This window comes from Scyliorhinus canicula, chromosome 18 (assembly GCF_902713615.1).
Source record: "Scyliorhinus canicula chromosome 18, sScyCan1.1, whole genome shotgun sequence".
In the NCBI taxonomy this organism is placed as follows: domain Eukaryota; kingdom Metazoa; phylum Chordata; class Chondrichthyes; order Carcharhiniformes; family Scyliorhinidae; genus Scyliorhinus; species Scyliorhinus canicula.
This window is the reverse complement of record NC_052163.1, coordinates 115,210,241-115,320,902: the sequence shown is the minus strand read 5'-3', so window position 1 is coordinate 115,320,902 and position 110,662 is coordinate 115,210,241. Positions and strand designations below refer to the sequence as shown.

The 110,662-nt window shown below is 47.4% G+C and overlaps 1 protein-coding gene across 3 annotated transcripts; it reads right to left on the bottom strand.

Annotated features, from left to right (window-relative positions):
• Positions 1–33,551: 33,551 nt before the first annotated feature.
• On the bottom strand, positions 33,552–98,329 carry slc25a42 (solute carrier family 25 member 42). 3 transcript variants are annotated; one of them, XR_005457953.1, is made up of 9 exons: positions 97,852–98,329; positions 63,125–63,216; positions 60,224–60,335; positions 59,342–59,367; positions 46,177–46,343; positions 43,718–43,834; positions 40,892–41,043; positions 35,136–35,770; positions 33,552–33,932 (listed from the first exon to the last, which is right to left on the bottom strand). XR_005457953.1 is itself a non-coding variant. In XM_038776910.1 (8 exons), exons 2-8 carry the CDS (start codon positions 63,167–63,169, stop codon positions 35,445–35,447), a joined length of 945 nt encoding a protein of 314 aa, XP_038632838.1. In that variant the 5' UTR covers positions 63,170–63,216; positions 97,706–97,788; the 3' UTR covers positions 33,552–35,444. The 3 variants fall into 3 exon arrangements, 2 of the variants coding, with proteins under 2 accessions (XP_038632838.1, XP_038632837.1); XM_038776910.1 differs by lacking the exon at positions 97,852–98,329 and adding an exon at positions 97,706–97,788 and having other exon boundaries at positions 33,552–35,770; XM_038776909.1 differs by lacking the exon at positions 97,852–98,329 and adding an exon at positions 73,823–73,842 and having other exon boundaries at positions 33,552–35,770.
• Between the last annotated feature and the right edge of the window lie 12,333 nt (positions 98,330–110,662).

The following is a 110,662-nucleotide window of genomic DNA, read 5'->3' as shown; positions in this document are numbered from 1 at the left end:
TCCCGCCCTTTTCACCCCTCCCCTCCCGCCCTTTTCACCCTCCCCTCCCGCCCTTTTCACCCTCCCCTCCCCGCCCTTTTCACCCTCCCTCCCGCCCTTTAACCCCCCTCCCGCCCTTTTCACCCTCCCCTCCCGCCCTTTTCACACCTCCCCTCCCGCCCTTTTCACCCCCCCCCTCCCGCCCTTATTCACCCTCCCCTCCCGCCCTTTTCACCCTCCCCTCCCCCCGTTTCACCCTCCCCTCCCGCCCGTTTTCACCCTCCCCTCCCCCCGCCCCCTTTTCACCTCACCCTCCCGCCCGCCCTTTTCACCCCTCCCCTCCCGCCCTTTTCACCCCTCCCCTCCCGCCCCTTTTCACCCTCCCCTCCCGCCCTTTTCACCCTCCCCTCCCGCCCTTTTCACCCTCCCCTCCCGCCCTTTTCACCCTCCCCTCCCGCCCTTTTCACCCTCCCCTCCCGCCCTTTTCACCCTCCCCTCCCGCCCTTTTCACCCCTCCCCTCCCGCCCTTTTCACCCCTCCCCTCCCGCCCTTTTCACCCCTCCCTCTCTTTTCCCCCTCCCTCCCTCCCTCCCTCCCTTTTTCCCCTCCCTCCCTCTTCCCCCTCCCCCCCTCCCTTTTCCCCCTCCCTCCCATTTTCCCCCTCCCTCCCTCCCTTTTCCCCCTCCCTCCCTCCCTTTTTCCCCCTCCCTCCCTCCCTTTTTCCCCCTCCCTCCCTCCCTTTTCCTTTCCCCCTCCCTCCCTCCCTTTCCCCCCCCCCTCCCTCCCTTTTCCCCTCCCCCTCCCGTTTCCCCCTCCCTCCCCTCCCTTTCCCCCCCCTCCCTCCCTCCCTTTTCCCTCCCCTCCCTCCCTCCCTTTCCCCCTCCCCCCCTCCCTTTTCCCCCTCCCTCCCCCCTTTTCCCCTCCCCTCCCTCCCTTTTTCCCCCTCCCTCCCTTTTCCCCCCCCCCCTCCCTCCCCCCTTTTCCCCCTCCCTCCCTCCCTTTTCCCCTCCCTCCCTCCCTTTTTCCCCCTCCCTCCCTCCCTTTTCCCCCCCTCCCTCCCTCCCTTTTCCCCCCTCCCTCCCTCCCTTTTCCCCCTCCCTCCCTCCCTTTTCCCCCCCTCACCTCCCTCCCTTTTCCCCCTCCCTCCCCTCCCTTTTCCCCCCCTCCCTCCCTTTTTCCCCCTCCCTCCCTCCCTTTTCTCCCCCTCCCTCCCTCCCTCTTTCCCCCTCCCTCCCTCCCTTTTCCCCCCTCCCTCCCTCCCTTTTCCCCCTCCTCCCTTTCCCCCTCCCTCTCCCTTTCCCCCTCCCTTCCACCCCACCCTTTCTGCCCCTCCCTTTCCCCTCTCCCTCCCTTCCCCCCTCCCTCCCTACCTTTCCTCCCTTCCCCTCTCCCTCCCTACCTTTCCCTCCCTCCCTTTCCCCTCCCTCCCTTTCCCCTCCCTCCCTTTCCCCTCCCTCCCTTTCCCCTCCCTCCCTTTCCCCTCCCTCCCTTTCCCCCCCCCCCTTTCCCCTCCCAGCCCTTTCCCCCCTCCCTCCCTGTCCCCCCTCCCTCCCTGTCCCCCCTCCCTTTCCCCTCCCTCCCTTTCTCCTCCCTCCCTCCCTTTCTCCTCCCTCCCTCCCTTTCTCCTCCCTCCCTCCCTTTCTCCTCCCTCCCTCCCTTTCTCCTCCCTCCCTTTCTCCTCCCTCCCTTCTCCTCCCTCCCTTTCCCCTCCCTCCCTTTCCCCTCCCTCCCTTTCCCCCTCCCTCCCTTTCCCCTCCCTCCCTTTCCCCCTCCCTCCCTTCCCCCTCCCCTCCTTCCCCCCTCCCCTCCTTCCCCCCTCCCCTCCTTCCCCATCCCATCCCTCCCTTTCCCCCTCCCTCCCCCCCACCCTTTCCCCGCTCCCTTTCCCCCTCCCTTTCCCCCCTCCCTCCCTTCCCCCCCCTCCCTCCCTTCCCCCCTCCCTCCCTTTTCCCCCTCCTCCTTCCCCCTCCCTCCCTTCCCCCTCCCTCCCTTCCCCCTCCCTCCCTCCCTTCCCCCTCCCTCCCCCCTCCCTCCCTCCCTTCCCCCTCCCTCCCTCCCTTCCCCCTCCCTCCCTCCCTTCCCCCTCCCTCCCTCCCTCCCTTCCCCCTCCCTCCCTCCCTTCCCCTCCCTCCCTCCCTCCCTTTTCCCCTCCCTCCTCCCTTCCCCCCCCCCCCCCCCCTTCCTCCCCCCCCCCCACCGGGTTGCTGCTGCTGCCAGCCTATTTTCCTGCCGTTCTGCCAGGAAGTCAAGGAAAGGCTGCCACCGCCTAAAGAACCCTTGTACTGATCCCCTCAGGGCAAATTTCACCTTCTCCAATTTGATGAACTCCGCCATATCATTGATCCAGGCCTCCACGCTTGGGGGCCTCGCATCCTTCCATTGAAGCAAGAACCTCCGCCGGGCTACTAGGGACGCAAAGGCCAGAACACCGGCCTCTTTCGCCTCCTGTACTCCCCTCTCCACTGCAACCCCAAAAATTGCGAGACCCCAGCCTGGCTTGACCCTGAATCCTACCACCCTCGACACCGTCCTTGCTACTCCGTTCCAGAACTCCCCCAGCGCTGGGCATGCCCAAAACATATGGGCGTGGTACGCTGGGCTCCCCGAGCACCTAGCACACCTGTCTTCGCCCCCGAAAAACCTCATCATCCTCGTCCCAATCATGTGAGCCCTATGCAGCACCTTGAACTGTATGAGGCTAAGCCTTGCACAGGAAGAGGAGGAATTCACTCTTTCCAGGGCATCCGCCCACGTCCCCTCCTCAATCTCCTCACCCAGCTCCTCTTCCTATTTACCCTTCAGCTCCCCCACTGAGGCCTCATCCACCTCCTGCATGACGTGGCACCCGTCCGAAATCCTCCCCCCTCCAACCCACACCCCCGAGAGCACCCTGTCCCGTACCCCACGTGGGGGCAGCAGAGGGAGCCCCTCGACCTGCCACCTGGCAAACGCGCTAACCTGCATGTACCTAAACATGTTCCCCGGGGGGCGCCCAAACTTCCCCTCTAACTCATCCAGGCTCGCAAACCTCCCATCCACAAACAGGTCCCTCAACCTCCTGATACATACCCTGTGCCAGCCAAGAAACCCACCATCGATGCTCCCTGGAACAAACCGGTGGTTCCCCCATATCGGGGACTCCATCGAGCCCCCCACCTCCCCCCTATGCCGTCTCCATTGCTCCCAAATTTTGAGGGTAGCCGCCACCACCGGGCTCGTGGTATACCTCGTTGGAGGGAGCGGCAACGGCACCATTATCAGCGCCTCCAGGCTCGTGTCCACGCAGGACGCCATCTCCATCCTCTTCCATGCTGCCCCTGCCCCTTCCATTACCCACTTACGCACCATCGCTGCGTTGGTAGCCCAATAGTACCCACAGAGGTTGGGCAACACCAGCCCCCCCCATCCCTGCCCCGCTCCAAAAACACCTTTATCACCCTATGAGTCCCATGCGCCCATACAAATCCCGTAATATTCCTATTGACCAAGGGCACCATGCACGGTGGCCTAGTGGTTAGCACAACCGCCTCACGGCGCTGAGGTCCCAGGTTCAATCCCGGCTCTGGGTCACTGTCCGTGTGGAGTTTGCACATTCTCCCCGTGTCTGCGTGGGTTTAGCCCCCACAACCAAAAAAATGTGCAGAGTAGGTGTATTGGCCACGCTAAATTGCCCCTTAATTGGAAAAAATAATTGGGTAATCTAAATTCATTAAAAAAAAATTTTTTTTAATATTCCTATTGACCCTCCTAAAAATGGCCTTTGGGATAAGGATGGGGAGGCACTGGAACAGGAACAAAAACCTCAGGAGCACCGTCATCTTGACGGACTGCACCCTGCCTGACAGCGGCAACATGTCCCATCTTTTAAACTCCTCCTCCATTTGCTCCACCAGTCTAGTGAGGTTAAGTTTGTGAAGGGCCCCCAAGCTCCTAGCCACCTGGACTCCCAGGTACCGAAAGCTCCTCCCTGCCCTTTTCAGTGGGAGCCTACCAATCCCCTCCTCTTGATCCCCCGGGTGCACGATGAACAGCTCACTCTTACCCAGATTGAGCTTGTACCCAGAAAAGCCCCCAAATTCCCTAAGGATCTTCATCACCTCCGGCATTCCCCCCACTGGGTCCGCCACATATAGCAACAAGTCATCTGCGTATAATGACACTCGGTGCTCCTCCCCACCCCGCCCCAGACCCCATCCAATTCCTACACCCTTTATCCCACCAGAATCGCCACCCCCCCCCTCCCCCCCCCCCCCCCCCCCGATCTTTTGCATCCAGCCCCGAATGAAACACCTGGCCTACCCAGCCCTTCCTCAGTCTAACCTGGTCCGCCACCTTCAGGTGAGTCTCCTGGAGCATAGCCACGTCCGCCTTCAGCCCCTTCATATGCGTAAACACCCGGGCCCGTTTGACCAGCCCATTCAGCCCCCTCACATTCCAAGTTATCAGCCGGATCAGAGGGCTCCCTGCCCCCCTCCCCTGCCGACTAGCCATAACCCGTCCCCTGCCCGCCACTGGCCAGTGCCCCCCGCTCGGCCCGTTCTCCATGGCGGCAAACCGCCACCCCGGCCCCCACTGCAGACACCAGCTCCTTCCTGGCCATTTGAGCTGCAACCCGGTACCCCCACCCTCCCAGCCGCATTACTCCCTCCGTAGCACTCCCGTAAGCTAGCTAACTTCTGCTGACCCCGGCAGCTCCCGCCACACCTCCGACCCCTCCCAACATGGGGCTACTCCTTCCCCAGAGCCATCAGCAGACCCTCCTCCTCCCCCTCCCACTCTTGCGCAGGGAAAAAAGCCCGTGCTTCTCAGCTCCGACCCCGCCCCCATCCACCCTCAGCGCGGGACACAGAAGAAAAGCCCTTGCTTTCCCTCTGCCCGACCCCGCCCCCATCCACCCTCAGCGCGGGAAACAGAAGAAAAGCCCTTGCTTTCCCTCTGCCCGACCCCGCCCCCGCAAAAAAAAGACAGCACCCCACCCACCCGAGAAACAACACAACAAGCTTAAAACAGCATGAAACAGCATAAAACAGAGACCCTTCCCACCAAAAGTTTTTTTTAAAATTTAGATTACCCAATTATTTTTTCTAATTAAGGGGCAATTTAGCGTGGCCAATCTGCCTACTCTGCACATTTTTTGGGTTGTGAGGGCGAAACCCACGCAGACACGCGGAGAATGTGCAAACTCCACACGGATAGTGACCCAGAGCCGGGATCGAACCTGGGCCCTCAGCGCTGTGAGGCGGTTGTGCTAACCACTAGGTCACCGTGCTGCCCGTCCCACCAAAAGTTAACACAGTTATTTACAAACCCTCGACCCTCAGTCAGAGTCCAACTTCTCGGCCCGCACAAAGGCCCACGCCTCCTCCGGGGACTCAAAATAAAAGTGCCGGTCCTTGTAGGTGACCCACAGACATGCCGGCTGTAACATGCCAAACTTCACACTCTTTCTGTGGAGCACCGCCTTCGTCCGGTTGTACCCGGCCCTGCGCTTGGCCACCTCCGCACTCCAGTCCTGGTAGATCCGCACTACCGTGTTCTCCCACTTGCTGCTCCGCTCCTGCCACTTCTTGTGGAGCGCCTCGTGCATCTCCACCTTTACCGCGAGGACCGCGGCCTCATCCTCTCTTTCAGAGGCTTGTTGTCGGAGCTCCCAGATCTCCACTCCCTGGGCGGTCTGCGTCGCCAGCAGTTTGTCCGTATTCGCCTTCAGCGAGTCCAGCAGCTCCACCTTGAGCTCCTGAAAACAGCGCTGGAGAGTCTCCTGCTGCACCTGCGCCCACTGCCTCCATTCCTCGAGGCCTCCACCGGCCGCCATCTTGATTCTCTTCCCCCGCTTTTTCTTAGGCACTGCCACCGCTATTCTGCTGGTCCCGTTCCTGGTCAAGACCATAGACCACTGGGGATCCGCTGCAGACACCTTCCCACGTCGGGAACCGTCGAGAAAGCCTCTTAGCTCCGCGTAGCCGCAACCGGAAGCCTAAATTTATTTTTAAAAAAGCAATGTATTAATAGTTAAATATTTTGTTTTTAGCAATGCGGCTTGACAGGTAAGTATTGGCCGGGACACAGGGGAGTACTACCCTATTCAAACAGTGGCCTTGAATCTTTTGTACCGTTTAAAAATTAATTTATGGGATGTGGGCGTCGCTGGCTAGGCCAGGATTTATTGCACATCCCTATTTGCCCTTCGGAAGGTGGTGGTGAGTTGCCTTCTTGAACTGCTGCAATCTCTGGGATTCAGGTACATCCACTGGGAGAGCCTTGGTCTAATGTCTCTGTTAAAAGATAACGGGCGAGATTCTCCGAGCCCGCACCAGGTTGAAAAATCGGTGGGGATGCGGGAAAGTCCCACCATGCCGCTCCGACGCCGGGACTCAATTCTCCGCGGTCGACCGGCAGAACCCCCACCGAGTCGCACCGGTGTGGTTCCAACCTGGTACCACCCGGCGGGAGCTTAGATCCACGGCCATGGTGGGGGGATCTGACTCCGGGGTGGGGCCCTCCACGGAGTCCAGGCCCGCAATCTGGAGGGGGCCTACCTGCTTCCGTGCGGGCCCGCTGTAGGTCTCTGCCATGTTGCGCGGTGCCAGCTCGGAGACGGCAACCAAGTACATGCGCCGGCGTGGAAACAGCCATCACACATTGTGATGAACGGTATTTACCTTTAATACCTTGCCCTTTAAGAGGCTTGGGACTCCGCCTCTGGCTACGCCCCCAGGAAACAGTATATAGGATAAGGCTCCATGTGGCAAGCATACATCTCTCGAATGCTGTCCTGTTCTCTGTATATTAAAGCCTTTGATTACCGACCTCACTCTCGCATCGTAATTGAGAGTGCCTCAATGCGCCAGCGTGTAAACGGCCATAACACATGCGCTAGCACGGAGATGGCTGTCACGCGCATGGGTGAACCCGCGCCGGCCGTGCAGGGCCTTCTTTTGACACTGGAGCAGCGTGCAGCACTCCCTTGCCGTGCTGGCACCCTGAAGACCGCTGAATTGCTGTGCCAGGAGGCCCGTTGATGCCAGCGTACACCACTCTGGTGTTTACACTGGCGTCACCTCTAATAGTGCAGCACTCCTTCAGTATTTGCCTGGGTGAGTGCAGCGCCAACAATACTCAAGATACTTGACACCATCCAGGACAAAACAGCCCTGCTTGTTTGGGTCCCTACCCACCACCTTCAACATTCACCCTCCACCACCATGCACAGTGGCTGCGGTGTGTAGCATCACTGCAGCAGCTCGCCAAGGCTCCTACAACCTCTACTACCTAAAAGGACAAGGGCAGCAGATACATGGGAACACCACCAACTGCAGGTTCCCCTCCAAGCCGTACACCATCTTGACTTGGAACTATATCGCTATTCCTTCACTGGTCGCCAAGTAAAAATCCTGGACTTCCTTCCCAACAGCAGTGTGGGTATACCTACACCACACAGACTGCAGTGGTTCAAGAAAATCACCACCATCTTCTCCAGGGTAATTAGGAATGGGCAATAAATGCTGGCCGAGATAGTGATTCAAATATCCCCTGAATTATTATTTTTTTACTCAAGTGTGTGGGAAAGGGGACATGATGATACTTCCATATTCTGTTAATCCTGATGTATTCATCCTGTGTAGACCTTGATTCCCAATTTTTAGGCCAAATTTTGTGGCTTTTCTGGCTGTTTCAGATGCACCTGAAACACAAAATTGTGCTGTTTAAACATCCTGACCATGGCTGACTCTTAAATGCCCTCGGGGATGGGCAATAAATGTTGGCCCATCCAGCGATGCCCACATCCCATGATTGAATTTTTAAAAATTATATAGTAGGTCAGCTGCATCCCAATTCAAACTGGGGAATTTTGTGGACATTCTTACTATGGGACCTAGGATGAGTAGCTGTAGCCACTTTTTGTGTGCTTTTCTGAAGCAATGCCTACGAAGACGAGTTGTGGTAATCCACCACGGAGTAATGGGGCACGATTCTCCGTTTGGGAGACTTAAGTCCCCACACCGGCGTGAAAACGGTGGTGTTTTACGCCAAGGAAACTGGCGCAAAACGGCCACCAATTTGCCGTTTTGCTGGGGGCTAGCAGGGAGGCAGCGTAGAGCTCCCAGCTCTAGCTGGCAATATGGCCCTGAGCATTTCTGGGTCCGTGGCTGTCCATGCGCACGGCAGCGACCTGCAGCGGCCACGTGCTTCAGGGCGGACTCGCACGTGGACCCGGACCGCCTCAAAACTAGTAACCCCCTTCAGCCGCTCGTGCGTCCCGGACCGCCCGCCCACAGTGCTCCCAGCCCTGAATGAAGCCCCCCTCCTGCCCGCGGATCAGCCCTCCCCTGACTGTGGCGGCACCGGAGTCTGCAGCTGCCACGCTAAGTTCACGACGGGTGAGACCGAGAGTCACGGTCGGGGAATGAGCATTGCAGGGTGGGCCTCAGGCGTGGATACGTGGCCCAGCGTAGTCCTAGAGTATGCTGCTTTTCAGGGGGCGGAGCATCACGAAAGTGGCACCTCTCCCGTTTTGGCGTCGTCGGTGATTTTCTGCCCCCTCGCCAAACACGATTTCAGTGTCGGGGAGCGGAGAATCCAGCCCATGGTGTCTGCCTTCTGTTCAGTTTATTGTTCAGCAACTCCTGAAGTCATCCATTATAATTGCAACCTTCTCTGGCTCGATACTTTAACAATGTTTAATTTTTGGCAGCACAGTGGCACAGTGGTTAGCACTGTGGCCTCACGGCGCCGAGGTCCCAGGTTCGATCCCGGCTTTGGGTCACTGTCCGTGTGGAGTTTGCACATTCTCCCCGTGTTAGCGTGGGTTTCGCCCCCACATCCCAAAGATGTGCAGGGTAGGTGGATTGGCCATGCTAAATTGCCCCTTAATTGGAAAAAATGAATTGGGTACTCTAAATTTAAAAAAAAAAACAATGTTTTATTTTGTTTGGCTCTCTCTTGCTCACCAGTAATCCGGCCCATGTTCTGGTGACTCGCCATTCCAGACTGAGCTGTCCCACCCAACAGGCTTTGCACTGCAATCTCACCACGAGAGAGCCATATATTCACTCGCTACTTACTTGAGCTTAGAGCTGTGTCTTCAAAGATATTCTTTGCAGTTAACATGCTGCTTTTTCAACACTTTCATAGAATCCCTACAGTGGCAGAAGGAGGCCATTCAGCACATTGAGTCTGCACCGGCCCTCTGAAAGAGCACCCTACCTAGGCCCATCACTCCCACCCCCTCTTGCCTACCCCCCCCCCCTCTTGCTTGCCTACCTACCCCCCCCCCCCCCCCCCCCCCCCCCCCCCCACCCTATCCCCATGATCCCAACTAATCGTTGGACACAAAGGACCAGTTTATCATGGCCAATCCACTCAACCTCCGCATCTTTGGATTGTGGGAGGAAACGAGCTCCCGGGAGGAAACCCACGCAGATTGTCACCTACGTTTGGAATCAAACCTGGGTCCCTGACACAGTGCTAACCACTGTCGCCCCAAAGCTTTGACTTCGGGGGAGTTTGACCAACATATTGAGGATCTTCTCATGCCATGTAGCGTGGTGGCGATTACTCTCATTGCGTGCTCACTTCTTGATTTTACTTTAACCATTACATTTTCATTTTCATGTAATTTAAGTAAACCATAAATATAACATCAATTAGGTTCACAGACACATTGCATTGGAATGTTTAAATTATTAGTTGTGATCATACCACTAACTTAAGTCTTGTCTCATCATATCCTTGACCACTTGGCATCTCCCAAACTCTGAAATCTCTGCGTTCATCTGATTCAGGTCTCTCAGATCTCATATTTTCAGCAATCCACCATTGATAGATAGATAGATAGAGAAATACAGCACAGAACAGGCCCTTCGGCCCACGATGTTGCGCCGAACGTTGTCCTAGGTTAATCATAGAATTTTGGACAATTTTTCATGGCCAATCCACCCAACCTGCACATCTTTGAACTGTGGGAGGAAACCGGAGTACCCGGAGGAAACCCACGCAGTCACGGGGAGGATGTGCAGACTCCACACAGACAGCGATCCAAGTCGAAATCGAACTTGGGACCCTGGAGCTGTGAAGCAATTGTGCTATCCACAATGCTACCGTGCTGCCCTTAAGAAGTTAACCTACACTCCATTATTCTACCCTAATCCATGTACCTATCCAATAGCCGCTTGAAGGTCCCTAACATTTCCGACTCAACTACTTCCACAGGCAGTGCATCGTTGTGTCTAGATGGTTGTGTCTAGGCCATAAGCTCTGGTTTTCTCTCCTTAAATGTCTCCTGCAAGATGCTCCCTAAAGACTCCCTCTTTGACCAAGAGCCTTGTCCCCATGCCGGCATAAAAACATACAACATAGAATTTACAGTGCAGAAGGCGGCCATTCGGCCCATCGAGTCTGCACCGGCTCTTAGAAAGAGCACCCTACTTAAGACCACACCTCCACCCTATCCCCGTAACCCAGTAACCCCACCTAACCTTTTGGATACTAAGGGGCAATTTAGCATGGCCAATCCACCTAACCTGCACATCTTTGGAGGCTGGAGTTTTACTCTGGAAATTCCTTCAAATCTTCAATGCCCTACAGGGGGCTAGCAGGGACCCAGAGTAATTCACGCAGCTTCAGTGGTGGATACGGGCCCCCGCACGTCTGGTTTTGAGTCCGCACATGCGCACGGCGGCGGTCTCCAGCGGCCACGTTGAGCGCCATGGCGGACTTGGACTGCAGAGGCAGACCCCCAACTGATCGGCCGCGCGCCCGAGGATCTGACTGTGCAGATATTAACCCCGGCCGCCTATCGGGGCACCCCCCCCCTGGTGTCCGATCCCCCCTGCCCCCCACCAGGACAGCCGCAGACTGAGTCTGCAGTTGCCACGCGAGCATCCCGACCGGGCAATAGCAGGTTAGTTCCACGCCATCGCAAACTCGGCTGGTCGGGAGCGGAGGATTGCTGGGCTGGCCTCTGTCAATGGGCCCCCAGCCGCGCGGAGTACTCCGCGATCGCGCCAATTCCCGGGTCCCGGCGAATCGCCGAACCGGCACCGGACCTGATTTTGGCGTGAAATTGGATTCTCCGCCCCCGGGTCAAACGCTATTTTGGCGTGGGGGCTGCAGAGAATCCAGCCCAAGGATTGGTCTTAAAAACTCACCAATACCCATCAAGGAAGGTGATCAGCCTTCTGTATTTTGTTCATGTGTGACTCCAGTACCACATTTACCTCAAAGCCTTAGCACATCTCAAGACCAAAGAAAAGAAAATTGGTTATGCATCAATGGCCTTTGGATAAAATATATTCGTTCTTTAGCTGACCTCCTTAAATTAAGACAAAACCGTCAATGACCTCAAACACCCCCCATTCTTGTACAAAGCACACCTCTCTGGATTGGCACAGGGCAGGGGCAAGTGGGAGAGGGCACTGACTACAATGCCAACTGCAGTGGTCATTAAAGCTGAGTTACATGTAAAAATTGACCAGTTTGGTTAAAGGAGAGGATTCTCAATGACCCTTTCGATTGCGGCAATCAGGAGATCATGTTAAGAAAATTGGAGACGTGGCAGAGCGTTAGTGGTGAGGAACACAAGTGGCGTTTACTGGCATTAATACAGCAGTAAAACAATTGTTGGGGGGGGGGGGGGGTGGTCGCAGCTATGAAGTGGTTAAGCTCATATGAATTGGAGAATAAAAAGCCACACAAAAAATCTCCCCCATTAATGATTTGATTGCCAACTCACCCATTGCCTCTGAGCAGCTGGATGCTGGGGCTGACAGGATGATGAACAGGTTGTGACGTAAGAAAGTGGTGTAGAATATTGAGTGGTGATGGCCAGTCTAGAGACTCAAGACCGTGAGAGTGTCTGGGGTGCAGTAATGATTTATAAAGGGGTGTTGTTCAATGCAAGGTGTTGATTTAGAGCAACACAATAGTCTAGCCTCACACACACACACACACATGGAGGACTATTCGTGCAAATTAATTAGATTACTGGCAACGTTTTCAGACAATTTTAACTCTTTCAGTAAAGGGCAAACTCTCCTGAGGCACAGGCGAATGGCTGTCGGCCGGGTTTTAATGTCCATTATTTATTTTTGAACTGAGAAACGTAGAAGCTCTTAATTTCGGGGCAGCACCAAGGGCGAAAAGGATAGGTGCAATGGTAAATGCAAAGCTAAGCCTAGTTTTCAAATGCTTACGGTTTGCACAGATTTTGTGAGCGGATTGTGTCTCTCTAATTCAGATGGTGGCAGATGGCAAATGTGCAAAGTAGATTTGCAGAAAGCTTTGTATCAGCAATAGAATATAAACCTTGCCCACCCATTAATTCCTCAAATTCTTACTTGATTCCTTTTTATAACTATGTACATTATCATATATTTTATATATATATATATATATATATATATATATAAATAAGCTGGTTCGTGGTGCAAAGTTCAATTCCTGTACCAGCTGAGGTTATTCATGAAGGCCCCACCTTCTCCACCTTGCCCCTCGCCTGAAGTGTGGTGATCCTCAGGTTAAATCACCACCAATCTGTTCTCCCCCTCAAAGGGGAAAGCAGCCTATGGTCATCTGGGACTAGGGTGACTTTACTTACTTAATATATCATTTGTACATCATTACTACTCATTGAATGGGATTGAACATATGGAGGAAGGGACGACGGCACTGAGGCCAATGGAAACCCTAGTGGTCTGCAAATTCTACTTTCTCTGAATGTCCATAACCTTCAAAAGAGATGTTTAACTATGTTTCCATCCATCCCTCTCAGGTGGATGTCAGGTATCCTTCGGGTACTATTGAAAGAAGGGTGTGAGGGTTTCCTCGTGTCCAGGCCAATATTTACCCCTCAATCAACATCAATAAAATACAGAAGATTCGGTCATTATCACTTTGATGTCTGTGAAATAGTGCCATGCGCAAATTGCCTTCAGCCTTTCCTTATATTACAACAGTTACTTACACTTCAAAAATAATAAATTGGCTGGGCGGTGCAGTGGTTAGCACTGCTGTCTTACGGCGCTGAGGTCCTGGGTTCAATTCTGGCCCCGGGTCACTATGGAGTTTGCACATTCTCCCCGTGTCTGCGTGGGTTTCGCCCCCACAACCCAAAGATGTGCAGGTTAGGTGGATTGGTCACGCTAACTTGCCCCTTAATTGGAAAAAAATAATTGGTTACTCTAAATTTTAAAAAGGAAATTCATTGGCTGTAAACTGCTTTAAGGTGTCCTCAGGTCTTGAAAGACACTGTGTGGGATTTTCCAGTTCTACTCTTTCTAAGACCGGAAATTCCCGCCCAAGGCCAATGGTCCATCAAATTGCCCATCCCGCCCAAGACGATTCCCCACCGGAAAATTCACCCCAGTAAATAAATGCAAGTTCTTTCTTTTTCCATGGGATTCGGAGTGTCTCTCCAGCATAGTGGATATTTGAACCTACAGTAAAGTTACGCTCCCTGATCAGACAGGCCACTGACGGCATTAAAGCCAGTCTCAAAACTCAGGCAAATATTTTCAAATTATGGGCAGCACAGTGGTGCAGTGGGTTAGCCCTGCAGCCTCACGGTGCCGAGGTCCCAGGTTCGATCCCGTCTCTGGGTCACTGTCCGTGTGGAGTTTGCACATTATCTCCGTGTCTGTATGGGTTTCGCCCCCACAACCTAAAAATGTGCAGGCTAGGTTAATTGGCCACACTAAATTGCCCCTTAATTGAAAAAAAATGAATTGGGTACCCTAAATTTATTAAAATAATTTTTTTTAAAAATACAAATTATTACTCATCTTATGATTGCTAATTTGAATGGGGGAAAGAGAAGGTTAATGTAGATATTAGAGAGGCAGGAGCAAATTCATTTTCCACAGTGTTGACGGTGCCGTGTTTTTTCAATTTTTTAATGTCATAATGGAACAAACAATGCCATTCAGCCCCTTGAGTCTGTTCTGCCATTCAGTTAGGTCATGGCACCATCGAACTGCCTTGGTTTGGTAATTCTCCATGCCCTTGCACAACAAGAATCTCAGTTTTTAAATTTTCAATTCACTCCTAACCTCAATAGCTTTTTGGGGAGACAGTTCCAGATTTTCTCTACCCTTTATGCGAAGACATGTTTCTGACACCACCCCTTTACAGTCCATCTCTATTTTTTTTTTAAATTTAGAGTACCCAATTCATTTTTTCCAATTAAGGGGTAATTTAGCATGGCCAATCCACCTAGCCTGCACATCTTTGGGTTGTGGAGGCGAAACCCAAGGAAACATGGGAGAATGTGCAAACTCCAAACTGACCCACAGCCGGGATCAAACCTGGGTCCTCGGCGCCGTGAGGCAGCAGTGCTAACCACTGTGCCGCCGTGCTGGCCCTCCGTCTCTAATTTTAAGGTTCGGCCCCTTGTTCTGGACTCTCCCACCAGAGGAAGTAGTTTCACTATTTCTACCCTACGAATTTCTTTAGTGATCTTAAGTGTTATGTTCTGTGTCGTGGCCGTGGTAAAGATGCACACAGAACCTCTAGGCCGAGATTCTCACGCAATCGGCGGGCCGTCCGGAAGGTGTGGAATCCTCCGCACTTCTGGGGGCTAGGCCGGCGCTGGAGGGGTTGGCGCCGTGCCAACCGGCGCCGAAGGGCCGCCGTCAGCCGGCGCCAGTTGGCGCCTACGCAGGAAAAAAAAGTGCCCCCACAGCACAGGCCCCCCCGCAGATCGGTGGGCCCCGATGCGAGCCAGACCACCGTCGGATTCCCCCGTGCACCCCCCCCCCCTCCTCCTCCCTCCCCCCCCACCCGAGGACTCCGCAAGCCGCCTTCCAAGCCAGGTCCTGCCGGAATGAACCTTGTCTAATCCACGCCGGCAGTACTGGCCGAAAATGGGTGGCCTCTCGGCCCATTGGTACCCGGAGAATTGCCGGGGGGGGGGGGGCACTGCCAACGGCCCCCAACTGGCGTGGCGCGATACCCGTCCGAAAACCAGCGCCGGAGAATTCGGCAGCCGCCGTCGGAGCAGCAGGGCGGGATTCATGCCGCCCCCCGGCGATTCTCCGACCCGGCAGGGGGTCGGAGAATCCCGCTTCTAGTTCTTTATTCGGAAGATAGTTTATTGACAAAATGAACACGTGGAAAGATAACTAACAAATTATAATACAAATGGTAACGAATAAGTGAATTCTCCTGGAGCTACTTCTTTTTCTAATATAAATTTAGAGTACCCAATTACTTTTTTCCAATTAAGGGGCAATTTAGTCTGGCCAATCCATCTACCCTGCACACCTTCGGTTGTGGGGGCGAAACCCACGCAAACACGGGGTGAATGTGCAAATTCCACACGGACAATGATCAAGAACTGGGACCGAACCTGGGACCTCGGCACTCTGTGGCAGCAATGCTAACCACTATGCCACTGTGCTGCCCTGGAGCTACCTCTAATGCAACTGTCCTTTAGAACGACTTACTACCAAGTGCCCGATCTCTGGAGTCACATGGTGGATCTCTGTCCCCACCTGCTGGTCGGAGGTCGTACATCCAGCTATTTACATTGGTATGCATATCACCACATTACGCACCTCGATTAGATCGCCCTTTAGTCATCAATAGCCAAGGGGATACAAGTCTCATTCAACAACTGTCTTCATAATTTAACCCATTTTAGCACTCTTTCATTCTGGTTGCTTGCAACCAATAACACTTTAATTTAGCCCAAGTTCATTAACTGCATCCACAGGGGATGTCTGTGACTGTAATACGTGCAATGAAGATCACTGTCAGGAAGAAATCTTTTTTTTATTTATCTGTGGGATTTGGGTGTTGCTCGTTAGGCCAGCATTTAATGCTCATTCCTAATTGTCCCTTCAGAAGGTGGTGATGAGCTGCCTTCTTGTACCACTTTACTTGTTTTTCGCAATTTGACACAGTTGAGCAGCTCGCTAGGTAATTTCAGAGGGCATTCAACAGTCAACATTATTGTGGATCTGGAGGCACATGAAGGCCAGACCAGGTCATTCCTGGGGCTTAGGCCTTTCAACACGCAAATTAATTTCTGGGCTCTCAGCCAAGCCTCATTATGTATTCTTGGCTAATAGCCCATGCACCAATAGAGAAGTAAAATATCTGAGCATCAGGGACAGCATTGATTGACAGCTCTGGCTCCCTAATCTTTTCTGTCAATTCTACAATGTATATTTACACAAGGTAAAGAAGGTTCAAGTGCTTGCAGTTTTAGCTATTGAAACTTTAATGGGTCTGGATGACTGGCACTTTTATTGGCCACTAATAAAAAGTATTTTTTAAGTAGAAAATTATCAATAACCTGGAGGTTACCATTGACCAGAAACTGAACTGGACTAGCCAAATAAATACTGTCGCTACAAGAGCAGGTCAGGGGTTATGAATACTGCAGTGAGTAGCTCACTCCCTGACTCCCCAGAGCCTGTCCACAATCTACAAAGCACAAGCCAGGAGTGTGATGGAGCCTTGTCTGGATGCGTGCAGCTCCAACAACACTCAAGAAGCTTGACAACACCCAGGATAAAGCAGCCCACTTGATTTTTAAAAAAATAATCTTTATTGTCACAAGTAGGCTTACATTAACACTGCAATGAAGTTACTGTGAAAAGCCCCTAGTCGCCACATTCCGGCACTTGTTCGGGTACAAGAGGGAGAATTCAGAATGTCCAAATTACCTAACAGCACGTCTTTTGGGACTTGTGGGAGGACGTGCAGACTCGGCACAGACAGTGACCCAAGCTGGGAATCGAACTTGGGACCCTGGAGCTGTGAAGTAACAGTGTTACCCACTGTGCTAGCGTGCTGCCCTAGCAGCCCATTTGATTGACACCACTTGCACAAGCATTCACTCCCTCCACACCAATGCAAAGTGGCAGCAGTATGTACAATTTACAAGATGCAATGCAGGAACTCGCCAAGGCTCCTTAGGGAGCACCTTCCAAACCCACAACCACTGCCATAGAGAAGGACATGGGGAGCAGATGCTTGGGAACACCACCACCTTGAAGTTCTCCTCCAAGTCATTCACCATCCTGACTTGAAAATATATCAAATATATCGCTGTTCCTTCACTGTCACTGTGTCAAAATCCTGAAATTCCCTCCCTAATAGCACAATGGATGTACCTACACCACATAATAATAATCTTTATTGTCACAAGTAGGCTGACATTAACACTGCAATTAAGTTACTGTGAAAAGCCCCTAGTCGCCACACTCCGGCGCCTGTTCGGATACACCGAGGGAGAATTCAGAATGTCCAATTCACTTAACAGCACGTCTTTCGGGACTTGTGGAAGGAAACCGGAGCACCCGGAGGAAACCCACGCAGACACGGGGAGAACGTGCAGACCCCGCACAGACAGTGAGCCAAGCCAGGAATCAAACCTGGGACCCAGGCACTGTGAAGCAATATTGCTAAACACTGTGCTACCGTGCCGCCCACATGGATTGCAGTGGTTCAAGAAAGCAGTTCACCAACATCTTCTCAATTATGAATGGGCAATAAATGCTAGCCTAGCCAGTGAGGCCCATGTCCATTGAATTAATTTTACAAATTACTTTTTAAAAAAGCTTTTTTACACATCCTATTATCACTATAGGGTCCATTAGTTCTATACAGGGCATAATGGGTGAATAAGCATAGAAGTCCCATATTTTGGCACAAGGGGCCATGGGGCAGGTAAAGGGCATATAGTGGCAGAAGGGGCATGAAGGACCTTGGAAGGATGATTGGAGGGGCATCAACTGGCACAGGGGGATTAAAGAGGACCATTTCAACATACCTTTCAAAATGTTCTCCCATGCAGGCTATGGTTCATGATACCTCTGACGTGCGGTGAAAAAATGGCTCCTTGAAAGGTTTGCCAACCACTATGACAATTGCGGAGGACTAGGACATTCCGTTCCCTGCAATTGAGCTGGCCAGGTTGGGAATGAAGTGTGTGTCGGCTCGCAGCCTGAAGCAACCCACACCCTTAAAAGAACCTGTTAAAAATTGGGAACACAGGGATGGCTTGTGGCTCAGTGGTTGGCACTGGGACTTCGGTGCTGAGAACCCGGGTTCGAATCCCGGCCCTGGGTCACTGTCCATGTGGAGTTTGCACATTCTCCCCTTGACTGCGTGGGTATCACCCCCACAACCCAAAGATGTGCAGGGTAGGTGGATTGGCCATGCTAAATTGCCCCTTAAATGGAAAAAATAATTGATGAAGAAAAACAAAAATCGGGAAGCCTGGGAATGGGGTCAGAAATCCTGGAATCAGTTCACGATTGCATTTGTAAAGGTCTGCATCGTCTCCCCAGTCTATTACACCAGTTTCTCACTCCGAAGGTGGTGCCAGATCTGCTGAATATTTGCTGCATTCTCTATTTTAATGGTAGGTTTGCCTAGAGACCTCCTATATCATCTCCTGAAGCAGCAGGGGATGGGCAGGGCGGGTCTCACCTCCCTCCCAATTTCTGTACCCTCTTCTAACTGTTTAGCTCACAGGGCTAATCGCTGGCTTTGAAAGCAGACCAAGGCAAGCCAGCAGCACGGTTCGATTCCCGTAACAGCCTCCCCGAACAGGCGCCGGAATGTGGCGACTAGGGGCTTTTCTCAGTAACTTCATTTGAAGCCTACTCGTGACAATAAGCGATTTTCATAACTCAACAATCCTCCAAATCTCAATTCTTGCTTATCCCTGATTTCCATCATTCCACCATTGCCTTTCCTTACCTGGCCCCAAAGTCATGAACTCCCTCCGTAAACATGTCCACTGCTCTCTCCTCACAACCACCGAGGACAAGGGTAGACTGTGCATGGGAACATTCCAAGCTCCCCTCCAAGGGTGACATGGTAGCACAGTGGTTAGCACTGCTGCTTCGAAGCTCCAGGGTCCCAGGTCCGATTCCTGGCTTGGGTCACCGTCTGTCCAGAGTCTGCCCATTCTCCATGTGTATGCGTGGGTTTCCTCCGGGTGCTCCGGTTTCCTCCTACAGTCCAAAGATGTGCAGGTTAGGTGGATTGGCCACGCTAAATTGCCCTTAGTGTCCAAAAAGGTTAGGTGGGGTTACTGGGATAGGGTGGAGGTTTGGACTTGGGTAGGGTGGTCTAGGGGTGGCGGGTGGCACGTGGCACAATGGTTAGCATTGCTGCCTACGGCTCCCTCCCTCAACATTACTGCGGGAGCGCATTAACCCCACAGACTGCAGCAGTTCAAGCTTCTTAAGGGCAACTAGAGATGGGTAATACATGTCTTGTTGGGGGATAACGGAGGTGTGCCTAACAGGACAACAATTCTTCACATGGACTTGCTTTCACCCTGCCACGACACTCTCACAAATAGCCTTCAGCATTTAGTAAGACAGAAAACATTTTTGCCCCCATATGCAGACAATTACCTCCACAATTTTCTACCAGCAGCCCTTGCATATTTGTATAGCGCCATAATGTAGCAAATTGTCCTGAGGTGTTCACAGGAGCGTTATCCGAACTCATTCGCTGGCATACATCAGCTCCACTTCTGCGATTCTTCAGTTCGGACATTCTCATTGTTGCTTTCAAATCCCTCCGTGGCCTTGCCTCTCCCCCCATCTCTGTAACCTCCTCCAACTCAACAGCCCTCTGATTCTGGGCCCTTGCTCATCCCTGACTTCCATCACTCCACCATTGACGGCCATGCCTTTATCTACCTAGGCCCGAAGTTCGTGAATTAACTCCCTAAATACGTCCACATCTCTCTTCCCTCAAAATGCTGCTTAAAACCGACCTCTTGAACCAAGCTTTGACCTTCTGACCTAATAAATAGCCCTCGAGTGGCCTGGTGTCAAATTTTATTTGATAAAGCTCCTGTGAAGAACCGAGGGACATTTTTATGACCTTAAAGGCGCTATATAAATCCAAATTGTTGATGGTATTGTTAAAATTCGAACTTAAAAAAAAGATTAACACAGGCAGATTTAGGTTTAAAAACTGTCCATTTTGACATATATTCCGCAAAATTAAAGAGCATCCCTGTGTTTAAAACATTGAAATGAAATGAAAATCGCTTATTGTCACAAGTAGGCTTCAAATGAAGTTACTGTGAAAAGCCCCTAGTCGCCACATTCCGGCGCCTGTTCGAGGAGGCTGGTACGGGAATTGAACCGTGCTGGCCTGCCTTGGTCTGCTTTTAAAAGCCAGCGATTTAGCCCAGTGTGCTAAACCAGAGATCAATGTTGTTCTTGCCAGCCATAAAATTCGCTCATAGTACATTTCAACAGCTCTGTAGATCTGTGCCAGCTTTTTGGATTCACGCTATCAAGATCTGGCTCTCTCATTCAGTGCCAGTGGTAACCAACCCATTTAGGGCTGTCAACTTGGGTCAGATGTATTTCTGGAAATTTCAATAACTGCCTTGAACCCAGCAGCCCAATCAAACTGTGTTTTATTCATCTCCAATATTTTGATAACCCGTCAACAGAAATATTCAACCAATACTTTTCCCTTGGGTTTGTTCACAGCTGTGTCCACGAGATTAATTTTTAACGCCTGCAGATGCCAGGCCAGCCCTGGAGGGTTGGCAACCCTAGACCCGCTCCATTCAGCACTCAAAGAGTTAAAGAATACGCTGCCTCTGTCTGGCCTTCACATTAAAAACATCAGTGTAATGAAATGCTAGGATACCAGGTCTCTCCTGCAATACCAAGGTTAAATGGTGCATCTGTTTTCGGGCCTAGTTAGGCCTTCATCGTAGCGACGGTTGCTAGGGTGTAGGCCGAGGGTAGTGGCAGCAGACGTGTTTAACAGACATCCCAGACAGTATCCCTTGGGGTATAGCACAATGAATTATACACTGTCTGGAAAACTGAAAAAAAAAGAGTTACGTTCCGATTCCAGATATTCTCACCCAAGCCTAATTACAACTCAGTGCATGAACTCAGAACATTTCATTCCAATGTCGAAAAATTCTTGACCGGAGAGTGGCATTTTCCACGGCAATTCGTGTTTCTCACAAATAGTGCATGGGGCATGAACACTCGAGATGTTTTCTCCCACCAGCGCACATAATCCTGCAACTCTGATTAAATGAGGCGATGTTTAAACACCAATTGGAAAGGAGACCCCCCGTAATTAGTTCCCTGCTAACTAGCTAAACCACATTAAGTCATTAACTAAGGTGTTGTTTATAAAGTAGGAACATCAAGTTATTCGTTTGTATTTTGATATTTGACGAGTTTTGTTTTCAGGCACTTATTTGCTTTTGTCTATCTTGAAGTCTCAGAAGTCCAGGTGGGGTATATTTTTAGCCATATTTAATCTGTTTGACTGGTTGTGGTATCGATCTGGTGGTTGCATCTCATTTGCTGGCAATGCCATCCCACGGTTGAAATGCGGGTGCCACACATGTGATGTTGGCATGACCTTTCCCCATCCAATACTGCTGATTGAGATTTACCCGGACGAGGCCAGGTCTGGGAAGTCATACCCGTCAGGCGAGACCGAACGGGACGAGGCTCTATTCTCTAGACAAGAGGAGGCTTGAGGGGTGAACGGATAGAGGACTATCAAATTCCGAAAGCCATTTGATTGGACAGATTGGGGCATTTTCTACTTCTATGTGGAGACCAGAACTATAAGCCACAAATATAAGATAGTTACTAATAAATCCAGGGGCAGCACAATGGTTAGCACTACTGTCTCACAGCACCAGGGAACCAGGTCCAATTCCGGCCTTGGGGTGACTGTGTGGAGTTTGCACTTTCTCCCCGTGTCTGTGTGGGTTTCCTCCCACAGTCCAAAGACGTGCAGGTTAGGTGGATTGCCCATGGCAAATTGCCCCTTAGTGTCCAAAGATTAGATGGAGGTTACGGGGAAAGGGCGGGGGAGTGGGCCTAGGAAGAAGGATCTTTCGGAGGGTTGGTGTGGACTTGATGGGCCGAATGGCCTCCTTCTCCCCTCTCGGGGTTCTATGGTTCAATTAAATCGGTTGTGGAGTGCGCTACTTCCATCAAGATACACTTATTAGTAAGTAAAAGGATGTCTGCACTAGCTCGGCTATGTCTATCGGATGGATAACGGTCACATGTCCAAAGGCCTTCTGTATGGTGAATTGACCACTAGGTCATGACCTTCTGGGTGTCCATGCCACCGCTACATCTGCAAGTGAGATGTGAAGAGGGTGGCGGACATTGATACTGATAACTGGGAGTCAGTCGCTGATGACCTTGACCTCTGGAGGTTGACTATCTGTAGGGGGGCGGTCGGAAGAGGTAAGCTCAGTTGGTCGGGAAGAGGGCCCACAGTCTTCCTCTGCAGCGAATATGGCAGAGACTGCCGTGCCAGAATGGGACCCCTGAGTGACACCAGGTGATGCTTAACACAGAGTTGACCCCCATGGCATGAAGCACTGTCTTACAGGATAGAAGGCTGTCACCCCCAACAAATCCAATAGGAAATTCAGGGGAAAGATCTTTACCAAGAGAGCGGTGAAACTGTGGAACTCGCTACCATAGCGAGTGGATGAGGTGAATAGTGTAGAGTACGTATATTTAAGAAGAATCTAGATAAACACAGGAGAGATGCTGATAGGATGAAACAAAGTGGGGTTTAAGGTGGTTACACTGGCACGGGCTAATTGAAGCTGACCAATCTATTTCTGCGCTGCATGCTCTATTGAGTGAGAATGGTGCCACTCAGTGGCTCTTGTGAGAACTGACCAAAATTCTTTGTAATAAGAGTGGTAGACAGGTCTTTGTGTTTTATTTGCAACTCCTTAACCACTTGTAGCATGAATCAAAAACAATATTTTCATCCAAAATATATTTCCAGTATAATCTATCTAGTGTACAGCATGCTCAAAGACCACAAGACAAGACCACCCGTGTCGTGGGTGGGTGATATTTGGGCCAATGCATACAAGAGTCATTCAGTCCTCAGTTTCCAATCATACAAATATTGTGAATTTGTATTGTTGAAGCAGCACAACATACAGCAGTCTGGTGAGACAACAGCAGTCCCTCGAAGTGGTACAGCACCATCACAGGGTGACATATCTACATGAGAGATGTCCATTGCAATGTAGAGATAGTCATTTATAATGGAAATAAAAGTTGATGTAAAAACTTGACAACAGGAAGTGCATAGAGATGCAAAATGCTTCATATATTAACAGATATGCAATTTTTAAATCCTGCTAATCTATTATTTGTATCATCTAGGTGCCCATGTGTCACGGGGCGGTACAGTGGTTAGCACTGCTGACTCACAGCACCAGGGACATGGGTTCAATTCCGACCTTGGTCGGTGTGGATTTCCACATTATCCCCGTGTCTGCGTGGGTTTCCTCTGGGTGATCCAATTTCCTCCCACAATCTAAAGATGTGCAGGTTAGGTGGATTCGCCATTCCAAATTGCTCCTAAGTGTCCAAAGGTTGGGTGGGGTTACAGGGACAGGGTGGGGGATTGGGGATAGGGTGGGGGATTGGGCCTAGGTGGGATGGTCTTTCGAAGGGTCAGTGCAGACCCGATGGGCCAAATGGCCTCTTTCTGCACTGTAGTGATCCTATGATTCCCTATGTTAATTTGTAACAAATTGAAGAAATCATTGAGCACCCTCTCAGTTTAGGGCAATGGGACCATGATTTTTTTTTTGGAGTCAATTTTGTTTTAGTAACCTAGAATATATCACTTCTTGTAGTCATGTGGCTCCCAGGAAGCAATGAGCACCAAAATAAGAACATAAGAATTAGGAGGAGTACGTCATTCAACCCTCCGAGCCCGCTCCGCCATTCAATGAGATCATGGCTGATGTACTTCAACACCAGTTCCATGCACTATCCCTGTAACCCTTGATGCTTCTAATATATAGGAATCTATCAAGCTCTGCTTGAAATATCATCAATGACTGAGCCTCCACAGCCCTCTGGGGTAGTGAATTCTAAAGACTCCCCACCTTCTGAGTACATAAATCCCTCCCCTCCTCAGTCCTAAGAGGGGGAAACACCCTTCCGGTACCTATCCTGGAAGAACATTGCATGTTTAAATGAGATCACCTCTCATTCTTCTAAACTCCCGAGAATAAAGGCCCAGTCTGATTAACATTTCCTCGTAGAGAAAGTCGACAATGGTGAGTTTTATTTTCAGCCACATTGATGAATCACCAGTGAGCAGCAGTTTTATCACCTGGTTACCAAAGCAATGGCAGGATCACTCAACAACTTACATTTATACCGTACCTTTAAGATAATAAAGCACCCCAAATCACTTTGCAAGAGCAAAAAATGACAGCAAGCCACATAAGGTCAGATGAACCAATGCTTAGGCAAAGTTGTAGGTTGCAAGGAGTGTCATAAAGGAGGGGAGAGGTAGAGAGGCTGGGAGGTTTAGGGAGAGTATTCCAAAGCTTAGGAAGTAGGCAGCTGAAGGCATGGGCGCCCATGGTGGAGCGATTAAAATCCAAAATCCTCAAGAGACTGGAATTAGAAAGGTGGGGAGGTGCTGGGCTTTGTGGGTGTCGAGAGAGGTGCATTGTGGTGAGGCAGAGCTGGGTGCTGTCAGCGGACTTGGGAAAAGAACACTGCACTTTTGGATGATGTTGTTGAGAGGTAGCATGTATATCAGAAATTATTGGGGACCGAGGATGGAGACACCAAAACTAACAGGGCTGCAATGGGAAGAGAAGACGATCCTTTAAAACCGAGATGAAGAGGGATTTCTTCAGTCAGACAGAAGGTGGTGAATCTGTGGAACTCTTTACTGCAGAAGGCTGTGGAGGCCAAATCATTGAGTGTCTTTAAGACAGAGTTAGATAGGTTCTTGATTAATGAGGGGATCAGGAGTTGTGGGAGAAGACAGGAGAATGGGGATGAGAAAATATCAGCCATGATTGAATGGCGGAGCAGACTCGATGGGCCGAGTGGCCTAATTCTGCTCCAACGTGTCTTATGGTCTTATTCAAGGTGGAACAAGGTGAAAGACATCCAACATAGTAGACAACTGTGGAAAGGCATTGGAGGATGGTTTGGTCAACTGTGTACAAGGCTGTGGACAGGTCACGATAGACGGGGAAAGAAAGTTTATTGTTGTCGCTATGGAATAGGATGGAATTTGTGAGTTTAGTGAGATCCATTTCCAGTTCATGACAGTGGCAAGAACCTGATTCAAGGGATCCCATGAAAGATGGGCAAGTATTTGTGAGGTAACAATGCGTTCAAAGGTTTTTGTAGATGAAAGTGGTTGGAATTGGGGACGGTAATTTGCAAGGTCAATGGGGTCAAGGGTTAGTTCTTTGAGGGGAAAGGGATGATGGAGGGGGAGGTGGTGGCATAGTGGTATTACTAATCCAGAGACACAGGATAATGATCTGGGGACCTGGGTTTGAATCCCACCACGGCAGTTGATGGAATTTAAACTAACTAAAATATCTGGAATTAAAAGTCTAATGACAGTCGTCGTAAACGCCCATCTGGTTCACTAAAGTCCTTTAGGGAAGGAAATCTACCATCCTCACCTTGTCTGGCCTACATGTGACCCCAGACCTAGCCCTGCAATGGCCTAGCCCTGTTAACCCTGCAACGTCCTCCTTACTAACATCTGGGGGCTTGTGCAGAAGTTGGGGGAGCAGCTTCACAGACTAGTCAAGCAACAGCCTGACACAGTCATACTCTCAGAAACATACCTTACAGACAATGTCCCAGACACCACTATTACCATTCCTGGGTATGTCCTGTCTCACCAGCACGACAGACCCAGCAGAGGTGGCGGCACAGTGGGATACAGTCAGGAGGGTGTTGCCCTAGGAGTCCTCAACTTTGATTCTGGAACCCATGAAGTCTCATGGCTTCAGGTTAAACATGGGCAAGGAAATCTCCTGCTGATTATAATTATCTAATAATCTTTATTGTCACAAGTAGGCTTACATTAACACCGCAATGAAGTTACTGTGAAAAGCCCCTGGTCGCCACATTTGAGCGTCTATTCCGGTACACAGAGGGAGAATTCAGAATGTGCAAATTACCTAACAGCACGTTTTTCGGGACTTGTGGGAGTAAACCGGAGCGCCCGGAGGAAACCCACGCAGACACGGGGAGAACGTGCAGACTCCGCACAGACAGTGACCCAAGTCGGGAATCGAACCTGGGACCCTGGCACTGTGAAGCAATAGTGCTAACCGCTGTGCTACTGTGCCAGCGATGCTACTGTGCCGCCCACCGTCAGCTAGCCTCCTGTCATAACTCCTGATCCCCTCATTAATCAGTACTCCTCCATGTTGAACACCACTTAGAGGAAGCACGGAGGGTGGCAAGGGCGCTGAATATGCTCTGGGTGGGGGACTCAATGTCCATCACCAAGAGTGGCTCGGTAGTACCACCACAGACAGTGCTGGCCGGGGCCTAAAGGACAAAGCTGCTAGACTGGGTCTGCAGCAGGTGGTGAGGGAACCAACAAGAGGAAAAAACATACTTGACCTCATCTTCACCAATCTGCCTGCTGCAGACGTATCTGCCCATGACAGTATCGGTAGAAGTGACCACTGCACAGTCCTTGTGGAGACAAAGTCCCATGGCGTGTGGGCCATCAGCAGCAGCAGAATTGTATTCACCCACAATCTGCAACCTCATGGCCCGGCATATCCCCCACTCTACCATTACCACCAAGCCAGGGGATCAACCCTGGTTCAATGAAGAGTGCAGAAGAGCATGCCAGAAGCAACATCAGGCATACCAAAAAATGAGGTGTCAACCAAGTGAAGCTACAACACAGGACTGCTTGTGTGTAAAGTATTATAAGCAGCAAGTAATAGACAGAGTTAAGCGATTCCACAACAAACACATCAGATCTAAGCTCTGCAGTCCTGCTCTAAGTGAGAATGGTGGTGGACTATTAAAAAGCTCATGGAGGAGGCTCCACAAATGTCCCCATCCTCAATGATGGAGGAGCCTGGCACATATGTGCAAGACAAAGCTGAGGCATTCGCAACAATCTTCAGCCTGAAGAGCCGATTGGATGATCAATCTCTGTCTCCTCTGGAGGTCCCCTGCATCAGAGATGTCAGTCTTCAGTCAATATGATTCACTCCACGTGATATCAAGATATGGCTGAAGGCACTGGATACTGCCAAGGCTATGGGCACCGACAATATGCTGGCAATAGTAATGAAGACTTGTGCTCCAGAACTTGCTGCATCCCCTAGCCAAGCTGTTCCAGTACAGCTACAACACTGGCATCTACCCAACAATGTTGAAATTTGCCCAGGTCTGTCCTGTACACAAGAAACAGGACAAATGCAGCCAAATATCACCCTATCAGCAAAGCAATGGAAGGAGTCATTAACAGAGCTATCAAGCGGCACATATTCATCAATAACCTGCTCACGAATGCTGTTTGAGTTCCACCAGAGTCACTCCGCTCCTGACCTCATTACAGCCTTGGTTCAAACATGGACAAAAGAGCTGAATGTCAGAGGTGAGGTGAGAAAGACTGTCCTTGGCATCAAGGCAGCATTTGACTGAGTATGGCATCAAGGAGCCCGAGCTAAACTGGTGTCAATGGGAATCAGGGGGAAAAACTCTCCGCTGGTTGGAGTCATACCTGGCACAAAGGAAGATGGTTGTGGTGGTTGAAGGTCAATCATCTCAGCTCCAGGACATCACTGCAGGAGTTCCTCAGGATAGTGTCATAGGCATAACCATCTTCAGCTGCTTCATCATTGACCTTCCTCCCATCATAAGGTCAGAAGTCAGGATGTTCACTGATGACTGCATAATGTTCAGCAACTTTAGCAACTTCTCAGATACTGAAGGAGCCTATGTCCAAATGCAGTGAGACTTGGATAATTTCCAGGTTTGGGCTGGCAAGTGGCAAGTTACATTCACACCACACAAGTGCCAGGCAATAAATCCCTGCTATTATCAGCAAAACTTGCATTGACATGGATGTCCACAGGACAGCTCAAAGCACATTACGGGGGGGGGGGGGGGCTCGAATCAAGTCCACATGTTCTGGGTGGTCTGAGATTGAGGGGGGTCTGTCAGGGGTTCTCGCACGTGATGCCCAAGGTGCCGGTGTGGAGGTGGTTCAGAGTCCGGATATTTGGTGTCGGGAGGCCTGGGAGTCCAGCGGGTGAGAGAGGCTGATGTTTTGGTCTTTGCCTCCACGACCGATTTTGCTCGGGTGGTGGGACTCGGAGCTGCCGAAAGCAGGAGTGTTGGGTGATTCAACCTGACAGAATTCCCGAGGCAGGAGGAGATCCGGTTCGGTTTGAGGGGCTCATCAGAGGGGTTCACCCCGAGGTGGAAGCCGTTTATGGAGGATTGAAGGGTCAGTGGCGGGGGGAATGTGGGGGTCCGTACGGGGGAAGGCGGGAAGAGAGGTGGTGTTGGCGTCATGGGAGCTGGTGGGTTGTGGTTGTTTGTTGAAGTGTTCTGTTATTCTTCTGATTCTTTTTGTGCGTATATACAAACATGCCTTGAATAAAATACCTTCCAAAAGAAAAAATCAGCCCAGCCAGCGATGCCCACGTCCAATGAATACAGAATATATCCAACAGATACCGTACTGTACATCCAGCAAATGTCAGCCTTAATTTTTGTGCTCAAGTCCTGTCGTCAGGAAAAATCAGGGCAGGTAAGCAAAAGCTTTATGAAAGCGGCAGGTTTTAAGGGGCACCGGAAAGGAGGGGAGAGGTACAGAGGTTTAGGGAGGAAATTCCTTAGGCAGCTGAAGACACTAGGTGTGATGAAACCAGGAGAAACACAAGATCCCCAATTGGAGGATGATTAGTGCCATCTTTCCGTGCTGAAATGTTTCAAATTTTGAAGACGAAGTATTTCGGACACAAAACGTAATGTCGAGAGGGCAAATGCATTTGTAGTGTAGTCACACGGCTACCACAAAGTTTCTGACTCACCATCACAAAAGATGGCAGCGTCACCTTCTCAAAAAAAGCATTGCAGTCAAATCTTCAATTGAATCTTCAAACGATCTCCTGTGAAACAGCACCCTCTGCTGCCACATAAATTTACTTCAGAAAGCAACGTCCACAAAATAAATGGGAAGAGGCCTCCAAAGTTTGGAGATTTCAACTGTATTCCTGACCCTCTCTCCTCCCGAGGGCACCACTCGACAGGATGGTTATCTTGACATAGTTATTGAAAGGCTTTGATTCACAGCAGAGCCCAATCCTGTCCAAATTCTACTGTTCCAACATTCTGCTGGTGGGCTCCCATCATACCGCTTGAGGTGCACCATGTTTGTGTGGGTCTCACCCCCACAACCCAAAGATGTGCAGGGTAGGTGGATTGGCCACGCTAAATTGTCCCTTAATTGGAAAAAATGAATTGGGTACTCTTTTTTTTTTTTATTTTTAAATACCTCATGAGGTGTCACGTGATGTGAGCGCGGGAGCAGCTGCGTTGTGAGTTCCAGCTCTGCTCGACTTTCACTCTGTCTTTTCATCCGTGTGCGCATTTCATTTTAAAAATGTTTTCTTGGTTCACATGTCATAAATTATGTCCTGAGAATTGTTGGTCGGTGTTTTTTGCATGACGGAACCGAGTTTGAATGTTTAAATCCTTGCTTGTTCACGGAGGCTGGTAGGAGTCGGGGGTGAGGCCCTGCCTTTGGTGGCGCAGTTGCCTTCGAACGGCCTCCCACCCAGAGGGTGCGGTGTGTGTCGACGGACTGTGGCAGCCAGTGAAGATGCTGTTCTGGCAGCACGGTGGCGCAGTGGGTTAGCAATGCTGCCTCACGGTGCCGAGGTCCCAGATTCAATCCCGGCCCTGGGTCACTGTCCGTGTGGAGTTTGCACATTCTCCCCGTGTTTGCGTGGGTTTCGCCCCCACACCCCAAAGATGTGCAGGCTAGTGGATTGGCCACGCTAAATTGCCCCACAATTGGAAAAAATGAATTGGGTACTCTAGATTTTTAAAAAATGCTGTTCTGGCTGAAAATCGCAGCTCTGCGGTACAGGTGGTCAAGGTCCAATTCCAAGCGCTGCGGGGTGTTTTTATGGAGACCCACGAGAGTGTTCCTGCTATAGAGCACTGTCCCTGATGGAATCCCACCTCTGTGCAGTCAGATTCCTGCTGCATGGCCTGACGTCCATCCTGGTGGAGTCGGGAGAGACAAAAAGGGGAACAGGAGAGTGTGGTAGTATGACTAGAGGCACTACGGTACCTCGGAGTGTGAGCTACCATTGGTGGAGAAGGCTCGCTGCTCATTGGCCCAAGTGTTTGCATTTCATTGGTCGGGACGTAAGAGGCGGGGTATAAGAATCTGTGTTTCCCAGCAGCCAACCTTCTTTCTGTATTAGAGCTGCTGGGGAAACATCTTGTTGATTAAAGCCTTCAATTCGGACTACTCCTTTGTTTCAGTAGTTATTGATCGCGCACGAGAGAGGAGTGCTGCTGAGCCCGTCCCCAAGGCAAGGTGGAGGATAAGTTCCCATTTCAGTTCGAGAATTGGGTTCCATGTTTCGGGGATCTCCATTTGGAGGTTGGGCAGATTAAATTTGATGGAGCTAACTTAATCCTGTCTTCTGGGCCTGGGGATGGTGTGGCCTTCCAAACACTGGTACTGTATAAACACTACTGTTGTGGTTAGCACAATTGCTTCACAGCTCCAGGGTCCCAGGTTCGATTCCCGGCTTGGGTTACTGTCTGTGCGGAGTCTGCACGTTCTCCCCGTGTGCGCGTGGGTTTCCTCCGGGTGCTCCGGTTTCCTCCCACAATCCAAAGATGTGCAGGTTAGGTGGATTGGCCATGCTAAATTGCCCTTAATGTCCAAAATTGCCCTTAGTGTTGGGTGGGGTTACTGGGCTTTGGGGGTATGGTGGGGGTGTGGGCTTGGGTAGGGTGCTCTTTCCAAGAGCCGATGCAGACTCGATAGGCCGAATGGCCTCCTTCTGCACTGTAAATTCTATCTAGTATAAACACTACATCCTGTTCTGGATGTTGGTCGTGTGGGATTGGAGGTAACCGCGTCACCCCCCTCTTGGCTGGAGACTAGGTTGTTGACTGCCTGGATTCTGATGAGACCCCATGGTGGAAGTGATAGTGCCTCGTGTTTCATTTGTCAAATTCCTCGAGATATCCTGAGGAGTTCTCACTGATCTTGATCCTGCGCCATCGTTGATTTTGATTTTGGCCTGTTTCGTGTGCCAGTGAAGAAGTCTTTATCCTGAGGACTGTCTTCCATTCCTGCTCCTCGGTCGTGATCCCGGACTTTCCTCCCTGTTGCTCATGTTGTCTGCTTGATGTTGTCAATTTTTCCTGTTCACAGGGAAGAGAATGGTGTGGAGATGGTCTGTACCATTGATTATCCTGATTGATCATGTTTAGCCAAATGTTCAATACAGGATTTTTGAAGTCTTTACTTTATCCTAAATGTATTTGGGTTTTATATGGTCTAACAGTCCTCGTGGTGGAGGGATGGGGTGCCTTTGTTGCTTCCCTACCCCTGTCGCACCTAGAAGGAAAATGTGCAGAGCTGGAGTGTGTGGGGGGCAGAGGGTGGCAGTTAGTAGGGTGAATTTTTCTTTGGGAATCCTTGGGGTCCTTCTACCCACCCCATCCCCCTCCAGCCACATACGCCATACTCATTTTATCGACCACATTGAAGACGACCTGTCCATCAGTGGGTCCAGTGCACACTTAAAAGACGCCCCCACCCTCACCCCTCCTTTCATGATCAGTCAGTGCATATGGATTTCCACTATGGTCTTCTTTACAAATTCAGTGTCATCCCAGTTGGGCACATACACGTTCACTGGGACTACGGTGCCCCTTCCAGGACACTGTTGACCATGATATACCATCCCGCTTGGCCCGTAACCACCCTTGTCCTCTTGAACATTGTCCTCTTACTTATCAATATGTCTACCCCCCTAGCTCTTGTCCCAGAACACGAATGGTAGGTCTGTCCCATCCATCCATTTCTTACCTGCAGTCGGTCCTCCCTCAGGTGTGTCTCTTGGAGGAAGATTGTCAGTTTTCATACTTATCAGGTGGGTGAAGATTCTGGATCTTTTCACTGGGCCGCTAAGACCCCGGAGGTTCCAGATGATTACCCCGATTGGGGGGGGGGGGGGGGGGGGGGGGGGGGGGTTTGTTTCTCCCTACACCCACTCCCCACCCACCTCCCTCCTGCAAGATCTTACCTTGCGGATGCACCCCTGCAGTCCGTGGTTTCCCTCTGTTAGTGGGCCATCCAACATGGCCACGGTCACCGTACTCACCATGTGGGTGTGCCCCTGCACTCCGAGGTTTCCCTTTGTTTCAGGGCCCTCAAATTAGCTACTTGCGGTGCCATCTTGCTCCATGTTTCTTAGAGTGACCCAAGGCCAATCGAGAGCACTCCCCCCGCCCCCTCAACATTTTGTTCCACCTGCAGTATTGTTTCCCCCCACCACTTGCTCCCCCCTCTACACCCCCCATGGCTTTCCCCCTCCCATACCCCCCTGCTGTTTACTCCTCTGCCCCCCATCCTTGCCAGTGCTCTATCCCCAATGGGAGATACGCCACGACCCCCCCACTCATACCTCCTGGCGCTAGCTTTCATGCTAGTGTGGTGGCCCCCTCTTGGGGTCGGTCTGACACCCTCCTACACCCGCTCTGTTGGTGTCCCCGCTATCTCCTCCTCCCCCTGTCCTGCACTCTTCACCCTCCTTTCTACGAACTGGTTCCCCTCTCATAATGAGGCAATGCAGTCTTGTGCAAAATTGTCCATTGGTTCTTCTCTGACTCCTCTGTGCCTTCTTTATCATTGTCGCCTTTGCTGTCTGTATAGACCGTTCTTATGGATGAACTCTCCCACTTTTACAGGGGCAGTTAAGTACTGCTCCTTGCCCTGGTATGTTACCCAGAGCATGGCTGGGTACAGCAGCCCAAATTTAATATTGTTAGGGCCGATTTTGCCTTATTAAATTCTGCCCTGTTCTTTGCCAGGTCTACCCCAATGTCCTGGTAGACTCTGATTTTGTGTCTCTCCCAGTTGCAAACTTTGGCTGTCTGGCCCAGCAAAGGATCCTTTCCAGGTCCTGCTATCTGTGCAGCTTGACAATGACTGCTCCCCCGCCTTGGGTCTTGGCCGCAGCGACCCAAGAACCATGCCAGGAAGTGTCTTGAAAAGAACACTTCTTACCATTCAGATGGAACAACACTGATGCAACATCCCCATGATGGGGATGTCAAAGGAGTCCCAGGTCCCTTGAATCCAGTTTGTGCGGAGATAACTAAAACTTAGTCATTGTAGTGTTAGCACATGGAGCTACAAACGGACTCTGCGCCCTTGCAATTCAATGAAAATTTGAAACGGAACGAGCGGGACAGACAGGATTCAAAGTCAGTTTCCAGTAATGTCTTCTTTCTCAGGAAGGTTACGAGTAGACTACGGATGAAGATGGCGATAAAAGCCTGATGCCCTCCATGCTCAAACAGCTGACAGGTGGCTCAGAGTCTCGACTGGCAATCCCAAGACGATGGCTGACAATGGCTCCTTATCCAGAGCCGCACCTTCAGGAAACAAGGTGGAATCGGATGGGATTACAAAAATATCTCAGCATTCTCTACAATCATTAGGCTGATCCCCCAGCCACCCTCAAGCAAAACACCAGCTTCTTTTTTTAAACTCGAATAATTTTATTTTTCATCAACGGAATCACTCAAATAACTGACTACAGTCCAACATCTTTGAATCAAAGTCATTTGTGAGAAAAGGCAGCGCCCAGGGCCACATTGGGTCTTGATGCAGTTTGGAATCTGGCCAACAGAGGAAGTTCAACATGACTGGACTGACCTCCTCCCCCATCGTCCCCTCTCTCTCCCCACACTGCACATGGCCACACCAGGTCTCCCCCTGGCAGTTACTGCTGCTGGACACAGCGACTAGTGCTGCAAAACCTGTGGGTTTGGATAGTAGACCAGACCCCGAAAGAGTCCTCACGGACAGGGGGGCCCGCCATGGCTGAGGTCCATTCCTGGAATAGCAGGTCAAACCTATGAGAAATAATATGTTGAATTGCAAATATCATTCAAGATAATCATTAAGTTTTGTGAGAACAAGATTAAATAAGCTTTGCTGAAGAGATACTTTGGGCAGGCCAAGGTAGGGGGGAAAGGGAGACTTTTTGGGTGGGCAGAAGCAGAGGAGAGGCACTGGATGGTCTGGGTAAGGGGCAGGGAGAGCGTTCATTTTCTCTGTCACTTCCTCACCCCCCCCCCCCCCCCATGAGGACCTCTGGATATTTCCCTTCCTCCACGATTTCATTGTGACACCTGTTCCAAAAATGCACCTTTAACAATAGAATCTTAAAGCAGGAAACTGGGTGTGTGTTATGAGAAAAAGGATCAATTATCTCCTATGTTTTTTTATTTAAACACCCCACCCGGATTGGTATCCTTTCCTGATCTGACTGGGACACAAGTCCAATGAATGCCATTTCCTCTTTGCACCACATCTAAGTTCTCATAAATTATGAGCATGCCTTCAATTAGGCTTTAAATGTTTGTGCTCATCAAGGTAAGGAGATACTAACTACTGGAAAATGGAACCAAACCCATTTTAGTGCATCTAGTGTCAGCTTGAGTAGTTCCAGTTGAGATGCATAGATTAGATACTGAATAAGGCTCCCTCTACACTCTCCCAAACACTCGGCAGGGCAGTCACAGCACGGGGTTAGGGAAGAGAAGATGTGCATTACTTAAAAGGAACACCACCACCAAGAGTTACTTTAGGAGCTAAACAGAGCAGCAGGTTTAGATAAGGAGCGTCTGGGTTTGTCAAAATCCAAATCATGCGTCAAAAACTCCTTAACAAAGAGACCATTTTAATAAACTATTAGTGTGATAACGCAAACCTTTCAGACGAGATAACTGAAGACTTGGCAACAGTCGACTAATAGGATTCCCAAGTTCTCTAGCCACTAAAAGTGGGAGCCCTTTGCAAAAGGGATAAAAGAGGACTAGCTGTTAGTTAGGACATGGATGATTTAAACAGCCACAGGGTAAAGTCTCATAAGTAATGTTCTAACCTCCGGTTTAGGGAGAAGGGGGTAGGGGTGCTCTCTGAATATTTTTTTAAAAACTAAAATCAATTATTTTAAAACTTGGCAATGTGCAGTTGGGAGACTTCCCAGCCCAACGTCATTTGTCCCTAAAGATCACTGATTGCATATGTGCGGCTAAACCTTTTTTTGTAACCTTTTCTCGAAGAAGTCAGCTCCGACTGCAATATAGCTCATGGGGTGGCTCTCCTGAAGCGACTGGTGTTAAAGGGCGAGGCAGCGCAGCTGTTATTTCAACAGTGTGAGGGTTGGAACGTAGGAGGTTATGTGTGCCAATGTTTCAATGGCTATTATGGCACAATTAACCTCCACTGCCTCCCGCATCGTTGCTCCAGTTTGTAAATACTCGTCCAGAAATTGTCAATTCCCATCCTGAACACTTATTAGTGCGACACCTCTTTCTCCATTCAGTCTCGGGTTCCAAAATGTCCGTTCCTTGCAGTTACTACCTTTGGAAGGTGCCCTGGTCCTGAAGTTTGCGGAGCAAGATCTGCATGAGGTCAAAGGTGGTGAAGCTGGTTCCCACGGCAATGGGGCCCTTTAACCAGTTCATGCTGAGGCCCTTGTACAGGCCAGCAAGAGAACCCTCTTCTGCCACAATGTGGCGCATTGTCTCAATAATGCCGCTGTACTTGCGGCACTGCACCCCTGCCGTCTGCATCCGCCGCCGCACCACATCCAGGGGGTAGGACGCTGATTGGCCAATTAGGCCGGCACACGCTCCGAAAAGTAGTCGCTCGTGGGGGTACGGATACGGCCTCTCGGTGTACTCTGAAATTATGTAACATAGACACATCATAAGCTATAGGGCCCAATAAAGCACATCCATCCCTTTTTATTAAGATTTTCACAAAATATAAACAACAAAACAATATTAACAGAATAACCATTGTAAAAACCCAAGAACAACACCCACCCCCCTACAAAAACAACCAACTCGAAAACAAAACAAGCAAACAACAGAAAGGAAAGAGGTAACACCCGCCACATCCCAGATACACACTTCTCTCCCCCCCCCCCCCACAACCCAATTCCCCCTCCCCCCCCACAACCCAATTCCCCCCTCCCCCCCCACAACCCAATTCCCCCCCCCCCCCCCCAACAACCCAGGTCTCTTTCGCCTCCTGCACTCCCGGCTCCACTGCAACCCCAAAGATTGAGAGTCCCCAGCCTGGCTTGACCCTGGATCCCACCACCCTCGACACTGTCCTTGCTACCCCCTTCCAAAACTCCCCCAACGCTGGGCACGCCCAAAACATATGGGCGTGGTTCGCTGGGCTCCCCGAGCACCTAGCACACCTGTCTTCGCCCCCGAAAAACCTACTCATCCTTGTCCCAGTCATGTGGGCCCTATGCAGCATCTTGAACTGTATGAGGCTAAGCCTCGCACAGGAAGAGGAGGAATTCACTCTCTCCAGGGCATCCGCCCACGTCCCCTCCTCAATCTCCTCACCCAGCTCCTCTTCCCATTTACCCTCCACCGAGGCCTCGTCTAACTCCTGCATTACCCGGTATATGTCCGAAATCCACCCTCCTCCAACCCACACCCCCGAGAGCACCCTGTCCCGTACTCCACGTGGGGGCAACAAGGGGAACCCCTCCACCGGCCGCCTGGCAAACGCCCTAACCTGCATGTACCTAAACATGTTCCCCGGGGGAGCCCAAAGTTTCCCCCCCAACTCCCCCAAGCTCGCGAACCTCCCCTCCACAAACAGGTCCCTCAACCTCCTAACCCCTACCCTGTGCCAGCCCAGAAATCCACCATCAATGCTCCCTGGAACAAACCGATGGTTCCCCTGTATCGGGACTCCATCGAGCCCCCCCACCTCTCCCCTATGCCGTCTCCATTGCCCCAAATTTTGAGGGTAGCCGCCACCACCGGACTCGTGGTATACCTCATTGGAGGGAGCGGCAACGGCGCCGTTACCAGTGCCTCCAGGCTCGTGCCCACATAGGGATGCCATCTCCATCCTCTTCCATGCTGCCCCTTCCCCATCCATTACCCACTTACGCACCATCGCTGCGTTGGCAGCCCAATAGTACCCACAGAGGTTGGGCAGCGCCAGCCCCCCCCCTATCCCAGCCCCGTTCCAAGAACACCCTTCTCACCCTCGGAGTCCCATGCGCCCACACAAATCCCGTAATACTCCTGTTAACTCTCCTAAAAAAGGCCTTCGGGATAAGGATTGGAAGGCACTAGAACAGGAACAAAAACCTCGGGAGCACCGTCATCTTGACGGACTGCACCCTCCCCGCCAGTGACAGCGGTAACATATCCCACCTTTTGAACTCCTCCTCCATCTGCCCACCAACCTTGTGAGGTTGAGCTTGTGCAGGGCCCCCCAGCTCCCAGCCATCTGGACTCCTCGGTACCTGAAGCTCTACCCTGCCTGCTTCAGTGGGAGCCTACCAATCCCCTCCTCCTGATCCCCCGGGTGCACCACGAACACCTCGCTCTTGCCTAGGTTGAGCTTATACCCAGAGAAGCCCCCAAATTAGCTGAGAATCCTCATCACCTCCGGCATCCCCCCCACCAGGTCCGCCACATACAGCAACAGGTCATCCGCATAAAGCAACACTCGATGCTCCTCCCCACCCCGCACCAGGCCCCTCCAGTTCCCTGGCTCCCTCAACGCCATGGCCAGGGGCTCAATTGCCAACGCAAAGAGCAAGGGGGACAGGGGACAGCCCTGTCTCGTCCCCCAGTACAGCCAAAAGTACTCCGACCTCCTCCTATTCGTGGCTACACTCGCCATCGGGGCCTCATAAAGCAACCTCACCCACGGACAAACCCCTCCCCAAACCCAAACCTTTCCAACACCTCCCACAGATACCCCCACTCAACGCTATCAACGGCCTTCTCCGCAACTAATGCCACCACTATCTCCGCCTCCCCTTCCACAGCCGGCATCATAATAACGTTGAGGAGCCTTCGTATGTTGGTATTCAACTGCCTTCCCTTCACAAACCCCGTCTGGTCCTCGTGAATGACCCCCGGCACACAATCCTCTATTCTTGTGGCTAAGATCTTTGCCAGCAGCTTGGCGTCTACATTCAGCAGCGAGATCGGCCTATATGACCCACACTGCAGAGGGTCCTTGTCCCGCTTAAGGATCAAGGAAATCAGCGCCCGTGACATAGTTGGGGGCAGAGCCGCGCCCCCCCCCCCCCTTGCCTCGTTAAAGGTCCGGACCCACAAGGGGCCCAACAGGTCCACATACATTTAATAAAATTCGGCCGGAAAGCCATCCAGCCCCGACGCACATCCATCCCTAAAGATTAGTCTCACAAGATATTTAGAACATAGAACAGTACAGCACAGAACAGGCCCTTCGGCCCTCGATGTTGTGCCGAGCAATGATCACCCTACTCAAGCCAACGTATCCACCCTATACCAGTAAACCCCCCCCCCATTAACCGTATTTACTTTTAGGACACTAAGGGCAATTTAGCATGGCCAATCCACCTAACCCGCACATCTTTGGACTGTGGGAGGAAACCGGAGCACCCGGAGGAAACCCACGCACACACGGGGAGGATGTGCAGACTCCGCACAGACAGTGACCCAGCCGGGAATTGAACCTGGGACCCTGGAGCTGTGAAGCATTTATGCTAACCACCATGCTACCGTGCTGCCCCAAAAATGAATGAGAAAGGCTATTCAGCTCACCTTAATTAATCCCTGCAGATTTCAGTTACGTGGATAGATTGGAGAAGCGGAGATTGTTTTCCTTACAACAGAGAAGGAGCAAGGGAGATTTGATAGAGGTGTTTAACATTATTTGATAAAGCAGAGAAGGAGAAAATGTTTTCACCGGCAGGAGGGTTGGTAACCAGAAACTGTAGATTTAAGGGAACTAATGAAAGAACCAGAGGCAATACGTGGAGGATTTTTCTGTCTTTTTTTTTACACTGAGTGATGATGATCGGGAACACACTGCCTGAAAGAGTGGTGGAAGCAGATTCAATGGGAACTTTCAAAAGGCAACTGGATAAATATTTGAAGGGGAAAAATTTACAGGTTCAGGGCAGGGCATTGGGTAGCATTAGTTACCAAAGAGCTGTCACAGACAAGATGGGCTGAATGATCTCCATCTGTGTTGCATCATTCTTCAAAGATGCTATTCATTTGTCCCGGTCAATGCGTTGATCACTCTTTTAAAATCTGTCTTCTTGCATTTGACCCTTTCAGTTTTACATGTTTAAGACTAAAAGCTACTGACTAAAGAACCGTAGAGAACAGGTTTCAAAAGGTCAGTAGTCAGTAATGATCAGTATCTGTATCTGGTAATGCATCACTGAAAATAAATACAAGTAGGTGCTGGCCCAAGTCTCTGACTCCTCAATCAAATCTTTACAGGAAATGTGTCACTTTCACACATAGGATTGCAGTGGAGAGGGTCAGTGGACAAAGTGGCAACCCCCTCTGAAAGAAGAGGCATGTTGCTCTCTGACTACACCTACTGGTAATAACTGGCATATACACTGCAGAGCAGCACAACACAAGAGATAGGAGGAGTAAACCATACTATCCATCAATCCCGCTCCATATAACGAAAGATGATCTTGGGCTTTAACCCCACTTTCCCCATCTCTCAAGGGGGTTAACTATTTAACTCTTGGAAAGAGCTGGCCCAGAGCCCCCTCCGCCAGAATGAGGAGGATTAAAAAATAAACACTGGAGAAGTTTGGGCAAGAGAGAGATGGTGGTATAGAATAGTTCGGGATACAAAAAATATATGCTGGAATTTTAGGTTTTTTTAAAATTTAGAGTATCCAATTAATTTTTTCCAATTAAGGGGCAATTTAGCATGGCCAATCCACCTGACCTGCGCATCTTTGGGTTGTGGGGGCAAAACCCATGCAAACACGAGGAGAATGTGCAAACTCCACACGGACAGTGACCCAGAGCCAGGATTGAACCTGGGACCTCGGCGCCGTGAGGCAGCAGGGCTAACAACTGCACCACCGTCATGCCCTGGAATTTTAGTATTTTTTAAAATTTAAAGTACCCGATTCTTTTTCTCCCCCCCCCCCCCCCCTAATTCAGGGGCAATTTAGCGTGGCCAATCCACCTACCCTGCACATCTTTGGGTTGTGCGGGCTGAGACCCATGCAGACATGGGGAGAATGTGCAAACTCCACACAAGTAGTGACCCGGGGCCTGGATGGAACAAACCACTGCACCACCATGAGGCCCCTGGGTCAATGACCTGAAATGTTAACTTTATTTTTCTTTCTACTGACGCTGCCGACTGTGCTGAGTGTTTTCAGCATTATCTATTTTCATTCTAATCAACGATAAAGTTTGGACCGATAACAGGAAAATCTTCATGGTGAAGAACATCTGAAATGGACTTGCGGATGGAATAAAGGAGGCAAAAATCCACAGAATCCCTACAATGCAGAAGGAGGCCATTCGGCCCGCTGAGTCTGCATCAACCCTCTGAAAGATCACCCCACTTTGGCCCACCTCCCAGCCCTATCCCTGTAACCCCATTTAACCTGCACATCTTTGGATGATGTGAGGAAACCGGAGAAAACCCACACAGACAGGGGGGGGGGGGGGGGGGGGGGAATGTGCAGACAGTCACCCAAGGCTGGAATCGAACCAGGTTCCTGTGTTATGAAGCAGCAGCGTTAACTACTGCGCTGCCCTATATATCTCATGGGGTGTGATAGGACAGTGGGATTAGGACCTTTCTGGAAATGTGAACTAAGATAGGCCAAATAGCCACCCTTAGCTAAAACTATATTGTAAATCCCGTAAAATCCCATTCACTGATGGGGCGGGGGTCTCACAAACTTAGTTCCACACGCGCTCCATCAATGTGGGAACTGCATTCTGCGCATTCCCTCCAAGGGTCACCATGCTGCGAGTTGCTGTCTTACCTGCGTGTAATTTCTTGCACGTTTCATAAGTGAAGAAGCTGAGCCCAGCGTACGGAATTACCCCAAGGATGGTGGGCGAGAATCCGCTGTACAAGGTCTTGAGTCCTTCGTCGCGTGATATCCGGATGAAGACATGCAATATATTACCATACCTATCGGCACAAGAAATAAAAAGTACACCATAACCATCAAGAAACACATTCCATGGGGCGGCACGTGGCCCAGTGGTTAGATTTGCTGCCTACGGCGCTGAGGACCCGGGTTCGAATCACGGCCCTGGGTCACTGTCCCTGTGGGATTTGTACATTCTCCTCGTGTCTGCGTGGGTTTCACCCCCACAATCCAAAGATGTGCAGGTTAGGTGAAATGGCCATGTTAAATTGCCCCTTAATTGGAAAAAATAAATAAATAATTGGGTACACTAAATTTATTTTAAAAAAAGAAACACTCCACAAAATACCTCGTGGGGGTAAGTAAGGAGAAAATGGTTCCAGTGGAAACCAGAGGATGCAGATTTGAGGTGATTGGAAAAAGAACCAGTGGTGACATGAGGAAAGCTAAAATGTACTACCTGAAAGGGTGATGGAAGCAAGTTCAATAACATTCAATCGCAACTTCAAAACCTTTAACCTCCACACTATCTAGAAGGACAAGGGCAGCAAGTACATGGAAATACTCAAACAAAAAACAATTTAGAGCGAAGGAAAACAAGTATATGAGTGGGATTAATTGGGTTCCCGTAACAGCCTCCCCGAACAGGCGCCGGAATGTGGCGACTAGGGGCTTTTCACAGTAACTTCATTTGAAGCCTACTCGTGACAATAAGCAATTTTAATTTCATTTCATTTCAAGGTCGGCACAGGAAGGAATGCCATCCTTCTGTGCAGTATAATCCGGTGACCCACAGAATTTACTGAAAAAATATTTCTGTGTATATACACCACACTGTCACAAAGTGTATCCAGCACATAATTAGTTGTCTTTGGTGCAGTGGTCATGTTAATGTTTAAGTAATCCTGAGAATTCAAGTTAACATGTAACAATGACAGTTTAAGAATTGACGCTCATTTAAGAATTGACGCTCATTTTGTAAATTATCTAGGAATTTTTTTTAAAACTGGAGTCTGCAGAACTCAAGAAGCTCAACAGTATCAGGGTACAGCTTGTCTGGCACTTCCTCCACCATCGACTCTTTCCCTTTGCTTGTGCGCTCTGGCTTTTTTTTAAAATCGCTTAAGTGCCACACTTGGATTAAATATGAAACTAAGACCTTGTCTGTTGAGTGGGTGTATTATCTATGCACAGCAGTGGCAGTATGTACCAGCTACAAGCTACACTGTAGCTACTCGCCAAGGCTTCTTTGACAGCACCTTCCAAATCCATGACCTCTACCTCCTAGAAGAACAAGGGCAAAAGCCACATGAGAACACCACCACCGAGAAGCTTCCCCCACCCAGGGGACACAAACCATCCAGAGGGCCGTTACTTCATCGTCATTGGGCCCAAAGCCTGGATCTCCCTATCCAACAGTACTGATGGAACATCTTCACACAGACTTCAGTGGTTCAAGATGACTCACCACAGTGCAACAGGTATGGGGAAATAAATGCTGGTCCAAGACACCCAAGAACTAAAAAAAAAGCCAATAAGAATGACCGTGTGGCTGTTGGATTACACTAGTTTCACTCATGCTCTTTGGGAAAGAAAACCTGCCACCCTTACCCAGTCTGGCCCTATACGCGACTCCAGTTCCACAGCAACAAGGTTGGCCTTGTACAGCCCTATGAAGTAGTCAGGCAACTCAGGACAAGAGATGGGCAATAAATGCTAGTTTTGCCAGTACTGCCCTCAGCCCAAGAATGAATTTTTAAGAAATTGTTCAGAAAATATGAACAAGATGACCCTTTCATGTGATTTATGAATGCTAATTGTGGAAGGACATCAAAACTCGCTGCTCTTCTTTGAGTAATGCCATGGGATGGTTTACGTCTCAGTTTTATATTTCATTTCAAGAGTGGCGCTTCTGAGAGAGAGAAAAAGAGATAGAGCTTGCGAGCAAAGGTGAAGTGTGAACAGACAAATAGAGGGAGAGAAAAAAAATGTTCATCATTCATAACTCGCTGGATACTCCAAAGTGTGTCACGGCCAACAAAGTACTGTTTGAAGTTTAGTCACTGCTGTAAAGTAGAGAAACACCACGGTCAAGTTACACACACCAGGATCCCACAAACAGAATATAATCTATTTTAGTGATGTTGATTGAGGGACAATATTGACCAAGGACATCAGGAGAATGCCTCGTTCTTCGAAATAGATCTTTTACACTACCCGAGAAGGCAGACAGGCCCACAGTTTAACATATCATTTGAATGGTGACACTTTCAACAATGCAACACTCACTCAGTACTTGCACCAACGTACTTTTCTTTTGAGTGCACAGGCGATTTAAGTGTGTGACCCCTTTCATTTTTTTTCAGCAGAGCCACGCATGTGCAGTAGCTTACATTCTGCCGAAATGTCTTCCTTCAAACTGACAATGCTGTTTACTTCAAAGTGTAATACATTCCAGATTGTTGCATATACACAGACCTTGGGGGGGGGGGGGGGGGGGGGGGGGCATTGGAGCCAATCTACGTCAGTGTGCACAGTGTTATGGATGAGAAGGACCAAGTGCAGGTTAGGCTAGAAGGCAGCAGAGTTTTGCATGCACTCAATTTTACAAAGGATGTGTGATGGGCTGGCCAGGCAGGTCGTTTTGGACCAACTCCAGTTAATGGAGGGTTCCTTCATTCGTTCACTGCTCATGGTGCTGTCTTCAATACTCACATTTCTTTTGGAGTTACAGCCATTCGCGCTCGCACCAGGTCTAGCGGGTAGGTCAACGTGGTGGCCGTAATACCGGCCATTGCACCGGCCAGCAACCGTGGGAAGGGTGGCAGAGGCCTAGAAAAGAGAAAGAGACGACCACAAAATGAAAATCCAGCAGAAAGATCTGATTGCAAGTGCTGCTTGCTCTGCCAGAAAACAGGAGATGGGAGGATGCCGAGACCAACAATTGCATTCCTCCCAGACCATGCATTCGTTCATGGATTCCAAAGAGACCCAATTAATATGCTCTGGGAAGTTGCCCAGTGTAAACTCACATCCTATCTGGTCAAATGGTGTCACATTTCAGAGGTAGTAGTAACTCTTTTCTAAAATATTTCCAACTAAGGGGCAATTTAGCATGGCAATCCATCTTTGGGCTGCTGGGGTGAGATTCACGCAGACATCGGGAGAATGTTCAAACTCCACAAGGACAGCGACCGGGATCAAACCCGGGTCCTCGGTGCTGTGAGGCAGCAGCATTAATCACTGCGCCACAGTAACACTCTAGGTAAGAGTAACTCAGGAACAAAGCTGGATGGATAACCAAGTTCTTCACACAAGAGACCCACGTCAACTGAATTACCCCAATAACTATGGGGAGATGTCAATAAGCAACTCTTGATTTTACATTTACCCTTCAGAACTAAGGTTTGAACCACCCTGGGAGCCAACATTCTATACACGGCTCCATCTTACATCATCCATTTGTGCATCACTGTCCTAGTTATGATGTGCCAGCCCTCTTACCTTCACCCTTGTCATCTCCCAACTCCCCCATTAACCAAACAAGTTCCTGACTAGGCGTATGCAATATTTTAGTTCATTCAAAGGGCATAAATTACCTCACGTCACATTCTATCAAACATAATTAAACAAGTTCACCACTGCTTTAAAACAGCACAGAAAGGAGTCACACAGCCATAACTCCTGCTTCCTTCAGCTCCCTCACACTCGGGCTCGGGATCACTGATTCCTCTCTCCAGAGTGCTTTCAGACATACTAGTCCAACCTTCCAATACACGAGCGTTAGGATTAGGGTGCAATGGGAATGACAAGGCGGCCTTTTTGTATTCAAGGCTTTGTTTTCTGAAATAAGATTGTCGTCTGTTTTGGGGAAAATGGGGAACAGTGCCCATTGCTTACATATTTGCTGAAATAATAAACAAGGGAAACCAATTTGAAGAAGTTAGTATGGTAAATATGACACGAGGGGGTTCAGGTACAGCCATTGTTCCAAGCAAATAGGTAACAAAGAGCAACATATCTACTTTCCCAAAGATAGATAATAATCATATTTTAGAGAGAAGAACCTGGAACCCAAGACTGCTACCTGGTTCACCCCATTGCACAGACTAACTTGGCTCAGTTGGTACCAATCTTGCTTTCCCCAGGATGTGCATTCAAACCCCAAACCTGTATTTGAATACATCATTCAAGGCTGACACGCCAATGTATTACTGTGTGGCATTGTTGGAGATGCCATCCTTTGGAGAAGATGGCAACTATTTTATTTATTTATTTATTTTTAAAAATTATTTTTCTTTTTCCAATTAAGGGGCAAGTTAGTGTGGCCAATCCACCTAACCAGCACATCCTTGGATTGTGGGGGTGAAACCCACGCAGACACGGGGAGAATGTGCAAACTCCACACAGACAGTGACCCAGGGCCGGGATTCAAACCCGGGTCCTCAGCGCCGCAGTCCCAGTGCTAAGCACTGTGCCACATGCCGCCCCATGAAGACGCCAACTAAACTAATGTCTACATTTTCCAGTTAAAACAGCACTGGGAAGACAGTACAGTTCGCAAGGGAAAAGTGAGGAACATCACCACCAAGTGGGAAAAGGATGCAACTTCATTGTGACAGGACATTGTAACTTGGCAAAATTGAATTGGAAATGGTGCCATGGAAATTTATAATGGTCAAGGCAGGGACACACCATGACGAAAAACTTTGGAAAGTCAGTCAGGAAGTCAGGTGTGTGGACATTTTACTTTTGCTGAGACTGATCTAGTTTAAAACCAACAGTAGGATCCTGGACTGAAATCAGGAGGGAAAGTTGCCATCTATTATTGCTGGATGTATCTAAGGGTATGGTGGCAAAGGGTATGGTGGCACTGTTGGATCCAATATCATTGACACAATTGATTCATTAGAAAGCTATCTAAGAGGACCCTCTGAGCAAAGATATGGCCTTTGCATAAGATAATCTTCACTATTAACCCCAAACAGGACCACAGATTTATAGCCGTTTGTAGCTAATTGAATTTATAAAGAGTTCAGGGAAAAGGCAAGGAGTGGGAATAAGAGAATGGCCTATTATCAGTTGGTGTGGGCATGATGAGCCAAATGCTGCAAGATCGCATGACAGTCCTTAATAAGGACACCTCAGTAATGGTCCAGCTCCTGTGTACTGACCTTCCATGGGTCTCGCAGTAGGATCCCAGAATTTGTTTGTACTGTTCATGAGAGCAGAACTGAAGTGCAGCGTAAGGGATAACTCGGACCATGGTGGCAGAGTTGCCCCGCCAGAGGCTGAAGAAGCCTTCATTCCGATAGGTTTGGTAAATCAGCTTCACAACTTCCTATGGCAAACAGCAAAAAAGAACAATTACTCTTTGGCGTAAAAGGAAGATGGAACTTGCAACCACAAGGAACCATTCACTCCCTCAGGACATCTCAAGCTGCTTTGAGAGACAGAGAAAGAGCACACAAGGGGAAGAGAAGGCATGCAGAGGTGCACTAGAGGAGGAAAGAGAAAGAATGCAGGTGCAAGAAGAAATCTGCAGGACTTTATTTGAAAAGGAAAACTGTGCAGGGGGGCAGGAGAAGGCAGAGAGTGGCACTAAGTGAATTGCTCCACTACACAACATGACTGACCAAATGGCCTCCTTCAATGCTGTTACCTTTGTGAGAGAGAGAGAGAGAGAGAGAAATAGAGAGAGAAAGAGTGGGAGAGATATAGATAAAAAGAGCGAGCGAAAGTGTGGGCAAGCATGGGAAGTAGAGAAAGAGGGTGGGTTGCAAGAGAGAGGGAAACAGAGTGGGCAAGGAAAAAGGCTCGGAGCAGTGGGAGAAGGAGGAGAATGAGAAAGACTTTAGTTCAGAGAATTCCTTTCACAACCTCAGGATGCCCCATCAATTTTACAACCAATTAAATGTTGTTTTGAAGTTTGCAGCCACTATCATACAGACAAACACAGCAGCAAATTTGCACACGACAATTCCCACAAGCAACAATGAGGGATGTGACTGCACCCCCTTTTTTAAAAAACTGATATTCAAAGAATAAATGTTGACCTGGACACCAGGAAAACCAAGCTATTCTTCAAATAATGCCTTGGGATCTTTTAAATCTAAGTATATGGGCAGCACGTAGCACAGTGATTAGCACTTTTGCTTCACAGCACCATGGTTCCAGGTTCGATTCCCGGCTTTCTGTGCAGAGTCTGCACGTTCTCCCCGTGTCTGCGTGGATTTCCTCCAGGTACTCCGGTTTCCTTCCACAAGTACCGAAAGACGTGCTGTTAGGTGAATTAGACATTCTGAATTCTCCCTCTGTAATAATAATAATAATCTTTATCATCACAAGTAGGCATACATTAACACTGCAATGAAGTTACTGTGAAAATCCCCTGGTCGCCACATTCCGGCGCCTGTTCGGGGACACAGAGGGAGAATTCAGACTGTCCAAATTACCTAACAGCACGTCTTTCAGGGCTTGTGGGAGGAAAGCCACGCACACAATGGAGAACGTGCAGACTCCACACAGACAGTGACCCAAGCTAGGAATCGAACCTGGGACCCTGGCGCTGTGAAGCAACAGTGCTAACCATGGTGCTAACCTCTGGCTCAGATGTGCATGGGATTTCTTTCCCAAAGGAACAGCATATATGAATTTTGCAACTTTTCCCCACATTTGTGCACAACTGTGGCACCGTATTTATATCCTGATGTTGAAATGCAATAAAGAATTCTACCGAGGCAGACCTTTTAAAAACGCATTTTGCAAATGGCAGTACCACAGAAAAAAAAATAATTCAAGAGTACAGTCTCTAGAGCAGCACGGTAGCACGAGTGGATAGCACTGTTGCTTCACAGTGCCAGGGTCCCAGGTTCGATTCCCGGCTTGGGTCACTGTCTGTGCGGAGTCTGCACTTTCTCCCTTGTGTGCGTGGGTTTCCTCCGGGTGCTCCAGTTTCCCCCCACAAGTCCTGAAAGACGTGCTGTTAGGTAATTTGGACATTCTGAATTCTCCCTCCGTGTACCCAAGTGCCGGAATGTGGCGACTAGGGTCTTTTCACAGTAACTTCAATGCAATGTTAATGTAAGCCTACTTGTTTCAATAAAGATTATTGTATTATATAAGTTTCGAACTGTTGGGAGCAAGAGCAAAGGCGCAATGTCAAACTTTGGGGGCCAGTGTGCGAGGGGATTGGGATGAAAGAGAAACAAAGACGAGGGGCAGGTGGCACAGTAGTTAGCACTGCTGCCTCGCAGCGCCAGGGACCCGGGTTCAACTACGTCGGGTGACTGTGTCGAGTTTGCACATTCTCCCAGTGTCTGCGTGGATTTCCTCCGGGTACTCCGGATTCCTCCCATAGCCCAAAGGTGTGGGGTTAGGTGGATTGGCAATGTTAAATCACTCCTAAGTGTCTTAACGGTTTGGTGGGGCTATAGGGTTTGGGCGAGGGATTGGGTCCAGGTGGGGTGCTCTTTCAGAGGGTCAGTGCACACTATGGGCCGAAAAGCCTCCTTCTGTGCTGTAGGGATCCTATGAAGATCATAATAACAGAATAGATCATTTATTGGAACATAGGACTTAGGAACAGGAGTGGGACATTCAGCCCTTCCAGCCTGCTGGACCTTTTGACAAGATCATGGCTGATTTGGTTGTAGTTTTGACTCCACGTTCTTGTCTGCCCCCATAAACCTAGACTCCCTCATCGATCAAAAATCTAGCTAACTCAGCCTTGAATTCAATGATCCAGTTTCCACTGCTTTCTGGGGAAGAGAATTCCACAGGCGAACAACCGCAGAGAAAAATTTCTCATCTCCGTCTTAAAAAGGGAGAGCTCTTGTTCTTAAACCATGTCTCCTAGTTCCTAGCTCCCCACAAGAGGAAACATTCTCCCGTTATAGACCTTATCACGTTCCCTCGGCATCTTATATGTTTCAATAAGATCACCACTCATTCTTCAAAACTCCAATGGGCATAAGCCTAACCTGTTCACTCTTTCTTTAGAAGATAAGCCCTTCAAACCCAGGAATGAGTTGAGTAACCCACTAATGGAACTATCCTTTTTCAAATAAGGAGACCAAAATTATAAACAGCGCCCGTAGGTGGTTAGGCAATTAGCCATAATCCACGAGGGATATAGGCATCTCACACTCTATTGGACAGAGATAATTGGCTCTATAGATTGAAGCACACAACTCCACATCAAGCATGGAGCAGATGAGGAGGTAGGGCCCAAGTCTGCCTTAACCAGAAAAGGCATTGAACCCACGCTCGACATTATTCTGAACCACACGCTAGCCATCTAGCCAAGTAAGCTAAGCACCCCCACCCCCGATCTTTTACGAAACAAAAATCTATTGACAGCGATACGGATGGCTCTAATTTACTCAATGTACACAGCCATTCGGGGGCAGATTTTCCAGATTTACACCAGCCTGTGTAATCTAGTACTTCCTGATTTCACTCTTAAATATAGATATAGAATTTACAGTGCAGAAGGAGGCCATTCGGCCCATCGCGTCTGCACCGGCTCTTGGAAAGAGCACCCTACCCAAGATTAACACCTCCACCCTATCCCCATAACCCAGTAACCCCACCCAACACTAAGGGCAATTTTGGACACTAAGGGCAATTTATCATGGCCAATTCACCTAACCTGCACATCTTTGGACTGTGGGAGGAAACCGGAGCACCCGGAGGAAACCCACGCACACACGGGGAGGATGTGCAGACTCCGCACAGACAGTCACCCAAGCCGGAATCGAACCTGGGACCCTGGAGCTGTTAAGCGAATGTGATATCCACAATGCTACCGTGCTGCCCAATAGTCTATCTCTAATGATATGACGATGTCCTCTCGACTTGGATTTCTCCACTAGAAGAAGTAGATTCCCTTTCTCTACCCCATCAAATACTTTCATCATTTTAAACACCTCGATTAGATCACCATAGACTTGAGCGCATAATCCAGGCTAACACTTCAGGCAGTACTGTACTGTTGGAGGTGCTGTCTTTAGGATAAGACATTAAGAACATAAGAACTAGGAGCAGGAGTAGGCCATATGGCCCTTCGAGCCTGCTCCGCCATTCAATGAGATCATGGCTGATCTTTTGTGGACTCAGCTCCACTTTCCAGCCCGAACACCATAACCCTTAATCCTTTTATTCTTCAAAAAATTATCTTTACCTTAAAAACATTTAATGAAGGAGCCTCAACTGCTTCACTGGGCAAGGAATTCCATAGATTCACATCCCTTTGGGTGAAGAAGTTCCTCCTAAACTCAGTCCTAAATCATAGGGACATAGGGAACTATGTCCCCTAGTTCTGCTTTCACCCGCCAGTGGAAACAACCTGCCCGCATCTATCCTATCTATTCCCTTCATAATTTTAAATGTTTCTATAAGATCCCCCCTCATCCTTCTAAATTCCAACGAGTACAGTCCCAGTCCCCTCAACCTCGCCTCATAATCCAACTCCTTCAGATCTGGGATTAACCTAGTGAATCTCCTCTGCACACCCTCCAGTGCCAGTATGTCCTTTCTCAAGTAAGGAGACCAAAACTGAACACAATACTCCAGGTGTGGCCTCACTAATGGCTTATACAATTGCAACATAACCTCCCTAGTCTTAAACTCCATCCCTCTAGCAATGAAGGACAAAATTCCATTTGCCTTCTTAATCACTTGTTGCACCTGTAAACCAACTTTCTGTGACTCATGCACTAGCACACCCAGGTCTCTCTGCACAGCAGCATGCTTTAATATTTTATTGTTTAAACAATAATCCCGTTTGCTGTTATTCCTACCAAAATGGATAACCTCACATTTGTCAACATTGTATTCCATCTGCCAGACCCGAGCCCATTCACTTAACCTATCCAAATCCCTCTGCAGACTTCCAGTATCCTCTGCACTTTTCGCTTTACCACTCATCTTAGTGTCATCTGCAAACTTGGACACATTGCCCTTGGTCCCCAACTCCAAATCATCTATGTAAATTGTGAACAATTATGGGCCCAACGCGGATCCCTGAGGGACACTACTAGCTACTGATTGCCAACCAGAGATGGAGATGGAGAATCATTGCTAAACATGAAACCATGGGGGAGGCAGTTGTAATGTCGCTGGATTAGTTATCCAGAGACCCACGGTAATATTCTGGGGACATGGGTTAGAATCCTGCCATGGCGGATGGTGAGATTAGAATTTAATTTTAAAAATATAAATCTGTAATTGTCTAATGATGACCATGTGTTAGGAAACAAAGGTAGTTTTTAACAGATTTATATTTGTATTGGTAAACATGAAGTGTGTTTAATTTAATGTTTCTGTGGAAGGAAGTTAGATTCATGCTGGACAAAGATTTTTTTTAATGTGTGGGGCTTGGTTCAGTTCCAATTGTGATTCTATTGTGCTTAGAGAGTGTAGAAGCTTGAAGAGTAAATAAAAGCCTAGAAAAGTAGAAGTCATTGCTTACCAACTGGTGCCCTGAAAGGTAGAGAAGTTTTAGTTTAGCTAAATTTGAGGGCAGTTGGGGAAAGGATACTGGGCAGTGAACAACTCTCAACTCTGCCAGGAAAAACTGGACAGGACAAGGGAGTTCCAAAGATGCAAACTTCCTAAGGAACAAGATGCAATCCAGGGAATTGGGACAGAGAGAATGTTTATGACACCCGAGAGCAAGGTATTGTTCAGAGTAAATAAAGTGTTCTGAGTTAAAGAGATAATGTCAGTAATTAGATTTAAAGTGGGACCGCAGACTTCACAGGTAGATGAAATGTCTGATGCTATCTTAATACGGTCTGGGATAGAGAGTTTTAAAAATTATGAGTAGCATAATGAGTAGCAAATTAGGGCAGCACGGTAGCATGGTGGTTAGCATAAATGCTTCACAGCTCCAGGGTCCCAGGTTCAATTCCCGGCTGGGTCACTGTCTGTGCGGAGTCTGCACATCCTCCCCGTGTGTGCGTGGGTTTCCTCCGGGTGCTCCGGTTTCCTCCCACAGTCCAAAGATGTGCGGGTTAGGTGGATTGGCCAGGCTAAATTGCCCTTAGTGTCCTAAAAAAAATAAGGTTAATGGGGGTTGTTGGGTTACTGGGATAGGTATACGTGGGCTTGAGTAGGGTGATCATTGCTCGGCACAACATCGAGGGCCGAAGGGCCTGTTCTGTGCTGAACTGTTCTCATTCTCATTCAGCTTGCACAGCAGTCAAGATAAAGAAATCCTAAAGGGGTTGGTGAAATTCTGTTAAAAGTGGAGTGGAAGCTTTGTTTAAAAGTGACATTTGTAAAACCTGGACTGGAGTTTGGAGTGCAAACCATTAAGGGAAAGCATTATTATTAAGAGAGCATTGAGTGTTTTTGGGAGTGTGTTTGGAAACTTATAGGAGCAGAATTAGGCCATTCAGCCCATTAAGACTGCTCTGTCATTCACACGTGGCTCATCCCCATTTTCCTGCCTTCTCCCTGTAATCATCTGGGGAGATTCTGAGGAGAAAGCCACAGACACCAACTTGGTTTCAGAGCAGAATGGTATATTTGACCACAGCCAATCTGTGTGCCTAAAAGGGACTGTGTGCGTTAATGGGACCATTAAGATGTACTTTGTAATCCGTGTTAATCTTAAAATTGATGTGTATTAGTTAAACCAAAGGGGAATAAAGGAGTATTGCATAATAATCCAACTTTTCATGTTTAATGATCTTATTCTTGTTGCTAAAACTAATTAGCAGTCCTGTGACTCTGTTCCTCCACGTTTTATAAAAAGTAAATAAAAATGACAGCCAAAAAAAAGGTAAGACATTAAATCAAGTCGCCTTAGGTGGATGCAAACCAATCCACACCCACCATTTTGAAGAAGAGTAGGGAATTCCTTCCCAGACACCCGGCCAATAGTCATCATCTAACCAAGATCACCCAAAACAAAGTATTTCCTGCTCATCGTCACACTGCTATTCTGAGGATCTTGCTATGTACAAAATGCTTTATATTTCCTTCATTACAATAGTTTTTTAAATTTAATTTTATTTTTTTTTAAATTTTAGAGTACCCAATTATTTTTTTCCAATTAAGGGGCAATTTAGTGTGACCAATCCACCTACTCTGCACATTTTTGGGTTGTGGAGGCGAAGAGATTATTCAAGGGAAAACAAGTCAAGATTTTGTCTTGCAATTTCACCCTTCAGCCCTGGGTAACAGAGCACAAATCTGGTTAACAGTTTACATTTCTTCCAGATGATAATGGCAGGCTGGTTTACCAGTTATCTCAAATCCATGTCCTCTGGTCATCAACTCTACTCCCAATGGAAACAACTTCTGCTTATCTACTCTCACCAAAACCCTTTGGAGTTTTGAGTACCTCCATTGAATCTTCCCATAGCCTACTCTGCTAGGAGAACAATTCCAGCTTCACTAGTCTTCCCATACAACAGAATTCCCTGATCCCCAGAAAAACTCCTTTCCATGACCATGTCCCAAGCTGTGGTGCCCAGAATGGGGAACTATACTCCAGCTGAGATGCAACAAGGCATTTATATCATTCAAGTTTTTTTTTAAAAACAAGATTATCTTTCACCAGTGTGGAAATGCGAAGCAGACAAGCAAAGCTGCAAACTCTCAAAACTCCCTCGTCGGCAACAGCATCCTCAACCAGTCCCCTAACTCCAATTCCAATACCCTATCATGTGTTCAAACATGATGGGAGCCTTTCTAGACCGTATGAGTCTGTGCTGTTGATGAATCCCACTCAAAAGCTTGCTGCCTATTCGCTTGCCAACAGCTGCATGTTATATCCAGATTTTCTCCCTCTCCAGATACTGCCTGGCCTGAAAATTTCTAGCATTTTCTGTTTATATTTCAGATCTACTTTATTTTGCTTTTCCCTTTTTATCTCTTGCTATTTTGATGTGCTCTTGTTTCTGTGTAAAACGTTCACCCCTCTCCTCCTTCAGTGGAATCTTCCCCTACCAAGAACAGTCCAACATCAACTATATATTTTGCAGAATAAGCACACAAGCCAAGGCAAAGTGCAGATTCACCATGCTTGTGACCTCCTGTGGTTAAGCTGGAGGCTAGTTAGAGATACTCGGGAGTGTATGGAATTTGCACCTAATACTCAGCAAAAAAAAAAAATAAAAATGCCTGCGTGGGCCACAATTAGAGTAGCACGTTCAGTTTTAGGAGCCACACTTTAGGAAGGACATTGAAGCCATGGGGCGGGCTCAAAAGGAATTCCCTACTATGATACCAGGACCGGAGGCTTTACTTAATTGAATAAGTTGGAGAAACTGGTATTCTTTTCATTCGGAGAACAATGATTTAATGAGAAATCTAATAACAGTGTTCAATATTTAGGTGAAAAGTGAAGAAAGTTTAAATTTGCCAAGAAGACAAGGACAAAAATTAGGGAATGTATTTTATGCAAAGGGCTGTTGGAACATGGAATGTCATTTCAGAAGCAGGCTGGAAGCAAACGCCACAATACTTTTTAAAGGGAGAATGGAAAAGATAGAATAAGACTTCAGGGAAAAGAGCAAGTTATCAGAATCAGGACAGGCACAATGGGCTGAAGGGCCTCCTGTGCTGTATGATTCTGTGATTGCAAAACATGCAGTGGGATGGGAAAGGATTCGCAGATTTGTTGAGTTTGAAAATCCAAAGTGGTGATGCTGAGTGGAAGTGGGGTAAAGGTAGAGAAGGCTTCTGACTGAATTAGGTGAAAGTTTAAAAATAACAAAAATAATCTCAGGCAATCCATGCAAACCAGCCTCCCATCCATTGACTCTATCTATAACTCCCACTGCCTTGGAAAGGCAACCAGCATAATTAAAGACCCCATGCGCCCCGGACGTACTCTCTTCCACCTTCTTCCGTCAGGAAAAAGATACAAAAGTTTGAGGTCATGTACTAACCGACTCAAGAACAGCTTCTTCCCTGTTGTAATCAGACTTTTGAATGGATCTACCTCGTATTCATTTTTTAAAAATAAATTTAGAGTACCCAATTCATTTGTTTCCAATTAAGGGGCAATTTAGCGTGGGCAATCCACCTAGCCTGCACATCTTTGGGTTGTGGGGGAGAAATCTACACAAACACAGCGTGAATGTGCAAACTCCACACGGACAGTGACCCAGAGTCGGGATCGAACCTGGGACCTCGGGGTCGTGAGGCTGCAGGGCTAACCCACTGCGCCACCCGTGCTGTCCTACCTCGTATTAAGTTGATCTTTTCTCTACATCCTAGTTATGACTGTAACATTACATTCTGTAGTCTCTCCTTGTTTCCCTATGTACGATATTTGTCTGTATAGCATGCAAGAAACAATACTGTATACTGATACATGTAATAAATCAAATCAAAACAGGGTAATGTCTATGCCATAGTACGTTGGTGTGGAGCTTTACTAGAATATTCCACGAAAATATTAGCCCAGAAGATGTACTGTACCAGCTGTAACTTAACACCTGAGCTTTGAACTTTTAACTACATTCATCCCTGAAGCATCTCAACAACAAGGACTCCTACATCATACTCCAATTTATTGACTACAGCTCCGCCTTCAAAACCATAATCCCAGCCAAACTCATATCAAAGCTCCAAACCTTAAAACTTGACTCCTCCCTCTGCAACTCGATCCTCGACTTTTTGACCCATAGGCCACAATCAGCAAGAATAAACAACAACACCTCCACGATAGTCCTCAATACCGGGGCCCCGCAAAGCTGCGTACTTAGCCCCCTACTATACTCCGTATACACACACAACTGCGTGGCATAATTTGGCTCCAACTCCATCTACAAGTTTGCTGACGACACGACCATAGTGGGTCAGATCTTGAACAACAACGAGTCAGAATACAGGAGGGAGATAGAAAACCTAGTGGAGTGGTGTAACAACAACAATCTCTCACTCAGTGCCAGCAAAACTAAAGAGCTGGTCATTGACTTCAGGAGGCAAAGTACTGTACACGCCCCTGTCTGCATCAACTGGGCCGAGGTAGGGATGGGTTGACAGCTTCAAATATCTAGGTGTGCACATCACCAAAAATCTATCCTGGTCCACCCACGTCAAAGTCACCACCAAGAAAGCCCAGTACCGCTTATACCTCCTCAGGAAACTCAGGAAATTCTGCATGTCCACATGGACTCTTACCAACCTTTACAGGTGCACCATAGAAAGCATCCTATTTGGCTGCATCAAAGCCTGGTATGGCAACTGCTAGGCTTAAGACCGCAAGAAACTTCAGAGAGTAGTGAACACCACCCAGTCCATCACACAAACCCGCCTCCCATCCATTTACTCTATCTACACCTCCCGCTGGCTTGGGAAAGCGGGCAGCAAAATAAAAGATCCCTCCCACCCAGCTTACTCACTCTTCCAACTTCTTCCATCGGGCAGGAGATGCAAAAGTCTCAGAACACGCACGATAAGATTCAAAAACAGCTTCTTTCTCACTGTCACCAGAGTCCTAAACAACCCTCTTGTGGACTGATCTGATTAACACTATACTCCTGTATGCTTCACCCATTGCCTATGTATTCACATTGTGTACCTTGTGTTTCCCTATTACGCATTTTCTTTTCATGTACTAAAAGATCTGTTTGAGCTGCACGCAGAAAAATACTTTTCACTGTAGCTCAGTACACGCAACAATAAACAAATCCAAATCTAAATCTAAATCATCCAATGTTACGCTTCACTACTTAACCCAGACATTAATTAACAAGTCTACTTCAAATCAATTGAAATCCACTAAAATAACAGGAGGGTGTCTTGTTTCACAACCAGTAATTTCTCATCGTTGGGGCAGTTTTCCAAATAAAGAAAGGCAATGGAATTTTTTCTGTCAAATTAAGACTGAACAGACTGGGGCTTTTCAATAGAAAGAGGGGGGCTGAGGGGTGACATGATAGAGGACTTGAAAATTAAGGGTTTTGATAAACTTGGAAACTAAGTCTTCTGAGGGAGTCCAAAGTTAGGGGCCATAAATATAAGACTGTCACTAATAAATCCAGTAGCGAATTCAGGAGAAACTTCTTTGCGCAGTGTGGTAAGAATGTGGAACTGACTGCAGTTGGGGTGAATAGCACAAGCACGCTTAAGGGGGAGCTCGATGAGTACATTTGCAAGAAAGAAATAGGAGGATACGTTGATAGGCGAGATGAGAAAGTGTGAAAGAGGCTTGGGTGAAGCAGAAATGCAATGGTCTGTTCCTGTGCTTTAAAATTCAATGTAGTTAACTCCAGGAGATGTCCCATTAGCCTCCATCAACCATAACATCTTCTAGCTCAGGTGACAGCTACTTCATACCTGTGCAGACTCTTTGACAGAGTTGTTCAATTTAACCCCACATTTCAGATTTCTCTCATTAACTTGCAAATTAATTCTCTTCAAACACACATTGAATGAAATTGTCTTCTCGGAAATTGCTCACTTCCAAATCCTCTTTTCCCAAACTTTTGTCAGTGTATATATTTATTTCCGATGAGAAACCCACAGAGTCTATAGCACAAGAACAGGCCATTACCACCTTATCTATGCCAGCCATGTTGCTTCACAAGATAAAGTGGATGAAAAAGGAGTTTAAATTCACTCTCAAACTAGCTAAGGGGCTCCCCCAGTGGCAGTAAAAAGATACAGCAACAAGATGCACCATAGAAAGCATCCTATCTGGCTGCATCACAGCTTAGTGTGGCAACTGCTCGGCCCAAGACCGTAAGAAACTACAGAGAGTCATGAATACAGCCCAGTTCATCACGCGGACCCGCCTCCCAGCCATTATCTCTGTATACACCTCCCGATGCCTTGGGAAAGCGGGCAGCATAATTCAAAGACCCCTCCCACCCAGGTTATTCTCTCTTCCAACCTCTTCCATCGGACAGAAGATACAGAAGTTTGAGAATGCTCGCTAACAGATTCAAAAATAGCTTCTTCCCCGCTGTTACCAGGCTCCTGAATGGCCCTCTTAAAGGCTGAACTAATCACTCAAGGGCATCTTTTCTACTGTTGTTAGCACTATACATTGTATGCGTCACCCGATGTCTGTCTATGTAGTTACATTTTGTATTTATCCTTTTTTTCATGTATGGAATGATCTGTTTGGAATGCATGCAGAACAATACTTTTCACTGTACCTCAGTACACGTGACAATAAATCTAAATCTAACATTAATGTTGGGTGCACAAAAAGAAACCTGCATTTGCATACAGTGCCTTACATGGCTTCAGCAACTCCCAGTCCAGAGGTAAAAAATGTTCTTAAAATGTAACCACTGACTTAAATTATCAGATTAGTCCCACTTCCCTGCACTTTTCTTGTATATAGTTAATTTCCAATTTTTTTTTAAGTTAACCTTTCAGGAAGCGCATCCCATGCCGTGCCCTGTGCTTAAAAATATTCATCTCAGCCTTGTGAAATCTTTTTATTGAATTATTTGAAATGCATGTCTTCTCCAATGGAAACAAGTTTGCTTGTCCCATCCCTTCTCATCAGAACCCTTCATAATTTTAAACACCTCTACTCAATCAATCCCAGCTTCTCCAGTCTCATGATATAAACTCAACTCCTTCATCTCTGGAACCACACCGACAAATCTCCTCCACACCTTCTCCAAGGCCATGGTATCCCTCCTAAAACATGGTGCTCAGAAACAAACATAATGCTCCAGTTGAGGTCTAACCAAAGATTTATAATTCTACTAGCGTCTTAAAAACAACATTTGACTTCAGGTATATTCACATGGCACTACTCACTCTAGGTCCAAGAACTCTTGGGCAGAACGGTAGCACAGTGGTTAGCACTGTGGCTTCACAGCGCCAGGGTCCCAGGTTCGATTCCCCGCTGGGTCACTGTCTGTGCGGAGTCTGCACATTCTCCCCGTGTCTGCGTGGGTTTCCTCCCACAGTCGAAAGACGTGCAGTTAGGTGGATTGGCCATGATAAATTGTCCTTAGTGACCTAAAAAGGTTAGATGGGGTTATTGGGTTATGGGGATAGGGTGGAAGTGAGGGCTTAAGTGGGTCGGTGCAGACTCGATGGGCTGAATGGCCTCCTTCTGCACTGTATGTTCTATGATACATAATTGTATTTTGTACACGAGTTCAATAAAGATGGTGCATCCCTTTAAGACCACATGGCCTGAAGGCCACCTCTTCCTCAGGTCAATTTGAGACTGATTGCTCTGAGAACAAGCCCCGAGGTCATAAGAAACCAAGAGGAAAAGACTAGCTCACTTTATCTTCTCTTTTAATGCAGCAAAATGCAAATGATACACAACAAACAGATGGGTGAGTGACGTGGGAGTGCCAGGGAGAGTGCATGGAGAAAAAAAATAAACATCCTCACCTTGGCTGAGAAGCCTCTTGAAGATACTGTGGATAGGGAAAAAGAAAACTGTTAGACTTGACAATGTTACAATAGACATTCCATCAACACATATGAAGAAGCTTGCAAAAGGTCAAGTGCTGACATCAAACACCAACAGGTCAGGTACAACATAAGGAAACCTCCCTCTAACTTTGCTGCAAAAGTACCTCCACCCAATTCCATTAACTCAGCACATCCAGCCTTAGGTTAGGTACCTTTCATTTCATCTCTCTCCATTTCCCACATCAGCAGGCTGTATGTGGTTGGGTTTAGGCTGCAGGTTCTACATCAATTTGCGCTGAATTATAGGTAGGTTTTGTGATCTTACATTATGTAGGAAGTGGATTGGAATCCCTAAATTGGTAGGGAGGAATGAAAGGAAACAAGAACACGAGACAGAAGTGCACCCAAGAATAAATGAGTGGGCAGGGGAGCAGCAAAGCAACTGAGAGGAGGGAGAATGAAGAGAAAGACAAATCGAATATATTTAGATTGGATTTGAACCCAGGTCCTGGGCCAGTGAAGTGGGAACTCTGGTTGATTTTATTTCCCCCCAGCCCTTTGCAGTGACCATTCGCCCACTCAATATAGCGTAAGGATGAGTTTTGTTTGCATGACACACATCAGGCAGCAACTTCATTCACATCTTTGAGGCTCACGTCTCCAATATATTCTCTGAACCAGATGAATATATTCTCTGAACCAGATGCTAATCTGTACATCACTACCAACATCTGTAAGCTTCACTGACCAGAGGACATGCGAGTTGAGTTTGCACGGAGACATTCTCCTTCATATAAATTAAACATCAGAACACATCTAGAATAAACAATGAATTCCACTGTGGCCATCTCCTGCTACCTTGAAATATTATTTTTGTTCTATCCAGTGGTGCCACCGTTGTCTTTGCCACAGCTCCAGCGATCGCCCCTGAGATGAGGGAATTAATGATGTGTCGTCTCCCTCTCACATCCTGGAAAGTCAGAACAAAACACGCATCAATCCTAACTGCTATCAGCTTAATTTCTATTTTGTAAGTTTGTGAATTTGCAGTTCCAGAGGGTTTTGGGCTTTGGGAAGAAAAAAGGTTTTCAATTCAGGCACCAAGTGCAGATCTTGGGTTAGTTACAGAGTAAAGCTCCCGCTACACAGTCCCCATCAAACACTCCCAGGACAGGTACAGCACATGTTAAATGCAGAGTAAAGATCCCTCTACACCAGTGGTGGGCAACCTGCTGCCCATCAGGTTTCTGAATGTGGCCCACAAGACAATTTGATGACCATTCCCCATGGGCAGCATTGCCACATCCCATTGGTTTCTGTCTGCATAGTTTTTTTCCTCCAGGTGTGAGTAAAGATTTGCCTTAAAGGAAATGAAGTGAGATGCATGCTCACTGCACGCAACTGTGACTGTGCAAGACTTCCAGAGGGAGCGATGGAGTGAGTGGTCGCACATTTGGTGGCTCCTGCTTGAGGCGGATTTGTTTGGTCCTTGTGACCCATTCATGGGGGTGTTTGCTGGTACAAAGTACAGGAACAGACAGAGCTAAGGATTTTCCTTCAGGTGGGCTTGTCTCAGCCCTATCAAACAAGGAGTGCAACTGTAAAGGGGCAACAGCCAGACCAGGAGCTTGAGAGAAATGCGATAGAAAGAAAAATGGAGGAGAGCTCTGTTCGCTCAGTGGTCCACAGCCGACCCCAATTACCATCGGGTGGCAATATCAATGGTACATACATAGAACATACAGTGCAGAAGGAGGCCAATCAGCCCATTGGGTCTGCACCGACCCACAAGCCCTCACTTCCACCCTATCCCCAAAACCCAATAACCCCTCCTAACCTTTTTTTGGACACTAAGGGCAATTTAGCATGGCCAATCCACCTAACCTGTACTTCTTTGGACTGTAGGAGGAAACTAGAGCACCTGGAGGAAACCCACGCAGACACAGGGAGAACGTGCAGACTCCACACAGACAGTGATCCAGCAGGGAATCGAACCTGGGACCCTGGCGCTGTGAAGCCATAGTTCTAGCCATGTGTGCTACCGTGCTGCCCACAAGAGGTGTCAGAGGATCCGGCGGTGCAGATGGGAAGAGGGGCTGACGTGGTTGCCTCCCTGACAGCCCAGAAGGGACTCGGAGCCACCGAATGTGGGAGCATGGGAGAGCAACTTGGCAGAGTTCCGCCACCTAGAAAGAAAATAAAGTTCGCCATGGGCGGGAATTCTCCACAAGGAAGAGGCTTCAATTACTTTTTTTTTTAAATGGACATTTACACATCAGTGGGGGGAGGTTACTTTGTGTTCTGTATTTGGGGGGGGGGGGGGGGGGGGGGGGGACAGGGAAATAGTGGCAACTGTGTATGGTCTACTGTTTGCTCGTTTCTGTTCTGTATATATTCGAAAATACTTCCAATAAAGGATTTTTTGAAAAATAGTACGAGCAATGTGCTCCTTCTGTGTCCAATCAAAGCAGTAATATTTTTTAACCATTTGAAGCTAATAGTTCTGTATATATAAATTAAGCATTTTCTATAACTCATCAATAAATATTTTTTGTGTATTAAATGTATTCAAACTTTTTCAATGGTCAGGTTAGTGAACTTGCCCAATTTTATTTTTGTGGCCCACTGAGTAGAAGAAAGGCCACTCGTGCAGCCCACTCATCAGCCGAGGTTGCCTATCACTGCTTGCATCATCAAACACTCCCAGGGTTACGTACAGCACAGATCAGATACAGAGTGAAGCGCCCTCTATACTGGCCAGGACTTATTTCCCATTGTTCGTCACTTTTTAAAAGGTGGTAGCGAGCCAGGTTCTTGAATCACAGCAGTCCATACAGTGAAGGTACTGCTAGGGTGGGAACCAGTGACGATGAAGGAAGGCAATATCAATTGAAAATGAAAATCGCTTATTGTCACGTGTAGGCTTCAAATGAAGTTACTGTGAAAAGTCCCTAGTCGCCACATTCCGGCACCTATTCGGGGAGGCGGTTACGGGAATCGAACCGTGCTGCTGGCTTGCTTGGTCTGCTTTCAAAGCCAGCTGTGTGCTAAACAGCCCCTGTGTGTGACTTGGAGGGGAATGTGGAGATTGTAGGTTTGGACGGTCCTATTGAATCGATCTTGGCAAGTTGCTGCAGTGCATCTTATAGATGGTGCGCATTGCAGCCACAATGTATCAGGGGCAGAGCAGTACCACTCAGCAGTTCGCTCATCCCGGTTAAGGCAGAATAAGACAGAGCCTATAGGCTGGAACTGAAAAAAAGCTGGCGCACAACACAAATAACAAAGCACAGGGCTGCAGATAAAAGAGAACATGTGTGCAAGTGAAAGCACAAGAGCTAGCAAAAGACTTGTATTTATATAGCCATGAATTTAAGACATGCCAGTCGCTATACAGCCTTTTAAGTACTTTTTAATCATTACAGTAAGTCCATGCTGCAACTCACCAAGGCTCCTTTGACAGTACCTTACAAACCAGAGACGGTTACCATCTAGAAGGACAATGGAAGCAGATGCATAGGAACATCATCACCTGCAAGTTCCCCTCCAAGCCACATACCATCCTGACTTTGAACTATATCACTATTCCTTCACTGTCGAGAGTTACAAATCTATGCATAGTTATCATTTACCACACAGATATTAACCATGCCATTCCACATTTCCATTCTGAGCATCAACATACTAAGTGTTGGCTCAACATCATAGCAACCTCTGGTAGTACTCAAATCATCCTACTACATTCTTCATTACTGTTACCTGAGTGGGAGTAGTTTCAAGAGATTTCTTCGCAACATTCTCCATGCCAATTCCCCTCACACATACAGGACAGGGTGAGGATCACAGGGCTCCTGCAAAAGAATAAAGGATCACCGGTAATGACTTATTGCAGGGCTGACCAAACCGCAGCACGTGAGCCACATGAGGCTTTTCTACACAAAGTGCAATTCAAGGAAAAGTATAATGAAGTGAGCAGGAGGTGAAAAAGGCTCAAACTGTGCAGCCGTGCTGGAGACGATGGTCCAGTCAACGGGATAGAAGGAACAAACAATTGGTGGATCAGCCTCATGCTCCAATGTAAATATAGCGAGTTCATTGGCGACTATGTGCTGTTTGTGACCACACCTGGGATCCTTCCCTTTCCTGTGTTCATTATTCTTTCATTCATTAACTAACCATTCAGCGAATGTTGCGGGTGGGGCCCCGCTAATCACGTTCATATGTTTTGGTCCTGTCCAAAGCTAGAGGATTACTGGAAGGAGGTTTTTAGGGTAATTTCTAAAGTGGTGCACGTGAAACTGGACCCGGGCCCCCAGGAGGCCATATTCGGGGTGTTGGACCAGCCAGGGTTGGAAACGGGTGCGGAGGCAGATGTTGTAGCCTTCGCCTTGTTGATCGCCCGAAGGCGGATCCTGATGGGTTGGAGAGCCACCCTGTGCCCTGTGGGGGAATTTGTTGGAATTCTTGACTCTTGAGGTTAAGTTTGAAATGAGGGGAAGGATGGAGGGGTTCTACAATTCATGGGTATTATTCATTATGCACTTTCAAGAACTGGATAATATCGAACATTAGTTTGGGGTGGGGGGGGGGGGGGGGGGGGAAGAGTGGGAGGCGGTGTGTGTTAACGGTGGCTGTGGGTGATTCCTGATTCCTTTTTGTCATTTGTTTATGTGAACATGTGGGCGAATGTTTGGGGTTTGGTGGGAGGATGGGATCGTTGTTATTGATATGGGGATTGACATATTTGGTACTGATTATTGTTGGTGGGTGTAAATTTGGGAGAAAATGTGAAAAAGGAGAATAAAGAAATATTTATTAAAAACATTTTTTAACCATTCAGCGAATACATGCACAACCTTTGCTGCAACCTAAACACCATGTGATTCTTGTTGAAAATGGTGGACATTCTGGGAGGGGACTGGGTCTCTTAACTATGTGTGGGCTTGTGAAGAAGAAAATTGGATTGAGCTGTAGGTTGGTGCAACAATAGGTGGCACGGTGGCGCAGTGGTTAGTACTGCTGCCTCACGGCGCCAAGGATCCAGGTTCGATCACAGCGCCGGGTCACTGTCCATGTGTAGTTGACACACTCAAAGTGTCTGCATGAGTCTCACCCCCACAACCCAAAGATGTGCAGGGTAGGTGGATTGGTCATGCTAAAACATAAAATAAAAAAGTTTCTGTACAGGTAGTCCTTTTCTTGTGGCTCTCAAATGTCTGAAGATGATCGTATGCAGCTCCAAGATTCAGAAAGTTTGACCACCCCGACTTATTGGAAGAGATAAATTATATGAAAATTCATGCAAACTAAATTTTCACATTGAAGACTTTAATGACGGATGCTATTGCCACTGAGCTTTCAGATACAGATTGAAGTCAAACTGGACTGCTGATGTGTTTCCCTACCCATAAGAAATCCTAATCAAAACAAATGTCAGCAACAATAAAATGCAGCGTACAGAGCGCCTTTTCCTTTCGGTTCAAAAGAATCAAAATCATGAGGCTTTTGAAATTTTTTGTGCCAAACTGGATTGGATTGGATTGGATTTGTTTATTGTCACGTGTACCGAGGTACAGTGAAAAGTATTTTTCTGCAAGCAGCTCAACTGATCATTCAGTACATGGGAAGAAAAGGGAATTAAACAGAATTCAAGAAAATACATGAGAATACATAATAGGGCAACACAATATATACAATGTACTACATAAGCATTGGCATCGGATGAAGCAGACACGGGTGTAGTGTTAATGAGGTCAGTCCATAAGAGGGTCATTTAGGAATCTGGTGACAGTGGGGAAGAAGCTGTTTTTGAGTCTGTTCGTCCGTGTTCTCAGACTTCTGAATCTCCTGCCCGATGGAAGAAGTTGGAAAAGTGAGTAAGCCGGGTGGGAGGGATCCTTGATTATGCTGCCTGCTTTCCCCCGGCAGCGGGAGGTGTAGATGGAATCAATGGATGGGAGGCAGGTTCGTGTGATGGACTGGGCGGTGTTCACGACTCTCTGAAGTTCCTTGCGGTCCTGGGCCGAGCAGTTGCCATACCAGGCTGTGATGCAGCCCGATAGGATGCTCTCTATAGTGCATCTGTAAAAGTTGGTAAGGGTTAATGTGGACATGCCGAATTTCCTTAGTTTCCGGAGGAAGTAAAGGCGCTGTTGTGCTTTCTTGGTGATAGCGTCGACATGAGTGGACCAGGATAGATTTTTGGTGATGTGCACCCCTAGGAATTTGAAACTGCTCACCATCTCTACCTCGGCTCCGTTGATTCTGACAGGGGTGTGCACAGTACTTTGCTTCCTGAAGTCGATGACCAGCTCTTTAGTTTTGCTGGCATTGAGGGAGAGATTGTTGTTGCTGCACCACTCCACTAGGTTCTCTATCTCCCTCCTGTATTCGGACTCGTCGTTATTCGAGATCCGGCCCACTATGGTCGTATCGTCAGCAAACTTGTAGATGGAGTTGGAACCCAGTTTTGCCATGCAGTCGTGTGTGTACAGGGAGTAGAGTAGGGGGCTAAGTACACAGCCTTGTGGGGCACCAGTATTGAGGACTATTGTGGAGGAGGTGTTGGTGTTCATTCTTACTGACTGTGGTCTGTTGGTCAGAAAGTCAAGGATCCAGTTGCAGAGTGGAGAGCCAAGTCCTAGGTTTTGGAGCTTTGACATGAGCTTGGCTGGGATTATGGTGTTGAAGGCGGAGCTGTAGTCAATAAATAGGAGTCTGATGTAGGAGTCCTTGTTTTCGAGATGCTCTAGGGATGAGTGTAGGGCCAGGGAAATGGCGTCTGATGTGGACCGGTTGCGACGGTATGCGAATTGAAGTGGGTCAAGGCGTTCCGGGAGTATGGAGGTGATGCGCTTCATGATCAGCCTCTCGAAGCACTTCATCACAATTGATGTCAGGGCCACCGGGCGGTAGTCATTGAGGCACGTTGCCATGTTCTTCTTTGGTACCGGTATGATGGTGGTCTTCTTGAAGCAGGTGGGGACCTCGGAGTGGAGTAGGGAGGACATGAGCAGAGTTAAGATAAATGATCTGCCTGAAACCACACCATCTGACTCTCAGCAATTCTCCAAAAATCATGCATTCCCTTCCCAATCGCTCTAGAATGATAGTTCAGCCAGCATTTCTAGAATTCAAAGATCTAGGTTCACCAGGCGTTTCTTTCACTGACCTCTCTGTAAATATCAAGGCTATTTTAATGTAATGTGCCAGGGAGCCTGCAGCTGATGTTTTCCATTCAGCTTCTCCAATAAATCGCTTCAAGGGTAGGGTAACATTCAGACTTTCAGTCAAATGCCCAGAGATGTGCAAGACCAGTCCAGCCTCGTAACTGCTTCGCTTCCAGCAAATGTTCTACAATCATAACAGCAACTCTTTCTGGTTTTGCTGATGGATCATCCTTTTACAGCATATATGTTTCAAATTTCCCACTGAAACATGTACGGCCTCATATGGATGTGCACCATTAGTGAGTAATTTTATAGACCCTACCACTCTACTTATCCAGATATTAGTGTGAATGGGTTGAAGGCGCACCGATGACAGTGACGGTCTCCATTACAGCAAATCACTCAAATTACCTGTTACCACCAGCCTGCCGCTCACCTTAGTATGCTGAGTTTAAGTGATCCAAAATCAGGGTGGCAGGCAGCTAACATAAGACTCTTAGTCCCAAGCATTTGTCAAAGCACCATGGCCTTGCACTTTATAAGTTTCTTCTCTTCACAATCCAAGGTTCCAGGGCTTTTGCACCAGATTTGGTTTGAGCTGTAGAGTTTAGCTTCTGTCTCAAACAACTCAAAGTTACAACAGTAAAAGTAAATATTGCAGAGCAGCACTGTGGCACAGTGGTTAGCACTGCTGCCTCGCAGCCCGGGGTCACTGTCTGTGTGGCGTTTGCACATTCTCCCCATGTCTGCGTGAGTCTCACCCCCACAACCCAAAAAGATGTGCTAGGGTAGGTGGATTCGCCATGCTAAATTGCCCCTTAATTGGAAAAAAAGAATTGGGTACTCTAAATTTCTTTATTTTTTAAAGTAAATATTGCTTTCTACATTTTTGTTCCTTTGTCCCTTCAGCCTATTGTAGTGTCAACTGCTTTATTTATGTCTTTTTTCACCAACATGACAATTAGAAATTTCAAACACATTCTCATGGGGAGGCTCAAAGCAGATCCAGAAGCTTATGTTGCAAGGACAATGATTATATGGCATCCTCAGCGCAGAAAAAATGTCCCACTGCACTTCACAGACTTGAGGGACTAATGCACAACAAGCAATGCTGGTGGTAACCAGAGACATTTGACCAAAATATATTTTGGAAGCACGGTAGCACAGTGGTTAGCACTATGGCTCCACAGCATCAGGGACTCGGGTTCGATTCCCGACTTGAGTCACTGTCTGTGTGGAGTCTGCACATTCTCCCGGTGGCTGCGTGGGTTTCCTCCAGGTGCTCCGGTTTCCACCCACATGCCCCAAAAGACGTGCTATTAGATAATTTGGACATTCTGAATTCACCCTGTGTGTACCCGAACTGGCGCCGGAATGTGGCGACTAGGGGCTTTTCACATTAACTTCATTGCAATATTAATGTAAGCCTACTTGTGACAATAAGACTACAAACATTATTATTATTTTATAGGAGGATCCAACCAGAGGGGAACAACTAATGTTCTGGGAAGGAATTCCACACAATGAGACCATAGCAGCTCAAGGGACAATCTGTAAGGTAAAAGGTTGGGGATGCACACGAGGTTTTAGCTCGGGGAACAGGTTGATTGTGGGCTGGAGTTATGGAGGAAGCTAGAGAGAGAGGGAGGATGCAATCGCAGATGCAGAGGGAGAGAGAGGGGGTGAGGGGAAATTCAAATAGAAGTGTGAAAATTTTAAAAATACTTGGGGCAGCACGGTGACATAGTGGTTAGCACTGCTGCCGCATGGCACTGAGGACCCGGGTTCAATCCCAACCATGGGTCATTGGCCGTGTGAAGTTTGCACATTCTCCCCGTGTCTGCGTGGGTCTCATCCCCACAATCTAAATATGTGCAGGGTAGGTGGATTGGCCATGCTAAATTGCCCCTTAATTGGGGAATTGGGGGGAAAAATGAATTGGAGTGCTTTAAATTTATTATTTTTTAAAATTCTTATTCTTTTTCATGGGATTTGGGCATTGCTGGCAAAGCCAACATTTGTTGCCCATCCTTAATTGCCCGTGAGTGGCTTGCTCAGCATTCGGAAGGCAGTTAAGGGTCAACCTTTTGCTGTGGGTCGGGTAAAGGCTAGACCCAGAAAAGGAGGGCAGATCTTCTTCCTGAACGGATACCAACTAGTGAACCAATTAATTTTTTTTTTAATTTAGAGTACCCAATTCATTTTTTTCTAATTAAGGGGCAATTTAGTGTGCCCAATCCACCTAACCTGCACATCTTTGGGTTGTGGGGGCGAAACCCACGCAAACACGGGGAGAATATGCAAGTCCACACAGACAGGTATCCAGAGCCGGGATCGAACCTGGGACCTCGGCGCCATGAGGTAGCAGGGCTAACCCACTGCTTGCACCAATTAATGACAGACTACCGATTCAGTCCAAAATCAATTTAAATTTCACCAGCTGCTGTGCTGGGATTTAGACCCATGTACCCAGGGCATTAGCCTGGATTACTAGTGCAGTGGCATTACCACGATGCCACCATCTCTCCGTAATCTGAAATTCATAGATTATCATCGTTTTGGGAAATCTGGAGCCAATGTAGGTTAGAGATAATGAAAATCAGGATGGGTCCCTGTTTACACCTGTCTGTTAAGAGGACCACAGAGGAAATGAAAATCAGGATGGGTTCCTGTTTACAGCTGTCTGATGTCAAATTAGATACAGCTGCAATGCTTCCAGTGTCGAACAGACAGTATTGCATAGTCTCACAATAAGATCACTTTAATGAGTAGCAGAGGAGCTGTTGGAAATTAAACACACCAAAAGTCAACAGCTTTGGGAGAGGAGAGAAAAATTTGCTGAAGAAACAAAATGGAACAAAGGAAATATTGAAGTATACAAACAAGAAAAGCTGAATGCTAATTTAAGCAAAATGCACCCAATAGAAAGAAATGGACAACGTATCAGCATTGATTAAAGATTCAGCTTGAGTTTCTGCTTTTTATTTCAAATTTCAAGCATTCATTGCCTCTCCTTTCATGTTTGCTAGGTCACTTGATGTCTTTCAAAGCAAACACTTATTCTTGGAATCAAGCCAACCTATATCAAGGGTCAGTGCTGTCAATGCTTCCCAGCACCTGGCAAGTGTTGAAAGTCCCATGTTCTCAGTTACTGAGTATTGTGAAATGACTGATGCTGAATCACTATCCATCTGCTGTCTGGCCTGCACATAGTCATCCAACACTAAATGCAACACTCCTCCAGCACAATCTTGTCTTACCAATAATAATTAAGGACAAATATAGCATTTTATTTGGGAGGGAGGAGGGGGGGGGGATCAGATGTAGAGTGGAGAGAGAGAGAGACACACACACACATTGGTAGGGGGAGACACAGACATGGTGGGGTGAGTGTGAGAGGAGACAGAGTCAGATGAGAAGAAATGGAGGGGGAGAGAGAGAGAGAGAGAGAGAGAACGCAAGTGAGAAAGAGAGAGAGTTTAGGTCGGAGAGAAGGTGATAGGAGACAGGCCAGCAAGACGGGGTAAAGAAGAGACAAGAGGACCTGGCTGGTGAGGGCAGTGGAGTAAGAAAATCCGCAACTAATTTTCTGCACATTTCAGTCTCAGGGCAGTAAATTATGTACTTTTGAAATATACTTGCTTGTTACAGGAAATAGGTACTAACCGTTAAAAGGAATATTGGTGGAAGTGTGTTAAACACTGACCTTCCTACACTGGGACCTGGGCACCATCCAGCCCAGACTGTTGGACAAGAATTTCCTTTCTGCTGGCTATAGGAGCCCAAAATGAAGTCAGTTTTAACTATTTTAATCCAGCTGCTAGTGATATTGGCTTTGGAGCACAAAATAAATATTTAGTGATATTAAACTGACAAAATGCATTTCTCCAAATCTGGCCTCCCAAGCATGCCGATTTTAATCGCTCCACCATTGCTGGTCATGCCTTCAAATTCCATACCCCAAGCTCTGGAATATTCAGCACCATTCATGACTGCAGAGATACGGAAGCAATCCGAATCTAAATGCAAAAAGATCTAGACAATACCCAAGCTTGGAATGACAATTGGCAAATAACATTCTTGACTCACAAGCATCAGGCAATGATCATCTCCAACAAGAGATGATCTCCCCATGACATTCAATCAACATTACCATCGATGAATCCCCCACTATCAGCATCTTGGGGATTTACCACTGCTGTCTCACGGCGCTGAGGAACCTGGTTCGATCAGGACCCCGGTCACTGTCCGTGTGTAGTTTGTATACTGTCTGCATGGGTCTCACCCCCGCAACCCAAAAAGATGTGCAGAGTAGGTGAATTGGCAACTCTAAATTGCTCCTTAATTGGGAAAAAAAAATTGGGTACTCTAAATTTATTTTTTTTAAAGCATCAACATCAAGCAGCCTGTCTGATTGGCACCCCATCCACAAACAATTACACCCTCCACCACCGATGCACAGTGGCAGCATTGTGTACTACAAAATGCTCTGCAGGAATTCACCAAAACTTCTTGGACAGCACAATCCAAACCCATAACCACTGCAATTTAGAAGGACAAGGGCAGCAGATGCATGGGAACACCACCACGTGCAAGTCTCCCTCCAAGCCACACACCATCCAGACTTGGAACTATATCACCATTCCTTCACTGTTGCTGGGTGGGTCAAAATACTGGAACTCCCTCCCTAAAAGCACCCTGGGTGTACCCATCCCACATGGACTGGAGCAGTTCAAGGAGACAACTCACCACCACCGTTCCAAGGGCAATTGGGATTTCCATATCTTGGATGCCTACTGTTAACATAGACAGACAATGATGAGGTCCAACACTGCCTTCAGGAATGTAAAAAAATTAATTTGGGATACTTGTCTAAATTAAGGGCGGCGCAACAATAAGTCATAATGCAAAATTTGCAAGGAGCCACAGAGTAGCTCCAAAATCATGTACAGCCACAATGTAGGGCCTGTTTAGCACAGGGCTAAATCACTGGCTTTGAAAGCAGACCAAGGCAGGCCAGCAACATGGTTCAATTCGCGTACCAGCCTCCCCAAACAGGCGCCGGAATGTGGCGACTAGGGGCTTTTCACAGTAACTTAATTTGAAGCCTACTTGTGACAATAAGCGATTTTCATTTTATTTTTATCCACAGTCAAATAGCCTGTCCACAGTAAACTCCCACAAACTGTAATATGTGAATAACCAGATAATCTGTTTCTGTGATGTTAATTGAGGGGGAATAATAAACACTATGCACAGAAAAGGAAAGAAGCTGATTACCAAGTTTGGAAGAAAACAAACCCAATATTGAAATATTTAATATTGAACTAAGTGCCCAAAATGGAAGGAATTCTATTCTCTAACAACAAGCATCATTTAATCAGCCCAAACCCTCATCTCAATAATAACATTTCTCCCAATCATTCCTACCAAGGCTAATCATAGAATTGTAAATGCAAAGACAACAATCATTCAACATGCTGGTTCTTTGAAAGAAAAAAATCCTGCAAATTGTTTTTCAAGTACATGTTCAAATGCCTTTTGAAAGTTCCTTTCATGAAATGTATTCCAGATTTTAACAAATGCCAGTATGCAAAAAGTTATCATTTCCTGTTTAGTTCTTTTGCCAGTCAGTTTAAATCACACAATTGTTAGAGCATAATAATAATAATCTTTATTGTCACAAGTAGGCATACATTAACACAGCAATTAAGTTACTGTGAAAGCCCCTAGTCGCCACATTCGAGCGCCTGTTCGGGTACACGGAGGGAGAATTCAGAGTGTTCAAATTACTCAATACAGTAGTCCCCCGTTATACCGCGCCCCGCAATACCGCGGTTCGCGATATACGGCGGGGGGGGCTTATGGACCCCAACTTATTTGCACTGGGACGGAGCTGGGGCAACTTCAGGTTTCCAGTCGGGGAGCGGATTATTTTTAGCAAACAAGCCTGCTGACAGCAGCGAGAGTGATGGGCTGCATTCAGGAAGGGGAACCCTTACTCGCGGGCATTGGGGAGTGGGCTCAGTTTTAAAGCTTGGATGTTGACATCTGCAGTCACTTGCCCTGTGGTCTCTGCTCCGCTCTCGAACAGTCTGTACGCCTCCGGGCGCAGTGATGCGAGGCTTTTTCTCTGTACTCCTTCAAAATGTGTGATGTCCAAATCCTGTTTCTCAAATTACAGAATTCCTGCCTCCACACTTCTACCCTGCGTTTATATGTGTTTAGTATAAGTTTATATAGTTTAAAATTCCAAATGACTGTTCGTATGAGTTTTGAATGATAAAATGATCCGCGGCTCGGATGTAACGCGGGTGGCTGTCTTGGACCCCAACACCCAGCGTATAACGGGGGACTACTGTAGCACGTTTTTTGGGATTTGGTGGGAGGACCTGGAACCCGGAGAAAACCCATGCAGACATGGAGAGAACATGCAGACTCTGCAACGACAAGCGGGAATCAAACCTGTGACCCTGGTGCTGTGAAGCCACAATGGTAACCACTGTGCTACCATGCTGCCCATAGAAGGAAGCCATTCAGCCCATCTTGCATTTGCCAGCTCTCTGCTGGAACTAAACCAGTCCCATTCCCTTGCCTTTGTCTGGCAGTCCTGAAAATTTTCTCTCCTTACAAAGTTATCCAATTCTCCCTTTGAAAGCTATGCTTAAATGGGAATGGTACCATTTGGCCCCGCCATTTTGGCGCCGATTTTGTGGCGCCGTCGTTTTGGCACCATATGTTTTGGCGCCCATGCTTTTGGCATTCAACGATTTGGCGCCGCCAATATTCAGTGCTGACTAGCCCACTACAAATTTTAAGTTACGAAACTTGCCCAAACAATTTAACAATTTAGCCCTTTTTGAAACCTGCCCAAACAATTTAACAATTTAGCCCTTTTTGCACAAGTATTACTCTGGTGAATGTATGCCAATATTACCTAGTTAATGCTTATTAAGAGTATAGGAACTGCCTAGTTAGTACTAATCACCTAGTTCTGTAGCGCAACATACTGTTAGAATTTCACTTTCTCTTAAATGTTTAAAAGTAGTTAAGTCGAACCCATCTGCAGAAATGGCTGAAAGTATTTTAAGTAAGAAAGACAAACCTAAATTTTCTCAATGGATATCTATACGTGTTCGACAAGCATAGCAAAAAGGACACTTTGATGAAGTTTTGGAGATGTGAAAACAAGAACGAGTGCAAAGCCCGTATACACACTAAAAACAATGAACGGTAGCACAGTGTTAGCACTGTGACTTCACAGTGCCAGGGGTCCCAGGTTCGATACCTGCTGGGTCACTGTCTGTGCGGAGTCTGTACGTTCTCCCTGTGTCTGCGTGGGTTTCCTCCGCGTGCTCAGGTTTCCTCCCACAGTCCAAAGATGTGCAGGTTAGGTGGATTGGCCATGATAAATTGCCCTGAGTGTTCAAAAAGGTTAGGAGAGGTTATTGGGTTATGGGGATAGGGTGGAAGTCAGGGCTTAAGTGGGTCGGTGCAGACTCAATGGGCCGAATGGCCTCCTTCTGCATTCTATGTTCTATGTTCTAAATCTGCCTCTGCCACACTTTCAGGCAGTACATTGCAGGTAAAAAATAATGTTGCGTAAAAAAGCTTTTCCTCATGTCGATTACCTGTGAATACTGGTCTACTTGCCAGAGGAAACAAATTTCTCCCTACTTTTCTCCCAAAACCCCCAAATAACTCAAACACCTTTACGAGATCTGTCCTTCTCTGCTCTAAGGAGACCAACCTCAGCTTCACCAATATCCCTATCTTTTGGTCACTTGTAACACAGAGACACAGCATCGAAAGGTGTCATGGCATTCAAAATTGCTCTTTAACATAAAGAGGATTTGACCGCGGAGAGAAAATTGTGACAATACTAATCAGTGGGCCAGGCTGTTCACACACCAAGTGTACTTCAGTATGTGGTTCTCAAATAGGAGGACATAAACATGGGATATGAGATTATGAATCAGTTGCTGGGGACAAGGAATCAAATTCTACACGTTTTCCAACAAGGAACGTTAGATGAGGAAAAAATAGAAAATGCTGGGAATACACAGGAAGATCAAGGTTTACCTGTGGAGAATGAAACAGAGTAAAGTTTCAGGTCAATTACTGGCTGAGGGCTCTAGCTGATTTTTAAAATCTCACTAGATCAGGATACTGTAATATCTGTCAAGGAACAGCTTATTCAGCACAGATCAGAGATTGATTTTAGGAATTTATTGGGCTGTGTGTCTGCTCCACACTGGGCAATACACTTTTAAATGTAGAGTACCCAACTATTTTTTTCCCAATTAAGGGCAATTTACCATGGCCAATCCACCTAACCTGCACATCTTTGGGAGTGAAACCCACACAGACACGGGGAGGATGTGCAAACTCCACACGGACAGTTACCCTGAGCCGGGATCGAACCCGGGTCCTCAGCGCCATAGGCAGAAGTGTTAACCACTGCACCGCCGTGCCGTCCTACACTTCCTAAGTGATATGTTTTAGCGTTAGCAAAGAGTTCAACCCTAAAATTACTTATTAAGTTCAGTCATCTAGAATTTGATCATCTTTGTTTTACATCAGATTAATTTAAAGTCAAAAGCTCTGGAGTATCATTGTTATGCAGACAAACCCCCTCGGTGAACAATCTCATGGGGTTAATTCGCACTACGGTGTTTAGTAGCGCAGTGAATCAATTTCAGGTTTCCACCAATGCTAAACCTGCAAAGTGCAAAACAGGTGCCCAAGCTCAAAACGACGAGCAAAGGACTGTACTGCTTTGCTGCAGCAACTCATTGGACATGGCCTCTGGATTCGGGCTTCATTTACACTGGATTAACACTGAGGCATGATTTCTCTTGATCATTTAACAGACCAGTGCAGTTCTGATTGCATTGTTACATTGATAGATGATAGACAGAGAATGACAAAACGCAAAAGAACTTGCCTTCATATAGCACCTTTCACAACCATAGGATATCGCAAAGCATTTTACAACCAATGAGGTGCTTATTGTAAAAAGAATACGCAGCAGCCAACTTATGTCCAACAAGGTTCACAGATGATAACATAATATTGACCAGATAATTTATTTTAATGATATTGGTGAGGGTTAAGTATTAGCCTAATCACCAGGAAGAATTCCCCATCTGTTTTCAAAGTAGTGCCAAGGCATATTTTATAACCAGCGACAAGGCGGCAGGTTGACACCAATGCATAATACAAGTCACAACCCAAACTGAGCAGACTATTCCTCCAGATTGGTCTCGTTTTAATCCAGCGAAACTAGGGAGGCACTTACTTGAAACCCGGCACTGCCTGTGGCTAGGAATTGCACCATCCCTGAATTTGAGGCCAAAGTTTCACACCATTCTGATCAACCAATCTAATGACACACATGGCATTTCTGGACTCTGAACAGAATCCAAATATCCCAACTAAATAAGCATGGCTAACTGGCTGTCAAATATTGGAAGATTGATTTGCTTATTGTGTAAATAGTGAACTCCAACAAATCAAACTGTGTTGGACTTTGTAAGCTCAGTGCTGGAAACTCAGATCAAAACAAATAATACTAATACATCAGGAATTACAACGATCAAATCTCAAGCACTTCACAATATTATTGAATTGAATTAACTTATGGGGAAACTTAGCAACCAATTGGTTACAGAAAGTGAGAATGAACAGTTAACATGTTTAATTTGTTGGTTGGTGGGCATCAGGGGTACTCCCTGCGTTCTTTGCATCGGGTCAAGCGGTCTTTCAAATCCACACGTACCAACCAATAGGGTCTTGGTTTAGCTGCTTATCCTAAAGAGGGTCTCTCAACAAGAACTTGCGTTCAGATATTGACTTAATATATAAAAATATGCCAAGATGCTTCAAGGCAGTGTTGTAAAAAGTTTAACAATGAGTCAGCTAAGGAGGCATAGGATTGGTGACCAAACGCTTGGTCAAAGAGATAGGTTTTAAAGAATGGCTTAAAGGAGGAGCAAATAAAAGGCTCAGGTCCATTCAAGAGTGCTTGACTTAACTTCTGCTCAACCCTAACTGTAATAATAATAATCTTTATTAGTGTCATGCGTAGGCTTACATTAACACTACAATGAAGTTACCATGAAAAGCCCTTGGTCACCACACTCCGATGCCTGCTCGGGTACACCAAGGGAGAATTCAGAATATTCAATTCACCTAAAAAGCACCTCTTTCGGGACTTGTGGGAGGAAACCGGAGGGCCCGGAGGAAACCCACACAGACACGGGGAGAACGTGCAGACTCCACACAGACAGTGACCCAAGCCGGGAATCGAACCCAGATCCATCTGCTCATTCATTCCTTCTAAACTAGTTTATTGTTTCAGAACTGCCGATCGGAGCAGAGTTCAAGTCCTTTATGTGTGCCATCATGACGTTTTGCTCCAATGTCATGGTGAACTTGATGTGGAGATGCTGGCGTTGGACTGGGGTGAGCACAGTAAGTAGTCTTACAACACCAGGTTAAAATCCAACAGGTTTGTTTCAAACACGAGCTTTCAGAGCACTGCTCCTTCCTCAGGTGAATGGAGAGGTATGTCCACATACCTCTCCATTCCCCTGAGGAAGGAGCAGTGCTCCGAAAGCTCATGTTTGAAACAAGCCTGTTGGACTTTAACCTGGTGTTGTAAGACTTCTTACTATGGCGAACTTGGCAGAGGATTAATGGTATCACTCTGGCTTCAAGATGTGACATCAGATGTAGAGTATTTTTAAGTTCAATGTGGGCGTCGCTGGTTAGGCCAGCATTTATTGCCCATCACTAATTGCCCTGGAGAGGGAGGCAGTGAATTGCCTTCTTGTACCACTGCAGTCCATGTGGTGTAGGTATACACACAGTACTGTCAGGGTGGGAATCGCAGGATTTTGATCCCACAGTGAAGGAATATGAAGAGAGCACAAATTGCAACACTTTCCTCACCTAACCACAAAAGGCAACACAAAAAGATATAATGAGGATTTTCAAATGTTGAAATGATTGAATTTCATATCAATCTTCATTCACTAGCAGCTATAACAGACTCAATATCACATAAAACAGAGAAATATAGAAATTAGGATCTCATGAATTGAGTGCATAAATAACAACTCATCTGCAACGTGAAGTCACAATTTTTCAGAAAGCTGAGTAGTTCTCAGAGAGGTTTAAACTTGAGTAATAGGACCACAAAAGTTAAGAAAAATACTCTCCTGACCTGTTGAAGGCAAAATAGCAGTGATGGTCCTCTGTTCCCGTTAATGGATTTTCATTACAATCTGGTGTAATCAATTAGAAGACACTTAATATCCAACCTCACCTGGCAACCAATTGGATTTGAGTTATTTGGCACTGCGGTCCTGCTTCTATCGCAGATCTCAGTATTAGAGTCAAGTAATCCTTGCCAGTTAGACAGTGACACTTGGCATGGAGTCTCTGGCACTTTTAAAAATGCTAAATTGTCGCTGGGTTAATATCCTGAAATTCCCTCGTAGCACATTTCAACCTGTGCAGCCCATCTAAGTTATTGTGAAGTATGGTCATTGTTGACAGCAAGACCTCACAACCAGCAATGAGAGGAGTGGGCAGATAAATTCTCCTTAGTTGCAATATAAATATTGCCTAGGGCACTGGGGGGAACTCTGCAACTCTTTCTTCGAATAGTGTCGTGCAACCTTTCACATGCACTTGAGGGGGAGGCATGCACTTGAGGGGGAGGCATTGGAAGATGACACCTTCCCACAGTGCAACAATCCCTCAGTAATGCAGTAGGAGTTTGTGCGAAAGCCTCTGGAGTCAGAAAATTGTGGATGCTCACTTAACCACGGCTGACGCCACTGGAAGCACCACAAGGACTGCAACGATTCAAGAAGTCCCACCATTGCTTACTCAGAACACCTGGGGATGGACAAGAAAATAAGCGTCTTGTCACTTGTAATCATAACACAAGAATAATAATGACAACACTGACAGCAGCTAGTACTGCACTTGTCAAGTGAAGGGAGTTGCAGCATTTGTTCCATTCCCAAATTATTTACCATGCCAATAAGAAGAGCAGAGTGTGAGGATGGTCCATCCAAAACTTAAACAAGAAAATGTCAGAACTGCTGCAATCCAACTACATTTTGCATCAAGATTGCGTTTCAGTGAATTGCCGGAACAGATAAATATAGAATCTACGTCATGATAATAAAAATGCTCTGTTCGTAATAACTGCAAGAAATAAGGATCATATCTGTAACGCCACACAACAATGAAAACATTAGAGCATCAGTATACTTGGCCAAATGTCCGTGACTGGAGAAAAGAGGGACTAAACGTTGACCAAGAATTTTGAGAGTAGGGTTCAAGTCCTACATCTTTTTTCAATTTAAAAGTTTGTAATCGGGATGTGGAAAACGCGTGCAGCAGATATGTGGGCGAACCATCACCTCCAAATCACACACCATTCTGACTTGGATATATGTCACAGTTCCTTCATTGTCACCGATTCAAAATCCTGGAACTCCACACAGACTGCAGCAGGTCAAGGTGGCAGTTCAGCGCCACCTCCTGAAGGGCACAAAGGCAATAAAAATGGGCCAAGCATGACCATATCCCAGATAATGAAATTTAAAATAAAAATACTGGCAAGGGTCTGCTTAATGCAAACGACAGCAACACCCTCATCGCCTGATTTGTCACAGCCTTTGGTACGCCATGAAAAGGCTATGTATTATCCCTCAATAAGTATCCAGACAAGTGAACAAGTAGTCAGGTGCTTGCCCAGTTTTAGCTGCTGGCCTGTGATCTGGTACAGGACAAAAAGCCAAAAAAGACAACCCACAGCCACCTGATTTATATACGCGTTCCTCCTGTTAACCAAGGATTTGTCCGGTTGCCCAAGTTGCTCAGCAACTTCAGCAGTCTTTAATCAACCACCAAAATAAGAGCAAAATACTGCAGAGGCTGAGAACCTGAAATAAAAACAAAGTACTGGAAAAACTCAGGAAGTCTGGAAGCATCCACAGATGCTGGTCTATGTTTTTCTATGTAAACAGATGTTTTTCTATCAACCGCATATCAATCGGTGAGTCCTGGTAGGGGTGCAGGTTTCCTTTCCCTGAGGAGCACTGAACTTTTTCCCTTAGTTTCATGTAGCTCACCACCTTCTCACAGGCAACTAGGGAGGGACAATAATTGCTGGACTAGTCAGCGACACCCACATCTCACAAACACCAGATTTGATCAAATTCACCTTTTTGTAATTTCATGAGGTGGGGTTTGAATCCACAACCTCTACACAATCCTACACTTTTTAATAAACTTTTAAAATATATATATTTTATTCCAAACATTACAAAAGTTCCCACAATCATAAAAAAACACTCGCAACCATATGGCAGCTTGTCATTTTATATCTTTATAAAGTGACTAATGTTACCCCCAAAACAAGCCTCCCATCCCCTCCCCCCTACTAACTGCTGGCGACAAACAGATCTTTGAAAGCAGAGATAAACAGTCTGCACCTCGAGTGGAATCCCTCCCCTGACCACAACCCCCACCTCCCCCCAAGGGCGAATTAAATTTTCTCCATTTGCAGAAACTCTGCCACATCCCCCAACCATGCCGAAGCCCTCGATCGCAACGCTGACCTCCATCCAAGCAGCTTCTGTCACCAGGCAATCAGAGAGGTGAAGAGCACAACATCAGCCCCCAACCCCTCCAGCAGCTCCACCAACTCTGATCAGACAAAAATTGCTACGTAAAGGGCACGGCTCCAATCTCACACCCACGATTGTCGACAAAGTTGCAAACACTGATGCCCAGAACTCAACCAGTTTTGGGCAGGACCAAAACATGTGCACGTGATTCACCGGACACTCTTGAGCACCTCTCATACCTATTCTCCACATCTGGGAAGAACCCACTCATACACGCTCTAGGTATATGAGCCCTGTGAACCACTTTAAATTGAATCAGGTTCATCCTGGCACAGGAGGTAGAGATCACCCGGTACAGTATTTCACTCCAGGCCTTCCCCCAGTGCCACAACCAGCCCCTCCGCTCACTTCGCAGTTATCTCAAAACGGAGCCTTCCCCGTCTTCAGCAACCAACCATATATATCAGAGATCTTCACTTCCACCAGCTCATTGCATGATAACAATCTATCCATCAAGGTATGACTCAGGAGCTGAGGGAACAAAGGAAACTCTTTGCTGACAAAGTCTCGCACCTGCATATACATAAATCTGCTCCCTCGGGGTGCTGGTATTTCTCCTTCAACTCCTCCATTCCCACGATCTACTCTCCACAAACAGATCGCTGATCCTCTCGACCCCCTCCCTCCCCCAGCTCCTGTAAATTGCGTTCATCCTCGACGCCGCAAATCTACGATTTTCACAGGCAGTACCGACCTGCCCCCCATCCAAAGTGCCGCCTGAGCTTGTTCTAAATATTAAGGGATGCCAGCACCACCACTGGGCTCACAGTTTTCCTAGACGGGGAGAACTGGAGAGGGACTATGACCAATGCTTTTAAACACACCCCAACGCAAGAAGTATCCATTTTTTACCACCCTGACCCCCCCCCCCCCCCCCCCCCCTCCTTCCAACCACTGTTACACTACACTCGCACCCAGTAATACCATAAATTTGGTAGCGCCAGTCCCCTCCCGCGAACATCACCACCTCTGCAGGAAAGTTCTCCGGATCCTAGGTGCTTGTCCGCTCACACAAATGCCGAAATTAACTTATTGGCCCTCACGAAAAACGCTTTGGGGAGGAAAATCAGGAAAGACTGAAACACAAACAGGAACCTCGGGAAAATTTTCATTTTTATAGTCTACTCTATCCGCCAAGGGAAGCAGGAGAACACCCCACCTGTTCAGGTCACCTCTCACCCCCTCCACCAAACTGGCCAAATTTAATTTGTCTATCATGGCCCACCCGAGACCCGAACTTTGTTTAGTTTTGGCCAGCCTAAATGCAAGGTTCCCAAGTCTGCACCCTATCCAGGAATTCACCTGGGAGTTCTCACTCTTGTACCCTGTGAAGGATCCAAACTTCTTTTAAAGTATTTTAATTAAACTTTTTTAATGAATACAGATCAATAAAATAAACAAAACACACCCTCAAACAAAACCACAACCCCTCACCCCCTAAACAGATTCAAAACTTCTTTAACAGGCAGTTCGGTGGCACAGTGGTTAGCATTGCTGCCTACGGCGCTGAGGACCTGGGTTCGAATCACGGCCCTGGGTCACTGTCTGTGAGAAGTTTGCACATTTTCCCCGTGTCTGCGTGGGTTTCGCCCCCACAACCCAAAGATGTGCAGGTTAGGTGGATTGGCCACGTTAAATTGCCCCTTAATTGGAAAAAATAATTGGGTACTCTAAATTTATATTAAAAATTTTTTTAATAACTTCTTTAACAACCCATTATCCTCCCCATACATGAATAGGTCCGAAACATTCAGTGACAAATCGTCCGCATGTGCTCTGATCCACACCCCCTCAATGTCTCACCATTTCTTCGATGACCTAAATGCGATGGCCAGGGGTTCAATAGCCAACGCAAATAGCAATGGGGAGAACGGGCATCCCCAAGCAGCCGGAGCTCACCGCATTTGCATCTTACACTCACCGTAGGGTCGGTATATAACAATCTCACCCAGGAGGTAAACATTGGCCCAAACCCAAACTGTCCAGGATATCAGAAAGGTACCTCCATCCCACCCAATCAAAAACCTTTTCTGCGTCCATAGAAATAATTACTTCTGGCACCTTCTCCCTAGATTTCATAGAATCATAGAATTTACAGTGCAGAAGGAGGCCATTCGGCGATCGAGTCTGCACCAGCTCTTGGAAACAGCACCCTACTTAAGCCCACTCATCCACCCTAGTACCCCCGACCTAACCTTTTGGACACTAAGGGGCAATTAATCATGGCCAATCCACCTAACCTGCACATCTTTTGACTATGGGAGGAAACTGGCGCACCCAGAGGAAACCCACGTAGACATGGGGAGAACATGCAGACTCCACCCAGACAATCACCCGAAGCCGAAATTGAACCTGGGTCCCTGGAGCTCTGAGGCAGCAGCACTAACCACTGTGCCACCTAATGTCACTCAACAACTGTTGCCCCTCCAGAAAGCCAGACTGATCCTCAGAGATCACCTCCAGAACTCACCTCTCCAGAACGCAACTCTCCAGATGCCTCGCCACTGTCATATCAATGTTCAACAAGGAGATGGACCTATAAGACCCACATTCCATCTGATCCTTATCATTCTTTGGAATCAGGAGGATGAATGCCTGCGCCAGCGTCTTAGGCAATTTCCCCTGTGCCAACGAATTGCTAAACATCCCCAATAGATGTGGCGCTCATGAAGCTGATAACTGCTTATAAAATTCCACCGGAAAGCCGTCAGGCCCCAGTGCCTTCCCAGATTGTATAGGTCCGATGCAGTCCATTACCTCTTGCAGTCCTAATGGCACTTCCAACCCCTGTCCCCTACCACTCTCCACCTCCAGAGAGTCCCCTTTGAGATCAGTCACACCCAAGGTGGTCACCACCTCCATCCCGGCCTACACCTAACATCAAAAACACATACATCTCCAGCTTACAGCCCACCCCTTCCCCTCTCATTCCACCCTGCCCCTCCTTCGAATGCTCCACCCAACCAGCCACCTCCCCACTACACCCACCCGCCAACCCCGAATAAAGAAAACAAACCCATCCCCGGCTCCCTAACTCCCCTTGAACCTGACCCCCAGTTTTGCCAGACACAGCATCCCAAATTGAATTTTACTCCTAAGGCTTTGGTCTTGTTGAAGCTCGCTCAATGTTTTGCCAGGTTGACACCAATGTCCTGATAAACAGGCTTCGGATGACCCTCGCAACTACAGTCGTGTGTGGATTTCTCCCACCTCAAAATCCACTCCCTCCACTATTTCTCCTGGTACTTCGGCACCTGGACGATCGGTTCTCCAGCTCTTGGCCTCTGACGCAGCGACCGGTGGACCCATTCCACCTCCAGGACCTTCTCAGCCAGCTTCCCAAACATCTTTGCCATGTAAATCGGCAGCTCAACTATTCTCAAGTTTTGATGCCTGGATCAATTTTCCTGTCACCCACTCTGGCCTTCAACACTTCTGTTCTCCTCTGCCAGCATGGTTACCTCTACCTCTAGAGACACGATCCGGTGCTGTGGGTCGAGACCACCTTCCACCTCCCAAATTGTCGCATCCTGTGCCTCCATTCACTTCTCCACCCTCTCCAAAGCCCTACAACGAGGTGCTGCTGCTTTGATCGATGCTCGTTAAATTCACTGGTGATAAACTTCATTAACTGCTCCATAGACAGTGGGAAGGGCGACGAGGACACGGCCAGTTCCACCATACTTTACTTCGCTGCGCCATGAGGGTCACCCAAATCCTGAGCGGGGGGCTTTATTCAATTTAAGCCTAGTATTATAACCCGCCAACATTCCACATTGGAGGAGAAAGCAATAAACTTCAATTTCTTTATCCTGTTTACTACCAAAACACCCGTTAACTGGGTAGTAAGTGCCTAAACCGAAGCCTCCAAGCAGGAGCTCATGGCCATCAATGGAAGTCTCCCCTTTACAGTAAACTAATCATGTGAACGTAAAACAGGCTTTAAGTCAACAATATCAGAGTTATCTAAATTGTACAAAAATTCTTTGTTGTGGGAGCTTGCTGTGTGTAAATTGGCTGCTGCATTTCCTGCATATCAAAAATACTTCATTGGCTGGAAAGCACTTGAAGACATTTATTTGGTGGTTATGAAGGGCATTATAAAAATACAAGTTCTGCCTTTCTTTACCTCTTTCACAATAAGTACTGTCAAGACCACGGTGGCAACATTGTGGATTTCTGGACATATGCATAGCAGCAACTGCATCTTCAGCCACAGTGCAGCATGTGTTTTCCAATAATTGTACCTCAATGTTCAACTTGCTGGTCAGAAAACCCTCCCCCACAAGGTCATGCACCACACCCTGACCAGCTGCCAGGATGCATTAGTGAACTTTCTGCATTCCTCCCTTACATACAACAACTGGGAAAGATTCTAACCTGCAAGCATTCACCCACTTTTGCTCCAGTATTCACCTCTCGGGTCCAGGTTTCTGCATACTAATCTTAATAAACCTATTCTCAAACAGATGCAAGCATCACAAAAATTAGACCCCTTTTCAAAATTGGTAGAAGCCAAAGACAGCAAAACCAGTGAGAGACTCATTAATCTGACAATTAAATACAAATTAAAGTACACTTACAATTAGCATGCACATGGGCATGTGTTGAGGACAGGATATCAACAAACTACATGATGATCCTTATATAGGAGCCCAGCAAAGAGAGTGTGTACACTCGTTGAAAACATGACTTCACTATTAGACACTCCCGTAGACTCAGATCTGCTGTTGATTTTCTTTCTAAACAGGCTCCTCCTGCAGTCTCACGTTAAATGATAACAGGCTAACACAACCAACCCTTCCCATCCCCCTTCCACTATTGCTACTCTTTATCTCTAGTCAGGAAAGCACTAATTAATACATTTCTACTGTTACAGAGCAGCCTCCTCACCATCTGATCCAACACAGTCGTCAATACACTATGAACTGTTTCTCATTAAGCTGCCAGAAGTGGAAAGCTGGCACTGCTGCAGCATCTCTATGAACACTTGGGTCTCTGTTGGAAGGAAAGATTTGTGCCTCATGACATGCATGCTGCAACCATAGTACAAAAATAAGGGGGACATTGCAATGACGACAACAGGGCAATTGCAGTGTTGACAACAATCCGACATCTACCCGGTGATGTGGAAAAATGCCCGAGTATGGCCTGTACACAAAAAGCAGGACACATCCAACCTGGCAAATTACCGCCTCACCAGTCTACTCTTGATCATCAGTAAAGTGATGGAAGGGCAGAGCAATCAAGTGGCATTTGCTTAGGAATAACCTGCTTGCCTCATTACAGCTTTGATACAAACATAGGCAAAAGAGCTGAACTTCAGAGGTGAGGTGAGGGTGACTGCCCTTGACATCAAGGCTGTATTTGACAGAGTGTAGCATCAAGGAGCCCGAATAAAACTGGAGTCAATAAGAATCAGGGGGAAATCTCTCCGCTGGTTGGAGTCATACCCAGCACAAAGGAAGATGCTTGTGGTGGTTGGAGGTCAATCATTGCAGCTCTAGGACATCATGCAGGGATTTCTCAGGGTTGTGTCCTAGGCTCAACCACCATCAACTGATGCCTCAATGATCTTCCTTCCATCACAAGGTCAGAACTAGGAACGTTTGCTGACGATTGCACAATATTCATACACCATTCTTGACTCCTCAAATACTGAAACAATCTGTGCCCAAATGCAACAATACCTGGATAATATCCTTGTTTGGGCTGACAAGTGGCAAGGAACATTCACAGCACACAAATGCCAGGGAATGAACAGCCCCAACAAGAGAGATCTAACCACCGTCCCTTGACATTATCATCACTAAATACCCCACCATCAAAATCCTGAGGGTTATCACTGGCCAGAGACCGAACTGAACTATAAATACTGTGGCTACAGGAGCAGGTCAGAGGCTAGGAATCCTGCAGCAAGTAACTCTCCTCCTGACTCTCCTAACCTGTCCACAATCTACAAGGTACGTCAGGAGTGTGATGGAATACTCGCTCCTTGCCTGCATGAGTGCAGCTCCAAGTACACTCAAGAAGCTTTACACTATCCAGGATAAAGCAGCCCACTGTCCCTTGCCAATCCATTGGCCACCAGCCAAGCAATCAAAACAAACCCCTCCAATCTCTTAGGTGCCATAAAGTCTGGGTTCCTATTTGATTTTGATTTGATTTATTGTCACATGTACCGAATTAGTGAAAAGTATTTTTCTGTGGCCAAGGGAATGTACACAGTACGTACATAGTAGATATGAAAGATCAACAAAGTACATTGACAAATGGTACATCGATAAACAGTGATTGGTTACAGTGTGGAACAAGGGACCAAACAAAGCAAATACATGAGCAAGAGCAGCATAGGGCGTCCAAATACAAAACTTTATAACAATGTACTATTTTGACACTTACTCTACTTGACTTAAAAGTAGGTCTCCATTAATGATCCATAGACCAAAAACGAGAAAGGGAAAAATAAGAAATAGGAACAAAGGGAATCAACACAAAGGGTCCTTACAATGTGGACAACGTGGCCCGCCCATCACAGCTAGTCAAGCACAACCAGTGCTTCAATACTGGCCTGGGGAGGACGTTCATGTTGGTAAGTCTACCCTGTCAGTGGATTTGCAGGATTTTTTGGAGGCAACTTTGGTGATACCTCTTCAGGGATTTGAGGTGTTCATTGTCCATGTTGATGCATACAGGAGGGCAAAAGACCATGGCTGCTCTGTACAACATGAGCTTGATGCTGGGTTTGAGGTCTAGATTTTCGAACACTCTGTTCCTCAGGCATGCGAAGGCTGTGCTGGCACATTGGAGTCAATGTTGGATTTCATTGTCGATGTCACCTTGTGTCAAGGAGGCTCCCGAGGAATGGGAAATGGTTCACATTTTTCCAGAATCTCACCGTGGATCTTGATGGTCAGGGTGCAGCGTTATGTGGTGGGAGCAGACTGGCCCAGAACCTTTGTTTTCTGCATGTTTAGACCCAGGTCCATTCTCTCATACACCTCAATAAATCTGCATCAATGATGGTTTGTAGTTGGGCCTCCGAGTGTGCACATATGCAGGAGTCATCTGCGTACGGCAGCTCTATGACAGACGTTGGGGTGGTCTTGATTCTGGCCGGGAGGTGTTAGAGGTTGAACAGTTTCCTGCTTCTTCTGTAGATTAGCTCCACTCCGGCAGCGAGATTCAGAGTGGTGGGGTGGAGTGCTGTAGCGAGGAAGATGGAGGCAGGGGTGGCACGGTGGCACAGTGGTTAGCACTGCTGTCTCACGGCACCAAGGACTCGGGCTCAATTCTGGCCCCGGGTCACTGTCCGTGAGGAGTTGGCACCTCCCTGTGGAGTTGGCACACTCTCCGTGTCTGCGTGGGTCTCACCCCCAAACCCAAAGATGTGCAAGGTAGGTGGATTAGCCATGCTAAATTGCCCCTTAATTGGCAAACAAAATGATTGGGTACTCAAAGCAGAAGATGGAGACGAGCGCTGGTGCAATGATGTAATCCTGCTTTACCCCAATTTTCACTTGTATCAGGTCCGTGGTGGATCCGCTGGTGAGGATCATGGCTTGCATTTTATCACGACTCTGGCTCGTTGGTCATCGCCAGGTTGGCTGAGAGGCGCGGCTGAGTCTTTCTTCTCAGAGTCGACATTGAGTATCCTGTGGCAGAGTTGTATTCTGCCTCTGCTGGTTTGGGGCCTGGTTGTTGGAGATGGTAGATCTGATTAGCCAGTGATCAGTCCAGCAGTCGCCGACATCGGTCATGCCGTGAGTGGTAAGCAAATCCAGTGCTTGGAGCGAGGATATTGCCATGAGGCCTTGTGCTCATCTCTCTGGCAGAACAAGGTGATGTTCTCGGCATTAGTCAGGAGGAAGACTCAGTTTGTTTTCCCGAGGCTTTCCCTGCCTTAGACGCCTTTCCAAAGATTTACATCCCTCCGAACTCTGGCATTAAAGTTGCCAAGGAGAATCAGCTTGTCTTCTTTTAGGACACAGGACAGCGTTTGGTTGAGGCTGGAATAGAATGCCTCTTTTGTCTCATCCGCTGAGTCTAGGGTCGGGGCCGAGGCAATGCTGGCTGAGATTGGGCTGTTTCTGCGTCAGGGTGAACCGTCAGATCATGAGACACACACTTAACCCATGGGGGATTCGTTGAGACATCTCCCCAATTTGTTTTTGTTTGTTTGTTTTTGTAAAAACAAATTTAGTGTACCCAATTAATTTTTTTCCAATTAAGGGGCAATTTAGCGTGTTCAATCCACCTACCTTGCACATCTTTTGGGTTGTGGGGGCGGAACCCACGCAAACACGGGGAGAATGTGCAAACTCCACACACAGTGACCCAGAACCGGGTTCGAACCTGGGATCTCGGCGCTGTGAGGCAGCAGGGCTAACCCACTGCGCCACCGTGCTGCCCTCTGGTTTGCTTTTCCAGAAGAAGGTGTATCCGCCACCTTGTTCTTACTGGCCTTCTCCTGCCAGTCGTGTCTCGCTCAGGGCAGTGATGTCAGTGTTGTAGCGCCGGAGTTCCAGGGCTTTGATGGTAGTGTGACGCTCGGGTCTGTCGCTGTTGGGGTTGTCCATAAGGGTCCTGACCTTCCAGATCCTGAAATTCATTTGGGTGGAAGTCTATGCGTGGATTCTTATAATGTGGGGTGGACATTGCATACCAACTGCCACACAGTCCTAACAGAGCGAGGTCTTGGCCCAATTGCAGGGAAATTCAAGGCGATTGGAGATTTGCCTCTGCTATAGGGCAGGAACTAACAAACACACCTTCAGTGATACCATTTTTGAAGTATGATCTCACTCGCTGGACACATTGATGATCTCCTATACCCTCACCGCTCTCACTCGTCCTTCTGGGCCCCACGCTGTCTGGCTTTGCCCAGGTCGGGCTCTTGCTGCTCCCTCATTGTTCACACTCATCCTCTTGGGCCTTTTGTAAGCCCAGTGCTGTCCAGCCATGCCTAGGTCAGGTCCTCTGTGCTCTTAATGCTCCCTCGGAGCAGCTCGGTGATCACTGGCTCATCAGCACCCAGACAGTCTCTCTCTCGCTCCTCTTGAAGCCCAGCTGCTCCCTCACCCACCTTTTGAAGTCCCCTCTGGAAGGACAAGGACAGCAGATATATGGGAACACCACCACCACCAAGAAGTTCCCGTCCAAGCCAGACACATCCTGACTTGAAAATATAACACCGTTCCTTCACTATAGTTGGCTCAAAATCCTGGAACTCCCTCCCTAACAGCACTATGATATACCTACACAAATGGACTTTCAAGGCACCGCCTTCTCAAGGACAATGAATGCTGGCCTTGCCAGTGACACCCTCATCCCTTGAAAGATTTTTACAAAAATTACTGAGGCAGCTCTTTGCTCAGTATTATAGGGAAGGCCTTTGCTTGCATTGCTCTGACAGATAGACCCTGGCGTCATGCAACTATCGAGTTTCAGTGCGGATGCCTACCTGGCAGATTGACATGCTTTTCTCAGTTCAGATGTAACGAAAACAGCGTAGACCACTCTACGTTTCTTTCATAGACCTGACCAAGGCCTTCAACCATCAGAGGACTTTTCAACAGAAAATAGGCTGCCCTCCTGGACGCTTGAGGGTCATTTTTTCTTCCAACAAGAAGTTCCATCAGTACAATGGAGCATCACTGGAGGCTTGCGAGATCAGCAGCGGGGTAAAGCACCCTAGTGCCAACTCTCTTTGGGATATTCGTATCCATGTTGGTACGGTGTGCAACTTGGCAAGAGTGCATGCCAAAACCAAAGTGCCTAAAAGTTCTAATTGGTGAATTGCTATTTTATGATGATAGCATGCTGACATCCCATATGAAGTTTGCTTACAGCAGTTTGTAGATCTGTTCCCCCGGGTCAGCCAAGTATTTGGGCAAACAACCAATGCCAGGAGACCAAAATAACAGGCCAGAATGAAGAGACACCACTTCCATCAATACTGACAAGCTCACTCTGGAGGTTGTCGACCGCTCACAAAACTTGGATCAAAAATCACCAGCAATCTGTCCCTTGATGCTGAAATCAGCACCAGGTTTGCCAAGGCACTAGCTGTCATGTCAAAGTTGTTGTGGACCAACAGCCAACTAGCCGAATACACAAAGCTGTGTACCAGGATTGCATTCTCAGCACCGTTCTTTGGAGCAGTGAAGCAAGGACAATTTGTGTAAGCCAAGAAACTGCTTCCACCTCCGCTGCCTCAAATGTATATTGGGCAAATCCAAACAGGACAGAGTGCCGACTGTGGAAGTACATCAGCATGGAGGGATCCCGAGCATGTTTGCTCTGGGGTCTATATTGGTTGGGCTATATGAGCTGAATGGATGATGGTAAAATTCCCAAAGACACGCTCTATAGCAAGCCAGAAGACAGCCCGCCAGAAGGAATAAAAATCAATCGAGTTCAGGCCAACGGTATCCACCCGAGAAGGAATTGCCATTAACGAGCCAAACTCCACAGGCACAACAGACAATGTTCAATACATCCCGGGCACAGCCCATCATTTCGCGAGATATGGATGCCTACTACTGAACAACTAAGCAATACATCCAGACAGACTGACTCAAAAGCAGTGTTATTCAAACTTAATTTCCCAAGACCCACTTTTGCCTACTGGCTAACCCTCATGACCCACTTTACATAGAATTTACAGTGCAGAAGGAGGCCATTCGGCCCATCGAGTCTGCACCGGCTCTTGGAAAGAGCACCCTACCCAAGGTCAACACCTCCACCCTATCCCCATAACTCAGTAACCCCACCCAACACTAAGGGCAATTTTTTTTTTTTTTTATAAATGTTTTTATTCAGTTTTCATATTTTATATTGAACAAATTACAAATTGTTAGGAGAAAGAAAAAAGAAAAAAAACAAACACGCAAAAATTAACATACATATTTACAGGTAAGCATCTTCGTAGTAGTAACTGCGCCCCCCCCCCCCCCCCTCAACATGTTTATTTCGTTTGGTTTTGGGCCTTAGCTAGCCATCGAACCCCCGTAACGAACCAGTAGCCCCCCCCCCCCCCTCCCGCTACCTTCCCCCGACTATTCTTCCTCTTGTACATTGGCCACAAATAGGTCCCGGAACAGTTGCATGAATGGCTCCCACGTTCTGTGGAAGCCGTCGTCCGACCCTCGGATGGCAAATTTGATTTTCTCCATTTGGAGAGATTCCGAGAGGTCGGACAGCCAGTCCGCAGCTCTGGGCGGTGCTGCTGACCGCCAGCCAAACAGGATTCTACGGCGGGCGATCAGGGAGGCAAAGGCAAGGGCGTCCGCCCTCCTCCCCAGGAATAGATCTGGCTGTTCTGAAACCCCGAAGACCGCCACTATCGGGCATGGCTCCACCCTCACTCCCACCACTTTGGACATTACCTCGAAGAAGGCTGTCCAGTACTCCACGAGTCTGGGGCAAGACCAGAACATGTGGGCGTGGTTGGCCGGGCCTCTTTGGCACCGTTCACATCTGTCTTCCACCTCCGGGAAGAACCTACTCATACGGGTTCTTGTTAAGTGGGCTCTATGTACCACTTTTAGTTGCGTCAGGCTGAGCCTTGCGCACGTGGAGGTGGAGTTGACCCTATGCAGTGCTTCGCTCCAGCACTAAGGGCAATTTTGGACACTAAGGGGAATTTATCATGGCCAATCCACCTAACCCGCACATCTTTGGACAGTGGGAGGAAACCGGAGCACACGGAGGAAACCCACGCACACACGGGGAGGATGTGCAGACTCCGCACAGACAGTGACCCAAGCCAGAATCGAACCTGGGACCCTGGAGCTCTGAAGCGATTGTGCTATCCACAATGCTACCGTGCCGCCCGGTACTTGATGGCCGGCACATACATGATGGGCGGAAGGGCCTCTTGCTGTGTTCTGTGTTGTAAAACTCTATGACACTATGAAAATAGAGATATCTTCAAAGTGCAGGAGAGCCACAACGTTGATGTCAATGTTTGAATTATGGAGAAAAACAAGATTTACATTTCACTTCACAACTACATTTTTTTTTGGTTTTTTTGAAAATCTTTTTATTGGCTTTCCTCATATTTATAAACAGTTTTTACTTATATACATTACATTTTTCCTGTCTGCTAATTTGCTTTAATTTACAGAGAGGTTTGTTTTGTCCCTCATTTGACTATGTACATTTTGCTGCCCTCTGGATCGGTCTATGATGCCCCCCCTTCCTCCTCTCTCGTGGTTTCCCGTTTTCCAACCCCCCCCCCCCCCGGGTTGCGCAGTCCTTTGGTTCTTCATCTTTTTTTTTTTTCCTGACTTACTCCTTGTTGCTGGCCTCGAACAGGTTTTGGAACAGGCTGACGAACTGCCCCCAAGTATCCAGGAAGCCTTCCTCTGACCCTCGGATGGCGTACTTAATCTTCTCCAGGTGGAGAAATTCCAAGAGGTCAGCGAGCCAGTCTGCAGCTTTGGGCGGTGCTACCGATCGCCAGCCGAGCAGGATTCTCCGGTGTGCGATTAGGGAAGCGAAAGCAAGGGCGTTAGCCCCCTTCCCCATGTGTAGCTCTGGCAGCTCCAATACTCCGAAGATTGACACTATTGGGCATGGCTTTACCCTCACAACCTTGGACATTGCTTCGGAGAAGGCTGTCCAGAAGCCAGCAAGCTTGGGGCAAGCCCAAAACATGTAGGTATGGTTGACCGGGCCCCTCTGGCACCATTCACATTTGTCCTACCCCTCCAGGAAGAACCTGCTCATTCGGGTTCTGGTCAGGTGCGCTCTGTGCACCACTTTGAGCTGCATTAGACTTGCCTTACGCAGGAGGTGGAGTTCGCCCTGCTCAGTGCTTCGCTCCAGAGTCCCCATCCCACCTCTGTCCCCAGTTCGTCCTCCCATTTTTGTATGGTCCTGTCCAGTGGTGTTCGGGCTCTGTCCAGTAGCTGTCCGTATATTTTCCCACATAGCCCCCCTCTCGCTGCTTGTGCCTAACAGGTCCTCGAGTAGTGTGCTTTCTGGAGCCTTGGGGTACTCTTTTGCGGAGGAAGTGCTTTATTTGGAGGGGTCTCAATTCCTGTCCTCTTGATAGTTTCCACTTCCTTATCAGTTCGTCCAGTGTCGCCAGTCTGCGCCCTACGTAGAAGTCCCCGACCATCAGTGTGCCCCCGTCCCGCCTCCATCTTTTGAAGGTGGTATCTAGCATGGCTGGGGGGAATCTGTGATTGCCACATATGGGGGCCATAAGGGACATTTTTGTTATCCCGAAGTGTTGTCTCAACTGGGTCCACGTTCTCAGCATGTCTGCTACCACTGGGCTCATTGTGCACCTTGTTGAGGGGGATGGGAATGCTGCTGTGGCCAGGGCCCGGAGGGTTGTTCCTTTACAGGATGCCTCGTCCATTTGTACCCAATTCGTGTCGGGTTCTTGTACTTATCCCCTCACGTTTTCCGCCGTTGCTGCCCAGTGGTAGTATTGTAGGTTCGACAGAGCCAGGTCCCCTCTGACTTTCCCTCTTTGCAGTGTTGGTTTGGGAATTCTCGGTTTCTTGCCACTCCACACAAACGCCATGATTAGCCTGTCTATGTTTTGGAAAAAGCCCTTGGGGATGAAGATCGGGATGGATCTAAACAGGAAGAGGAACCTTGGCAGTACGTTCAATTTAATCGTCTGCACTCTTCCCACCAGGGAGAGTGGGAGTGAGCCCCACCGTTGAAGGTCTTTTCTTACTTCCTCCACCAGGCTGGTCAGGTTCCACATGTGGATCTGTGTCCAGTCTCTGGCTATTTGGATCCCCAGGTAACGGAATCTGTTCAAGGCCGTTTTGAACGGGAGCCCCTTCAGCTCTGTCCCTCCCGCTTTTGGGTTCACTGGGAATGTCTCGCTTTTGCCCAGGTTAAGTTTGTAGCCCGAGAAGATTCCAAACTCTTTCAGTATTTGCAGTATTGCCTTCAGTCCCTCCTGTGGCTTTGAGACATAGAGGAGGTCATCTGCATAGAGTGAGACACTTCACAACTACATGAGCATAAAGTAGTTTGCAACCAATGAAGTCCAGTCACTACTGTAATGCCAATGTACGCACAGAACGATCCCACAAACAGCAATATGAAAAAGACCAGATAATCTGTTTTTGTGATGTTGATTGAGGGATAAATGTTAGTTAGGATATCAGGAATAATTCCCTGCTCTTATTGAATGTAGTCCTATGGAATCTTTTACATCCATATGAGAGGCAGAGCCTCCATGTAACATGGTAACTGGAAAATGGCATTTCTAGCAGGGCAGCAGCATCCCTGCAGTACTCACTTAGCCGAGATGTGGAGGTGAACCTACAACCGTCTGATGTAGAGACAAGAGCGTTACCCACTGAGCCATGACTAACACAGGGGAAAGACTACAGAAATTTACACTTAATAGACCTTAATCTTAAAGATAATCTTGCAGGAGAAGATACTGTATGCTAATAAATGGTTGAAATGAAATAATAATCGCTTATTGTCACAAGTAGGCTTCAAATGAAGTTACTGTGAAAAGCCCCTCGTCGCCACATTCCGCCGCTTGTTCTAGAAGGCTGGTACGGGAATTGAATCCGCGCTGCTGGCCTGCCATGGTCTGCTTTAAAAGCCAGCTACTTAGCCCTGTGCTAAACTAGCCCCTAAAATGAATCCAGAATGCTACTATAAATTAAATTGTGAGAGTAAGACACAGGGATATAGTTCTAAACTCGGAAATGCTGCTTTTGGGATTGATATAAAAATGTTTTCACTTACGATGCAAGATGATTTTTTAGGGGGGGTGCAGACAAAGGCAGCGAGTTTCCATAAAATACTGAGGATTTTCCATCGGTAGCTGTTGTTAAAGAGTCTGAATGAATTGTTCTGTGCCAGGTTTAATCTGGTAAATGCAGTGGGTTTTGCTGCGGTGAGGATCGACACCCAGACCCAGAAAGAAAGAAGACAGTATTCTCCAAGCCCTATTGTCTCTCACACATTTTGAATGGATACGTAAACTCTCCAATCTGGTGTTTGGCTTCCCAAAAGCACCTTCCAATGAGAGGACCGAGAGAGAGAGGGTGTGTAAGCGGACGACTTGCAGGGTGGGGGAACTGTGCTAGCTTCTCTACAGAAATGGGGACTGAGTCTCTTGGTGAATCTAAAAAGCTACTCAATTTAACTTTAGTTGATGGAATGATTTCAGTTCAGTGAAGAGTAGGATTGATTGGTGACGACCTGATGTCCCATTACTGGACATCAGTCTTGTCAGTGTAGTGGTTCCAATTTACAACTAACCGCCTGGCGTGCTGTTGGGATGTCTGTCAGCCTGCCAGTCCACTCTGCTTCTCACTCCTGGGCCATGCATTCGATCGTATCTCCCCTCACAAAAGCTATTTTTGTGAAACTTTGTCTCTTTGCCATCCTGCTGATCTTACCCAGTTAGGATACACATGTTAATTTCAAGGTGCGCCGCGACCCTTTTTACACCTGCCCTCGACGCACCTGTGGGTCACAACCCCCACTTTAAAGAAGCCTGCTCTAAAGAAAACCAGAACCGGAATTAACAGTGTCTGTCACAACCTCAGGATATTCCAACGCGCCAATTAAGTACTTTTTGGTAGGTAGTCACTGTGGTAATGTCAGAAACCCAGCAGAAGGAGCAGCACGGTGGCGCAGTGGGTTAGCCCTGCTGCCTCATGGCACCGAGGTCTCAGGTTCGATCCTGGTTCTGGGTCACTGTCCGTGTGGAGTTTGCACGGGTTTCACACCACAACCCAAAGATGTGCAGGATAGGTGGAATGGTCACGCTAAATTCCCCATTGGGAAAAAAATGATTTGGATACTCTAAAATAAAAAAAAAGAAACCCAGCAGGAAATTTGCACAGAACAATGCCACAAATAGCAACGTGATGTTGGTTTAGGTTTAAATATTGACCAGGACACTGGGGAGAGCTCTCTGCTCTCTCTCTCCCCCCCCCCCCACCCCCACCCCGGCCAATAGTGCTTTGGGAATCTTTTCTAAAAGGTAGACAAGGGCCTCGGTTTAACATCTACATCCAAAAGACAATGCAGCACGCCCTCAGTGCGAGCACTCAACAATCTACAACTGTTAATCAGCTTCTAATATCTTGCTAAATTGTCACTGCTCTTTATCTGAAACTGCAGCCGAGCTCTCTTGATCAGTCTGTATGCTGATATTTTTAAATTCCAGCGAAACAGAAAACTGTTTACTAACATTTAAAAGTTTAAGATGATCTAACAGATCACCTGAAAACATTTTCTTTGTTCCAGATACAACCACATTGCAGAACTTCATGGAGTTAGTGGCATAGAGAAAGTCAGTCATGGCATAGAGAAAGTCAGTCGGGGGGGGGGGGTTGTTGTTGTTGGGTTACGGGTATAGGGTGGATACGTGGGTTTGAGTGGGGTGATCATGGCTCGGCACAACATTGAGGGCCGAAGGGCCTGTTCTGTGCTGTACTGTTCTATGTTCTATGTTCACCAGAAGAAAAGTAAACCCAACTGCTATCTGTCTGGATGTTGTAACAGTATATAACTTGCAATAAACAGTGAAGCCAAAATTGCTTGGAAAAGATGCAAAACATGCAGCAGAATTTCCCAAAGACCTGCCTCTGGGAACTCAAAGGGTGACCCTATAAATAATCCAAGCAAAATTAAAATACTTTGCCCTACAGTCAGGCAAATTATGCCACTGAAAACCTTTGTCAGAGAGATGAGATGTCTGCATTCTATCTGATGTAGGGGCTGGTTTAGCACAGGGCTAAAGAACTGGCTTTTAAAGCAGACCAAGGCAGGCCAGCAGCACGGTTCAATTCCCATACCAGCCTCCCCGAACAGGCGCCGGAATGTGGCGACTAGGGGCTTTTCACATCAACTTCATTTGAAGCCTACTTGTGACAATAAGCGATTTTCATTTCAGTTCATTTCATGTACCCACAGAACCAGAAACCGAGAACGATGTAATCAGAAATGAAAAGCACTCATTTAAGTTTTCTTCAAAAGGAGACGTGTGACTATTTCATAAAAAAATAAGCCCCTACAAACTTGAAAATAACAATGTTAAAATATGAAAAGGAGGATTAACGGGCCTAATCAGAATTCCAGGAAATCGCACCATCTTTTCAGATGTTACCAGACATGTTGAATACATCCAGTATTTTCTTATTTTGTGGCCTGCTCTTTGGAACTAAACTGAGATCTTTAAAAGGCAGGTTGTTTTTCTCAAAATATCGTAAAATATTCCCCAAAAAAGCGATTGCAAATATCTGACCTAAAGCAGCAAGACGGGTTTTGGAGATATTTTGGAACATCTCCCAACTAACTACACAAAAAATACATGCAAAAATCCAAAATCCAAAACAGAAAAAATAGAGAGCATTTACAGCAGGTCTGTCAAATCTGGAAGGCAAGAAGATTTAATTAAAGACCATTCAGTATTCTGCATAACAGTCTCATCCCAAAACACTAACCTGTCATTTCATTCCACAGACTGCAGAACCTCTAAGAGGCACATTTCTCACTCGCTGCATGTTCATGCAAAACGAACATTTGAAAATTCAGTTTGACATTTTTAACAGACGGCAGAATGTTGTGGACAGATCCCCACTGCATTTACCTTCGCCCGCGTGATCTCTGGATTGATCTTCTGCAAACAAGGTTCTCTGCTGTCCTCGTTCAGCCCAGTTTGAACTGTACAGATAGCTGTATAACTCAGCTATCCTGGATCAGTCTACCATCCTGATCCTCATTATTCTAACTCGCACTCCTTTGAGTTATCCCTCACATCACAATACTCTATTCTATTTGCCCTCCTTCGTTTAGTTTGGCTTGTCCTTACCCTTCCTACCCTTACTGTGGCTTACCCTTCTCTATGACTTCCTCAGTCTGTGCTGCCCCTCAGGCTGGGTGCTTCTCACTGTACCTTGTTGCACACAGTACTGTTCCAGAACATCCTCAATTTGGGCAGCATTTCCCCCACTCCGGTTTGACGAGTACTACCTCTCCTTTACCTTGGCCTGAACCTCCCCTAGCTGATTAAATTTCCCTTACCCTGGCCTTGCCTTCCCCACCGGCAGTCACCTCCCCCTACTCAGTCCCCCTTACCCTCACCCCCCACAGTCCCCGTCAACCTGATGCCCCCTCAGACCCCACACCCTGTCTCCCCACAGACCCTCCCCCACTCAGTCCCCTCACCCCAAACCCCCCACTCAGTCCACTCACCCCGACCCCCCCCCACTCAGTCCCCTCACCCCGACCCCCCACTCAGTCCCCTCACCCCGACCCCCCACTCAGTCCCCTCACTTTGACCCCCCCCACTCAGTCCCCTCACTTTGACCCCCCCCACTCAGTCCCCGCACCCTGACCCCCCCACTCAGTCCCCTCACCCTGACCCCCCCACTCAGTCCCCTCACCCTGACCCCCCCACTCAGTCCCCTCACCCTGACCCCCCCACTCAGTCCCCTCACCCTGACCCCCCCACTCAGACTCCTCACTGTGACTCACCCCCCCCCAGTCCCCTCACCCAGACACCCCCACCCCACTCAGTCCCCTCACTCTGAACCCCCCCCCCGAACAGTTCCCTCACTCTGATCCCTCCCTCAGTCCCCTCAACCACCTCATTCCCGCCCCCCTGACCACCCCCAGTCCCTCCTCTAAGCTCAAAATCCCGCCCCCCCCTTGACGCGCGCGCACACACGCCGCCTCCCCCTCGGCCTGTCCGGATTTCCCTCCCTGCTCCTTCTCGACCTGTCCCACCAAGCTATTGAGTAAACTTCCAGCTGGGCCAGGGGTTCTGGGATACTGGAGGACCAGGCGGGCGCCGCAGCCGCTCGCGAGCCGAGGTGAACAACCGGCCGCCAGCGCGAGGCGCCCGCCCCATCCCATCGCCCTCGGCCCAGACTCAGATTGGTGCAGCGGGAGGGGCGTTGCGCTGAGCTCACCACCCGCATCCAATCAGACGGAGGCTGCGACAGGGGTGCCTCCGATTGGCTGTTGTTCAGGAGGCGCATCATGGAGATTGACGTAAATCTACACCAATCAGGTGTCTGTATTTAAGAACAGGACGCTGACTGGCTGGGGACGGGCTTGATGGACACGGTCATGGACCAATCATTCTGCACCTTGCGCCCTACGTCAGGATGTAAACATTAGCTCGGCCAATAAAGAAATGAAGGAGGTGGGTCCGGCGGTGGGATTTGGGGAGACCATTAATCTTTTGTAAGTATTTTTATTTGCGAGTAACAGAAAGTTACTTATGAGAGGAGAGGGGTTGAGGTATTTAAAATATATTTGTTTAATTTAGTGTACCCAATTATTTTTTTCCAATTCAGGGTCAATTTAGCGTGGCCACAGTCCAAAGATGTGCGGGTTAGGTGGACTGGCCATGATAAATTGCCCTTAGTGTCCAAAATTGCCCTTAGTGTTGGGTAGGGTTACTGGGTTATGGGGATAGGGTGGAGGTGTTAACCTTGGGTAGGGTGCTCTTTCCAGGAGCCGGTGCAGACTCGATGGGCCGAATGGCCTCCTTCTGCACTGTAAATTCTATGTAAACCCACCTACCCTGCACATCTTTGGGTTGTGGGGGTGAAACCCACGCAGAAACGGGAGAATGTGCAAACTCCACACGGACAGTGACCCAGAGCCAGGATCGAACCTGGGACCTCGCCGCCGTGAGGCAGCAGTGCTAACCACTGCGCCACTGTGCTGCCCTAGGTATTTAAATATTTGGCCTTGAAATTAGATAAATTTCATTCACTTTTTACCTCAGCTTCAATGCCACCGGTAGAGGCGGTCCAATGATGTTGGCTGATTGGCGGCGGGGATGGCCAATAAGAGAAAAGAGGCGGAGCTCCTGCCACCTGTCAATCATTTATCCACATGGGCAGGGATTGGGAACTTGCCCAAAACTCCGAAAGTCTACTTGTTATTAACTTTGTCGTTTTTCTCCCGCCTCTCTTTCCCAAGGCACTGACCCCTTGCCAGGGGCACAGTCACACACCCCCCACCCCCACCCAGGTGATCCTCTGCACTAACAGCTGAGCTCTGTGTGCCAACCCGCTATTCGACTATTGTGGCGTCATTTCACAGATCAGTTCAACTCTTGTCCTCACCCCAGGTCCACACGCCTCCACGCCCAAAAGAGAGCACCAATCTCTCATAGCCTCAACTTTCGTAGCCTCAACATGCAACTCGCTCAAGTGGCGACAGTGTGGCACAGCTATTACCTGGGTTCAATTCCAGCCTTGGATGACCATGTGGAGTTCGTACATTCTCCTCGTGTCTTCATAGGTTTCCTTTGGATGCTCCGGTTTCCTCACACAGTGCAAAGATGTGGTTAGGTGGATTGGCCATGCTAAATTGCCCCATAGTGTCCAAAGATGTGTAGGTTAGGTGTGGTTACGCCAAATAGGGCAGGGAAGTGGGCCTACATATGGTATTCTCTCAGAGGGTGGGTGCACACATTCAGTGGGCCGAATGGTCTCCTTTCCTGTAGGAACTCTATGGTTCTATCACGGCATTTATATGGCACCTTTCACAACCCCAAGGTGTCCCAATTACAACTATAGTATTTATAGTGCAGACAGATGTCGGCCCTTGGAAGGAGCACCCGACGTAAGCCCACACCGCCACCCTATCCCCGTAGCCCAGTAACCTAACCTTTTTGGCCACTAAAGGCAATTTAGCATGTCCATTCCACCTTGGAGAACCTAGTGGAGTGGTGTAACGACAACAATCTCTCCCTCAATGCCAGCAAAACTAAAGAGCTGTTCATCGACTTTAGGAAGCAAAGTACTGTACACATCCCTGTCAGCATCAACGAGGTGGAGATGGTTAGCAGTTTCAAATTCCTAGGGGTGCACATCACCAAAAATCTGTCCTGGTCCATTCACGTCGACGCTATCACCAAGAAAGCACAACAGTGCCTATACTTCCTCAGGAAACTAAGGAAATTCAGCATGTCCACATTAACCCTTACCAACTTTTATGGATGCACTATAGAAAGCATCCTATCGGGCTGCATCACAGCCTGGTATGGCAACTGCTCGGCCCAGGACCGCAAGGAACTTCAGAGAGTCGTGAATACCGCCCAGTCCATCACACAAACCTGCCTCCCATCCATGGACTCCATCTACACCTCCCGCTGCCGGGGAAAAGCAGGCAGCATAATCAAGGATCCCTCCCACCCGGTTTACTCACTTTTCCAACTTCTTCCATCGGGCAGGAGATACAAATGTCTGAGAACACACACGAACAGACTCAAAAACAGCTTCTTCCTCACTGTCACCAGACTCCTAAATGACCCTCTTATTGACTGACCTCATTAACACTACACCCTGTATGCTTCATCCAATGCCAATGCTCATGTAGTTACGTTGTATATCTTGTGTTGCCCTATTATGTATTTTCTTGTATTTTGTTGAATTTTGTTTAATTCCCTTTTCTTCCCATGTACTGAATGATCTGTTGGGCTGCTTGCAGAACAGTACTTTTCACTGTACCTCGGTACACGTGACAATAAACAAATCCAATCCAATCTTTTACTGTGGGAGGAAACCGGAACCCATGCAGACACAGGGAGAACTTGTAGACTCCGCACAGACAGTGACCCAAGCCAGGAATTGAACCTGGGACCCTGGAGCTGTGAAGCAACAATGCTAACCACTGTGCTACCTTGCCACCCATAATAATAATCTTGCAGGTACAGCCAGCAACTAAGAAGTGTGGCAAATGGAGGATTTTAGGAAAATTGGCTTCTAAATATTGGGACAATTTAAGGCTTAAAAGCCTGGAGTTATAGTGTGTTTGACTGCAGTGGTCATGTTTTTTAAAAATTATTTTATTTTGTGAATCCCTGGGAGCCTCTAGGAAACAGGTGAAATTGACTAGTTTGACTGGGACAGTCTCTGGGGAGTTAATGTGCTTTGCAGGCTGCAGAGATCGTTTGTTTTTCAGCTTGAGGAGATGGGGTCATGGTTGGGTGGAGCCCAGGAATGCAAAGTACTGTACACACCCCTGTCAGCATCAACGAGGTGGAGATGGTTAGCAGTTTCAAATTCCTAGGGGTGCACATCACCAAAAATCTGTCCTGGTCCATTCACGTCGACGCTATCACCAAGAAAGCACAACAGTGCCTATACTTCCTCAGGAAACTAAGGAAATTCAGCATGTCCACATTAACCCTTACCAACTTTTATGGATGAACTATAGAAAGCATCCTATCGGGCTGCATCACAGCCTGGTATGGCAACTGCTCGGCCCAGGACCGCAAGGAACTTCAGAGAGTCGTGAATACCGCCCAGTCCATCACACAAACCTGCCTCCCATCCATGGACTCCATCTACACCTCCCGCTGCCGGGGAAAAGCAGGCAGCATAATCAAGGATCCCTCCCACCCGGTTTACTCACTTTTCCAACTTCTTCCATCGGGCAGGAGATACAGAAGTCTGAGAACACACACGAACAGACTCAAAAACAGCTTCTTCCTCACTGTCACCAGACTCCTAAATGACCCTCTTATTGACTGACCTCATTAACACTACACCCTGTATGCTTCATCCAATGCCAATGCTCATGTAGTTACGTTGTATATCTTGTGTTGCCCTATTTTGTATTTTGTTGAATTTTGTTTAATTCCCTTTTCTTCCCATGTACTGAATGATCTGTTGGGCTGCTTGCAGAACAGTACTTTTCACTGTACCTCGGTACACGTGACAATAAACAAATCCAATCCAATCTTTTACTGTGGGAGGAAACCGGAACCCATGCAGACACAGGGAGAACTTGTAGACTCCGCACAGACAGTGACCCAAGCCAGGAATCGAACCTGGGACCCTGGAGCTGTGAAGCAACAATGCTAACCACTGTGCTACCTTGCCACCCATAATAATAATCTTGCAGGTACAGCCAGCAACTAAGAAGTGTGGCAAATGGAGGATTTTAGGAAAATTGGCTTCTAAATATTGGGACAATTTAAGGCTTAAAAGCCTGGAGTTATAGTGTGTTTGACTGCAGTGGTCATGTTTTTTTAAAATTATTTTATTTTGTGAATCCCTGGGAGCCTCTAGGAAACAGGTGAAATTGACTAGTTTGACTGGGACAGTCTCTGGGGAGTTAATGTGCTTTGCAGCCTGCAGAGATCGTTTGTTTTTCAGCTTGAGGAGATGGGGTCATGGTTGGGTGGAGCCCAGGAATGCAGAGAGGCAGTTGGCTTTCGAAGAAACTTTGGGAGAGTAGATGGCTTCCGATCTGCATGACCCTGAGTAGGAATGCAGAGAGGCAGTTGGTTTTTGGAGAAGCTTTGGGAGAGGAGCTGACTTATGATCTGCATGGCCCATGAGTCCACATAATAATATGTAAAGCAGGGAAGTTTGTCTGGGGACCAGGAAAAAGCTGAAACACGGCAGGTGAACCAGCTTTTGGAACATATTCAGCCAGAGTTTGAAGAGGCTCTAACAGGAGCCAAATCTGTTTTATAAAACAAGTATTACTCTGTGCCCTGCTAATTGAAGATAGATTGAGAGCTGTATGTTTCTTTTCTTGTTGTTTAATGGGAATTGACTAGTAGTGTTAAGGGGTAATTGTAAGCTGATCTTTTTGGGTGTACGGTTAAAAAGTTTAATATGGCATTCTTAATAAAGTTTGTTTTAAAAATACCAAAGTCCTATTTTTAATGCAGTCATTCTTTCCACACAGTCACAGAATCATAGAATTTTTCCAGCGCAGGAAGTCATTCGGCCCATCGAGTCTGCACCAGCCATTGGAAAGAGCACCCTACTTAAGCCCACGCCTCCACCCTATCACTGTAACCCTGCAACCCCACCCAACCTTTTTTGGACATGAAAGGCAATTTATCCTGGCCAAACCACCTAACCTGCACATTTATGGACTGTGGGAGGAACCGGAATACCCGGAGCAAACCACGCAGACATGGGGAGAAAGTGCAGATTCCGCACAGAGTGACCCAAGCCGGGATTCGAAACTGGGACCCTGGAGCTGTGAAACAACTGTGCTAACCGCTGTGCCACCATGCTGCCCAGTCTTAAATTAACCAAAATATTGGGGTTTCAGTCCAGTATCCTAGCAAACGTTGGGGTCTGGTCTGGGATCTTACCAGGAGGCAAATATGTAATGGAATGGAACCTACGAGGGAACAAGCGGTCCTAGATCTTGTCCTGTGTAATGAGACAGGATTGATTCATGATCTCATAGTTAGGGATCCTCTCGGAAGGAGCGATCACAATATGGTGGAATTTAAAATACAGATGGAGGGTGAGAAAGTAAAATCAAATACTAGTGTTTTGTGTTTAAACAAAGGAGATTACAAGGGGATGAGAGAAGAACTAGCTAAGGTAGACTGGGAGCTAAGACTTTATGGTGGAACAGTTGAGGAACAGTGGAGAACCTTCCAAGCGATTTTTCACAGTGCTCAGCAAAGGTTTATACCAACAAAAAGGAAGGACGGAAGAAAGAGGGAAAATCGACCGTGGATATCTAAGGAAATAAGGGAGAGTATCAAATTGAAGGAAAAAGCATATAAAGTGGCAAAGATTGCTGGGAGATTAGAGGACTGGGAAATCTTTAGGGGGCAACAGAAAGCTACTAAAAAAGCTATAAAGAAGAGTAAGATAGAGTATGAGAGTAAACTTGCTCAGAATATAAAAACAGACAGTAAAAGTTTTTACAAATATATAAGACAAAAAAGAGTGGCTAAGGTAAATATTGGTCCTTTAGAGGATGAGAAGGGAGTTTTAATAATGGGAAATGAAATGGCTGAGGAACTGAACAGGTTTTTTAGGTCGGTCTTCACAGTGGAAGACACAAATAGCATGCCAGCGACTGATAGAAATGAGGCTATGACAGGTGAGGACCTTGAGAGGATTGTTATCACTAAGGAGGGAGTGATGGGCAAGCTAATGGGGCTAAAGGTAGACAAGTCTCCTGGCCCTGATGGAATGCATCCCAGAGTGCTAAAAGAGATGGCTAGGGAAATTGCAGATGCACTAGTGATAATTTACCGAAATTCACTAGACTCTGGGGTGGTCCCGGTGGATTGGAAATTAGCAAACGTGACGCCACTGTTTAAAAAAGGAGGTAGGCAGAAAGCAGGAAATTATAGGCCAGTGAGTTTAACTTCGGTAATAGGGAAGATGCTGGAATCGATCATCAAGGAAGAAATTGCGAGGCATCTGGATAGAAATTGTCCCATTGGGCAGATGCAGCATGGGTTCGTAAAAGGCAGGTCATGCCTAACTAATTTAGTGGAATTTTTTGAGGACATTACCAGTGCAGTAGATAACGGGGAGCCGATGGATGTGGTATATCTGGATTTCCAGAAAGCCTTTGACAAGGTGCCACACAAAAGGTTGCTGCATAAGATGAAGATGCATGGCATTAAGGGTAAAGTAGTAGCATGGATAGAGGATTGGTTAATTAATAGAAAGCAAAGAGTTGGGATAAATGGGTGTTTCTCTGGTTGGCAATCAGTAGCTAGTGGTGTCCCTCAGGGATCCGTGTTGGGCCCATAATTGTTCACAATTTACATTGATGATTTGGAGTTGGGGACCAAGGGCAATGTGTCCAAGTTTGCAGATGACACTAAGATGAGTGGTAAAGCGAAAAGTGCAGAGGATACTGGAAGTCTGCAGAGGGATTTGGATAGGTTAAGTGAATGAGCTCGGGTCTGGCAGATGGAATACAATGTTGACAAATGTGAGGTTATCCATTTTGGTAGGAATAACAGCAAACGGGATTATTATTTAAATGATAAAATATTAAAGCATGCCGCTGTTCAGAGAGACTTGGGTGTGCTAGTGCATGAGTCACAGAAGGTTGGTTTACAAGTGCAACAGGTGATTAAGAAGGCAAATGGAATTTTGTCCTTCATTGCTAGAGGGATGGAGTTTAAGACTAGGGAGGTTATGTTGCAATTGTATAAGGTGTTAGTGCGGCCGCACCTGGAGTATTTTGTTCAGTTTTGGTCTCCTTACTTGAGAAAGGACGTACTGGCGCTGGAGGGTGTGCAGAGGAGATTCACTAGGTTAATCCCAGAGCTGAAGGGGTTGGATTATGAGGAGAGGTTGAGTAGACTGGGACTGTACTCGTTGGAATTTAGAAGGATGAGGGGGGATCTTATAGAAACATTTAAAATTATGAAGGGAATAGATAGGATAGATGCGGGCAGGTTGTTTCCACTGGCGGGTGACAGCAGAACGAGGGGGCATAGCCTCAAAATAAGGGGAAGTAGATTTAGGACTGAGTTTAGGAGGAACTTCTTCACCCAAAGGGTTGTGAATCTATGGAATTCCTTGCCCAGTGAAGCAGTTGAGGCTCCTTCATTACATGTTTTTAAGGTAAAGATAGATAGTTTTTTGAAGAATAAAGGGATTAAGGGTTATGGTGTTCAGGCCGGAAAGTGGAGCTGAGTCCACAAAAGATCAGCCATGATCTAATTGAATGGCGGAGCAGGCTCGAGGGGCCAGATGGCCTACTCCTGCTCCTAGTTCTTATGTTCTTATGTTGGCCTTTATTAAAGAGGATTTGAGTATGGAATCATGATTACATTGAACTTTGGTGAGACTGCACCTGGAGTATTGTGTACAATTTTGGTCTTCTTATCTGCACCTGAGGAAGGAGCAGTGCTCCGAAAGCTAGTGATTCGAAACAAACCTGTTGGACTTTAACCTGGTGTTGTAAGACTTCTTACTGTGCTCACCCCAGTCCAACGCCGACATCTCCACATCATATCTGCACGGTAGCACAGTGGTTAGCATTGTTGCTTCACAGCGCCAGGGTTCTGGGTTCCATTCCCTGCTCGGGCTTCCTCCGGGTGCTCCGGTTTCTCCCACATGTCCCGAAAGGCGTGCTGGTTAGGTGAAGTGGACATTCTGAATTCTCCCTCAGGCGCTGTCGTGTGGCGACTCGGGGATTTTCTCAATAACTTCATTGCAGTGTTAATGTAAGCCTACTTGTGACAATAATAAAGATTATTATTAAGATTAAGCAGACTGGGCGTTTATTCTCTGAAAATTAGAAGAATGAGAGATGATCTCATTCAAACATACAAAATTCTTATAGGGCTCAACAGGGTAGATGCAGAAAGGTTCTTTCCCTTGGCTGGAGGGTCTCGAACCAGGGGCCACAGTCTCAGAATAAGGGGCAGGTTATTTAAGACTGCGATGAGGAAGGATTTCTTCATAGAGGGTGGTGAAGCTTTGGAATTCTCTACCCCAGAGGATTGTGGAGGCTGAGATCGATACGTTTTTACCTATTAATAACATCAATGGATACAGGGATAGTGCAGGGAAACGATATTGAAGATGATCAGCCATGATTTCATTAAATGGCAGAGCGGGCTCAGAGGGCTGAATAGCTTAAGCCTGCTCCTATTCCTTGTTTCATATGTCATGCTGAGACCTCTGACTCAAAAGGCAAGATGCTGGAATGAGCCAAAGCTGGCAATCAGACCATTTAGAATGTCTCTCCTGCCATCCCAGTTAAGATCAGCTAGTTGGTACTGGCTGTTGTATCAGAGATCATATTCATTACAGTTCAGTACCGTACCTATTTTGCTTTGTTAATTCTTTGCAAATATTTAATCTTTTATGGCTGGGAAATACAGAACACTTTGTTTCATTTTCTTCATCACCAGAAGGCCTGGGACACTATCAGCTGATCAGTATAGTCACTAGTGACTGCTGCACTGTTGAAAGGTCTGTCCTTCAAATGAACCAAGGGCATGTAGAGATATTCTGCTGATCCAGGAGGTTTGCAAAGATTCCCTCGTACCATTTGAAGAGGGGGAAAATCTGTGCTCTGTACTGACTGAGACGTCTTCCCAAATATTCACCACAAATAGATAAGCTGGCTATTTATAAAACTGCATATGTCAGCCCTTGCTGCGTGTAAAATGGTTGTTGTATTTGTCTATACAACAGGAACCCCCACTTCAAGTATTTATTTGTTCTGAATTTGAAGTGTAAAATACTGCCTAAGTGCAAGTATTAATACATGATAGGTACTTTTTTAAAAATTTAGAGTACCTGATTATTTTTTTCTATTTAAGGAGAAGTTTAGCATGGCCAATCTAACCTGCACATCCTTGGGTTGTGGGGGTGAGACCCCCACACAGACACGGGGAGAATGTGCAAACTCCACAAGGACAGTGACTCGGGGCCAGGATCCAACCCGGGTCCTCAGCGGTGCAGGCAGCAGTGCTAACCATTGTGCCGTGGTGCCGCCCATACGCAACATAGGCATAAGCAATTTGTTTCCAACGCTGCAAGTTTTTCAACACAATTTACATCAGACCAGCTGATAACATTTTGGCACAAATTTCAAATATAAATTCTGCACAGTTCAACATTTCTGCAGATTAACAGGGACAGGGATTTAAATTTGCCAAGAAGATATGAAGCTAATTCACCCACAAAGCTTGAACACTTCTCCTTTAGGTACACCATGTCCATGATTCGGAAGGAACTAGGACAGAGAAATGTAGGATGGAAAGAATGATAGGAACTCTACAACTCATTTAGATCACAGACCACCTTTATGTCTTTGCTCCAGTAGAGTTGCTTAACAATAATCTATTGAACTCAAAACTGACCCCCCAACATCCACAACCTTTGGGAGGAGGGGATCTTGATTTCCACCGCCCTCGTTATGAAGAGATGCTTCCTGATTTCATTTCTGAATATTCTGGCTCTCATTTTAAAATTATGTACAATAATAATAATCTTTATTGTCACAAGTAGGCTTACATTAACACTGCAAATGACCCTCTCATTCTCAATTCCTCCACGAGGAAATTAGTTTTTTCTGCATTTACCCAATCGAATCCATTTATTAGTTTGAAAATTTCAGTCAGATTGCCCTAAACATTCTGTAATCAACATAATAATAACCAAGATTATACAACCTGTTGTCATAATTTAACCTAAATTATATTATACTGGGGGGTGGGAATGTGTTATATGATCAACTTCTACAACATACATTCTTGTCTTCACATTTCTCCCTTTAATTAAAATGATTAAGCCCGGTGAATTAGTTGGGGTGGCGAGCCAATTTAGGGGGGATGCCATTTAAGATGGCTAGAGACAGGTTCAGATACCTGAGGATTCAGATAGCGAGGGAATGGGCGATGCTTCACAAGTGGAATTTAACAATGCTGATGGAGGAGGCTATGGAGGATCTCAAGAGGTGGGACACATTGCAATTGACTTTGGAGAGGAGGGTCCGAGTGGTGCGGCTGAACATTCTGCCAAGGTTCCTGCTCATTTTCAAGACGCTCCCGATCTTTATACCAAAGGCATTCTTTTGGAAATTGGACACAATTATTTCAGACTGTATGGACGGGGAAGGTGCCAAGGGTTAGAAGGACCCTGTTACAGAGGCAGGGGCATCAGGGAGGGTTGGCATTGCCAAACCTGCTTCATTCCTATTGGGCGGCGAATGTGAAGAAGGTGAGGCGATGGTGGGAACGAGAGGGGGTGGATGGGTTAGGAAGGAGGAGGAATCGTGTAAGATGTCCATCTTAAGGGTTATGGTGACGGCAGCATTGCCAATGGTGCCAAGCATGTACTCAGGGAGCCCGGTGGTACAGTCCATGGTGAAGATCTGGAACCAGTTGAGTGAAAATCACAGGTTTAAGCCAGGGGATGGATGTCATGTATAGGCAGTGGAGAGAAGTGGGGCTGGTTAAGGTGAATTATTTGTATCTGGAAGAAGAATTTACCAGTATGGATGCATTGAGGGAGAGGGTAGAGCACCAAAGAGGAAGTGGTTTAGGTGCCTGCAGGTAAGGGACTTCACGTGGAAGGTTCGGAAGGAGATTCCCAGGTTGTCGAGATACACCCTGCTGGAGTGACTGTTGCTTTCTGTATGTGGAAGGAGGGGGTAGGATTGGAGATATATACAGCTGGCTAGGAGAACAGGGAGGTGAGCAAGTAGTGAAGATTAAGAAAAAATGGGAAGGGGAGCAGGGAGAGGAGGTAAATTGGGGAGCATGGAGTGAGGCACTCCAAGGGTAAATGCGACCTACTCGTGCGGGCAAGGATGAGCCGGATACAGTTCAAGATGGTACACAGGGTACATATGACTCGGGCAAGAATGAGTGGGTTCTTCCAAGGTATGGCAGATTAGTGTGAGATGTGTGGGCGGGGACCAGCGAATCACGCCCACATGTTCTGGGGTTGCGAAAAGTTGGAGAGATTCTGGGCGGTAGTGTTTGCAGCCTTAGCAATTGTGGGGGAGAAAATGAAATTTAAATCGCTTCTTGTCACGAGTAGGCTTCAATGAAGTTACTGTGAAAAGCCCCCAGTCGCCACATTCCGGCGCCTGTTCGGGGAGGCTGTTACGGGTATTGAACCGTGCTGCTGGCCTGCCTTGGTCTGCTTTAAAAGCCAGCGATTTAGCCAAGTGTGCTA

Excerpts from the sequence above, each read along its gene's own strand:
- slc25a42 (XM_038776910.1), bottom strand. The coding sequence starts at position 63,169 with ATGGAGAATGTTGCGAAGAAATCTCTTGAAACTACTCCCACTCAG. Across the intron at positions 60,336-63,124 it reads TTGAAACTACTCCCACTCAG|GATGTGAGAGGGAGACGACA; the intron begins GTAACAGTAATG and ends CTGACTTTCCAG. Across the intron at positions 46,344-59,341 it reads CAAGAGGCTTCTCAGCCAAG|GAAGTTGTGAAGCTGATTTA; the intron begins GTGAGGATGTTT and ends TGTTTGCCATAG.